Here is a 144,179-nt window from a genome sequence, read left to right as displayed (position 1 = left end):
AACATAGAGAACATTCTCAAATGTTCCATCATCCATGGCAACTGAACCCTTCCCTTCAATTTTCACTTATGTATCATCACCAATGAAAATGCAAGGTACCTTAGATGACTCTAATGAGGAAAATTTATCCCTTGTATAACCCACGTGATGAGAGATGTGTAAGTGCAAGAAATTGTGTCCACTTTTTGGCCAAAAAGTGGAAGTTTTTTCCCTTTTTTTTCAATTTCGTCTAGTTTGACCTAAATATTTGAGGCACTTAAAGGATGATTCTTGAAAAACTTCAGCACTATAAAATGTAGTGATCGAAGTCTACTTTCCAAATATGTAATTTTGTTTTCCAGCCAGATCCTAAAAAAGAAGTTTGAATAGGCATTAGTAAAACCTATAGTTTAAAAGTTACTTTTTTAGGACCATACCATTCCCATGTACAGCAAGCATAATTTGACCTAAATGAAATTATTTTTCTTTATCCTTTTGGGAAAAGATCTATAACTCACTCACCTTTGATGAGGATATTTTTTTGTAATTTGTTTCCATATATTTTTTTTTTGTTATTTTTTAATTGGGCATACTCACTATTTTGAAAAATCTGCATGTACGACAAGCATAATTTGACCTAAACTTAACATTTTTTTTATTTTTTTGTCTTAAACTATATAGATTTATGTTTAGTTTGATGCCATATAATTTGTTTTTCAAAAAGCTTACAGACAAAAAAGCTATTAAAATTTTTAAAACCCATGTTATTTCAAGTTTATGGATCTCTTTCATTAGAAATTATTTTAAAATTAAAAATATTGATCCATTCTCTTAAAAAATTATATATTTGGAATCTAAATAGTGTGTACTATAATGGGTTTTTGTTGTTTAAAAAAATTCTAAAAATTAGGTGTTCAGATATATTTTTGAAGTCTTTTTTTTGTATGAAGCTTGGTTTGGGCTTGAAGTTGTAGGTCAAACCAGTTCCGAGCCTCAGGATTGGCTTTCCAGACCATTTACCAAGCCTAATTCTGAACCTATAAGCAGGCCTCAAAAAATTCTTTTACAAACGGGATCCCTTGTTGACAACGGGATCCCATGTTGAAAACAGGATCCCATTCTATATTGCAAATTATTTATAAAAAAAAAACCAAACGGGGTCCCATTTTTAATTAAAACAGGATCCCGTTTGGTTTTTCCATTAATTTTTTTTTTGGAATTGTATAAATATATGATCATTTAACATAATAAAACATGTCTTCAAATGTGCTAGTTTTTACATGATATATTATGATTTAGTTGTCCTTTGGATGCTCTTTTGTTGCAATTTTAGATCCATTTTTTGAAGGTGGCATTTATTGCATAAGTTTTTAGTCATGGGGTCTAAACAACGTCAGAAGAAGAAACAAAGGAGGAAATTGACCGTCGAGGAAATTCAAGAAGAACGAGAGAAGAAGGCCAAACATCGAAGGGATATAAGAATGACGATTCGACAAATGAATAATCCTAATGCTTTTGGATCCACAACAATGGAAGAGACAAACATTCAAGATGATGGCTTGGGGGATCAGATGGACATAGATGATGCAATTATGGATGATGATGATGTGAATGAAACAATTATGAAGAATATTCCAAGTACAACATCCTCAAATCCAGGTAGATCTTCAAATTATCCAGGTGCATCTTCAAATCCTTCTCTGCAAGACATGCATAATGTGATTATAGGTGATATTCATATTGATGATTTAGTAGAAGTTGGATATACCAATGTTGAGATTGATAGAATTGTCCATGAAAATGAAAACCTTCATGTTGGTAAAGATGAAATTGTTTTGAATGTTGAAACTGAAAATCCTCCAATTGTTGAAGATCATGGAAAGTTTTTTATAAAAATTGAAAAAAATGTTCTGGATAATCTTCCTGGTAAGATTTCTTGGAGACAGATAAGAACATATGCCAATAGAATATACAAAGAATTTTTTTATCGAAAAAGACTTGCAATTCAATGTCAACTTATGATGCAATCGATGAGAATGTGGAAAATGAGAAAAGTGATGAAAAAAATAGGCATCTATGTGAAACCATAAAAAAAAGATGAATTTGTTAAGCATGCTATGTCTACTGTTGCAAGTGCCATTGAATCTATTGGTACAATGAGTCAATCTAAAGATAAGAATGTGGCACGACGAGCTATAACAACTGCCATAGTGAATAAAGAAACCTTGAATAAAAGGATGGTAAGCAACATTAGTGGAATTTTAAAGATGTATCCTAAAAAATTGGTTAGAGAAGCTAAAAGAAGAGAAAGTATTGAAAGTGATCCAATCAACCAAAGTTGGAGTTTTAGTGGTAGACTTTGCAGGTCAGATATGAAATTGAATATTGAAGTGAAATCTTTGGTTGAAACTTTTTTGCATGATAATACAAGGGTGTCATCAAATGCTAGAGATGTTCTAAAGTTGAGTGTGGAGTGTAAAATTCGTGACCCTCATCCAAAACACCCATTAGACACAACTCAAACTGATTTTTATAGAAAAATTTTAGATGAAGTTTTGTTACCTGGAAATATTACTATAAGTCAAAAATCATTTGAAAAATGCAAGCCCTGGTATGTGAAAATTAACAAGAAAAGAGTCTCTTGCTGTTGTAAAACGCACCTACAATTTCATTACTATTATGATGTTTTTTGATACATACGTTATGTTTTGCATAGTAACATGCTTGTCCAAGAATGTGGTATTGATATGCCACCTGAATCAATCAAAGAATTTGTAGCAAGTTTATTTTGTCAAAGAATTGATGGGCAATTATTTTATTTACATTCATGTATCTCTGGACAATGTTCTAGTCATGGCAATTTTTCATCACTAGTAGAATGTATGCATGAGAGTAGCAAAACTAATTTTGGACAAAGACTAGTGGATGTTAGAAGATTTAAGAATGTTGAGAATCCCTTAAAGGATGGGAAAATAGGAAAGCATGTCGATTTAATCACAGAGAAGGTTAGTGTACATGCATTCATGTCATAATTTAAAAGTAAGATTGTACCAAAATATGTGACACACTCTCACCATGCTAGATGGATTGTTTCTCAATGTCGCACATGTAGAAATACATTTCCAGTTGGAAGTATACTATCAGTGGTGGACTTTGCAGAAAAATATACTCTTAAGCCACAAGAGGAAATTTAATCTCAATATTACAATTCCACTCAAGTTGCTATTTTTGTTCATATTGTTTATAGACACGTAGATGATAGCATGGAGGATGATAGAAAAATTCTAAGGGAGTATCATTTCTATGTGAGTGATAATAGGATGCACTCGTCAGAGTTTGTTCAATATTGTTTCAGCATATTTTATAGAAATATAAGAGAAAGGAATCCAGATGACAAAACATCTTATATGGTTAGATAATTGTACTGGACAATTCAAGAATGCTCAAATGTTTTATTGGTTAAGCAGGGCTCACAAGGAATACAACACCCAACATATATGGAGATTTTTTGAAGCTGGACATGGTAAAGGAGAACATGATGGGGCTGGTGCATGTGTTAAAAGAATTCTTTCTAGAGAGCAATTAAAATTTGAAGATAATATAAAATTTAAAGATGCACGTGCAATTGTAGATTGGTGCAACACAACCTTATCTACTAGATCAAGTGTGAACTCTACAATTCAATGATTATTTTGGTTAGTTAAAGAGGAAAACACTATGCCGAAACTTGATTGTGACACAATTAGCGATCGACAAAATGGCATTCATTTAAGAGTTCAAATGCAAGCACATGGACTATATGGATAAGGAACTTGCACGTTTTTGTTAGTTTTGTATTTTAGGTGATTTTGATGTATGTGAGAATATTGAATGGGTTGAAGATTGGAATCAAAGATCATTGACTCCTACTCAAGCACAAGATCAGATTATAATGATGCATTGTTCGCATCAAATGATTATGATTGTGTTTCAGACCTTGTATAGAAAGGTAATCATTTTTTATTATTTTGTTGGCCGCTTAATAAAATTAGTTTCAAACTTTTTTATATTTAGTGTAAATTAAAAATGGTATTTTTGTAATTCTAAATTGTGATAATTTATTAATTTTTTGTTTGTCTAGGACATGTGTATTCCGTTGTTACACCTGAGGACAATGAATAGGAAATAGAATATTGGTTGGCTCTATGTGTTGAGACTAAACACAAACTAGTTAATCCTCGAGAAATTGACAATGGTTTTCATTATCTAACTGGTTCAGTGGTAGTTGTTGGAACTTGGCTAAGGAAATATTTGACAAGGAAGAATGGTTTGCCTGCTTTTGAAGATTATGAAACACATGAGAATATAAAGCACTACTCACATTTGATTGTTGCAACAAATATACAACTAGTGAGATATTGCGGTAGACCTAGTAATAAAAAGTTATGGACAATTTCTATGGAAGATCATCAGACAATTATAGATGCTTTGGAAAAAAGAGAGGATGCAGATGGTACAATGGAATAATTATTTAAATAAAGAGGTATGTATACATGTTAAATGTATGCATGTATATATTGTACATATATAATTTTTTTTATTACATACCATTTGATCATGTAGATGGTTTAAACATTATTGTTTGATATATATAGGTCCATCCCATTATTGTGAGCTCTTACACAATTGTGTTACATGTAATGGAATAGGAACTTAATATATAGAGGTACATATACTTGTTTTAAAATTACATGTCTTTTGAAATGATTTAAATTGATATAAATTGCTTTTTAAATATATATAGGTTTTCATAATTCATTTAAAATGGGAACTTGACTATTTTGCACTTCCATCTAGATTCTAATTTTTTTTGTCCTTATTATTTTGATCCCCTTAAGCCACATGTCCCAATTGTACACCCATCCCCTTAAGCTGAGTCATGTCTTAATCAATTAATTTCCCCTTAAGGCATATCCTATAATTTACTTCAAATGATCCTCTTTTAAGACACATGTCCTATTTCTAGTTTGATCGCCTTAACCCACATGTCCCAATTGTACGCCCATCCCCTTAAGCCGAGTCATTTCCTAATAAATTAATTTCCCCTTAAGACAAGTCCTATAATTTACTTCAAATGATCCTCCTTTAAGGCACATGTCCTATTTCTAGTTTGATCCCCTTAAGCCACATGTCCCAATTGTACACCCATCCCCTTAAGCCGAGTCATGTCCTAATCAATTAATTCCCCCTTAAGCCATGTCCTATAATTTACTTCAAATGATCCTCTTTTAAGCAACATGTCTTATTTCTAGTTTGATCCCCTTAAGCCACATGTCCCAATTGTACACCCATCCCCTTAAGCTGAGCCATGTCCTAATCAATTAATTTCCCCTTAAGTCGAGCCATGTCCTAATCAATTAATTTCCCATTAACCCATGTCCTATAATTTACTTCAAATGATCCTATTTTAAGCCATATGTCCTAATTAGTTATTTTTCCCTTAAGCCACATGTCTAGGTAGTTTTAACTTAAATTCACCCCCCTAGATTTAAATCCTATATATAATATCTATCTAACTATTTTTTGTTGCTGTAGGTTTGCTTTAAAGTAATTTTTTATTGGTGGCATGTGAAACAAGTTTATGATCAAATGTCAGTAAACTGCATGAAACATGAAAAAAACTAGCCCCTAAAATGAAGGCGATTGTAAGCCCTAAATATGATCTAGATTCCTCTTCAAACAACGCAAATGAAGAGGAGAAGATCCACTCTGCAAGACAAAAATGTTCAAGTTTGTGAGAGTTATACGTAGTTCATGTTCATATATATATATATATAAACAATTTAAAAATTTCAATTATAAGTTTAGTAGCACATACGTGTACATGAGTAGGCTCATCTCCTCTAGACTCTACTGAGGGCTCTGCATCTCTAGGTTCTATAGGGGCAGTCGATGGCACTGGTATCTCATGCTATATAGTACATGTATCGCAGAGGGTGGATCCACCATACCCTACTTGCAGAGGGTGGAACAAGGGCTTGAACCTTGAAATTCTCTCATAGAGAAGAATGCACAACAAGGGATGATACCTCAAACTTCTCTCACAAAGAAGAATCCATAACAAGGGCTAAAACCTCAAACTTCTCTCACAGACAAGAATGCACAACAAGGGATGATACCTCAAACTTCTCTCACAGAGAAGAATGCATAACAAGGGCTGAAACCTCAAACTTCTCTCACAGAGAAGAATGCACAACAAGGGCGGATACCTCAAACTTCTGTCACAGAAAAGAATGCATAACAAGGGTTGATACCTCAAAATTCTCTCATAGAGAAGAATGCATAACAAGGGCTGAAACCTCAAACTTCTCTCACAAAGAAGAATGCATCTCCACCATACCTACTCAAAGAGAATGGATCCACCATACCTACTTGTAGAGGGTGGATCGAGGGCTTTCACCTCAAACTTCTCCTAGAGAAGAATGCATTAACAAGAGATTGCACCTCAAACTTCTCCTCATAGAGAAAAAATCATTAACAAGGGATCTCACCTCAAACTTCTCTCTCTCAGAGAAGAAATCATTAACAAGGGATGAACTTCTCTCTCACAAAGAAGAACTCATTAACAAGGGATTGCACCTCAAAATTATCTCTCTTAGAGAATAACTCATTAACAAGGGCTTTCACCTCAAATTTCTCCATCACAGAGAAAAATGCATTAACCAAATCTTCATGATGAAGTGGCTCCCTCTGAAGCTGAAATGTTAGGATCCCTCTAAAGCTAAAATGTTAGGCTCCCTTTAAAGCTGAAAAACAAGCTCCCTCTGAAGTAAATATCAACCTTCTGACCTCTTCGTCCAAGGTTACTTCAGATGCTATGTCAGACTCCCTCTGAATGCCTATTCTTCCTTTGCAAAGAAATGCAAGAAATCTTCCTTTCTTGAATAGAGATTTGTCAGTGCCTGAACCTTGGGTAGAGTGACCACCAATGAAAAGCATAATTCTCGCAGCAATGCCAAGCACACAAGCCCCAACCAGCCCCATGACCATGCTGAGAGCAGTGCCAGTGCAACATGTAGCTCTTGCATTTATCTGCACCGCCCACAGATCCTTCTGCAACTCTTCCAAAACCAAATTCAAAGTGAATTCGCACTGGGAAGCTGGCAACAAGAATGGGGTGATGCTCTGAGCAGAGAGGCCATCCTTGACGTTGACTACATTGTTAGCAAATTTGCAGATAACATCAAGCATTCTATCAATTTGTTGCCACAAATTAGGATTGGGATGAATACTAGACATACTAAGCCAATAATGCCTGACCATATGACCCTTGTCTAGATTGGCAATCAAACCAGCCTCAAGCTCTTCCAAGGCCTTAAAAGCACTTTGAAACTTGGGTTCCATCGCCTCCACAAATTCATCTATAAACCCCATTTGGCTGACATCGATATACAATTTGAGCTCCTTGTGTTGATAAAGCCAATCGAAGTACTGATTCCACAGGGTTGCGGGCTTTGTCTCTATCCCCTTCTTCTTCTACAAAGAATTTGTATCGAGCATAGAAATCTCTCCAGCCACAACAACCCAGGTTTAAGTCACAAGCTGACATCTTTCAACACTGACAATGACGAGCTTTGAAACCTTGGGCGAAATCCCGTGACTAGGCAACATGCAACCTTTTGGACAGGTTATTGTCTACATTTTCCTACGAAATTTTAGGTGTAAAGGATTTTGGGCCATCATACTTGTTCTTGGGGCCTGGGGAGACTTGATCCCTTGATTGCCACCTAATTTATCTAGACGCCTAACTGACGCTGCTGTGAAGGGCGGAGGTGAGCGAGTGTAATCACTGCATTATCCTTTGTAGTCACCTTTCGATCTGGAATAGATCTTAAATCTACAATTGTTTGTGATTGAATTTCTCTTGAGAGCACAAGATCTACCTTCAAGCAGTTAGGCTCTATACAAGGAACCCACTCTGATACTATTTTTTTTTTAAGATAGTGCTCGTTAACCATAGGAAAACATCAGATCTATTGCCTTCCCAACCATAGATGGTAAGCTCTTATCGTCACCCCCGAGCACGCTACATAAATTTCTCACCATCAATTGATCTGCTTGTGCATGAATTCAATCTGCCTGATTATGATCGAACTTGTTGTCTTATCTTTGTTCCAAAGAGGGAAGACCATGTCCATATATATCCATCAAAAGGAGATATCCAAAAGTTAGCTCTCACCAAGGAGGAACGACCTTTATGAAGCATCGCATGCCTTCAAACAAGGGGTGGTGGACTTTAACCAAAAGTCAACCCCTTTGAAACAAATCCAATAAGTCAAACTCGATAATGTATGTTTAATCATTAAACCTGATAATGCATATGTTACTTAATAAAGCTATTAAAGGATTAATATAAGTTATAGATTCATCAAATGTGTAAGGCCAATAGGCCATTCACACATTTGATCTTGCTGAGTCGGCCTGTAGGATTTCTACTGTTGCTATATCATCAACAAGAATTACTTCAATTTAAATTTCCTACGCACAATTACTAGAACAACTATGTTGAAATAAGCTGTATACAAGTAGTTACAACATAGTTGAAGTTATTAGAAGTATCTACTAATAACAATCATATATTTAGTATTGTCAAACTACATAATAATGTTCTTACATTTTCTTTACCTGTTATGTATTTTTCCTAGATTGCTAGGTTTCTTAACTGTTTAGGAGTGCTTGACTGAAGCAATTTTTAGCATCTTACATAGGAATTACTCCCTATTTATGATATAATGAGTTACATTTCTCATTGGAAATATCTACTAACTCACATGTCATACATGTACTCACCTTGAATGTATTTCTCTATTTACTAAATTCTAATGTATTTTTCCTAAAAAAATTTATTTGTTTAAGTTGTTAGTTATGGTTCATGCACATTATTTTTTAGCATCTTAGTTAGGAATTTCTCCATATTTAAGATATAACACATATACTATTTTTTCTCATTCAATGTGCTTGAATTTTTATTCCATTGTGAGATTTAGGTTTTTATGTCTTGTTTATTGTTCTTATTTCTTTGTGATTTTCTCTTTCCTTTTATTTTTTATGGATGCACTTTATTAGGGTATTTAGGTTTTAAAATAATATTTTGAGTAGTGTTCTTGTGTGTATTCCTTTCCGCAAGTCTTAGTTATTCCTATTTTCATAAAATCTAATAATGCAATGTAATCTTAACACATATTACAATAAATTAAATTTCTAATAATTTTCCTAACTTGTGAAATGTTTCAATTTTTTTTATTACTAACAAGTCATAACATATGTATCTATATTTCAAATGTATGCATTGATGTTTTAACATCATAATAGGCTTACAACAATACACATATATGGATTGGCCTATACACAAAATAAAAATATACATTTCCATAAATATTAAAAAAAAGACTAAATTAATGTTTTAAACTTCAGCTATGTAGAACCAATCTAATTTCCACATCATATTGTGAGGAACACTTTAGTCTTATCAAAATTCTAATAATTATTAACCAAAGTGTATTACAAATAAAAATGTATAACTCTAATAAAATCTAATATAGATATTTCATATATGATAAATATATTATAATACTAAATATTTAATAGTCAAGAGTGTTATTTATTTTCATTATTTCTTTATTGATTCAAAACAAAAGCTTTTATTATTATGTAATATTAAAACACTCATAATTTAGGTGGAGATACATTTACTACAATTTAAGTTTAGATTACTTTATCTCAGACTCAATGTTGATAGTTATGCGATAATTTTTGGACGTCTTTACTATAAAATACAATCAAAATTTTAAGAAGGTTGTATCATTTCAAAAGATTTTAGAAAAGTGGTCAAATTCTATACATATTGTGATAATGTGTATTAATCTTATACAAATTTTATTTATAGTATGTTATGTGGTGCTACTTGAAAATGAACATAAACAAATTATTGATATTAAACCTTACTTGACATGTAAGGTCAATCATCATATTTAGACACATGCTCTCTATTTATGAAATCTTTCTAATGTTAGACGACAACATTCCATATCAACTTCTCATTGAGGACAATCTTTTGGAAATGTGTATTTATTAATTTTGAAAACATAAAAAATGTTGAAAATCCATTATTGTCACATCAAATAGGAAAGGCATCAAATAATTCAGAACCAAATGTGCTAGGAGAGAGGGAATGGAAGTGATAGGGGTACCAACGCATGTTATAGTAGGTGGACAAAATGGACCTTATAGTAGTGCACTTAAAATGTGATGTCAATACTTATCATCAAAAGGATTCCTCTAAATTTTAAAAAGCAACCAATCATGTAATGCCACATTAGAGCACCATTAAACATGACTTAGTGCATACCAATTTGTCTTACTTTTTTTGGGACCATTTTAGACACCCTTACAAAATAGCTTATTGATATGACATCATATTTGACCATGTGTACTTGAAAACAAATTTAGACATAAAATTTTGAGAAGTTCAAAATTAAGATGCACACATACTAATCCCCCTCCCTTAACAGATAGCAGTCACATGAAAATGTCTATAAACAATATAAAATGTACTTATTAGCATGGCGGTCACATGAATTCATAAAGACAATATAACAAGTATTTATTAGCTTGGTGGTCACCTGAATTCTAGCAATACTTGTGGGCCAAGGTCTCGAGGAGCCTACATACCTATGGTTTCTCAGATCTCTGTTCGATTCTTGCTTCTTTATAACAGATAAAATATTGTGTCTGGCAATTATACCAGTATACATTTACCAAACTTGCTTTAGGCAAAGGATGTAAGTTTTATATCGCGGGGAGCACTGACCGATGCCTCAAGAAACTCTTCTATTGGAGTGTATTTGTAATCGGGATAGAGCTTTGAAACCTCAAGCTCTTCTTCTCCTAATTCGTAGTTGGTCTGGTCACCTTTCACAAATACGTTGTGCAAAACACAAACAGGAAAATTATCGGGATGAGGAAGTGCTGCATATATGTATTTACTTTTTATTACGATTAATGATTCAGTCTGAGAGAAAAAAAATTAAAGAATTCGGAAGGTGAACGAGATTGAAAACTTACTCTCTGACAGTTTGATTAGCTCAGATTCTGATACGAAAACTCTCTTCATGTTCCTGTTTTCTTCTCCCACAGCTATACAAGCTCACTCTGGCTAATAAACCACTAACTTGTTTAATGTTCTTGAGTCGTTTGGTACCAAAATAGTAAAAGTTGCAACATCATCCTCTAAATTGAAAACTGCTACACAACATTCAAATTTAATGTCAGTACTGTTTTTCTTTTGCAAAATATACCTATATTATATAATGCTGATGGCTTATTGATTGTTTGAATTATCGATCTGTGGTTCCTTTTATATCTGCTACTGATTGGAATCCAGTTGACATTATATACCTTCCTCTAAGTATGGTTTGCGCCGAGGTTGAAGAAGATAATCACAAAATAGGCCCCAAAACAGTTGGCGGAAACTAAGGAATGAGGTGTCCCTGCTTCTTCAAGAGCCCTACTGATTGTTCTTTTTATCATCACATACCCTCTGAAATAGAGAGACCTTTCACCCTGCCTACAACGCAGCCAAATTTTTATGGGAGAAATTTGGTCAGCCTTAAATCTCACACATTAAGTAACATATTAAGTCTAGAAGATGTTAGTCAATTCTGAGTGTTCAACACTTTTAAGCTTAGAAGTGTAATCTTACTGTGATAAGATGCATTAAACAATATATTAAGCTTAGAAAATGTCAATCAATTTTGAATATTTAACGCTTTTAAATTTAGAAATATAAACTTAGTGTTTGTGATTTAAGCCATTCCCAAAAAGCTTTGATTTCAGAAACAATATATAAATCAATTAAAAAACAAAATCTTGAAATTCCCAACTTCTTGAATGGCTCTTATGATTTTGAGCTGATCCATATGCTGAGGGATTGCAAGCGTGGATATGAGTATATCTACTTGTTTATATGCACTCGCCAGACTTTCGTAGTCATCCAGAGATCCCTATATATAAAACCCCCAAAATAATTTATAAATTTAGAGCAATATTTCACTCACTTGAAGAATATGAATACCCATATCTGTGAAGTCTTGAAGTATGCGAGCTTTAGAGGAATGAGGAGCTAGAGATTCAGGCCTTACAAGAACAGAGGTGGGGTAACCAAGTGAAACACTGGCTTTTGCCATGTATTTACCGAGATATCCTGTGCCTCCTATGAGCATTATCCTGTTGTTTTCCCCATCCTGTCTCTCAGCTGTTACTGACATCTTGGAGATTTCAATTCAGTCCGTTTGTCCACAGATAGAGAAAAAGCTCAATTTGATCATCAATTCTTGTTCAAAAAGGAGCTTTTTCTCACCATTAAACTGTCAATCCCCAATGAGACTGCTTTGGTCTATATTGTCATTGTCTGAAGGCTTATCAGAAAATGAAGCATCAACGCACAGTTTTACATGTGACACACTATATTCAATTGTTCTCTCTTTAATTTGATGGCTTTCGTCGATGTTTAATCATTAGTTTTCTTGTTATCCAAAAGTTAAATGGTATGATAAAAATATGATAGAAATCATGTTCGTTAACATATTCATCTCTTTAAACCTTATAAACAAAGAGATTGTTTTCCCAAAAAGTGAGACCAAATCATTAATCAATAGTTGGGTGAACTGTAAATTAGTTTCTCTCTAAATTTTTTGAATGGTACAACTCCCTTCATCAGATCTATATAATCAAATTATAAGGAAAATTAAATTTGGGTACACGTTTTCCTAGAAAGTAGTAAAGGTAACAAATGCTTGCACATTACCACGCAACAAGCACAAGTAACCAAAACTAGAGGATAACATTCCAAATAACAGATTGAATTTATAGGTTCAAAGATAGTTCATCTTTCCAACAAATCACAATTAGAATTGGTACACCAATGAGCAACACTAATGTGAGAAAATGTTTTAACCCAAAATAGATCTTACTAAACTTTCAGAAAGAGAGTGAATGTTGCTTCAAATGAACATTTTTACCCACAAAGAAGTAATCACATTCATAAATCCATTTAAATTCACAAATTCAGTATGAACATCAAAGCAAACTTCACATTTAAAGCACACAGACAATAAATTCTATAATAGACAAACAACTCTTGAATCAATTTTCTACACATAGAATGATAGGAAAGTGGGTTATGGATAGGGATTTGTCATGGGTCAAACCCTAGTTTAGGAATTAAACTTAAAATTGAAATGATAATTGTAATCAAAATAGAATTGAATTGCAGCTACACTCTTTCCTTTTGAGGGAAAGGCTAGATCTGAAATTCAATGCATGTAATTGGAATATATACCTTAATGAAGCTTGCTTGAAGCCTCACACAAGGGTTTTAGGATGTCATGTAGGATGTCTTCGTCAAAGTTTCATCATGGATGCCATCTTCAATGCTTCAACTTAACTGAACTTCTCCTCAATGCTTGAGGAATGCTTGATTGCTTGCTCAATTGAAAGGAATTCGCTAGAGTGTAACTCAACTTAGATTAGATGGCTTAGGTCTTCAAATGAGAGGAGTGTGCCTCCTTTTATACCTGACTACCCAAAAACTCTTTGAATTTTTAGAGAAGGTTGACACGAGACCCAAATTCCCGCTCACTTGAAGTGACCATTATGAGGACTAAATTTGGGTCTTGATTGAGAGGACCAAGGCGTTACAGTGCCATGGTCCTAAGCTAGAATCAAGATGCACTAGCCCCCTAGTCATGATAATTAGGGCTCATCTTTGGGGAAGAGGTAGAAGAGAAAGTGAAAATGCAGGTTTGTGAGAGATGTAAGTAGAATCAAAGCAAGCATTGAGAATTGAAAGAGAAAATTCCAAGGTGAGTTCTAGGTGAGGACAAAATTTTAGGTGGATACAATTTATGATACTACACAAACTACAAAAAGTGACAAAATTGCATAGAGAAGACTAAGAAACATAGCTCTAGACTTAAAACAAGTGAAAACCCTAGATCAATATTGATTAGCTTAATATTCTCACACTTTTTGGTTGAATTTTAAATGGAGAGATCTACAAGGCATCATCTTCTTAAATCTAAAACCTTAGCTGACAAAAATACCTTCAAGACTAAGGTGCCTAGCTCCATAGCTTGACATGTTTAGCTATAAAATTTAGTTACAATTTCCTCTATGCCTCTCATTTTTAGATTTGTACTTATGTGTTTACCTGCAATTTATGTATCTTTATATTTATTTTGAATCTTGTCAATTTTACATCATTTTACCCAATCACTACACATTCACATCAAATCAAAAATAATAAATAATCATACACAACATACATCTCCCCTATAAGACTAAAGTTAGATCTTAGTTTCTCTTTTATCAAAAGAATGATTATTGTTTAGGAAATTAGATCTTAGTTTATGTCTTTAGGCTAGGACCCTATTTCCAACATTCCATATTGCTTGTTATTCTTCAACATAAGATTGATCATTTTTATTGGTTTATTATTTATCAAGGCCTTTTTCTTAGATCAATATTTTCCAATATGAGAGTTCTCATCTCAATTGTTTATTTTATGAGCTACCTAAGAATCTTAGGCACCATTTTATCTCTAAACTAGAGCCTACTAAACCTAAAATTGGACTAATAATTTTATTGTATATAGTTGTGGTTGGTAATTTTCTATCCAACTATTTTAAATTTATTCATTTTAGCATGAGTTAAGGGTAGATATTTCTTGTATAAGTTAGAAATATATATTAAAGTCTATTGTTTCAACTAGTTGTGTAACTGATATTCATTTTTTACCTTACACTGAAGCTATGATTTTTCCAATGTGATTGTGCAAGTTGAGGGGAGCATAAATAAAAATACATTTAATGTTGTTTGTCTGATAATAATAAAGTGTCCTGTCATTTGACCTCCTATCAAAATCTTTCCCTTGCACCTGGATGTAGATGTCAATATAATTGATGAATAAAAATAGATCATAGACATTGGTCACATGACTCAACTAACTTCGTCATGAGTTAGGGATCATGTTGCTCATGGGTGGTGACAACCTTCTTTCCTACCATGCCCATATTTACATGGGTGTGGTGATTCTAGCTAGTTAGATTCTACCATGTTTCCTCACTTGGATATGACAATTTTAACTATTTGTGTTCAATAACATGGAGATGAAGATAAAGAAGAAGAAAATGCTCTTACTAGTTAGAAACTCATTATTGATGGTTCCATATTTGGTAATGTACAACAAATATTATGTTATTACCCTTCCCTTATAGTGTGGAATTCACTTCCTAAGGAATTTTTTAGCCCCTTTCCTTTAGATTTGGAATTGATAAACATTACAAATGCAAAGTACAGAGATGGGGTTCAGTTTAAGAGACAATAGCTCAAGTGTGTTCATAGTATAAATCATAGCGAAGGGCAAACAGGTAGAGGAAGCTAAATATAGGAAAGAGGCGTGCATTCTTATAGTGCCCATAGCCATAGCAGGTGAATTCACCAATTTCTACTATCCCACCATGATGTCCATTGGCCCTTTGTTATACTTATTTTGCCAAGAATGAGGGCTCTCTAACTCGGATAGAAAAGGAGCATGAGAAGAAAATTTGGGGAATGGAATTATACAAGTTATCCACTAGAAGATTTTTGTAGTTTTTGGAAAATGGTTTATTCTTTATCTTTGTGTTATATGCTGATGATATGCTTATGACAAGTAAAAGCATGGCTGAAATCAATAAGTTGAAGGTTTAGCTGGCTAGGATATTTGATATGAAGAATCTAAGAGTAGCGAACAAATTTTGGCCATAGAGATACACATAGATAGGGAACATGGTAAGGTTTCATTATCATAGCAGAAATATGTGGAGAAGATCCTCATAAGATTCGGTCTGCAGGATGTGAAACCTGTAAAATCCCTTTGGCTTTCCATTTTAAGATTTCTTCAAGTTTATGTCCTAGTACTAAGGAAGAAAAGGATTATATGTCTCATGTATCGAATCCTAATGTAGTAGGAAGTTTGATGTATGCAATGGTATGTACAAGACCAAATGTTTCACATGCAATTGGTATTGTTAGTAGATATATGCCAAATCCAGGTAAAGAGCATTGGGCAGTAGTGAAAGGGGTGCTTTGATATTTCATAAACACTAGTTTAGTGTGTGGTTATGTCGATTCTAGTTTGGTAGGTGATTTTGACAAAATGATATCTACATTAGGTTATGTCTTTAATTTTGTAGGTGGAGTTGTTTGTTGGATGTCAAAGATTCAAGAAACAGTTGCTTTATGTGCAAATGAGGCAAAGTATATCATTTTCTCGCATGCATTTAAAGAAGCAATTCAGTTTAAGGACATTTTGGGTGAGGTTGAAAAAGTGCAGGACAAACTGATTGTATTTTAAGATAGTCAAAGTGCTACTCATTTGGCTAAAATACTTGCTTATCACAGTAGAGTCAAGCATATTGAAATTAAGTACCATTGTGTAAGGTAGGTTATTTATGGAGGTGGACTAATCCTTGATAAAGTTCATACACCTAGAAATTGTCCAGACATGTTTAGTAATTTAGTACTGGAAGAGAAGTTGAAATGGACTATGGCTTTTCATGGCTTGCAAAATGGGTGATGGTGGTTTCAGGTAGGTATTAGGCTAATTGTTGTCAAGGTGGAGATTGTTAGATAATGCCAACAATTAGAAACATGAAATCACAGAAATGAGAAATTCCTAATTTTGTCTCACCTTCATAATTGCATTTCTTTTTTGTGAGAAAGTTTCTACTTTCTTTTAAGGAGTCCCTCTTTGTGAGAAAGTTCATGTTTTCTTTTAAGGAGTTTTTTCTTTGTGAGAAAGTTCCTAATTTGTTTTAAGGAGTTGAGTAGGATATTTCTATATTTATTTATCTATGTTTTTTTCTTCCGCTTGCACAACAAAATATTCATTAGGGTTTCTCCCCTATGCATCTAAGGAGGTGGGCCTGTATGCCATGGTTGATTAGTGCCACATTAAAACTACAATAATCTATTTTTATATTAATATAGCCATGCACCCCATGTTTTACCTTTAAAGAATTTGTGGAGGCTTATATCCTTGTGTGGTTGAAACCTTTTTTGATGATTTTATCGTGGTGGAGTTATTTTTCCTTTTTTTTTTCCTTTTGGGTGGGTGACAAATACATTGTCTAGAATGGCATGTGTAATTGCATAATATCACTACCTCGTCGCCTTATTTAGGCCCTACCATAGGGATCGGGTTCTATTTATTTTTTATTAGCCTCAAAGGTTATTTTAATTTGTTTAGTTTATATTATGTGATGCATTTATCTTTGAGCACTTCTTGAAGAATCATCATAGTAAAAACATGGGTTTTTTTTCATCCAACTTTAATTATTTTGAAGAGGGGGAACAATGTTAAAAGGAAATATAGAATCATTACCCATCTTAGATGGCTAAAATTATTTCCATATTTGTATGACATTGTTCCTCTACCTAACATACATAGTAAGTTATTTGTTTGGAATTGCAAGAGAGATCATGTATTAGGAGTCATTGCTATGCATATTATTGATAACATCATGATTTTGGTTATTTATTTTGAGTGTCCTCATGCTCTTTGGAGTTATATGGGGATCCAAATTCTCATTGTTCTTCAAACATCCTCTTTCCAATTTCAATATGCCTATTCATTCTTTAGAGAATATATGGGATATGATTATGATTCTATTAGAGAATTTGATATTTTGGCATCTCTTAAGACTTCAAATGAGTTTGAGATTTCCTCCAAGTTTCTTGATTATTAGTTAAAGATAGTTGGTCAAAATTATTTCCATATTTGTATGACATTGTACACTATTTTCCCTTGCCGATTGGAAGAAACAGTAACCAATTACTCTAATGGCAAATTTGAGTTCAAGATCAGTAACATTGTTCAACTTCAAACCTCTGTAATCAGATTCAACTCCAGTCAAACTGATCAATTCCTTTTGTGATATCATTTTCTATGCTCGGGCATGATCATAGATAGGGTAATCGGTGATTAGATGAATGATTTCTTTAGTGATCTTAAACGGTTGCTCTTGTAGCCACATGAAATCATCATGCACTCGGCTTAGTACAAACTTGATCCACTGGGGTTTGAACACACGGGGATAGGTTAGGGCTTTAGTCAATCCCTTGATTTTGATATGTTCAAACTTTCTATCCATTTTACCATCTGTGCACAATTCATCATATGCATCTTTGATCTCAAAGTGACCAAGTTCTTCAACACGACATTTTGTGAAGAATCTCACATCCTCGACTAATAAGACTCGATCTGGGATGATAAAAGCAGTTTTGTCATCCGGTGCAGATGCAATTTTAGGAGTCATAGAGTATTTTAGTGAGGGCTTTTCTACATTTGTGACAACAATGGGGTCTTGGATCTTAGATGCCATTTTGATTTCATATAAAAATTGACACAGGAACCTTAGGGTTTTAGAACTTACCAAATGGCAGACGCTTCACACTCAACAGATAACAACTTAATGAGTTCGGTAAACCAGCTTAGCAATGTGATGAGATTCGATGTAAATACCTTAGATTTTTCTTTGAGGATGGTTTGATTGCCTTGATTCGCTCTGCTCTGCTTCTCGAAAACTTGGTGAATGAAAATGACCGTGAAAAACCTTGTAAGTACTCAAAAATACCTTATCGAGCTCTGTGCAAGTTAGGTCAAAGACATTAAATGCACTCGGTTCACTTAACTTTCTTTCCCTTTTTGTGCTTTAATCGAGTAACCAAATTTCCTTCATACACCGACTTGACAGGCTTCCTGAATTCACCGACTTAACTGTTTTCCTATAAAGTGCTCCAAAAGACTTTGATAGAATTTCAAACTTACTGCTACATCTTACTATGCAGATTTTGAATTTAGTACATACTTAAAATAGGAAGTGTTTAAGATTTAACCTTGTGAGAATGCAGTCCCTTCATACCTTTACCAATTAATTTGGAGTGGGAGCACCTAACTCGGTAGGTAAGGTGCTTTCTTCATCAGACATAATTTCTTTCTTTTTCCAAATCATCTTGAATTTTTCTTTTATCTCTTCATTGTATCTTCTCGGTTGATCTCTGCAATCTCCAGCTAAATGTCCAGCTTTGTGACAATGAAAACATGCCATACCAGGATTTCTCCATGATCTTCGGTTATTCATTCCAAACCTTATAAAACAGTTTGCACTTATATGTCCATATCTTCCACAACATTCACACCATACCCTTGTATTGTAATCCCATGGTACTGCAGAATATTGTCGGTAAGGATCTGTGTGAGTTCGGTAACCTCTAGTATTTTCTCAGTGTGTAGACCATATGTGGTTCTTTTTCTTAAACCAACACTTCTCGGTACTATGTCCATATCTATTGCAGTTTTTGCAAAACCCTTTGAATTTTGCCTTCTGATAATTGTTAACAGACTTTGTCCGACATTGATTAGATGTGTGACCATATTTATTGCAATTGTAACAATAACCATTGGTCTTAGTGGTATTCGGTTGCTTACCTTTTCTGATTTGACACATATTGGCAGTATGACCTTGATTTCCATAGAAGTAACAAATAGGCTTCTTCCTTTTGATGATATTCCTTTTTCCAGCTTGTTTTGATGATTCTCCTCTCTCAGTAGTGTAGATTCCCTTCTCGGTAGAGTCTTTTCCTTTGTAACCAAGTCCTCCTTCTTTGTAGGGTCATCTTGTGTTCAGTTGCTCATCCAACATCTTTGATGCTTCATAACTCTTCTTCAGTGTTTCCTTGGATTTCTTCTCCATTTCAAGTTCATTGCTCAACCTTGATACTTCAAGTTTCAATGCTTGATTCTCATCATTTTTCATGTTTTCTTCATGATGTGTATAACCTAGTTGATCTGTCAGATTTTGCTGAATACCAGTTAGCCTTATGATTTCATCATTTTTATCGGATACTAAGACTTCAAGTTGTTGTTTCTCTCTTTGTAAATCTCTTGCTTTATCCTCAGCTATCCTTAATGCATCTAGATTTTCAGTCATCTGTGTACTAAAATGTTCATGTTCTCTTTTCATTGCTTTTAGTGGATCAGCCAATGCTTTGTTCTTTTCTTTCAACATTCCAATCATTTCTTCAGTCTCTTCAGATATATTGTTGTCAGATGATGTCTCAATTTGTTCCACTAACTCTTGAGAATCCTGCAAGTCATCAGATAATCTTCTCCTTACTTTCAGAGATTTTTGCATTTGCCTTTGCATGTCTGCAATCACTTGATTTGCATTATCCAGCTCTTCTTGTAGATACACAATCCTCCGAGATTGTTTATACCCTTCCATTGATAAGATCTTTCTCTTTAGGTAGTTAAACCCTTTTCCAAGATTCAAGCTCTGATACCAATTGTTAGGCCCAATATGGAAAGCTAATGTACTGAGAGGGGAGGGGTGAATCAGTACTCCAAAACTTTTCTTTTGTAATAACCTTACTGCTATACATAAACAGAATAGTGCAGTAACATAAAACAAAACTATAATCAATAGATAACATTCATACATGATTCACTCCATCACTCATATATTTTGATCACGCAGAAACTCTTGGTTAGAGAGAAAAACTGTGGTGGGGATGGCACCCACAACTTCACTACTGCAATAATAAAGAGTGCTCAGTTAGAGATACATTTAGCTATTTCTGATAGCTTACCCTGTTAGGAGTATTAAGATCAGTTAGATCTACCTTGCTAAAGGATTTACAACACTATATAAGTGTAGCACCTGGTTAAAGGATTTATAATTTATAGACTTGGTTAGAGTCTTTTACCCTGTTAAAGGTTTCTCTTACAACTTCAAGATATTACAATAGAATCATTACAAATATCTACAACTTTACATCTTAAATGTTGTAGCAGATTCTATGTGCTCAAAATAAGATTACCTTGCCTATAGCATACCTTGGTAATTCATAAAGTAACTCGGTAAACCCTTCTGTATACTCTATTCCTTGACTATTCTCTGATAACCTTCTCGAGGACCTCTATGTCTTTGTAACAGTCATAATACTCTGTGATTTCTCATGTATCACATAAGTCTTGCTTCATACACATATGCACACACATTTCTCACATTCACATATATTTCTAATGCTAAATTCATGCTGTATAAATAGACTTCTTATGTTGGTGATCCGATTCATTGCTTCGATCTTACAAACATGATTTCTCGAATAAATAACCATGCAAAATATTTCATTGGTTAGATGACCTCAAAATTATACAAAATCTGTATGTGCAATTTCCAATGTGATAACGGTTCTGTGTGCCTCGATCTTGTAACACGTTTTCATATGTGTGTCCAGGTTCAATGAATCTGGTAACATGTTTAACTCGGTGTATATCAATTCGTAGTTTTATCTCTACCACTCGGTAGCCATGAAACTTTACTCGGTAAACAGCTCGATGAATACTGCATTCTATGACTGTTTTCCTTCTATAACCGACTATACCGTTTCTACCAACTTCTCTGTGTGTACCAACTGCATGATTCGATAATACTAACTGACTAGAATATATAGTATGACTTTGGATATAAAACTAATGGCAATTTGATAAGTAGTAACAATAGTCAAAGTTCTACTCATTTGGCTAAAAATCTTGCATATCACAGTAGAGTCAAGCATCTTGAAATTAAGTACAATTGTGTAAGGCAGGTTATTTATGGAGGTGGACTAATCCTTGATAAAGTTCATACACCTAGAAATTGTCCAGACATGTTTAGTAATCTAGTACTGGTAGAGAAGTTGAAATGGACTATGGCTTTTCGTGGCTTGCAAAATGGGTGATGGTGGTTTCAGGTAGGTATTAGGTTAATTGTTGTCAAGGTGGAGATTGTTAGATAATGCCAACAATTAGAAACATGAAATCACAGAAATGAGAAATTCCTAATTTTGTCTCACCTTCATAATTGCATTTCTTTTTTGTGAGAAAGTTTCTACTTTCTTTTAAGGAGTCCCTCTTTGTGAGAAAGTTCATGTTTTCTTTTAAGGAGTTTTTTCTTTGTGAGAAAGTTCCTAATTTCTTTTAAGGAGTTGAGTAGGATATTTCTATGTTGGTGTTGGTTGCATTTAGAAGAATTTCTTTATATATCTATGTTGCCTATTAAGGCAATGATGATCTAATTGTTCTTGTTATAGTTTGCAAATTCAAATTACAAAAGGAGACCAGTTGTGAAGTTTGGAATTATTTTCTCGAGTAATAAGAATAATGATACCTTGCTCCGTGGATGTTTCCTTGGCATTTTCTCAAGGTTTTACCACATAAATTTGAGTCTTGTGTGTTGTTTTGATGTTCATTTATTTTCTTCAATAGTTCTTTGCATCTAACTTGCTCTACAATATTTATTTATCTAGGTTTTTTTCTTCCGCTTGCACAACAAAATATTCATTAGGGTTTCTCCCCTATGCATCTAAGGGGGTGGGCCTGTATGCCATGGTTGATTAGTGCCACATTAAAACTACAATAATCTATTTTTCTATTAATATAGCCATGCACCCCATGTTTTACCTTTAAAGAATTTGTGGAGGCTTATATCCTTGTGTGGTTGAAACCTTTTTTGATGATTTTATCTTGGTGGAGTTATTTTTCCTTTTGGGTGGGTGACAAAGACATTGTCTAGAATGGCATGTGTAATTGCATAATATCACTACCTCGTCGCCTTATTTAGGCCCTACCATAGGGATCGGGTTCTATTTATTTTTTATTAGCCTCAAAGGTTATTTTAATTTGTTTAGTTTATATTATGTGATGCATTTATCTTTGAGCACTTCTTGAAGAATCATCATAGTAAAAACATGGGTTTTTTTTCATCCAACTTTAATTATTTTGAAGAGGGGGAACAATGTTAAAAGGAAATATAGAATCATTACCCATCTTAGATGGCTAAAATTATTTCCATATTTGTATGACATTGTTCCTCTACCTAACATACATAGTAAGTTATTTGTTTGGAATTGCAAGAGAGATCATGTATTAGGAGTCATTGCTATGCATATTATTGATAACATCATGATTTTGGTTATTTATTTTGAGTGTCCTCATGCTCTTTGGAGTTATATGGGGATCCAAATTCTCATTGTTCTTCAAACATCCTCTTTCCAATTTCAATATGCCTATTCATTCTTTAGAGAATATATGGGATATGATTATGATTCTATTAGAGAATTTGATATTTTGGCATCTCTTAAGACTTCAAATGATTTTGAGATTTCCTCCAAGTTTCTTGATTATTAGTTAAAGATAGTTGGTCAAAATTATTTCCATATTTGTATGACATTGTTCCTCTACCTAACATACGTAGTAAGTTATTTTTTTAAAATTTCAAGAGAGATCATGTATTAGGAGTCATTGCTATGCATATTCCTGATAACATCATGATTTTGGTTATTGGTTTTGAGTGTCCTCATGCTCTTTGGAGTTATATGGGGATCCTAATTCTCATTGTTCTTCAAACATCCTCTTTCCAATTTCAGTATGCGTATTCATTTTTTAGAGAATATATGGGCTATGATTGTGATTCTATCAGAGAATTTGATATTTTGGCATCTCTTAAAATTTCAAATGAGGTTGAGGTTGCCTCCAAGTTTCTTAATTCTTCATTAAAGATGGTTGGTAAAAAGCTACTTGCATTGAATCCTCATCTAGATTCATTCAAAACATCCACCAATCCTGATGAATAGGATTAGCATTATCTTTTAGAGTTGGCTAGAGGAAACTTTATTAATTTTTTCAGATTTGCAGTTTGAGGATGGCTTCATTGCAGGTATCTTAGAATTGTTTTCTCTGTCTTCTACTATAGATTTGGAGGATGAATTTGAGGGGTTCTCTCTACTCTTTGATAAAAATCATTGCATTTTTGTTGTCATATAATCTTCATGTTTGGGTCTAGCTCCATATTAGTTTCCACATAGTTTGAGATTGTCACTTTCTTCCTTGTTTGGGAATACGCCGTTGATTTGATTGTGGCATCATCATCTCTCATGGAAAGGAGACACTTGAGTAGTTTTAACAGACATTATCATACATTTGGATTCCACTTCCTAAAATTTCATATCCTAAACAAAAAGAATATCCGCATCTTTACATAGTGTTGTTTCTTTATAAAGGGAGACAATTTGTTTGCAACAATTGGATCTTATTTTGTCTTCAACACTTAGCATTCTTAAAGGTAATTATTCATTATGGTGGGGCTACCTTGTCTCTTTTACTCCCTCGTATGGTAGGCTATTGATTGTTTTCTTATTATGGATTTAATTCTTAGGGGGTATTGTGCAGACCCACATTCATCACTTCATTCGTCACTAAATGTTTTTCATATTTCCTTTTGGAGAGGACTTTTGTCCCATTAGATTTTCTTTGTTTCTCCTTTTGTAAGAGATTAGTTGCATTGGATATTATTTGTTTTTATCCTCATGGGATATTTTAATTTGTTGGAAGCTTATATATTATGTGATGAGAATTTTTTGAAGAATCATGATAGTAAATAATGGGATTTTCTTTTAATCCATTTTTTATTACTTAGAAGAGGGAGAAAAATGTTAAATGGTGAGATGGAATCATTACCCATCTTATATGGTTAAATTTGTCACCATATTTTTATGGGCTTGTTCCTCTGTAACTAGAATATCTAGTAGGTTATTTGCTTGGAATTGCAAGAGATACCATTTATTAGGATTCATTGCTAAGCATGTTCCTAATGACATCATGATATCAGTTATTGATTTTGAGTGTCCTCATGCTCTTTGGACTTACATTTGGGAGTTAAATGGAGTTCTCGATTCTTAGCCATTCCTCAAAGATCCTCTTTTCAATTGCAATGTGTTTTTTCATCCTTCAAATAATATACCCTACAATTGTGATACTATTAAATAATTTAATATTTTGGCATCTCTTAAGACTTTAGATGAGGTTTAGATTGCTTCCAGGGTTGTCAATTCTTTGTCAGAGATAGTTGATCTTTCTTAACTTGTATTGACTCATCCAAAGTCATTTGAGACTTCTACCTTTCTTGATTAGTAGGATTAGCATCATCTTTTAGAGTTTGTTGGAGGACACATTTTAGTTTTTTAGATTTGTAGTTTGAGAATGGTTTAATTGTAGGTATCTTAGACATTGTTTTCAGTGTTCTACTACAGATTTGGAGGATACATTTGAGGGTCTCTTTATTCTCTTTGATAACAATCATTACATTTTTTTAGTCACATCATCTTGATGTTTGGATCTTGCTCCATATTAATTTCTACATAGCTTCAGTTTGTCACATTATTCCTTGTTTGGGAATGTACCTTATTTTATAGTGGCATAATCATCTTTCATGGACATGAAGATACCTGAGCAATTTTCTGAAACATCATCATACATTTTGATTCCGCTTCCTAAAAAATTTCTATCATGAATGGGAAGCATATCTACATCTATATATAGTTTTGTTTCTTCCTAATGGCAGACAATTTATTTGTAAACATTCGATCTTATTTTGTCTTCAAACACTTATAAGTATTGTAGGTTATTATTCATTATAGGGGCAATCCGTAGTCTCTATTTTTCCCTCCCATGGGGGGGATATTGATTGTATTCTCAAGATTGATATCATTCTTGGGTGTACTGTGGAGAGCTCCATTCATCACTGCATAGCATTCATCTTTCTTTTTGGGGATGAGTTTTTTCCCATGAGGTTTTCTCCTTTTCTTCATTTGTAAGAGATTAGTTGTACAATATTTTTAAATGGGTAACTTAAATGGTCTAGTTTCTAGGACCCATCATCATATCATATTGGATATTGTATTTTTCTCCCTAGGTTGCACTTAAGGGGGATGTTAAAGTAAATAGGCTTTCACATATTTAGGGTGTTTAAGTTCAACTTTGAGATCTCTATTTGAATATTTGTATTGCATATTTCCTAGGTTCATATAGGTAGTTGTACTTTACCTACTGTGCCTAACCTTACATCTTGATAGGACGCATGGCATCTCTTCTACCCTTAATTATCTAACGTCTTTCCTATATATGTGAAGGCTTTGTACATTTGTAAACATCTCAAAATAATATATATTTCCTAGTAAACACTATTATTCTCTTTATTATGGAATTTGTAGTGGTTTTTTATCCTCTCTTATAAGCATTGCTCCAACAATTACAATACAAACTAATAAATATTCCAATGATCCAGCATATAGGAGAAATAAAAGAAGTGTGTAAGGAAAAACATAGATAGAAAGGGACAAATACCCCACAGTTGGAACACAAATAGAGTTGTATTAGGACCATATGTGAAGAGGATATAATTTCGAAAAGGAAAATATTGGGACAATCTTGCCACTTAAGATAAGTGTATAAGAAAACACCTTTTGGAGGTGATGTGAACCAATAAATCTAAAAAATAAACTTCCTAGAGAATTATAAATGATTTATTGAAGCATCATCCAAAGAACAACTCAATTATTTTTTCCATATAAAAGATAGTTTGCAATTAAAAATAATTGTGGTGTGTCTATGCATAGACACATCCCTATAATAATATTTTTTATTTTTTAAAAAGATGTTTTTATAATTATAACTTAAGTTGTTCTATTTTAACATGAATGTTAAATATCAACTTTAAATTGTGCATGAATATTTATATTACACTAATATAAGAAATTCTATTGGAGATTTATGATAGCTAATTTAATAATATGACCAATATGATCTTTAAGAAATTTGATTAATTTTTTCAAATTATTTTGTGATGTGCGAATTTATTTTCTTTCTAGTATTATGCATATTTTTTATATATTTGTTGGTGTAATTATTTATTCTTATAGGATATAGCTACATTTTACTTAATGTAACTTAGGATAATGCATCTCACCATAGTTTGGATATGAGACACTTAGGGTAGTGTGCATATAGGGATGATAATTGTAGGAGAAATTCCACCTTTTGTGGTCTTATCTTGCTATTACATTCCACATTCGCTGGGTGATCTACATCTTGTGGAATATTATATTATTTCTCCTAACTACCCCTAATTTAACTTACCTACCCTTTTTTTCTCATTGAGTCACATTTCATGATTGTGCACTCACATATCCATTTGGCCTTACCTATATAAGAAAGCCCATATAAATTCTATTGGTTAATCTAGTTGATCTCTTTTCCATATTGATGAGAATACAATTTGTTCTTGTTAAACTATTGTCTCTCTTTTGTATGGTTTTTATTATGCCCTTAATCTTGGCAAAATATCACATGGTATTAGAGCCATTAGGGATTCATTGATTGGTTTTGGGAGACATCTTGGAAGGCCTCTAATTTTAGATTTGAGGTACTGCACATTCTAGAGTTATCCTAGAGCATTTTCAACCTCACCATTGCATCCGGGAGGTCGTTTCCATAAAAATTGAGTATAAAATTGTCTATATTTGGCAAAAGTTGAATTTTGGGTGTTGGAGGATTTTTTTACCCAATTCGGGTAGTACTGTATGAATTTTGAAAAACAAAAAAAATTCTACGAAAAAATTTAATTTGATCTACATGAAAATTTGCAAACTTTTTTATAAAAGAAATATATTGTGCAGGAGGGGTCCCATAACCACTCCCCCTCTCGTACTTTGCAAAACTATGCTTTCCAAGTGTACCGCCACCATACCCCGTCATCATTGTGTCATTGTTGTCTATTGCTAGACTGCCATCCACTCCCTCTACATCTTCTGACGACCTCTGGTTGACCTTTGATAGCTCTCGCCGACAACTACAGTTTTCGCAGGTGACCACAACCTCCCGACGGTTATAGCCTACCCAAATTTAACTTAGTAAAGTGCTGACTTTATCCTACGTCAACACCTTTTTGAGAATTTTAGACCCCTCACCATTGAGCAGTTTGAATTTTTCGGTCAACTTTGAAGGCCCATAACTTGCTCAATTTTGCTCCATTTTGGGTGCATTTTTTTTTATTTGTGCTCTTCGTAGTGGTGTGCTTATTTTTTGATTTTAGTGAACAGGTTTTTCAAAATTTGCAGATTCTCTTAGTAGTACCTATCCCATCCTCAATTTTGTAACTTCAAAGGCTTCCTTTGGGCTCATAGGACCTCCTTTTCAAGTGCCACTTTTTTTTATAGTGTATATTTTTTCGTCTACTTTCATAATATGTCATCAATTTGTAGAGATTTTGAGTGGGTATTATACTTTCATATATTAGTCCCTTTTGGCTTACTCGGTACTTATAATTTGCTTGTATCTTAATTTAGATCTCTTGAATTATCAGTTGAGTCTCTTTTGGCCTATTTGAGGAAGTTTAAATTGAAATTAGAAGTCCACTTTGCCATTTTTTGCAAGTGGCCCATTGTACACGCACTAAATATAAAGTGCCAAATCATCATTTTTTGGGGGCGGGCTTCTTTGATTAAGTGAATTTGGGAGGGTGTCTTGTGTGATTGTGCCTCTCTTTCCTTGTGCTCTTTCTTTTTTGTTTCTATGAGTCCTCATAAATTTATACCTTTAACTCCACATAACTATGCATCTTGGAAAATAAAAGCATGGAGCAAACTAATGGAAAAAGGACTCACGCATTACATAGATGGAATAATAGCAGCACCAATAGATCCTAAGGCTTATCCTAATGATCAATTAGAATGGTTCACTAAAAATTGCATGGCTCTTGGAACTTTGCGTAAGTATGTATTAGATGACTCATTTTTCACATTGAGAAGTGTTCAACAATCAAAGAGGCTTGGGATATCTTTCAGAAATTGTATGGTCAAGTTGATAAAATTAGAGGCTACAAGATTGACAATGAGCTCACCAACTTGGATCCCAAGAGTTTTGATACAATCAAAGAATTGGTCACCAAAGAAAATGAGCTAAGAGAAAATCTTAAGGATTGTGGAACCAATAAAAAATATGATTAATTGATATTCAACTTGTTGGACAAGCTTTGACCTGAATATGCAGCATTTGTTTCTACCTTCCAAACCCATCTCTTGATAGTGGGGAGTTCCTACACCATGCCTTCATTTGATGCTTTCAGAAAAATGTTGATGTTGGAACAATCTAAGTTGTTGAACTTGGGGATTCTCAAGTCTTCAAAGTCCAAGTCTTTGGTGGCTAATCAAGGGAGTCAAGGAACATATTACAATAGGAAGAAGAAGCAATCTAAGTCAAATCCATATCAGGAAAAAGAACAATCATCCTCTCCATCACAAGGAAATTTTTCATCCTCTTCCAAGAAGTATGGTCATTATGAGCATAGATGCCACACCAAGAAAGTTGATGAATTGACAAATCTCCTTAAGAAGAACAACATCAATTTGCCATCTGCCTACAACAAGAAGGAATCATCTCCTTCCACTTCCTCACAGTCTTAAGGGAAAGGGCAATCATTTGTGGCTACAACAAGTTCTTACTTGATTCAAGTTCCTCTTATCACATGGGTTCTACAAAGGAGTAGATTTCTTCATTGGAGCTCTGAAAGGTACCTCACATTTACATTAGTGATGCTACATAAGTTGAGGTAGAAGGGAAAGGTTCATTTTCCATGGATGATGGAACGTTTAACAATGTTCTTTATGTTCCTAACTTGTCTACCAATCTTCTCTCTATCTACCAAATCACTCACTATGGGAATGGGAAAATGTTGAGTTTACACCTAATTCAATTATGGTAAAAGAACTTGATAATGATGCCTTGGTAGTAGTGGAAAAAGTCAATGACAATTCAAGGCTTTATTCATTCTCCCACTTTGTTCCAATTTCTCCTTCTAGGGCCTCACTTACTCATTCAAATTAAAAAATTAAGCTATGGAATGAGCAGTTTGGTCACCTCAACTACCACTAGCTTCAGCAGCTTAGCACTAAGGACATGGTCACAGGTCTACAATAGGTTTTTAGAGGGTGCATGCTTAGGATGTTCCATGGGAAACCATCTCAAGGATAAGTTTGTTAAGGGAAAATCTTGGAGAGCTTTGGAAGTTCTTCAACTTGTTCATAGTGATGTCACGAGTCTATTTCCATCACCTTCATTTAGTAGGGCTTGCTATGTCCTCACCTTCATTTATGACTACTCCCGCTTCACTTGGGTCTATTTTATTGTTCATAAGAGTGAAGTGTTTGACAGATTCATAGACTTCAAGGCTCATGTGGAGAAGAAATTCAGGAAAGTGGTCAAGATCCTTCTTACAAATAATGGAAGGGAATATGTGAACAAAAGACTTGAGGATTTTTGTACATTTGAGGGGATTTATCTTTAGCATTCAGTTGCCTATAGTCCACAACAGAATGGAGTTGTAGAATGTAAGAATAGAAATCTCAATGAAATGTCTAGCTATATGATACATGCACATTCTCTTGATCTCGCCTTTTGGGCATAGGCTATTAGTTGTGCTATACACATCCAAAATCAGGTTCCTCACAAAGCTTTAATGGGTAATACTCCTTTTGAGGCCTGGGCTTGTAGGAAACTGATTGTGAGACATTTCAAAGTCTTTGGGTGTCCAACATTGGCTCGCATTGCTCCACAGAAATACAAGGCATTGGAACCTCAGAGTAGGCTTTGTATTTATTTTGGATATCTAGAGGGTGTTAAGGCATATCTATAGATAGATCCAGAGACATATCAATGGTGTTTATTGAGAGGATTGTTCATTTTCTAGAAAGCTCTCCTAGCTTAGCCTCACTTCCTCCTCTACCTTCCTCCATTATGGATAGTGGTGAGAGTGATTCACATGATGAGACTCCTTCCACTTTGACTCATAGGGTTACACCTCCTTAGGGTCCACTAGTAGTTGAGGAGCCTTGTCCTCCACCTCCACCTAGACCTCATTGGGCTCGACAGACACTTGACTCGGTGGGTTCTCTTGTTGGTGATCCTTTAGATACATTGACGACTCAATCACAACATCGAGACCTTCCATAAACACATTACTGCCACTTCCAATCCATAGACATTTCAGGAAGAATTAGGGGTTCTCGAGTGGGACCAAGGTATGGAGGAAGAGTATAGTTCTTTGATGAGGAACAACACTTGGGAGTTAGTCCCTCTCTCTAAGGGGAGAAAGATAGTTCGATGTAAGTGGATCTATCAAACTAAGTTTGTAGTGGATGGTAGTGTGGATAAGTATAAGGCTCGACTTATTGCGAAAGGTTTCTCACAAGTTCCAAGTGTTGACTATACTGAGACCTTCACGCCCGTAGCCAAGATGAATTCCATTCACTTGATACTTTCTATTGCAGCAGCTCATCGTTGGGTTGTCCATTAGATGGATGTGAAGAGTTCTTTTCTTCATGGGGATCTTGATGAGGATATATATATGGAGCAGCCATAGGGTTTCATCCAGGATTCTTCATTTCTTTTCTGACTGAGGAAATCTCTCTATGGCCTTAAGCAAACCCATAGGGCTTGGTATGCCAAGATGGATTCCTTCCTTTTCTCATCAAGGTTCACCAGGTGTCATTCCAATCTGAATGTCTACATTTCATGAAAGGATGAATCACACTTGATACTTGTGCTCTATGTTGATGATTTGATCATTACAAGGAGCACCTCATCCATCATTAGTAGTGTCAAATATCCTTTGCATGATAGATTTTCTATGACTGACTTGGGTCTTTTGCATTACTTTCTCAGGATAGAGATTTCACAGTCACCTTCCAGGATCACACTTTCGCAACCCAATTATGCTCTTTATCTACATGCATGGTTTCATATGGATGATTGTAAGCCTGCATTGACTCCCTTTCTTTCAGGATTCAAGCTTGAGGCTAAGTTCTCTTCTCCACTAGTTGATATTGGATTTTATCGTCATCTTGTGGGTAGTCTCATCTACTTAACTAACACATGCCCTGACATTTCATTTGCGGTTGGCATAGTTTCTTCGTTTATGTAGGAACCACATGAGCTTTATTGGAAAGCCACCAAACGCATCGTACACTACATCCAGGGTACACATCATTACGGGATTCACTATGCAGCAGGTATAGTACTTCACTTGGATTAGAGGGGGGGGGACTTTTCCTCCTTGAGTTTTTGTCCTTCTTCTTTGAGAGTCTTTTGAACATTTATCTCTCTTTTGGTGGGGATTTTTTTCCCATTGGCTTTTCTCGCTTTCTCCGTTTGTGAGAGATTTTATTGCATAGGGTTGCTTACATTTCAATATTGTACATGGGTACCTATCATGGCCTAGTAGTCAGTACCCATCTTGCATTGTTGACTTGAGTCTTCATTCCCCTAAGTTGCACTTAAGGAGGGGTGTTGGTGTAATTATTTATTCTAGGATATAATTACACTTTACTTAAGTTGACTTAGGATAATGCATCTCATTGTAGATTGGATATGAGACACTTAGGGAAGTGTGCACATAGGGATGATGCTTGTAGGAGAAATTCCACCTTTTGTGTTCTTATCTTGCTATTACATTCCACATTCGGTGGGTGATCCACCTCTTGTGGAATATTATATTATTTCTCCTAGCTACCCCTACTTTTTCTTACATACCCTTGTTTCTCATTGAGCCACATGTCATGATTGTGTGCTCACATAACCATTTGGCCTTGCCTATATAAGTAGGCTCATATTCATTGTATTGGTTAATCCAGTTGATCTCTTTTGCATATTGATGAGAATACAATTTTTTCTTGTCAAACTATTGTCTCTCTTTTGTATGTTTTTCATTGTGCCCTTGATCTTGGCAAAATCTCACAATATCAATATGGTAATTAGAGGGCCAGATGTATCATGTTGCCTCAAAATAAGACCTCTAAAATATTAATAGATTTGCACATATGTTAACGATTGTATTGATTCTTTATAAAACTATTTGTTATGTAAGTTCCTTTGATGTATTGATCTCCATTATATGATATAGGTATTGAGAGTTTCAAAGTATTCTTCCTTTTAGGTAGGTTATAGTTAGAACATATAAGGAAATAAATTTCAATATGGTTTAACTTTTAAGAAATTTGTTGATATATAATCAAGAAATATTAGTTGTGGCTCTAAGCTTTCAAAAAAGGGGAATTTGAAGGAATATTTAATGTTTGATGGCTAATATTTCAAAATAATTAGAATATACACTTTGAATTTTATTATGAATAAAGAAAAATATTAGTTTTGGGAGACACTTTCGTAAATGTAAATTATGTTTTAATTTAAAACATGACCATTGTTGAATACAAATCTAGATTAAGAATGAATTCTCCATATGAATTGATATATGTGTTAGATATAGGTATCTATTAATTACCTTTTATATTTAATTAAGAATATCTAAACTTAAATATAAATATTCTCCTTTGGTCATAACTATTGTCCACCTAGACAGATGTTTTAAGCAAGCTATTCAAATTGTTCTAAAACAAATAGGTTGTGTCACAATGCTTAAGTATTATTTTTTTCTTTACGTATGGTTATGACTAACTCATCTATGTTTTAAAAAATGCAACACTTATCTCATGATTTCATGAGAAAAGTTGTAAAAGATGAGATAATCATTATTCTACAAAGATTAAGATCTAAATTTATCCAAACATAGCCTGAATAACTCATGAATGTTTTTTGTAGATCTTTTTTATTTAGGATTATTTCTCTCCACTAATTGGAAAAAACCTAGTGGATTGCGCAATAGAAAATGATTACTTTTATGTTCCTTAGAATCTTCCACAAATTGGATAGAGTCATTCATGAATTAGATAAAGGTCTCAAAAATATATAGGGTAAAGTCTTATTTTTTATGATGAAGTATGCATCATAGTGAGCTCAAGCTTACCATTATATTTATCTTCCAAATAACTTACAGGTATTTTCCCCATAAATTCATCACTCATTTCAATGATACTAATTATTGTGCTTCTCTTACAATGAGCTGGACAATGAGACACAATTCTTATCATATATGTACTATCATATTTATATATTTACTAAATTTTAAAATTAACTTCTTTAAATATTTCTAAAAATACATTAACTCAACTCTCGAAGATATGATTGTTGGTTATATAAACACTTCTATCTTAATAATAAATTTGTTTTACATGACATAAAAAGCAACAATTCTTTCGAACGAGATAATATTAACCCTCACAATTAAGTTTTCAAAAATAGTATATAAATCATATATCTTACAAGTTAGAAGACTTGTAATAATAAGAGCTATCTAAATAAGGTGAGCATCTTATGTTTACTCGAATATATTTTTCTAAAGTTTACTATTCTGCTTTAGATATGCGTTACTTATTAAGAAATAAAGAGGGGAGGTTCTGTCTATCTTTACATTGTGTGGCGAACACCTTAGATAATCAACGAGACAACGACCCCTTCAAATCCATCCAACATACCTTTGGTAAATGTTTGTGAGGAATTAGTTCATTCGCTTCATTTACAACGTTTTTCAAGCAATGTGGACTAAATTTATCTGGATTCACAGGCACGATTTCCATGACTAATATCTTTGAAGAAGGCAGAAACATCATTGGTTTCTACATTATTCTTCGAAACAGCTTATGCCTTCTTGCAAGGAAAAAAAAAGATAATAGACGTCATAGATCTTTTATCTTTTACTTTAGAAAAAAATATGCCTGATCTTTCACCGAATTGAGAAACCAAGAGAACAACACAAAGCTATTTACAGTCACCTTACCAAGATACATACGTCTTGTTTAACATCGTACTTTGCAGCCACTTCTGGTGTTGTACATGCATTAAACGTACAATCAAATATTCGTCATTAAAGAGCTGTATAATTGACACAAGCATAGGCCCATCTTGTTTTTAATTTGTGATAGTGACGTACTTAAAATATGCCGTTCTTGTGAAGCTAGAGGTACATTATATATTTGTTTAAATGCCAAACCATAGTTATCAAACGACTTGTTTTAGTTTATACCTGATTTTTTCTGCTTACTGGAAAAATGACGCTGTCTTTGGCATGCAGTCTCAATGATTTCGTAGTAGAGATAGTTACCAAGGCGAAAAAGGCAGAGGAAGCGAGAGATAGGAAAGAGGCATGCATTCTTACAGTGCCGATCGCCATTGTAGGCGAAAGCACCAAGTTCTACCATCCCACCATGGTGTCATTTGGCCCTTATCATAATTACTCTCCCCAATATCATGGCAAGAAGATCGAGGCGTCACTCACGGAGAAAGAAAAGGAGCGGCGGAAGTAGCTTGATGGAATGGAATCAGACAAGCTGTTAGCCACAAGAAGATTTTGGAAGCTTACCGATGATCAAGATCACAAAGGAAAGCTTCAAGCTATGGTGGAGGTATGTGATCGGAAGAAAGTAACTGATAAATATGATAGAGATTTATCTCATATCAAGACAAAGAAAATTGCTCAGATGTGCTTTGTAGACGTGGCCTTTCTACTGGAATTTCTCAACACTTTTGTTATGGGTTTCAATAGAGTGGATGGTAGCGGCCTCAGCAGCACCATTCCACCAGTTTACAGTGGATGGGATGATGCCTCTGCTCAAGTAAGTTCCAGTAATCCTGTTTTCTATGAACGCAGTAACAATCCAGTACTCTTCACCATTTTAATGGATGTCATGAAAGTGGAGAACCAACTGCCTATGGTGGTTCTTGAAAAAGCAATGGAGGTAACAGGGAAAAGGCCCCTGTTGGAGGATTTGCTCCGCCATTTGTGTTGCCATATTTCCCCTATAAAGTCCCAATCTCCATGGCCTTGTAAGAGCACTCTCAATTTGATAGCATGCAAACATCTCTTGGATTGCTTACGCCTTACGCTTGTCTCTAAAGATTCTTGGCTTTCCTATAAGAAACACTTGAAGCAGGCATCACCAATTTCTGAGTCCTCTGCTTCCGATTGTGATTTCAGATCCCCTGTGCTAAAGTTTTTATATTGTCTTCTTAGTCCATGTCTTCGAAAAAAGGAAACTCCTGAGATAAGCGATGAAAGGTATCTTCCATACGGAGCAGAGAAACTTAAAAAAGCTGGAGTGGTGTTCAAAGCAATGGATCATGGCGGGATCCATGATATCTCTTTCGACCAGCAGACTGGCACTCTGCTTCTTCCGGAAATTGATGTTGGAGTGTGGACAGAAACAATTTTCAGAAATTTATTGGCATATGAGGCTTGCTATAAAAGTGGAAGCAGTGAGCTTTTAGAGATGAGTAGCGACGAAGATCAAAAAGTAGTCACTCGGTTCGTCCTGTTTATGTCCCAGTTAGTTGAAACAGAAAAAGATGCAGATGTTTTGGGAGAGGAGAAAATCATTCAGAACAATCTGGGTGACAGCAAAGAGGTGGCCAGGATGTGGAACGATATGAACAGTTCAAGATGGATACCGAAATGCAACCAATTTGATGAGATCACAAGGGAGCTGACTGGGTACATCGGCCAACAATGGGTGGTCTGGTTCGCTGAAATATGGGAAGAATACTTCTCGAAACCTTGGCTAGTCTTAGCCGTCATTATAGCGGTTATTGTTTTTGCGGAAACCCTCGTAAGTCTCTGGAGCAGTCTGAAGGGCAACAATTAATGCTTGTTCTCAATAGATTGAATAAAGCATTCATTGTGCCTATTTTTATATTCCTACGTTTGTGTATGCCCTTTTAGGAGGCGGCTATTGTCCAGAATACTGTTTGCCTTACAGTAAAAGGAAAATGTATTCTGACTGTTCTGATTAGATTGAGGTTTCCCATTTTTATTGATTGTGTGTAATTCTTTTTTTTAAAGAATTTAAGTAATGTTTCACGTGACTTCTTTTGATCACGTTTGTGAGTGGTTTTTCTTTTATTAAAATATTATGATCATATTAAATATGTAATCTTAAATAATCGGTGTTATGGTCAATATTCATTTATCAATTATAATAAATTATAAACTAATTATGGGTTCTTCCCATAGTGTGTTGTTTAAGTGGTGTTGTTCTTGTTGTGGCCACAAGCTTCAAATCTCTACTAGATCATTGTGATCACAAGTTTGTGCTTTTATTGATCCAATATGCTTGTAGGTTTGAACCTTAGCTTTTATAATTTGCGATGTGGGACTAGAGAGCATGTCATGCTAATATCACCAATTACATTTAAAAAATTAACTAGACACTCAAAAGAACTAATAATAATAAAAATTAAAATAGTTAAGAAAAATAATAGATATATTGTTGGAACAATTTTTATCTTAATGATCAATGCCTTGATTTGTAAAGATGATAGAATATAATTATTTAGCTACCTTTAAGCTTACCTGTGAGAATTTTAAATTGTATTTAGTTACAAATATGAGAAAAAATGTATTATATTGCAGTAATATAGTGTGATAGAAAGTGTCATGCTTAATCCCTATGATTGAATGGTTTCTTTTTGGAATAAAGATTATTGTACCAACATCGATATCTTTGTTATGAGAGAAGTCACTTATAGATAATAAAATGAGAAATAGAATTAACTTGATGGAATTGAATCTAACAAGTTATTAGCTAGAAGAAGATTTTGGAACTTTAAAGATTTATAGATGTACAAAGAAAACCTTAAAGTAATTATGTGTGTGATAAGAAGAAACTAATTGAAAATAAGAGTAGAGATTTATCTCATATTCTTCTTAAGAAATATAGAAATATTCTTTGTAGGTATGGTCTTCATATTGGATTTTTTTGACACTTTTATTATGGTTGTTAGTTGAGAAAATGATATTTGTAGCACAAGGGGCACCATTATGGTAAACTATAATGTGCGGGATGATGCGTCCATTTAGTTAAGTTAATTTCATTCCTTGAGAGTATAATAACAATATGATGCCTTAAAAAAATTTAATGGAAACAAATAAAAATGAGAATAACTACCTGAGAAAGCAATGTATATTTCAATGTATATAACACAGAAAGGATAGTGTTGAATGATTTTCTTAATCAATTATGCTGCCATATTTCCTCTATTAAGAATTAATAACCACGGTCATGTAATATAACTTTTATAAATGATAAAATTCGACCACCTGTTTGATTATTTATTGTATTTCCCTTTTCATTTATAGCCTTGAGATCTTTGGATCTCAACATCATTCCAACTATATATCAAGGGATGCATAGTTTATGTTTTTCTGTGTTTCTTTGGGTTCTTAATGGGGGCTTGGCTTCACTAGTTTTATTATGAGTATTGTTTGTGTCCTCAATTCTTGAGTTGCCTAGTATGTTAAACTAGATCAAAGTTATAGGTGATTCTATTGTCTACGTCATGAGTTACTTAGTGGATGTTTGATTTCTTTAATCGTTTAATTTTCTTAATTATTGTAAATGAAAAATTAGGAATGACATAATTGTTTATGCTACCTTTCAAAATATTTTTATATTTTGAGAAAAAGTGGAATATTGAAAACAACTTTTTCTTTCTTTTTCCCAAAAATCCTTTGGGTTAGGAATGCATATATTTTCCTTAATTATTTGGTCAATTATATTACAATTTTGGATCCATAGTCTAAAAATTTAGGCTTGAGATTTTGTTTACATATGCCTCTTTAAATCTCATATCTTAATTTGTACTTCTATGTTTGCTTCTAGTTTTGTATTTTTTTATTTATTTCAAATATTATCAATTTCTTATCCTTTTACCTATTCATTACATATTCACATCAAGTTAAAATAAAAAAGATGAAAAAATCATACACAACATGCTCTTCTTTAGGACTAAAGTTGGCTCTTGTTAGCTATTTCCTCCAGCGAATGGTATTTATTTGTGATCTTAGTTTGTCTTTAGTCTAGGAACCCATTTCAACCCATTTCATTTTAGTGAAGTTGACATATCTTACACTTTTATTCTTTTATTTATTTATTTTAGTTCTAGATTAAATTCATTCCGATATTATTATGTACTTGCATTAATCACAACATATTACTATTATTATATTCTTTCTATCTCATTGATTATTATGAAATGTGTTATTCAGAAACTAATTTTATTTGATAAAATATATCATTATGTTTTCAACTAGTTAGTCATGTCATAAAGACATTTCATAGTTGTGATAGTGTCTAACCCTCCCTTATATCACTTTATCTCTCTCCTAGAGACAATCCTATCCATAAGGACACTTTGGATCAAGATAATTATATTACTATTACCTTTCTCAATGCTATCTCTTTTAAAGATGAAGCACTGATGAATCATTCATGTCTGTTTTCGAAAGCTGGTCATACATATGATGATATTTTAGAACAAAAGGAAAACATTATAAACACTTTCATTAATGTCACTTTACCATCCATTCACTTACATTACATCTATTATGTAGATGAAGCATTGATGGATCTTGCTAATACCTCTCCCAAAGTTTTTCCTACCGATGAAGATCTTATTGCAAGAGGATGATATCATTAGCGCTTATCTTGATGCACCCCCTTCTAGATATGAATCCTTGGAGAAAAATGAGTCCAATTAGAGAAAAACCAATTCACATTTCCAATCATGCAAATGAACATGTGAAGCCTAAAATTGTTGTTCATCTTTATCAAGACTTAAGATGTCCCTCAACCTCAAACCAAACCTATGATTTTTGTTAAAGGTACTAAGAATCCAACCAAGGTACCTCCCAACTATTTCTTAAACTTGACCACACAAATCACTCAAATAAATAAGATGACTCAACATAATGTGATGCTGAGAGTAAGCACAAGAGGGCGAAGTGGTAGTAGGATATTTTATGCATTCAAAAATTGTATTAAGATCTAGAGTGATGTAGATATTATGTGAATGCATGTTGAATCAAGATAGGTGTAGAATTATTTTGTAGTTGTTGCATTGTTGTTCCAGGTACAAACAAACTTTTCTCACAATCAAAATACTTCAAGATTAAAGCCACTAGTTGAGAAGATTGATCCTAGTAGGATTACAACATGTTCAGACTGTCAATCAAAAAGGTTGAAGTCATAGACACAAAAGGTAACAACCCCAATATAGAGACAATACTAGGTTACACTGTTTAGCTGACTTTGAGACTGCAATGTTCATTTTGAGAAAAAGTTTCACATTTAGACACCTACTACTGCTAAACCGTAAGGATTTGTAGATGATATGAACTAGTGATTTGTGACCTTTTGTGTGTAGATTCTAAATATATTTTTGTGAAATTTTTTGGAATCAATTTGTTTCTAGTTTTCTATCTCCCACGAAAATTGGTTTTTAACAAAAAGCAACATTTATGAAAAAAATCTAGTAAATCTTAAAAAAATTATAATAAATTTAATTTATACTAAAATAATAATCATTTGAAAGCTTGTTTCGAGTACTACTATCATGCATTTGGGTTTGTCAAGATTGTTCCATTTGAGTCCCCAATTTGAGCTTCAAAGGCCAAAAATTTGTAGAAACTAGGAGAGTTTGTAGGGGAGATCTCTAGCAAGTGGGTTCAATAGAACATATTTTCTATCAAAATGGGTTCAATAGAGCCCCTTGTGGTTTGATAAAACCCAAGTTCTATCGAACTCATATTTTTTAACAACCATGTTCTATTTTAAAAAAACCATTAAAAAAGGGGTTCAATCAAAACCTTTTTTTTTAATAATATTATATTCGATTGAATGTATTTAAAATAATAGGTTTCATTGAACATGGCATTCAATCGAAAGTGGTAAAATCATGTTTTGAACAAATAAATGTAATTTTTTCGTCCAAAAAAGTGCAACCCACTATTGTGGGTTCACCTCATGTGAATAGGATCTGTATAATGCAAGAAGACATGTGATGGTGTTTGCAGAGAACTTGAGGAAGCATATAATAAGAGCATAGTTTGATAAGATTTAAGGAACATGTAAGTGTGACTGCCTATTACTGCCAATCTTTGTGGGATCAAAATTTGCATGAGAAGAATATAGTGCAGTTTGCATGGAATGAGGAGAAATAACATGTAGTTATTGTGTACTCCCACAACACAAGGTTCTTTTCGTACACTAAGTTTTATGAGATTTTCTTTTTTCACCATTCCCTTCTCTGACTAGATCATGCAGTAGGTGGTCGTTCTTTGTTGATTTCTCCAAGTTTAGTGTGTAGACTTAGTGTTGTGGTATGGTTATCTTTATTAAAGATTAGAAGTATTTGAACTTACTTGATACTATTTTGTTTGGAGAAGTATCATTTGAAATATTGAGGAGAATCAAAGGAAAATAAAAGGAAACATAGAAAGAGGCTAGTTGTCATTGTTGTTGATTGGAGTGGATCAAGAAAATATTTTTTTAATATTGGGAGTCATGTTAAATTAATGCATTATTGGTCAAAATTGAAATCTGTATTCATGAATATGAAAACATTGGTGTAGTTATTGTGGCCATTATAGAAAATCTAGTCAAGAGAGTTTATGATCCTCAGTACAATCTCAAGGATAGTACATTATATTCTTCTAAATTTTGGTGGTATTGAGGCTATTTGCAAAAGAAAAGATGAATTAGAAAAGAAAATCCAAATAGTTAAAGTTATGTTTGAATGAGATGACCATGTTATTTGTGAATTAGTAGGTGGTGTTGACTCTACAACTAGTGCAATCTTATGCATCCAAAAGTTGGATATATGCTTCATTAAATTTTTCATTGGTTCTCTTGGAAGTTGTATTACTTCCTCTAGTGCTACTTTTGAAGGGTAAAGTTTAATAGGATCAACTTGGAGGCTGGCAACATCAAAGGATGGAAGAATTTCCATCATCTCAAGTTATCTTCTCACTTCAAAATGATGCTTTGCTTGAGAAGCATTTTTGGCTTTAATATCTTGCTTTCCTTTCAGTTTTCTTTGTAGATGCTGATGGACGAAAAGAATACATGTATTGTGAAGTTTTGATTTTTGGAAATAGGTTTGAGGTTTGGTGAAGAATTCAAGTATGGATGATTGCCAAGAGATTTCACGAGACTATGATTATGAATTATTATCCTTATGAGAATCTAGATACATTCCTAGGTATTACGTAAGGTTTATTATATTTTATTGCCTACCTACATTTAGTTAATTGTGCCATTAGTTAGCAGGTGGTTATAGCCAACCTCGTCTCCTATTGCTGCTCATGTCTCTCGCCATTGCTTTATAAATAGACGTATTGTACATTGTTTGATATCTCAATACAATCATCTTTTGTGAATTATATTTCCCTCGACTACGAAGGTTTATAGCTGTTTGGAGGTTTCAGAGGTTGATCATTCCAACATGGTATCAGAGAATCAGAGCAGACATCCAACTAGTCTTTTCATAGCATCTGAGAATCGTCATCAATGATTCGTTGAGGCCTCGTGAAATTTGTCTAGCGATATCAGCACCATTTCATTTGGCGCAGCTCCAGTTTTATTGTCGGCAATATTTCTCAATGATCACATTGTCTGTGGCAATGATTATTTTTTTGGATTGCATTGTTTGTCTTGGGTGCTTTATTGATGTGACTGCACAATTCTATGGGTGGTTGATATTATGGGATCATCACAGTAGTTAGGCGTTGTGTTTGGACACGGTATTCTGATAAGGCTAGCGGAAGATTGTGGACGTAACCTTATTGGCCCGAAAGTAACTAGAACACTCCAGTTTTTGCAGATCTTGTTTGGCCCGTGTTTTGTCCGTAGTACGCTATGTTTTTCTACGGATCGTATATTGTTAGGGTATGTGCATTCTACCGGATCCGATCTCCTCGTTAATTCAATTTCCTCGAGTTCACATCTCTATCGCCATTTTGCAAGAGACTCTCGATTGCTAGCGGTTACAGTTTATATTGGATCGCCAGTGGCGAGATTTTATTTTTAGATGTGATATGTAGAGATCGCATGGCTATTGGCAGTTTGATATGCATGATCGGTGCTTTATCCGAATTCGATAGCCTGCGCATTGATTTGAGGTGTTTCATTCATTGATTGCTTGCATCCTTGTTTAGCGGTGCTCGTACTCCAATCTGCATCGACTTTCTTTCTATAGGCCCATGACTAATTGTCGAACCGTATTGTCCAGCCTGTGTTGACATTCTCTGGGATTTACCAGTTTGATTTGGGCGGATTCCACAGTTGTCTTTTTTGGCCTGGCCTGAGGGTTATTCATTTGGCTTGGATTGGCGTGATTGATCGGGCTAGTGATATGTTGTTAGTCTGGAGTTTTCCTCAATACATAAAGTACTGTGAGTTGTGATTGGTCAACTCTCTCTTGATTTCTTATTGGCGTATTTTAGGTTATTCGTGTTCCAACGTGAGCTGTTCCATCTTTTGACCAGTGGTTTTTTCGCTTGATCTTGCTTTGGGGTACGTGTGTCTATAGGAGACATTTCTTAGCCTTGCGGGTTTTGAGCATATTTGAAGCCGTGTCCTTATCATTGGGTCTCCAAAGCTTCTACAAAATCACTGTCAAGCCCGCATTCTTTTGTGGAGTTTCGCGTTGCATTTGGTAGCTCCAACATCACTGTCAAGCCAATTGATTCTTCTTCAGAGGCAGCTCTGCGCACTTATTCCAGTAAATTGGTTTTGTTGTGAACTGTGATGCACCTTTGCCTCGGTGCATTTTAACCTTTGGAGGTCCACTTATTGCGTATGATTGATTGTTGAATGACTTTACATTGTGGTGAGTTGTTGACTTCGTATCCTTATATTTGGAGTGTTGGCGCGGCAACACGCCAACTCATCACTCATTCGCCCTGAAAGGGCCCATTCTTTTACTGCGAATTAGGTTTTTTAGTTTTTCATGTGAAGGCACTATTTCTATTTTTGGAAGACTCGTTATCGAAAATGAGTTTTTCTTTATTTTGGAGAAAGGGAATTATCAGCAATGACATGATTTTATCATTACTAATTTTAATGAGTGTAATTCATTGTCATATTTGTATAATGATGTTATTTGTTTTGATAGGCTTTTTGAGATTAGTATTTGGAGAGGTTATAAGGCTTGAGTTTTTAGAATTATTTTTTATAATGTTTCTTATGATAATTTGAAGACTCTTATTCACTTTGAGTGTGATCTTATTCTTTGGACTCACATTCAGGAGGTATATGGTGATTATGATACTTTGCCATCTCTCAATGCTCCTTTTTTTTTATTCTCTGTTCATTTTCATTCTTTACAACCGATAACCTAAAATTATGATCTTTTGGAGGATTTGGAAACTTCATATGAGGTTGCAGATGCTTTAGATGTTCTTGATTCTTCATTATAGTTAGTTGATCTACATTTACTCTTAATTTCCATCATTCCTAATCGACAAGAGGTATCTATTTGTCTTCCTAATTGGGATTCCTATTTGTCTTCCTAATTGATTCATTGTTTGTGGAATCCCATATTTTAGATTTGCTGAACACATTTGAGGGAATTTATCTCATGTTTGATGATAGTTGTGGTACACTTGGTGTTACTTCATCTTTGTCTATGGAGCTTATAGAAGATTAGTTTCTATCATTTCCTTGGTTGTCAGCTTCTCTTATGATTAGGCATGTACATGATTGGTTCATGACATCTTCTTCCAAGGTCATGGTTACACGTGAACTGATTTTAGAGACAACATCATTCTTCATTCCAATTCCAATTGTTAAATCCTTTCTATAATGGGAAGCATTCCATATGTACTTGGTGTACTTTGTTCCCAAGGGGACAAATGATGTTTGCAAGCATTGGACTATGTTTTGTCTTCAACCACTCACCATTTATGTAGCATATTATTCATTATAGGGGGATGGCCGGGGGGCTATGTAGTCTTCTTTTATCCTTCCTTTTGGGGGATCATTGATTGTGTAAGAATTTTCCAATAATAACCAATATCTAGAGGCCAATGAATACAAAAAATACAAGAGAGACAAAGATAGACAAGATCAAATTGTACGTTCATCAAGATGCCAAAATTTATCAACTATACAATGAACATGAGATTGCTTGTAAAGGCAAAGCCATACGGAAATGAGAGCACATAATCATGACATGTGACCTAATGAGATACAAGGGTAGGTAGGGGTAGGTAGGAGAAATAATAGATAATTTCTCTAAAGGTGGACCACCCTCTAGATATCCAACAAATATGCAAGGCCTACTCTGAGGTTCCAATGCCTTGCAATTCAATGGAGGAATGTGAGCCCACACTAGATACCCAAAGACCTTGAAATGTCTCACAATTGATTTTCTACCATACTAAGCCTCAAAAGTAGTAATACCCTTCAACGCCTTATGGGGAACCTGATTTTGGATGTGTGTGGCACAACTGATAGCTCTGGTAGAAAATTTCGATAGAGAGAATGAGCATGAATTACGTAGCTAGCCATCTCCTTAAGGGTTCTATTCTTCCTTTCAGAAACACCATTCTATTGTGAAGTGTAAGCAACTAAGTGCTGAAGATCAATCACTCCAAGAGTAAAACATTTCTCAAGTCTATTATTCACATATTCTTTTCCATTGTCTACATGAATAATCTTGACTAGCTTCCCTGATTGCTTCTCAACATGAGCCTTGAAGGCTATAAATCTATCAAACACTTCACTCTTTTGAACAAGAAAGTAGACCCAAGTGAATCAAGAATAGTCATCAATGAAGGTGAGGACATTGTGAGCCTTGCTAAATGATGGCACTCGAAATGGGCCTGCTACACCATTGTGAACCAATTGAATAACTTCTAAAGCTCTACAAGACTTCCCCTTATCCAAATTTTCCTTGGGATGCTTGCCCATGGAACACCTTGAATAGAGACCATTGTAAAAGCTAATTTGAGGTAGACATGTGACAATTTCCTTAGAGCTTAGTTGTTGAAGATAGTGGTAGTTGAGGTGTCTAAACCACTCATACCATAGCTTACTTTTTGAATTTGAATGAGTGAGCAAGGCGATAGAAGGAGATAGAGGCACAAAATGGGAAAATGACAAAAGTCATGAGTTGTGATTAGCTTGTCCCACTGCTACCAAGGCATCATTCTCAATTTTTTTTACCACAAATGAATTAGGTGCAAACTCAACTTTCTTTCTATTTCCATAGTGGGTGATTTGGTAGATTGAAAGAAGGTTAGTTCCCAAGTTAGGAACATAGACAACATTCTCAAATGTTCCATCATCTATGGCAACTGAACCCTTCCCTTCAATTTTCACTTATGTATCATCACAAATGAAAATGCGAGGTACCTTAGATGACTCTAATGAGGAAAATTTATCCCTTGTATAACCCATGTGATGAGAGATGGGTAAGTGCAAGAAGTTGTGTCCACTTTTTGGCCAAAAAGTGGAAGTTTTTTCCCTTTTTTTTTGATTTTGTCCAGTTTGACCTAAATATTTGAGGCACTTAAATGAAGATTCTTGGAAAACTTCAGCACTATAAAATATAGTGATCGAAGTCTACTTTCCAAATATGTAATTTTGTTTTATACCCAGATCCTAAAAAAGAAGTTTGAATAGGCATTAGTAAAACCTATAGTTTAAAAGTCACTTTTTAGGACCATACCATTCTCGTGTACGGCAAGTATAATTTGACCTAAGTGAAAGTATTTTTCTTTATCCTTTTGTGAAAAGATCTATAACTCGCTCACCTTTGATGAGGATATTTTTTTGTAATTTGTTTCCATATATTTTTTTTTTGTTATTTTTTAATTGGGCATAATTACTATTTTGAAAAATCCGCATGTACGACAAGCATAATTTGACCTAAACTTAACATTTTTTTAATTTTTTTTGTCTTAAACTGTATAGATTTATGTTTAGTTTGATGCCATTCTATATTGCAAATTATTTTTAAATAAAAACCAAACAGGGACCCGTTTTTAATTAAAATAGGATCCCATTTTGTTTTTCCATTAATTTTTTTTTTGGAACTTTATAAATATATGATCATTTAACATAATAAAACATGTCTTCCAATGTGCAAGTTTTTACATGATATATTATGTTTTAGTTGTCCTTTGAATGCTCTTTTGTTACAATTTTAGATCCATTTTTTGAAGGTGGCATTTATTGCATAAGTTTTTAGTCATGGGGTCTAAACAACATCAGAAGAAGAAACAAAGGAGGAAATTGACCGTCAAGGAAATTCAAGAAGAACGAGAGAAGAAGGCCAGATGTCAAAGGGATATAAGAATGACAACTCGACAAATGAATAATCCTGATGCTTCTGGATCCACAACAATGGAAGAGACAAACATTCAAGATGATGCCCTGGGGGATCAAATGGACATAGATGATGCAATTATGGATGATGATGATGTGAATGAAACAATTATGAAGAATATTCCAAGTACACATCCTCAAATCCAGGTACATCTTCAAATTATCCAGGTGCATCTTCAAATCCTTCTCTGTAAGACATGGATAATGTGATTATAGGTGATATTCATATTGATGATTTAGTAGAAGTTGGATATACCAATGTTGAGATTGATAAATTGTCCATGAAAATGAAAACCTTCATGTTGGTAAAGATGAAATTGTTTTGAATGTTGAAACTGAAAATCCTCCAATTGTTGAAGATCATGGAAACTTTTTTATAAAAATTGAAAAAAATGTTCTGGATAATCTTCCTGGTAAGATTTCTTGGAGATAGATAAGAACATATGCCAATAGAATATACAAAGAATTTTTTTTATCAAAAAAAGCTTGCAATTCAATGTCAACTTATGACACAATTGATGAGAATGTGGAAAATGAGAAAAGTGATGAAAAAAATAGGCATCTATGTGAAACCATAAAAAAAAGATGAATTTGTTAAGCATGCTATGTCTACTATTGCAAGTGCCATTGAATCTATTGGTACAATGAGTCAATCTAAAGATAAGAATGAAGCGCGACGAGCTATAACAACTACCATAGTGAATAAAGAAACCTTGAATAAAAGGATGGTATGCAACATTAGTGGAATTTTAAAGATGTATCCTAAAACATTGGCTAGAGAAGCTAAAAGAAGAGAAAGTATTGAAAGTGATCCAATCAACCAAAGTTGGAGTTTTAGTGGTAGACTTTACAGGTCAGATATGAAATTGAATATTGAAGTGAAATCTTTGGTTGAAATTTTTTTGCATGATAATACAAGGGTATCATCAAATGCTAGAGATGTTCTAAAGTTGAGTGTGGAGTGTAAAATTCGTGACCCTCATCCAAAACACCTATTAGACACAACTCAAACTGAATTTTATAGAAACATTTTTGATGAAGTTTTGTTACTTGGAAATACTAATATAAGTCAAAGATCATTTGAAAAATGCAAGCCTTGGTATGTGAAAATTAACAAGAAAAGAGTCTCTTGTTGTTGTAAAATGCACCTGCAATTTCATTACTATTATGATGTTTTTTGATACATGCGTTGTGTTTTGCATAGTAACATGCTTATCCAGGAATGTGGTATTGATATGCCACCTAAATCAATCAAAGAATTTGTAGCAAGTTTATTTTGTCAAAGAATTGATGGGCAATTATTTTATTTACATTCATGTATCTCTGGACAATGTTCTAGTCATGGCAATTTTTCGTCACTAGTAGAATGTATGCATGAGAGTAGCGAAACTGATTTTGGACAAAGACTAGTGGATGTTAGAAGATTTAAGAATGTTGAGTATCCCTTAAAGGATGGGAAAAAAGGAAAGTGTGTTGATTTAATCACAAAGAAGGTTAGTGTATATGTATTCATGTCATAATTTAAAAGTAAGATTGTACCAAAATATGTGACACACTCTCAACATGCTAGATGGCTTGATTCTCAATGGCGCACATGTAGAAATACATTTCCAGTTGGAAGTATACTATCAGTGGTGGACTTTGCATAAAACTATACTCTTAAGCCACAAGAGGAAATTTAATCTCAATATTACAATTCCACTCAAGTTGCTATTTTTGTTCATATTGTTTATAGACACCCAGATCATAGCACAGAGGATGATAGAAAAACTCTAAGGGAGTATCATTTCTATGTGAGTGATAATAGGATGCACTTGTAAGAGTTTGTTCAATATTGTTTTAGCATATTTTATAGAAATATAAGAGAAAGAGGAATCTAGATGACAAAACATCTTATATGGTCAGATAATTGTACTGGACAATTCAAGAATGCTCAAATGTTTTATTGGTTAAGCAGGGCTCACAAGGAATACAATATCCAACATATATGGAGTTTTTTTGAAGCTAGACATGGTAAAGGAGAACATGATGGAGATGGTGCATGTGTTAAAAGAATTCTTGCTAGAGAGCAATTAAAATTTGAAGATAATATAAAATTTAAAGATGGATGTGCAATTGTATATTGGTGCAACACAACATTATCTACTAGATAAAGTGTGAACTCTACAATTCAATGATTATTTTTGTTAGTTAAAGAGGAAAACATTATGCTGAAACTTGATTGTGAGACAATTAGCGATCAACAAAATGGCATTCATTTAAGAGTTCAAATGTAAGCACATGGACTATATGGATAAGGAACTTGCATGTTTTTGTCAGTTTTGTATTTCAGGTGTTTTTGATGTATGTGAGAATACTGAATGGGTTGAAGATTGGAATCAAAGATCGTTGACTCCTACTCAGGCACAAGATCAGATTAACACAATTGAAGATAATGATGCACTATTTGCCTTAGATGATTATGATCGTGTTTCAGACCTTGTACAGAAAGGTAATCATTTTTTATTATTTTGTTGGCCATTTAATAAAATTAGTTTCAAACTTTTTTATATTTAGTGTAAATTAAAAATAGTATTTTTTTAATTCTAAATTGTGATAATTTATTAAATTTTTGTTTGTCTAGGACATGTGTATACCATTGTTGCACCTGAGGACAATGAATAGGAAATAGAATATTGGTTGGCTCTATGTGTTGAGACTAAACACAAACTAGTTAATCCTCAAGAAATTGACAATGGTTTTCATTATTTGACTGGTTCAGTGGTAGTTGTTGGAACTTGGCTAATGAAATATTTGACAAGGAAGAATGGTTTGCCTGCTTTTGAAGATTATGAAACACATGAGAATATAATGCACTACTCCCATTTGATTGTTGCAACAAATATACAACTAGTGAGATATTGCGGCAGACCTAGTAATAAAAAGTTATGGACAATTTCTATGGAAGATCATGAGACAATTATAGATGCTTTGGAAAAAAGAGAGGATGCATATGGTACAATGGAATAAGTATTTAAATAAAGAGGTATGCATACATGTTAAATGTATGCATGTATATATTGTACATATATAATTTTTTTTATTACATACCATTTGATCATGTAGATGGGTTAAATATTATTGTTTGATATATATAGGTCCATCCCCTTATTGAGAGCTCTTACACAATTGTGTTACATGTAATGGAATAGGTACTTAATATATAGAGGTACATATACTTGTTTTAAAATTACATGTCTTTTGAAATGATTTAAATTGATATAAATTGCTTTTTAAATATATATAGGTTTTCATAATTCATTTAAAATGGGAACTTGACTATTTTGCACTTCCATCTAGATTCTAATTTTTTTTGTCCTTATTATTTTGATCCCCTTAAGCCACATGTCCCAATTGTACACCCATCTCCTTAAGCTGAGCCATATCCTAATCAATTAATTTCCCCTTAAGTCAAGCCATGTCCTAATCAATTAATTTCCCCTTAAGCCATGTCCTATAATTTACTTCAAATGATCCTCTTTTAAGCCACATGTGTTAATTTCCCCTTAAGCCACATGTCTAGGTAGTTTTAACTTAAATTCGCCCCACTAGATTTAAATCCAATATATAATATCTATCTGACTATTTTTTGTTGTTGTAGGTTTGCTTTAAAGTAGTTTTTTCTTGGTGGCATGTGAAACGAGTTCATGATCAAATGTCAGTAAACTGCATGAAACATGAAAAAAACTAGCCCCTAAAATGAAGATGATTGTAAGCCCTAAATATGATCTAGATTCCTCTTCAAGCCATGCAGATGAAGAGGAGAAGATCCACTCTACAAGACAAAAATGTTCAAGTTTGTGAGAGTTATACATAGTTCATGTTCATATATATATATATATATATATATATATATATATATATATATATATTTAAAAACAATTTAAAAATTTCAATTATAAGTTCAGTAGCACATATGTGTACATGAGTAGGCTCATCTCCTCTAGACTCTACTGAGGGCTCTACATCTCTAGGTGCTATAGGGGTAGTCGATGGCACTGGTATCTCATGCTATATAGTACATGTATCGCAAAGGGTGGATCCACCATACCCTACTTGCAGAGGGAGGAACAAGGGCTTGAACCTCAAACTTCTCTCAGAAATAAGAATGCACAACAAGGGATGATACCTCAAACTTCTCTAATTTAATGTTTGTTTTGAGCTAGACATCTAATTTAATGTTCATACGCATGTACTTGACTTAGATCATCTCCTCTACGCATGACAATATCTGGGGCGACATCAACAAAAACTCCACTATCAACAAGATCCTACAAGGTATTTAAAAAAGAGTTGCAGGTGTCAATTATATACACGTATGTACATATATTATATAATATACAAATTAATTTAATTTTTAAATAAAATATTTGAAACTTGTATCAATTTTTTTTAATTTAAATCAACATTAAATACCTGAAATGCAGACGATGTCTGCAGAAAACTAACAAGAGGATCAGGATGATCATATGGCCCATCTATATGTAAACTCATCTTGATGGTTGTGTCCACCTATACAACAAAATTAATTAAATCTAGAGATTAAATCAAATGTACATGATGAAAATTTATTTATTTAATTTAAATATCATGTAAGTTTGATGAACAAAATTAATTAAATCTCTCTCTCTATATATAAATTAAGATAGAGTGTCAATGTATTGAATCTCTCTGTTCATCCCCAACAACTGATGTTGGAGGAGCTGCAATCACCACAATGGCATGTGGGTAATCCGACGTGGAAGTTGGTATTGTAGTGGCCCCAAACATGGGCTGGAGACATGTACATGTGTAAATAGTGAAGACATATAGATAGAGAGATCTATATAAATTATTTAAAATTATATATATATAGTGCAAACTATATGTATGTACTGGATCTCCCCATACCTGTTTACCACATAAATCATGATCTATGGGATGATCATCGACACAAAGAAAATTGATATACGAACCAATATTATCATGATCAGTGGATTCTCCCCATGCAGCTAAAGAGGATGGACCATGATGTGAACTCGAAGCAAGGTCTGGACCATCACAAGGCCCATAGCATAGTCGATGACAAGTCATACAAAAATGAGGTGTCGATATATGTGGAATGGTTGTACTCATGTCAACATCATCCTCACTAGTGTCAATGTCGCCATGGTCCAACAAATTAGTTGTCTACTGACTAAGGCTACCAGTGAGTGTGGTCAATGAGTCCAATATGGAGATAACAAAACATTGATGAATAGTCATAGGTATAACAGGCATAGGAGCCACAATGGCCTGGCGATGGGCAGGGCTATTGGGGTCAATATGAGCCCCCAACCTATCCTATAGCATGCCACCACCAACACCCTGGAATGCTCTAATATAAAAATAATTGGGCTTTAAACCCAAAACAAACTCTGCATATAATTTTATCAAGAAGTATAAAGGGCACTCTAAGTTGGCATGTGGTGGGGTGTCAAATACCATCTGCCATCAATCCCAAAAATTATTGGCCATGCCCCGATGTGTACACCACCCCATGTATATGCGGGATTTGTTTGGTGGAATGGGTTCACCTGTGATGGGGTTTGAAAAATATGGAACAAGGTGAGATTTGTCTATTATTAGGTTCAAAATATCCTTATAGGAGAGGCCATCAGAATAAAATCGATGTCTCTTCTCTCTCCATGCTCGATGTGAATCGAGCTCTGCATCTATAAACCTTACTGCATCAATAACTTTTTGCATCTTCGATGCAAAATGGTGCATGTATGGGGATATATGTGGTACTCTAAGGATCTCATTAACATTTCCCTGTATGAAAACAACATTCTCATCAATAATGGCTCAAAATCGAGCCTCAACAGAATCAAGAGGTGGAGGTGGAGGAGGGGGTGGGGGTGGTGGTGGGGGTGGAGGTGGTGCACCATGGGCAGGGTCATCTTGGGGGGGGGTTGAGGCCCTGTTGCATTAAGAAAATATTCTATATCAAACACATCCATGTGATGATGTGTATGTAATATGAGCTCTGCATATATATATACTTGTATACATACATTTAATTAAAAATCAAATAAAAATTTAAAATCTAACTTTTGAAACTAAAACATGAATTCAAATTACAAATAATTTTAAAACATGTACAATCTACATATATATATACATTGTAAACATATATACATATACAAACTCTATAGATAGATAAATGATAAAAAATTTAATGCGTACATATGAAATCAAGAACATGTACGTTTTTACATATAATATGATCATGTATAAGAATTTTAAATTTAACATCTATGAAAATGTTTGTAATTAATCATCAAGTGACACACATGACTTAAGGGGATTGGCCTAAAGTTAGGACACATGGCTTAAGGGGATCAAACTAGAAATAGAATAATTTTGGCTTAAGGGTCCATAGGCCTAAATAGGTCATAATTAAACTTAGCATCTACAAATTTTGTAATTAATCATTTAAGACACACGACTTAAAGGGATTGGCCTAACTAGGACAATTGGCTTAAGGGGATAGGCATAATTAGGATGTGTGTTAATAAATTGAATATATAGTTAATAGGACCTATTACATGCTATTTAATATATATGGCATTTAATAGTATATATAGTTAATAGGTCCTAGTATGTTAAAAGGGGAATTATCGTAATAGTATGTTAAGAGGCCCGTATGGTTGTAAATATTTAATTTAATGTACTTAGAATAGGAATTTCAAATTTAGAATCTACAAATTATAGGATGTATGTGGCTTAATGGGAGAGGCCTAAATTATAGGATGTATGTGGCTTAAGGGGACAAACCTAAATTATAGGATGTACATGCATCTCCTAATTACATGTGTCTTAAGGGGACATGGTCAAAATTAAATTAAATTTGATCATAATTAAGTTTAATAAATTGAATATATAGTTAATAGGACCTATTACATGCTATTTAAGAGGCCCATATGGTTGTAATTAGTTAATTTCATGTAGTTAGAATAATAATTTCAAATTTAGCATCTACAAATTTTGTAATTAATCATTTAAGACACGTGACTTAAAGGAATTGGCCTAATTAGGATGTATGTGGCTTAAGATGATAGGCCTAATTAGGATGTATGTGGCTTAAAATGATTCCCTTAAGCCACATGTGTGTCCTATAACTACTTTAAATATAGGACACACATGTGGCTTAAGGGGATCATTTTAAATAAATAATTACGACTGGGATCCCCTTAAGACACATGCATGCCCTAATTTTACATGTGTCTTAATGGGATCCCCTTAAGACTTGGTCAAGTAATTCAATTTAATTTGATCGTAATTACTTAATTTCATATATAGTTAGTAGGACCTATTATGCTATTTAATATATGACATTTAATAATATATATAGTTAATATGTCCTAGGATACATTAAAACGAGTATGATTGTAATAGTATGTTTTAAGAGGGGTATAGTCCTAATTAGGTAATTAGTTAATTTCATGTACTTGGATTAGTAATTTTAAATTTAACATCTACAAATTTTGTAATTAATCATTTAAGACACTTGACTTAAGGGGATGGATGTATGTACACAATATATGAGATCTTATGTGGTCAAATTGGGTCATAAGGGGTACATGTTGTGTACATAAATGTTAAAAAGGTGGCAAGTGTGTGATGGGCCTTTAGGAACACATTGTGTTGTAAGGGGTCACACATGTGTTCTACCACATGTGTGACCCCTTAGGACCACATATGAGCCCTTTTAACATCCTATACTTAGTGTATACAATATACCCCTACTACTAGGATGGTAAAAGGGGTCATACGTGGTCCTAAGGGGTCGCACATGTGTTCTGACAGATGCGTGACCCCTTAGGACCAAATTATGACCCATTAGAACAGAATGTGGTCCTTGTAAAGGGTCGTCACACACATGCACACATTCTAAGTCATGGTATAATATAGACATGGCTTAAACTAAATTATAGGACAAATGTGGCTTAAAAGGGGAATGAATTTGAAAATAGGAGATGGCTTAAGGAGATACATGCATTTGTAATACAATGTACATGTGTGACCCTTAGGACCACATATGACCCCTTAGGGTAAACAGTGTGATCCTATGAGGTCATATTACACATATACATGGTCATAGAAGGGGTTGAAAGCATGAGTTAGTTCACGCATGCATGCGTGACAAGCCTTTCTAGGACCACATTGTGTTCTAAGGGACCATCATATATGTGATCCTAAGGGATCGAGCATGCATGTGTTAGAACAAATGTGTGACCCATTAGGACCACATATGAGTGGGCTAAATTAACATCCTAGTAGTTGGGGTATAATTGTATACCCCTACTAAGTTAGGATATTAATATGGCTCATATGTGGTCCTAAGGGGTCACGCATGTGTTCTAACACATGTGTTCTAACACATGTGTGATCCCTTAGGATCACATATATGACTCCTTAGAACACAATGTGGTTGTAAAGGCCCATCACACATGCATTCAACCCCTTAGGACCAGGTACATGTATGACCTCATGGGATCGTGCATAGTGTCCTAAGGGGTCATGTATGTGGTCCTAAGGGGTCACACATGTACATTAGAATATGCATGCATGACCCCTTAAGACCACATACATGACCCCTTTGGACACTATGGTTGATCCTATGGGGTCATATGCGGTTGTAAGGGGTTGGACGTGATGTGATCTTATGTGGTCATAGGGGGTATGTTGTATACAATTTAGATGTTTTAAATCGTTTCATTTTTGTTGTAATTTTTTCGTTTTAGTTTTCATTTTCATTTTTGTTTTGATCTTGTAAATTAAATTTTTTGGTTTTGATTTTTTTTTGGTTTTGGTTTCGTTTCAACGTTTTCAACTTTTTTATTAAATTTATTCATTTAAAAAAAATCCTAATCTAATCAATTCATAAAAAAAATTCAAACTAAATTTAACTAATTTTTAAAATAAAAACATACTTTTCTAATGAAAAAAAAAATTTATTAAGCTGAAAAACATATTTTTCTAACAAAAAAAAAAATTAAAAACTGAAAATCATTAACAAAAAAAATAAAATTTAAACTAAAAATCTAATTTTTAAATAAAAAATTAATCTAAACATGAATTATTGAATAAAAATGGGTATTGGGCATACCTGGAAGACTTGAAGGTGGGTTGGTGGCAATTCCTGGGAGGGCTCCACTCCTTCAATCGGGATCCCGTATGGCGAAAGTGGACCCCATTTCGTTAAAAAAATAAATTATATATTCGAAATGGGATCCTGTGTTGAAATGAAATGGGATCCCGTGTTGAAATGAAATCGGAATGAAACGGGATCTCGTTTCATTTCAACACGGGATCTCATTTCATTTTCAACACAGGATCCCGTTTGGAGTTCTAGGCTCGGGATCCCGTTTGATTTTAGGCTCGGGATGCTGAGAGTAAATGGGATCCTAATTCATCTCCTATTCTTTCTACCCGATTTCCACTTTTTAACTAAGTCCAAAACTTCCACATTAAGTGGACACAACTTCTTGCACTTACCCAGACACCCAAGTCAAGTAATCCACTACTGTGAAGAACCTATTTTTGCCATAAATGGTTGTAGTTTTCCTTTTGACTGTTAGGAAGTTGAAGGAGATGAATCCTTCTTCTTGTAGGTAGAGGGTAAATTTATTTTGTTCTTCTTAATGATGTTTGTCAACTCATCAATTTGTTTTTAGTGGCAATGATGATCATCATAACCAAATTTCTTATAATATGAATAAGTTGGCTTCTTCTTCTTAGATGTATTTCCCTTCTTGGAAGAGGATGAATTATTTCCTTGTTGTGGAGAGGATGATTATAATTTATCTTGTTGTGTCTTTGTCTTGGACTACTTTTACTTCTTGTTGGAACCCTTTCCTTGATTCCCTAGATTAGCCGGCAAAGCTTTGGACTCTTAAGACTTAAGAATCGCCATGCTTATCAACTTTGATTGTTTTAATGTAAAAATTTATGTGAATACATCAAATAATGGTATAGTGAATGAACTACCCAATATCAAGTGGTGGTTGTTGAAGCTAGGAATAAATATTACATATTCTAATTGAAGCTTTTTGAACAAATTTTTAGACCAACTATGCATCCTTCTTGTCAGTACCACAATCCTTGAGTTGTTCTCTTATCTTATTTTCTTTAGTGACATAGTCTTAGATTGTATCAAAATTATCAGGATCCAACATTGTGAGATCATTGTCAAGTTGATAGCCCCTAATCTCATCAACTTGGCCACACAATTTACCCAAGATATCCCAAGCATCTTTAACTATTTTACATTTTTTAATGAGAGATATGAAATCATTTGATTCATATTTCCTCAAAGTCATAAGAGTCATAGTATTTATAGTGAGACATTATATTTGAGCATTAAGATCATCTTTAGGATCAGATTGTGCCACAAAAATTCTATTAATATAATGAGTTAATCATTTTTCCATTAACATACTCCAAGGATCAATTTTCCAAGAAGTATAATTATGTGGAGTTGGAAGTGGAAATTTAGGAAAACCCCTAGCAACAAAATAAAAGAGCACAAGATAGAGAGAGGCATAGTCACACAAGACACCTCCCCAAATTCTATCAATCAAAGAAACCCCCCTCCAATAAATAAAATAAAATGATGATTTGGCACTTTATACTTTGTGCATGTACAATGGGCCACTTGCAAACAAGAGAAAAGTGGACTTCCAATTTCAAAATTACAACTACCTCAAATAGGATATAGTAGACTCAAACCAATAGGACACAATATCTAAATTGAGATCTAAGAAAGTACATGTGCCAAATAGGCCAAAAGAGACAAAAATAGGAAAGTGATATTTCTACTCAAAATGGTGAAAATTTGATAGAACCACACAAAATTAGAGAAAAATTATGCACTTTTTAAAAAAAAAAGGCATTTGAAAAGGAGGTCATCTAAGCCTGAACGGACACTGAAAAGTTGTAGAATCAAGGATTGGATAGGTATAGTTGTGAAAAATTAAAAATTCTTAAAAATATATCCACCAATATCAAAACCTAATCACTATAGTTTGAGCACAAAAAGTTAGCCAAAATAGAAAAAATTACAATGAAAAAGGCCACAAAATGGCCGTTACAAGCCTTCAAAGTTGGACTACAAAATCAAAAATCTCAATGGTGAGGGGTTAATTGTTTTTTAAAAGTATCTTTATGCAGTCTTGAAATTAGTAATTCACTCGATGAAATGTGATGGTCATATGGTAGTCACATCAAAAACATTGCTTGCCTACATGGCAATTTGTACTATACTGACTATTGACAGGGCAGTATGGTCAGGTGATGAATGGTAGCTGATTGGGTGTATGAAATGTTGACTATCTAGGTACAGAAGGTAATATGTCATGCTGACTGTGTCATACAAGTGTGATGTGGCAGGCTGACTAGACCTAGTGACTGGGTTGACTGTATGACGATGTGACACTAACTAGGCTGATGACAAGCAAATGTTGCACAAATTGTGGCACATGACTATATCATATGATGGTGGTGTATCAGATTAGAATGGTTCTGTGTGGCATATGAGCTAGCACTATGTGGCATCTTGCGTGTGCGTTGTTGGCAGTTTACACACAATTGGTTGGTTTCACTATGTTGTCATTGATGGAAACATGGTAGCTTATTATGGCTTCATGTTTTGGTTTAGTTGTGTACTGACAAGCACTTCACATACTCTACATTAGCACTGGCACCGACGGGATGGATGAATTTCCTTGGTTACTGACAATGCAGACCGACATGGTTTAGAATAAGGTTATCGGTATTGTAGGCCGACATCTTTTGGATTCGACATCGGCAATTGATTTTGATATTCATGTATTTATTTTATCTAGCCGACATGTATATTGATATTGTAATTATCTTTGTAAGCCAACATAAGGCATGATAAATTGTATAGGGTATATAGGTCCAATGGATTAGATCATTTTGATATATGTGATATGATGAAAATATGTATTAGGAAGGAAATAATAAAGGAGATGTGAAATATATCTTAGAGATCATGTATGTGAGGATATTTGTGTAAAGGGGTGTTTCAGTAAAGGGCTTAGGGTTTCAGATCAGAATAGACAAAGCTCAACTGGAACTGTATTTAGGCATAGAAGATGCTATCTTAGCAGTTCAATAATTTCTTCAGATTGTAGTCTGTATTTATATGTAGTCAATGAGGCTCCTTTTGTGATTGAGCAGGGTAAGCCTTCCTACAAGTGCAAGCCCCTATTTTTTGCAATATCTTTTCATATGGAAAGTGGATTGATATTGTGGCTCACAAATCCCACTATGGTTTTTCCTCTTTGAGGTTTTCTACGTATAATTTTGTGTGTTATGGTACTCAATAATGTGATTGGCTTATTGGTCACTTTACTTCTTTCAATTCTTCATGTACTGGTATATCGTTTGGTGGATGCATGTTTTAATAAGGTTAAAATTGATCATACCAGCAGAACACTGATTCACCCTTCCCCCCTCTCAGTGTTCTTGGATTCCAACAATTGGTATTAGAGCCCTGTGCCTCGTAGAAAGTTTAACACCTTGAGGAAGATCCTGAATCTGGAATCCATGGATATGGGTTTGGAAAATCAACTTGAGATGACACTTGAAGATTATGATACTGAAAGGATGAAGAAGTTAAAGCTACAACATGAATTGAATTCTACTAAGGAATTCATTCTTGTTGTATAGGAGAGGTTGTCATCTGTTCAAGCTAGGAGGAAACAACTTTTCTAAAATTAGGATGGTGAAGACAAAGATACACTTAATGAACAGTGTCAGAAGCCGAGTCAGGAGAACATGGTCATGAAAAATGAAATGCAATCTATAACCATGAGAATGTCTAAAGAGATTGAGGATCAAAAGAAAAGGGAATAAAATCTTGTTGTATCTTTGAAGAAAAAAGTTGAAGAATGTGATAGGTTGGTCCATGAGAATGATATGTTGAGAACTAATTTAGTACAATCTCAGAGTAATGAACAAGAGCTTGAGAGACAAATGATAGTTCTGAGAGATGATCTAACTACTACAAGTTAGTATAAGGAAAAAAAATTCAAGATTAGTTCAACATAGCTAGATGAGTTATTGAAGAGACAAAGGTAGAATGGAGATTCTAGTGGACTTGGATTTGAGCAAGGACAGAGTTCCAATACTACTAATGAAGATAAAAACCATAAGGCACTGGTAAGGCAGTTCAATTCTTATAACTTTAATGGAAGATGTTTTGTTTGAAATAAATTTGGTCACATAGCTAGGCAATGTAGAAACAGAGAAAATCAGAAGCCTAATTCTGCTCCCTATCAATGTTCTAAATGTAATAAGTATGGTCATAAGACAAAATATTGCAAAATGAATGTTAAATGCTATGCATGTGGAAAATTTGGACATATGGCTAATCAAGATAGGTCAAGCAATTATACCAATTTTAGCAAAACAATTCAAAGGAACAATGTTACATGTTATGCATGTAATGCGGTTGGACATATTGCTAAATTATGTGCAAGTAGAAATTCACTGGTTGGTAATGGAGGATCAAATGAGAAAGGAAAAGAGAAGGTTAATGAAATCCGGCAAGATCATACCCAGAGATGGGTCAGGAAGAATGAAGATCAAACTGCAGATGAGAATGCACTAGTTACTTATCCTACATATGAGATTGCTCTTGCACCAACAAGAATCTCATCTGGTAACTAAGCCTGATGCCTTAGGGGCAGACAAGATCATGAAGATGTTTGCATATGCCCCAAGAAGAGGTTCTAGAATATTTTCCAGACATTTCAGATTCTTATCCGGCATAGAGATGTTTAACAAAGATCTGGTATGTTTCATCGAAAGTCATTTATATCAATGATGGATTAGGGTTTTTCTTGAAGGTTAAAAGGTTGACTCAACTTCATTTTTTATCACCTTGCATTCATAGTGATTAAGAGCGATTCAAAGCGATCGAAGGTGATTCAGTGCGATCAGATATCTTCTTGAGCAATTTCATCGCTGATTGGAATAAGTCTTTAGGGCTTTTCACCAGAAGTGATTCACAGGTATTTTTATTTAATCATGGAAGTGGGATCAACATATGGTCCTATCTTTGTTGCGAACCTGAATTTTGTTGAGGTCAAGGACCGTCCAAGGCCAACTTTCAAGCGATATCTGCATGCGGCCACCATGGATGACTCGGTTGGAGCATTTTCCCATGTTCCAGAATGAGTTGTGTATGTTGAAGATGTTAGGGAATATATACATTGTCACATTGAGGATTTGGGGACATCTGATATAAAGGCCATATACATGAGCGAGCTAGTGGGAGATTCTAGAAAGATCAAACCTAAATACAAGCACATTGAAGACTTAGGGTTTACTATCATTCTGGACATTCTGGAATTTGAAGTTGAAATTGTTAGGTATGTTCTAAGCAAACTACATGGAGAGTTTATCTGGTTGGATAGACCATACAAGATCACCAAGGAATCTATTAGGGCACTCTACGGTTTACCACAGGTTGGGCAACATCCAGATAAGAATGTTTGTAATGATTATGTAAATAAAATTACCAATGCAACATCAGATAGGCGATCCATGAGAATAAGCACTATTACTGACACAGACATCAAATTTGGTAGCATGATCATTGGTTATAAGGTAACTTAGTCAAACCGACTGAATTATTTTTCTAGCTCCTGTATTTTTGCAGCCTATAAGATTATGAGAGAAAATGAGAAATTGGATCTATGTGGTTGGATGTTAGATCAATTATTAACAAACCTAGGAATTATTAAAAGAGAAAAGAAAGGAACTTTCCAGTATGGAAACTTGATTGCCTGTTTAATGCTATTTTTTATGAATGAGACTCCCGGTTTTGGGAAAAGACAATGGGGATTTGACGTCCCGGTAGGGAGGTAATCAAAATAGTCTATTGCTACATTAGGTAGTCAGAGAGATGAAAAAGTATGGGGATATTTTAAAACATTCTAGAAAGCTATGAAATCTAGAGAAAGGTTTCTTAAGAACATTGTTGAGAAATACTCAACTGACATATGCTTCATGGCGAAGAAAGATGAAACACTAATGCAAGCGGTCAATCCCTTGAAGATCTAGATTGAGGAAATAGGCTATGAAGTTGATGGATACATTTTAGATGCTTATACAAAAATGGTGATTGATGCACCTATTGATGAAGTTGAGAAGCCCTTTGGTACTGCAAAGCAGAAGACACATGAGGTTGAAACAGATTTCAACCGAAAGTAAAGAGAGAATCAGGAAAGAAAGGCAAGTAAGTTTGTTGATAAGATCTCACGACACATTAGAGCATTGATTGATGCTATCCCGTATAAAGGTAGGAAGAGAAAAGAACCATAAGTATTCATTGAGTCTATTACAGTTGAGTCTACATTTGAGGATGACACACCCCTAGATTTGAAAAGTGTTAGAAGGAAGAAAACAAAATATACCAAGGTAGAAGCTAAAAAGCAACTGGTTAAGAAAGTTACATCTAAGTTAATGAAATTACTAAGGATGGTATGTTAAAGAATGTACAGTTTTCTTATGAGAATTTAGAGGAGGATGAACAAAGAGAGGTAGAGGAAGCAGTATTGTTGTATTTGGATATTTATCAGAAAGCCTTAATAGAGATTGAAAACTAAATACTGATAGAATTGTATGATATGCTAGATGCTAGGAGACTATCAACAATGCAAGAAGATAAGCACATAAAAATTCAATTTTTTTTTATCTATTTGTGTGTAGACGTATAAATCTGACCACTTTCCTAAATGAATATTTAATATTTATTTTAATCCCATTCCCCTTAATCAATTAAATTCTATTTAATTAATTTCTTCATTTTCATCTATTTTGATTAAATGAATTACTCAATTTATTTGATTAAATTCACCTAAACCTTTTCTAACCTTTAATTAAATAAATCACTTTATTTAATTAAATCCCCTTTCTCCCTTTTTAATTAAATTTACATTTAATTAAATTAATCCTTGAAAATAAATAAATCTAATTATTTATGTAAGTTGTCCCTATTTTAGTTGAAATAAAGTAATTTTATTTTAATTAAAATCTTTTTCCCTCCACTTGCATTCTCTAACATCTCTCACTTACCTCTTAAACCCCTTCTCGATTCTTCTATTCACTTCAAATTTAGCCTAATTCATCTCCTAATTATTGTCACATTCCTAAGAAAAGAGAAGTCACTTCTCAAAGCCTCTAAAGTCTTTGAAATGCATTTAAGGCTTGATGTCCTCAACAAGCTAACCCTCAAAGTCTTCCTAACCATTAATGGTTAACTCAACCTTCTTGCATGATTAGAGACATTCTCTCTAACTTAACGTTCATCTAACCCAAGGGTCTCATCAAGCATTCATGGCTTTAATATTGGTTATCCTATTAAAGCTTGCACAAGAGTTTATCCTTCAGGTAAAAGCTTTATCCATTGGATAACCTTAACCTAACCTTAACCCTTACCTCCTAAGGTAACCTTCATGTCTTCTCAAGCATTTAATGCTTCTTGCATCTCTTCTCAAGCAAGTCTTTGTTGTCAATTGTCACCATTTCATTGGTGAGAATTGTAAACATGGATTGATTAACTTTAAATATTGGCCGTTGTTAAGGTTATTCAATCTTGACCATCCATTTCCCTATTTTCCCTGTAAATAGAGCTCTTATTCTTCATTTAAAAAAAAAACAATCTTTCTTGCATCTTCATTATAGTCTAATTACTAAACATTTTAGCCTCTCTTTGTTAAATCATCATAATAGCATTTAGAATCATTTTAAATATATCATAGAATACTCATGCTAGACTAGTATATTATTGCTAGGATAATCTATTAATATATATCATATCATCATCTTTATGCTAGCTTAATAATCATTGTTTCAATATCCTACATCTTAGAATGCATTCATGCATATAAATTGAGCATCACTCATTCTTGGAGTTTTCATTCCTAAATCACTTCGCTCAATGATCTAAGAGAAAAACATTGACTTTAGGGATCTTGTGAGATAGAGAACAATGGGACACCCCTTGGGAAGTTGAACTAACTGAATCAATTCATATACTTGCACCAAGAGTCTCATTGGTGTGTGGGTCTTTTGGATTTGAGTTAGTAATTTCTGTCACCACATTTTTCCGCATACATTTCTAGCTCCCACCATGAGGCACATCCCCATAAATAACATAATTTTTGTACACGACAAGGATTACAAGCATGCTGTAATACCCTTTTAGCACATCTAGAGTATACTTTAGCGCATCTGTGGAAAATAGTAGCGCCTTCATCGCATTGTTCAGCACATAGGAATGAACTTGTAGCGCTTTGGAGCTTAATTTTAGCACATAACACTTTCTTCTTCTTTCTTGCAAATAGAGGTATCAACATAGCCCATTTGAAAATCAGAGTAGCGCTTAGGGGTTATCCTTTAGTGCTTTTGTACCTTTCTATAGCACATCTATGCAGAAGTTCAGCGCATAACTCTTACAGAAAGAAGAGATAGTTTGTAACAGAGTTAGAAAATTAGGCTTGTGTAAGTCTGCCTAAGGTTTTAGATGTTTTCTTTACAACTTTCGGGTAAGTGCAAGGTAATGGGTCACAAATTGGCAGAAGTTTGTGTGTTGGAAAACATGCTCTTAGAAATCGGGGCCCATTTTTGCTTCGAGCCCCCGAGGCAAAAAGTAATGGGGGCCCGAGGCAAAACTAAATAGGCCCCCATTTTGTTCTCAAATGGGGACCTGCTTGAAAACAAAACGGCGTCTCAGGTTTTTAAAACGAGCCCCCATTTTTAAAAAGTGGACCCCCATTTTAAAATCTGATTTTACCCATTTTTTTGGGCGTATTTTGTCATTTTTGGATAGTAACTGTAATTTTAGGAACAGACCCCCATTTTCAAAATGCAGGCCCATTATTTATATAATGGGCCTCCATTTCATAAACAAGCCCCTGTTTCGTAAACAGGTCCCCATTTTTAAAACAGGGGCCCATTTTATGGAAGTTGATTCCACAACCCGCCACTTGCCTTGGGATTAGGTCTGGGATAGGCCTGGGATGGCCACAACTTAGACATGGACCTACAAATTCAAATCTCTGTGAACGAAAGCACAAATATGAACTTCTAATTAGAGATTTTTTATATGAAATTAAAACCATTTCAGATTATACTGTCTACATTCTAAATATGTAAAGTTTTTTAAAAATTGATTATTTTAACTATTTTTCATTTAATTTATACTAAATCGGGTCCATAAACTTGAAATATTAACTAATTTTGTTAATTTAATAACTTTTTTATTTTAATGAATTTAGAAAAAAAAAAAAGTCATCAATCTACACAAAATTATTTTCTATTTAAAAAAAAAATCAAAATATGTTAAGTTCACGTTAAATTTTTAAAAAGATAATTACGGTCATTAAAATTTTTTTTTAAAATAATATTTAAAAAATAAATACAAAATAATATACTTATCAATCTTCATTGTGTTACAAACCATTTCCCAAAACGGTTTGAGAAAATAATTTTAATTGTGTCAAAAAGTGTGGGTCGTACACATGCATGGTATGATCCTGAAACAAACATTTTTAAAACATAGTTTTTAGAAATCCATTCGAAAAGTTTTTTTTATTATGTGGATATTAAAATAAATTACATATTTAGAAAGTAGACTCAGAGGGCTATCTTTTATATTACCGACTATTTCCAAGATTCAATCTCTAAGTGTTTCAAAATTTAAGCTCAAATGAGACAAAACCTAAAAATCAGGGAAAACACTCTTCTTGCACTGACCCTTTCTTTTATTCCAGGTTACTAATCATTTCTTGTAGATTGGAGGAGTTAAATTTAGGAACTTGATTGTTCTTTTTCCTAGCTTTTCAAGTTGTTTTAAAAAGAATTCATTTCTTATTGGTTAAAAAGAACCTCATCATTTATTTGGTGCTTAAAACAAGACCTTACTTTCTATTTTGCAAAAGGTTAAAAATCACTACAAACAAACCTTTCTTTTTGCAAAGTTAAAAAGGATCTCACTTTTATTTTGGTGCAAGTTAAAAGGAACCTCGTCATTTATTTGGTGCTTAAAACAAGGGCATACTTTCTATTTTGCAAATGGTTAAAAATAACTACAAACAAACCTTTCTTTTGCAAAGTTAAAAAGGATCTCACTTTCATCTGGGTACAAAATAAAAAGAACCTCATTGATGATTGGTTGTACAATTTTTTTTTCTGTTGACCAATACACGATTTTATTTTATTGACCAAGTTTATTTTCCAAAATTTTGAAACACACTTTTTTCTATGAAGGGATAAAAAAAACACCATGCTTGTTGGAGAAACATCTCCAAATAGATCTTAGCAAATCATTGCCTTGAGAGTTAAAAAGAAAAATTGTTTTCCTTCTCTCAAAAGTGAAAGGTGTATTCTCTCCCCTTAATTGGGTGACCAAAAAGCCAAACAACTCTTATGCTTTCTTTTACTTCAAACAATTAAGTCCTTTAGAAGGTCTGCCCTCCCGAGTTGCCCTTAGGGCGCCATTAATGACTGGTGAGAGGGGAATGACCTAAGTGGGAAATGACTTTATCGCCAAGTGTTCCAACCCACTATAATCAAATGTGGAGGCTACCAAAATTCCTCTTCAATGGTTTTTCTCAGTGATTAGACTTCACCCAGTATCTTTATGATACACAAAGCCTTTATTCTAAAGGTTGGGGAGCCTCTTGAGGGAGTTTATCATTGAAGACCAAATGAAAGCCTGATTAAGAACCATATAAATAGAAACTTTGAACCGAGTCAATCACCAATCATTTAAAATATCATAGTGCAAGGGTGGGGAAGAATCTGCCCCCAAGATCACTCACCATATACCTCCCAAGATAGCTACTCAATTGTGAAGCAATTCACTTTGGGTTAATTTTTGGCAAAAGGCAAAAAACCGGATGCCCCTTAGAGGGTGACAAGGTTGTATGAGCTGATAGAGTATCAAGAATAGTGGGCTATGATATTGTCAATGACCCTTGAATAAAGGGTTTTCTTGATCTGTGCTTTTGTAATCCAAAGCAATGAAAACATTAGGGATTTGAAAACATCCTCAAGAGAACATACACTACTTATTTAGCAGAGACAAATTGTTATCTCTTCTATATGTCATATTTTCAAGTCATTTCAAAAAATCATTCATCAAATCACAAGTGTTATTTTTCAACATCAAAACAAAAGCATCAAACAAAGAAATTAGGATAGTTAGTGCATAGGAGAAATAGTCTAGCATATCTCAAACATTTAGTAGCACATTTGCACAAAAAAATAGTGCTTCTATCAATCAACTGAGTGTATAACTAGTATCATACTGGTAACATTTCAGGTAGCTCTTATCAAAATCATTATAGCGCATTCAAGCATCAGCCTAGTGCATCCAAGACATATTATAGCACTTTCATATCAAATATTAGTGTGTAACAGGGAGATATTAGTGCATAACCTATCCATCCAATTCATTATCAAACGGTTTAAAATAGCACGTGGAAAAGGTAGCATAGCGCATAGTGAACATTTTGTAGTGCTTCAAGAACTTTATTTAGCGCATAGGGTCTCTGTCTTTGCACATGATCAATATTAGTGAAAAGCAGAGAGCAGATAAGTCACTTTGGGAAATTTTTATCAAAAGTTTCAAACACCCTTTTGGGTCCTCTGACAAATCCAGGAACAAAACTTTGAAAAATATCATTAGTGAGAAAATTTCCAAATCCAACAAAGCACTCTTAGAATGAGTTTTTCAAATCATTAGCTAGCTTGAGATCAGACTTTATCCGACAAAATTAAGGAGTATCAGAGCACTAATCAAAAGTCCACCATCCAGCAGATCCTATCAAAACGAATGCCTAGTGGGTCCTCAAGTTGCCAAATCAAGTTTCCATATTGGGAGACTTTATCCACATCATTTGACATACTTTGTCATGGAGGCAAATCGAGCTAAACCTCTACTTGATAAAGTAAACTTTAGTTTCCAAATAAAGTATCCAACATCAATATCAACCTTTGATCATTTGTGTATGACCACTCCTCATATTTGGAGATGAACAAGTCTTCATCAAAAGACTAAGTTGAAGAAGAGACAAACTAGTTCTAAGACACTTGTTAAAAAGGAATAAATTTCTCTATATCCATTGCCAACTCTTTGCATCACATCATGTATTTTTGTATCATATGCAACTGTATATCCAAGGAAAAACAAATGAGTTTGACAAAGAGCCTTTGAGAAGTAGGGCTTACATTAAGGAGCGACATTCAACCAATGCCTAAATCATGGAGGAAGGATTAACTCCTCTTTGTTCCCAAAGTTCCTTATCACTAATAATGAAGCTCGACTTGAGCCACCAACTCCACCAAGAACCCCAATAGAAGAAGAATAATTCATCACAATAGAGCTATATTAATGCCCATTGTCACTCGATCTCAGAGAAACAAACAGAAGGAATCACAAACAGAGTCGAGTATGGGGCGTAGATTGTCCAATCCTTCTGATGAGTATGCAAATATGGGAGAAAAAAATATGACTGAGGAACTTCTCCAAGAATGTCAAGAAAACACAACTTTCCAAAAACTTGTAGAAAGACTTATAGAAGCAGACAAGGAAAAGTATCTACTCATGCTGACTAGAAAATCAGTCAACATTCTTTAAGATTTTAATACAAAAAACTTGAGGAATATAGATGAGAGAATTTTGAGAACAAGGTCAAGAAACTATGCCTATCAAGAACAACGAAGACAAGAAGAGACACATGATCCAAAAAACATATGCAACCAAGATCTCACCCATGAACAAAACAACACCCACAAAAAAGACCATGCCCTCAATTGGGACAATCTTAATGAATGAGGGGAAGCTCCCCATCAAAGGACAAATGCACCCATGGCTCCTCTTGCACAACAACTCCAAACACTACAAAGACAAATGCAGGACATACAACAAGGAACTACAGTACGATACTCCTTGGATGAAATCTGTCCTTATCCTTTGGATAGGAGATTGAACATGGTACCTTTTCCCCCAAATTTGAATATACAAAAGTATAACAAATATGATGGTAAAAGTTATCCCCATTATCATGTTTGGTAATTCTGTACCATGAGCTTAAATTTTGCTCACGATGACATGTACTTAATGAGATTGTTCCCAAGAAGTTTGGGAGGGAAAACAATGGAGTGGTTGTCTAAACTTACACCTCCTATCTGATTATTTGATGAGATGGTAAACAAATTCATAATACAATACTCCTATAACATTCAACATGCAATCACCATGCTAGATGTGTGTAACACAAAACAAAAGAGCAATGAAACATTCATGGTGTTTCTACAATGGTGGAGGTGCATGGTTTCAAGATATCCCCATGATGTGCCTCAAAAGGAAAAGATGGAAATCTTCATTGACAATTTGAATAGTGAGATGAGTTATCAACTCAAACTCCAATGCATACCATCTTTTGCAGAAAAATTGATAGAAAATAGTATCCAAGTAGAGGAAGTTTGTATCAAGAAAGTAACATTCAAGTTCGTTAAGGAAGGTATTAATTTGTCAAATACCAACACCTTTAACAATCAAAACAATAACAACCCTTTGAACAAATCCAAATTTTGGACAAGTAATAAAAACATTGTTAATGATGGAGTAGTTGATGCCAACAATGTGAAGTCTAAACAAACAGTGTTGAATTTATTAGGCAACCCACCATCCAATAATTATAAAAAAAGTGCTAATCAAGGAACCAACACTTATCCACAAAATCCCAATCAAGGAGATTCAACATCAAAAACCAAAAAAATGATCAAGGAAACAACAACACTAACAAGGGCAACAACACTAACCAAGGAAGCAACACAAACTAGAGAGGTAACACCAATAGTTTTCTATATAGATGCATCTACATGCAATTAGGGAAAATCTTACAATCAGCATTTTGGGAACTCTTAGCGAATAAGATCATCACATCGCCAACCATAAGCAACTTTGAACCCCAGGCCAAACCACCTTGGTGGAATGACTCACATTATTATTATTTTCATAGAAACAAAGTACATAACACAAATGATTGAATAAGGGTGAAGAACATAGTTCAAGACATGATAGATAGGGCCAATTTAACATTTGATGGTCACAAAATGAATGGTGACCATGAAGCCTTAAAAAATCCTCTTTCAAATTATGACAAGGGAGGAGATTCAACATCAAATAATACAAAAGGAGCTCATATTAATCACCTATACGAGAACACCATCAATCCAATATCAAAATATGACAATCAAGTAAATGTCATAAAAATCAAGGATAAACAAGAGCATGTGTCGATAAATGTGACAACCAAAGTGCCAAAATATGTCTTGAAAGGGAACACATCAACATCCACAACTCTCACCAAGACTCAATATAACATGGTTGATAAACTATGAAGAATTCCTGCTTAGATATCCATACTGGAATTACTCAAAATTTCGCCAAAACATAAGGATATCTTGGAACAAGCACTTATCAAAACAAATGTTCCAAATGATTTGGACATTGATCAATTCCAAGCCATGGTGGCCCATATGACGGAGCCACATAACATATCTTTTTTCAAACATGATGATGTATCCTTGAATCATCTGCATAACACCCTGCTCCATATTGAAGTCTTAGTCTATAAATATCGATTAAAAAGAGTGTTAATAGATGGGGAAACTAGTATCAATATCTATACTTTAAAGCTTATCAGTGCATTGGGCTTCTTTGAGTAGTCGGTTTATCCAAAAAAGAAGATCACCATCAAAGCCTATGATGATGAAGAGAGTTCATCTGAAGGAACTGTAATACTACCTATTCAGGTAGGTCCTGCACAAAAAGACACCATGTGCCAAGTCTTGGACATAGACTTGACATACAATATACTAGTGGGCCATACATGGATCCATGAAATGCAAGCGGTGCCTTTCACATATCATCAATGTATCAAGTTCCCTTGTAATGGATAGGAAATTTCCATATCTGCAGATAATAACCCTTTTCAGTATTGCAATGCTATGGGGGTAGCTCAAGATAGCCTGGTTCTACACAATAGGGAAGCCTAAACTTTCACAGCATCCAATCATCATCAAGAAGAACTCAAATCTCTATCCATAGAATTTAAGAAAAAGATTAAAATCAAGGACAAAGGGATGGGAGGGTACTCTTTTGAACCCTTACATCTATCTAAATTTCCAACATCACCAAAATATTATGGAAAACCTTCCACATCAAGACATCAAACAACATGACCCATCACCAAGTTTGATGGTAATTTTATCCAACTAGCCACACTGGCCGATGAATCAGAAGAGAAAGACATCCTTAGTTGGCTATATAAGGATGAAGAGGAAATCAGAGCTACTACCATAGAAGTGGTCGTACCAACAAAATAGTATGGAAGCAGGTTCCAGATCATGCAACGAAAGGGATACAATGGTAAAGAACCTATTGACAAATGTAAAGAACGCATTATAGAACCCTTAAAACCTCCTTCACAATTTGCAAGAGACAAAAAATTACTTGGGTATGAACAACATGTGTCGTCTATGCAAAAACAAAATAACCATCAAAAACCTTAGTGGAGAGAAAAGAAAAAATATAATGAAGGCTCATGGCAAGAAGCACTACACCAAGCAGTAGAAACAACAAGGAAAGAGCATAAATAACAAGAAAACAAGAAAGAACAAGAAGAGTTGGCCATTCAAAGAGAGGAAGTTTCCTGTAAGAAAGTGCAACATGTGCAAGAACCTGATCAAACCAAGGTAGAGCCACCACCTGAAGAAATTACCACTCATAAAAGGGAAATAGTGTATGAACAAATGCAGAGAGTACAAGCAAGAACTGATTCTGAATCAAAAAAAGATACAAAATTCGTATCAATCATGAGTGATATTTTCTCACCATACAACATACCTGTCAGATGTAGCGAGATAACCTAGGAGAGTAATTCTAAAACCAATTCCAATGAATATGAGTAGGGTAGTTGTTCTGATGTTACTGAAGACATTGAGGTAGATACCATCCACTCATACACACCCCTTACTCAGGAGGGACAAGGCTCAGAATCTTGACCGCTTGAATTTGGACCATGACATATCTACGAGGATAGTGAGAACGAGAAGTGATAATACAAACAAGGCAACATCAAAGATCATACCATCGAAGACCTCAAAAATATCATATACCTCACTAATATCCCACATGCCTATAATGACGACTCCATCATAACACTTATAGTGGTTGATCTTAACCTACCAAATGACGCCTTACCACTCATATAACCTGATCTCATGGACTGGGAAGAACCTGAACATCATGATTTACCAATATTCCCAAATGATGAATCCATTGTCCAATAACTGTGTTTAGTCAATCTAGAAACATGCTCTACTAGTGAATAAAATAACGATATCTGCAATCAGGGGAGTGCCAAGTCTCTCAGTTGCAAAAATGAAATAAACAAATAATCTAATGGTGAAAACCAGTCAATGGCGGTATTAGATCACCAAAAAGTAAAAATAAAGAATGCATCTGAGGGTGAAATTTTTTTTAAGGCACCTAAAGATGGGAGACTGGACACTCTTCCTAAACATTATCAAGAAAGGTCACCAATATTGATTGAGCCAACTCAATCAATAAATATTGGCACTAACGTAGTAGTCAAAACCATACATCTGGTAGAATCACTCATAGAAGAAGAACAACCATATTTTATCAAATTCTTCAAGGAAAAAAAAATCAATTTTGCTTGGTCTTATGCTGACATGCTTGAAATAGATCTAAATCTAATCATGCATCACTTATCCATCGCTCTAGGAGCTAAGATAGTCAAGAAAAAATTAAGAAAGATGAATCCACATGTGGTATTACTAGTCAAAGTAAAACTAAATAAGTTATTAGATGTCAGATTCATCTGACCTATAGACTATGCTAAATGGATCTCAAACATTGTACTAGTTTCAAAAGCTGACAAAAGCATTAGAATATGCACATATTTTAGAGATGTCAATAAAGTATGTCCAATGGATGACTTTGCTTTGCCAAATGTTGACATAATTGTCGATTTAACAACAGGCCACACAATGTTATCATTAATGGATGGCTTCTCTGGCTATAATCAAATCAGTGGTGCAGGAGCACCTATGAAGACCTATGAAGACAAGGTACACTAGGGTCACTGATAGGCCCTATTGAGGATTCAATGAAAAAAGGAGTCAAACAAGACCTTTAAGGTCTTCAATCAATGTAATGTGGCCATTAGAGCCAATAAATGATATAAAATGTAATGAAAAGATCAAAAGTTGTAAAATTGTCAAAATTGGCAATTAGGCCTAAAATAGGCTAATTTTGGGTTTAAAGGGTAGAATAGGTAATATAATGAATAAAATCATGTAATAATGTTTAAAAGGTCATTTAATGACCATTTGAGTTGGTTGGGATGGTTAGTTTTTAAATTGTCAAGTTGACAAATAAAATTGTCAATCTTGACAACTTTTTGAGCAACTTTTTGAGCAACTTTTGTTGCTATTTTGCAAAATAAGGTAGTTATAGGTAGTTGAAGGTTGGTTTCTGACTTAGAAGGCTTGGATCACTATAAAATAATGTATTTGAATCCACTTTTGGAGAGAGAGTTGATGTATGGTCGAAGACAAAGTGTTTTGAGCAATAAAATTGTATTTTAATGTGCATTTTCTAAGTTTGCACGTTCTTACAGTCTATTCTTTGACATTTTTTATGCATTTGAAGATATATATATTTAAAATAAATTTGTTTTGAGATGATAGGCATATGAGTTAGTTTCATTTTGGTGGTAGTGGCATCCAATTCAGTTTTAATTTGTTAAAGTTATCAATGTTTTTGTCAAAACTGCCAAAACCCTTGTTTAGGGCATACAATGATAATAAAAATGTGGTTTATTTGTTTGGTTTGCATTTAAAGACTCCATACTTGGAAAAGGTGTTGGAGGAGATGTATTATAACTGTCCTAAAAAGTGCAGGAAGCCATGATAAGTTTGACATGAGTTATGGGTGGAGGAAGTGAGTAGTTTGCAGAGGGTGACTGAATGACAGTCACAGAAAAAGGTAGCCTGATGCGGGGGACATATCTCGGAGTAAAAACCTTGGATTTGTCTAAATTTTGGATATGTTGTTCCAAATCAATTTCTTTAGAATCTCACTAGAGAGATTGAGGATCTTTGAACCAATTCAAAAGTTATACACCTCTGTGTATAGGTATATCTAAGAGGACAACAAGAAGGTAACTTTGGTTTTATTTAATCATAAAGTTATTTTTGATTAGCCTAATGGTATGATGGTGTTAAGTTAGTATGTGGAGTTTGGTGGATTAAGGATGCATTCTTTGACCATTGAAATGTCTTGATAGGTTATTTGAGTAGGTGTGTTTGAACCAAGCAAGGTTGAGTGGTAAGGTTGTCCAAGAGTTTTTGTTGAGATCCACTACTCTTTGCATCAATCAGGATATCCTCAGAGGATTAGGATAAAATTGCGTTCACCTGCCCATGGGAAACATATTGTTAGAACGTCATGCCTTTCAACTTGAAAAATGTTGGGGCAACTTATCAAAGAGCCATGACAATGATCTTCCATGATATGATCCATACCTTCATGGAGGATTATGTGGATGATTTGTTGCCTAAATAATTCACTCAAGCAGAACATCTGGACATACTAGATAAAATATTTCAAATATTAGAAGAATTCAAGGTCAAACTAAACCCTAAGAAGTGTGTCTTTGGGGTCACATTAGGCCAACTGTTAGGCTACATTGTATTAGAAAAGGGCATCAAAGTAGATCCAGCAAAGGTACAGGCTATCATGGAAATGTCACCTCCCAAGAACATTATCCAACTTAGATCTCTGCAAGGATGACTGTAATCCATTAGATGATTCATTGCTCAACTGGCAGATAAATGTTTCCCATTCAATCATCTTCTTCAAAAGAATATACCTTTCAGATGGGAAGACAAGTGTGTGGAATCAATTCACCAGCTCAAACAATATCTGATGAGTTTGCCATTTTTAGTACCACCGATAGAAAACAACCCACCCATTATTAATATATCAACAGCAAAAGTATCATTGGTGGCACTGCTAGCACAAAAAGATCTAGCAAGAAAAGAATGAACTATTTATTACATCTGCAAAACTTTGAACGATTATGAGCTAAATTATACATTCATTGAGAAGGCTTGCTTAGCAGTGGTGTTCACCTCTCAAAAATTTTGCCACTATATGCTAGCTCACATAATCAAGCTAGTAGAAAAAATTGATCCTCTTAAATATCTGCTCTGCAAGGCAACTCTCATAGGACAATTAGCTAAATGGGTCATGATTCTAAGTGAGTTTGATATCCAGTACATAGAGTGTTGGGCTATCAAAGGACAGGTAATTGTGGATCAACTAGCAAAAGAACCATTACTAGACCAACAACCACTACAGATGGAATTTCCAGACATGGATGTGCTCACTGTCACACCCAAGCAATGGACCCTATACTTTGATGGATCCTATATACAACATGGTTTGGGTGTCGACATCTTTTTCGACTCTAGAAAGGCACACAATTCCTAGATCTTATCGACTGATGTTTCCATGCACAAACAACATTATTGAATATGAAGATCTAGTAACAAGAATCAAAATGGCTCTGGAATGGAGAATCACGCAATTAAGAGTCCATGGTGATTCTCAATTAGTTATGAATCATATCAACGATCACTATTAGACAAAGGATGATAAGATAATACCTTACAAGAGAATGGTGGATGATTTTAAGCAATACTTGTGCACATCACCTTTGAGAAAATCCCAGGATTGGACAATAGAGCTGCCGATGCAATGGTCACTATCACTTCACTACTATAAATTCTAGATAAACAGAGTCATTATGAAAATTCCACATCCCAAGTCATTTATGCCCTAACCAATTCGGATTCACCTCTCTATGGGAAGATCTATGATTATCTCAAAAACATTACTCTCTCACTTGACCTATCTCGCAACCAAAAACGTAGCTTCATTCAAAAAGTCGCCTGCTATACCTTAATTGCTGACACACTTTACCATCGAGGTCTAGATGGTACTCTTCTTCGATGCCTCGATTGTAATGAATCTAACTTTGCCTTACACGATCTTCATGAGGGTATCTATGGTACACATTCAAGTGGTCCTACTCTCACCAATAAACTTTAGATAATGGGATATTACTAGCTGATAATGAAAAGACAGTCCTATCAATTTGCTAAGAAATGCCCTAAATGTTAAATTCACGACAACCTTATCCATGTTCCAGTGCAGAAGCTGCAACCATTCACCACATCTTGGCCTTTCTACCAATGGGGACATGATTTGGTAGGGAAAATTCATCCTTCTTGAAATGGGCATAATTTCATTATCACCACAATGAAGTATTTCACCAAATGGATTGAAGCGGTCCCAATGACCACTGTAACTAGAAAACGGATCTTATTAGTCATTCTCAACTATCTCATTTGTAGATATGACATTCCCATTTCCATTATCATAGACAACAACCATCTTTTCAAAAATCAAGATGTGTGAGAGCTATGTGAACAATTAAAAATCCAACATCGCTTCTCCACAACATACTACCCATAGGGGAATGGTCAAGAAGAAGCATCAAATAAAAAAATACTAAAGATCCTCAAGAAAATAGTAAATGATGTTGGGAAGGATTGGCATGTGCAACTAAATCTGGCACTTTGGGCCTATAGAACAAGCATCCACACACCTACAGGGGCTACACCATATTCATTGGTGTATGGTTTAGAAGAAATTTTACCTCTTGAGGTAGAAATCCCATCTCTCAAGGTATCTTTGAAGGGCCTCATACCAGATGAGGAATATCGAGTAAACAGGTCGTATTAACTATAGATTCTTGATGAAAAATGACACCATGCCTATGACCATCTCAAGGCATATTAGAAATGAATGTGCAGAAGCTATAATCAAAAAGTGATCCCAAGAGCTTTCAAATTCAATGATCTCATCCTAAAGAAAAATCCCATAAACTAGCAATATCAAGAAAAGAAGGGGAAGTTTGAACCTAATTGGTTGGGTCCCTTTGTTACAATATCAACTTATAGATTAGGAGTATATCAGTCATCAAATTCAAAAGGGAACATGATTGATGAACCAACCAACATCGTACATCTAAAGAAGTTCTACACTTGAGTCGTCCAATGCATGAATCAGGTGAAAAGCAAAAAAAATAAAAAAAATACAAAAATTGAAAAACAAATCAAAGAGTAAAATAAAACCAAGTGGTGAAAACCTGGCAATGGGAGCTATTTGTGAGAGAAAAACTCCTCTATCTATCAATACTCATATCTTTGATCCATCTAGTCTCAGCCAATAGCTATTGATGAGCACTTATACATGCAGCATTATCCCGGACATTCTTAGCATAGTCATTGTCCTTGATTATCTAAACATTTACCCACATCATATCCCACCATGGCTTGGTGATCAATTTATATATACAAATTAATTATTATCCATAACCAGGGGCAACATTCCTCTTGCTTTAGCATTCAGACAACAAACAAGGATCACAGCACACTAGGGAACCATTGTCAAAAATGCTCATCAGGCTAGAAAATAGGATCATTGTCCAACAACAACTTTAACACACACACAATGGATGATTTTCTACATTATGATTTGTTTACATATTATCATGAAGTTTTGACTATTTATATTTTGATTTCTGAATCATTAGATCTCCTGAGCTACTCAAGGATGCACTGAGCTAGAGAAGCGACGAAGCAATCTGACATTTCCTTTGGTTTTCTGTCTATGAGGTGATCATTTCTATGGTGTAAAATTTGTCTCGAGACATGATTGGAAATATATCATTAAAGAAATTTTCCAGTTTGTACATACACATGGTTAACTCTTGTCTATTTCATGCAAGCAATACTCAAGTCATCTTGGTTCAATTATACCTTGACACTTGTGTCATCTTGGAATATCAAACATCCATGTAATTTTTACTTAGGTCGTTATGGTTCAATTATACCACATGATTCTTGTATTAAACTTACAACCTATTAAAATCTCAATGGTGACAAAAAGAGCACAAGTGACTAAATGAGAATGACAATGACAAAATTAAAGTGATCATTTATTTGCATATCATCTTAACCTTGCATTTATATGCATATCATCTTAAATCTTGCATTTAGTTGCATATCATCTTAATCTTGCATTTAGTTACATATCATTTTAATTTTGCATTAGTATCACATCATTATCATTATCATTATCATACATCTCATTTTCAAAATACATCTCATATCATTATCATAGATCTCGTTTTCAAAATACATATCATATCATTTTCATACATCTCATTTTCAGGATACATCTCATATCATTATCATACATCTCATTTTAAAGATACATCTCACATCATCATTATTATCATACTTCTGATTTTCAAGATACATCTCACAAATCATAACATTCAGATAACATTACATCTTATATCAAAGTAATCAATGTAATACATCATCACATTATCACTCATTCCATCATGAATCATGCATTCACATCGTTGTATAATAATTAAAATAAAAAAAATCAAGAGCATCATTATCTAGCCTCAAATCATCTTCATTATATCACCATATCAAAATATCATGCATCATAAATCAATCATCATTAATAACACATCACATGTGGATCAACAGAAATGAATGCCATATACATATATTTCAAAAATGGTCAAAATATACAAGGGATATAATGTCTATCAAAATACAACAACGTAATCAAAAACAATAGAGACAGGTCTCTCAGGTATAACTAACTCCTAAGGAAAATGGTCTGACAATAGATGTCCCAACACCTCAATCTCCACCAGGTGGATCATGTTGGGCAAGCCCCGTAACACCTCTGCTCTCTATTCTCATATGACTATGGCCAGATTGACTAGACGTTACTGCAGCATAGCTAGGAGATTTGTGATCTCAAGAGACTACCTCTGCATATAGATGCCTATAATAATCGGCTTCCTTGCTCGAGTATTGTATCTCTCTCAATGTGTCCCAAACCGGGGCACCAACCATGGCTCTCTCTAACCTGTTAGCAAGGGCCTCTGCTCGACCCCGACACTATATCTATGTATCCCACTCTCCAATAACTTGCGTAATCTGGCACTGCTGCACTAGCACCTTTGCCTGTAGCTACTGCACCGAAACCTATAGCTCTCTAATCTGCAAATTCTATCGATGAGTGGGTACCCTAATCTGAATGGGTACCTATGTCATGATCCCACCCACACTTGTCCCATTCTAAGGCACTGGTGGAGGTAGCACATCAGATATCCTCCTCTGGTCAAGTCACCTATCATCATCTATCCTTCCCACTATAGCGAGCACTGCGCCTACCCTACCAACTCCACTAACACCCAGAATGAGACCTATCACTCTATTTACTTCCCCTATCCTTCTATCTCCACTCCCTCTCCCTCTATCTCCTCCTCTCCCTCCATCTCCTCTACCCCCACCATCTCCACTTCCCTTTCCTACCTCCTCTCCCCTGTCTCTCCATCTAGCTCCCCCTCACCTCTATGGTTGCTCATCCTCATCATCATCAAACGTGGCCAGTATCTCTACCGGATCATATAAATGTGCCATTGCATGTGCCATTAAGTAGGATGAGAACTCCTCCGTCATCGCAACATCAACAACCCTAGCCTTATAATCCTAGATCTATCCTGCTAGCAACATATACTCCTCAATAGTTATTGCGCTATCTAGAGTAGGTACCAACTCTGGTACATCGTTTCGCTAACAAGCATATAAACAGACTTCTTGTGGCATCCCCTAATGTCTACCATATTTCCATTGAATAGGGCTATACAAGAATCACTCAATAATGAAGGGAGTCTATACAATTAGGTACCTTGACATATATACATAAGGCATCTCTAGCTCGTCCTCTGCTCACACCTCACAATCCATATATGGTCTCTAGATGACTATATCGATATTATCCAATGCTTTCTGCCAATGCTCTAGTTTTCCTAGCTTGCGCTGGACAACTACACATGTATACCCATAAACATAGGCTTGACCAACTAGCCTATCCATGTCTACTAGCGGTCTTGACACTGGTATATGCTCCTAGCCCACACCTATAACAATGTCACCTTGACTGATAAAATAGTATATCCCAGATATACCACCTGGTGAATCTCTCTATAATAGATGGGCCAACATAGAGGACCCCCATGTAAACATGCATCCCTGAGTCACGATATCCTCTAGCATGAATCCCCATCCAATAGCTAATCCCTTTGACCTACGATCGTGACACAGAATCCCAACAAGAAAACCTACTAATACTAATGGCAGCAGAGTGTAACCTAAATCCCAAAACACTTGCCATGGGATCTCATAACCACTGATCTCATCATCCTAGAAGATGTGGCCTAGAGCCTCTGTGCCACCCTCCTTAGTTTTATCATAAGGAAACAGAGCCCCAACCATAGGAATTCGTAGAATCCAATAACAGTTCTCTGGTGTGATTGTCACCTCGGCCATCGCCAAGTAAAAGGTGTTTGTGTCATTGTGCCACCTCTTAGCCAATGTTGTCAATAAACCTCGAGTAATCATATACAAAGGTATCTCTAATAAGGAGGATAACCCACATCTCTTAATAATATCTCTGTCATCCCGTGAAAAATGTGGAATTAGTGTCCATGGCCTCAGAAATCACTCTCAAGACTAAAGCACGTGAAGCTCTTCTTGAAAATCAACAAGTATCCACCATTAGTTCTCATATCCATCCAATATATTAGCAATCAAAGAAAATCAACTTGAAAAATAAAAATCAAGGACCCATATCAAAAATCAAACCCATATTGAAATCAATCCAAACCGACATCGAAAATTACTTGGGAACCATATCAAAAGCAACATCAAGCTCATATAAAAAATCAAAGTCTCATATCAAAATCAATCTAGACCCGTAAGAAAATCAAGGACTCATATCAAAAATCACTCAAGACCCATATCAAAAATCAATCAGGACCCATATCAAAAATCAAACCCATATCGAAAATCACTCAGGAACCATATCAAAAGAAACAACAAACTCATATCAAAAATCAAAGTCTCATATTGAAATCAATTCGGACCCATAACAAAATCAAGTACTTATATAAAAAATCACTCAGGACCCATATCAAAAATCAATCAGGACCCACATTGAAAATCAAGAACCCATATCAAAAGTCAAGATCCATATCACAATCAATCCAGACCCATATTAAAAGTCAAGATCCATATTGCCATTAATTCAGACCCATATCAAAAATCACTCAGAAACCATATCAAAAGAAAAATCAAGGACCCATATTGAAAATCCATCAGGACTCATATCAAAAATCAAGGACCCATATCGAAAGTCAAGATCCATATCGAAAGCAAAATTAGACTAATTTTGAAAACCACTCTGGACCTATATCATAAGAAAAATTAGGGCTCATATCAAAAAGCAAAATCAGGACCTATATCGAAAACAACATCAAGATCCATATCGAAATCAAAATCAGGATCCATATCAAAATCAAGACTCAAATCAACTCAGAAACTCATACCGAAAGCAACTCATATCAACAATAATAGAATCCATATCAAACCCAGACTTAGATCATAATACAACAACATATCAAAATCGGACATCATCATAGAGTAGGAAACACATTGGATCATGAACCATATCCAATCAATCAATGAACCTATCTCAATATCTACACAAACTATCTAATCTATTCGACTCATGGTGCAGTCTTCACAAACACTTTTTACCAACTTTGGATTCTACGTGCTACCCAGCCTAACCATTGCGCTTCTATTTAGACCCCATGAATTAAATCATCCTATGTGCTAACCTACCCCTCAACCACGTTACAATGTGACCCTCACATGGTAAAACTCCTAGGGTTTTTCTATGCGCTAACACTCCTATCGTATGCACTAGAAAACTTACCTGACGTACTAAACTGGGAAAAACCCACCCCAAATTTGAAAAACGTGACCAAAATAAATAAAATCAATAAAAAATGAAGATGGATTTTGGCCACTTACTGGTGAGCCATAGGCGGCAGGTCTTTGGCGTCGCTTGATGCGGGCAAATCAGTGCGAGAGTATAGAATTGACATCATCATCAAAACTCCAAATGTCACAATCACAAAGAGACAAGTGTGCAAATGACTTTTCAAAGTCACTTTTAACCTTTTAATAAGGTAAAATAAAAAAGGTAAAGAGGTGGGGCATGTATTTTCCTCCCACTTTTTCTTTTTTAAACCTTGTCAACATCATTTTCGAGAGATGAATCAAAAATGTGCATTTAATGTAGTCAATATTCTCATATCATAATTAATTAAAAAATGCTCATCAACTAGACAATTTTACACTTAACCCTTGATTCATTTCACGAGGGAGCATCATCAATATTGTTCATCAAATCTACATCTAGGGCATCATACTGACATTTCGACAAACAACATCATATCGATCAAACTTTGGCAGCATATCTGACAAATTTTCTTTGAATCAACATGTGCACACATGCCACTTCAAAGAAGGGAAAAATGTAGACGTATAAATCTGACCACTTTCCTAAATGAATATTTAATATTTATTTTAACCCTATTCCCTCGATTTAATAAAATTCTATTTAATTAATTTCTTCATTTTCATCTATTTTGATTAAATGAATTACTCAATTTATTTAATTAAATTCACCTAAATGTTTTCTAACCTTTAATTAAATAAATCACTTTATTTGATTAAATCCCCTTTCTCTCTTTTTAATTAAATTTACATTTAATTAAATTAATCCTTGCAAATAAAAAATTCTAATTATATATGCAAGTTGTCCCTATTTCAGTTGAAATAAAGTAACTTTATTTTAATTAAAATCTTTTTCCCTCCACTTGCATTCTCCTACATCTCCCAGTTCCCTCCTATACCCCTTCTAGATTCTTGTAATCACTTCCAATTTAGCCTAATTAATCTCCTAATTATTGTCACCTTCCTAAGCAAAGATAAGTCACTTCTCAAAGCCTCCAAAGTCTTTGAAATGCATTAAAGGATCTATGTCTTCAACAAGTTAACCCTCAAAGTCTTCCTAACCATTAATGGTTAACTCAACCTTCTTGCATGGTTAGATACTTTCTCTCTAACTTAACTTTCATCTAATCCAAGGGTCTCATCAAGAATTTATGGCTTTAATCTTGGTTATCCTATTAACCCTTGTACAAGAGTTTACCCTTTGGGTAAAAGTTGTATCCATTGGATAACCCTACCCTAATCTTAAACCTTACCTCCTAGGGTTACCTTCATGTCTTCTCAAGCATTTAATCCTTCTTGTATCTTCTCTCAAGCAACCCTTTGTTGACTATTTTCACCATTCCATTGCTGAGAATTGTAAACATGGGGTATATGCATGAAGTTGTGGTACCAAAAAGGTGCCACACTTCAAAAAAAAATTAAAAAGCACATAAGGCACACACCTTATAAGGCGCACACACTATAGGGCGCATGCCCTATAGGCTTGGTGTGCCAAGCCTTAGGCTTGGCACACCAAGCCTATAGGGGGTGCGCCCTATAGTGTGCACGCCTTATAAGGTGTGTGCCTTATAAGGCGTATGTGCATTGTAAACAACAAAAAAACCTTGCTCCACATTTCTGCATTCCAAACCCAAGTTTTGGCATTTTTGGGTGTTATTTTCTTGCGCTCACCCTTTGTAAAAGCTTTAAATTGGGCACTAAGTTGTCCATCTCTCATCAAAATTCCACCATGCCATCAAAGAGCTCGAAGAGGTATGTATTTTTATTTTCTTATTGTCATTTTTTTTATTAATTTGAAGATTAAACTAGGTTTATTGATTTAAATTTATTTTCATTATTAGGAAATGTGATTAGACAAGAAAATGTTGAAAACACTCAATCACCTCCTCATGAAGACCATATTGAAGAAGAAGCACATCAAGAACCTCCTACAATCCCTAGACACCCCATAGGTACACAAGAAAACCTATTAGGTCAAATAGAAATAGTCAAAAAGAGCTTGAAGGTTTAATCACAAGGCTTAAAGATCCCACTGGAACAAACTCCCATAGGACAAACCTTGCCAGTTCTTTGCAATCTATTGTATCTTAATACAATCTGTGAGTGGGCAAATAAATTTTTGGTCCTGTAAGAAGGAAGAAAAAAAGCAATTTTATGCTGACAAATTATCATATGTGGCAGTGACAAAAAAGAAAATTAATAAATTTGACTTGTGTGCTCTTTTTATGGACCCCCAAACGAATCAACCTTTACACCCTGGATGTAGGAGATTCCCTATTCATTGGTGTCATCATGAAGGGATTAAGAATAATTTTTGGGATAGGTGGTGGATGGTATTTGATCAGCCCCCATGCAATAATCATGAGGTACCCCAATACTTTTTGAGAAAACTGTACTGTGAGTTTGTCCTTAATGAGATCCCAAACTATTTCGATTTTCTAGATTTCCAAGGTAGAGGTGGGGGTTCCTCGCATGATAGAGAGGGTGCACAATGTGATCCAAATCTCCCACCAAGACCCTTGGCTAGACCTATGGTGGAGCATGTTATTATTCCTTCCATTGTGGAGGAGAGTATTGAGGTCGAAACTCTAGACTCGATTAGCTCACTCACTCAGACCCTTATACAGTATCCTAGTCCTCTAGTAGAAGGTGATGCGAGTGATGATGTTGATTCTTCTAGGCATTGAGTTCTAGCTCATTTTTGTCGATCTTGTGGTTCTCTTTGCACTTATGATCCTAATAGTTCTGAGAATGCACGTGCACGAGTGAAGTTTGCTATAGAGAACATTGTCATGATAGAATCCTTGCTGAATGGAGCATTTGACATTGATACCTTGGTGAATTTCATTACAAGTTCATTTCATTCTTTTTATTAAATCTTATATGTAAATTTGAGAATATATCTAAATTAGCAAATTATTATGATAAAAAATCAGGGTCAAAGTGTTCACAATACTAGCAACATTCTTGCAGCACCCTTTTCACTACTTCATCGACTCCACAGGTATACAAAAAGTGAAAAAATATAATTATTATATGTAGATAGTTGAACCTTATGTGAATGATTTTCTAATTACTCATTTTGGATGTCAAATAGTTTGATGCTAGAGCTTCAACATCAACACCTTGTAGTGTATTTCATCAACAATCTTTCACCCAGGTAAACAATTTATCTTTAATGTTGTTATTAAATAATATAGATAGTTTTGGTGATTAATCAATATACTTTGTTTAATTTTCAGATGTTGAATTCAGAGACTACTCTTGTTGTCCGCGTGTCAATGGAGCGTGGTGTTGCTACAATAGTAGCAAGTTCAATTGCTTTAACAGAAGTATGAGACATATTTGTAAATTTAGTAAATTTAGCATTACATTTGTTATCTTAATAATATGCTATTGAAAATTTTAATGACACTTGTATTTAGTTTAATTTATATTGTGATGCTTACAGGAGGGGCTTGTCACTCCAGATCATGAATGTACACCTATTGTGGATGAACATCATGATTATTTGTATCCGGTAAGTGACTATTCTATTATATGTCATTCTAAAATTCAATTTTTGTATATGCTAACATCATTCTTTTCATTGTATCAGGTGGAGTTACAAAAAATTCTGGAGAGGAGGTCAAGTGGACGTACTCGAAAGACACCTGCATCATATACATCTCCATCCCCTCAACAAGAAATGATATCTCCTGATCTGTTTCCTTCCCCTAGATGGAAATGAATAGAATAGGGTCCTATGTTGTCTGCCTATATGGCAATTTTGAACATATGTTTTGTATTACGAATATGTGACATTCTATCACCATATGGCTTTTAGCAAGCTCCTATTTGACTTTATTGGATACCATGTTGTATGCCTATATGGCAAATTTGAACATATGTTTTGTATTACGAATATGTGACATTCTATGTCCATATGGCTTTTGGTAAGCCCCTATTTGACTTTATTGGATATCATGTTGTATGCCTTTATAGCAATTTTGAACATATGTTTTGTTTTATGAATATGTGAAATTCTAAGTCCATATGGCTTTTGGCAAGCCTATTTGTTTGTATTGGATATATTTGATAGTTTTAATGGTATACAATGTTGCATGGATTTGTAGCTTTTTGGTTAATGCAAATCATTTATCATGGTTATCCATAATTGCAGTACAAATTATTAGATGAATAATTGCACAAAGTTTATTATTACTTAAGCTTTGAACCTAAATATGTGTTTGTAATCCAAGATAAAAGCCACCCGACGCGTATGAACTGACAGTTTGGTGTCGTAACATGACCCCGTAGGATCCAACGGATCGTTCTTATGATTAACAGGCATGGAGAAACGCGATGCCGAATATTGACAACTTTGAGCAATTTGAGCACTTGGGCGATTTTGCTGCTAGGGTGTGGCCCGCAATGATCGGACAAGTTGGAGAGAAAAAAGAAGGCATTCCTAGCATAAACCTAGTCACCCTGATGCGTATGAGCTGATGGTTTGGTGCCGCGATGAGCGGATTGAAAGATGGGGCATTGTGCCACTTTTCATTGAACTCATTTGTCGCTTTTTGTCATGACCGAGAAAGAGTCACCACGAGCAACTGGATCCGAGTCTACCCAAACTGAGAGAGGATTTTTTAGAGTGCCATAACATGACTCTGTAGGATCATATGGATCATTCTTAGGATTAACGGGCATGGAGAAATGTGAAGTTGAATATTGACAACTTTGAGCAATTTGAGCACTTGGGCGATTTGGCTGCTAGGGTGTGGCCCGCAACGATCGGGCAAGTTGGAGAGAAAAGATAAGGCATTCCTAGCATAAACCTGGCCACCCTGATGCATACAAGCTGATGGTTTGGTGCCGCGATGAGCGGATTGAAAGATGGGGCATTGTGCAACTTTTCATTGAACTCATCTAACGCTTTTTGTCGCGACCGAGAAAGAGTCGCCACGAGCAACTGGATCCAAGTCTACCCAAACTAAGAGAGGCTTTTTTACAGTACCATAGTATGACCCCGTAGGATTAGATGGATTGTTCTTATGATTAACGGGCATGGAGAAATGCGATGCCGAATATTGACAACTTTGAGCAATTTGAGCACTTGGGCGATTTGGCTGCTAGGGTGTGGCCCGCAATGATCAGGTGAGTTAGAGAGAAAAAAGAAGGCATTCCTAGTGTAAACCTAGCCACCCCAATGCGTATGAGGTGATGGTTTGGTGCCGCGACGAGTGGATTGAAAGATGGGGCATTGTGCAACTTTTCATTGAACTCATCTGTCGCTTTTTGTTGCGACCGAGAAAGAGTCACCACGAGTAACTGGATTCGAGTCTACCCAAACTAAGAGAGGATTTTTTATAGTGCCATAACATGACCCCATAGGATCAGATGGATTGTTCTTATTATTAATGGGCACGGAGAAACACGATGCCGAATATTGACAACTTTGAGCAATTTGAGCACTTGGGCAATTTGGCTGCTAGGGTGTGGCCTGCAATGATTGGGCGAGTTAGAGAGAAAAAAGAAGGCATTCCTAGTATAAACCCAGCCACCCCGATGCATACGAGCTGACGATTTGGTGCCACAATGAGCGGATTGAAAGATGGGGCATTGTGCAACTTTTCATTGAACTCATCTAACGCTTTTTGTCGCGACCGAGAAAGAGTCACCACGAGAAACTGGATCCGAGTCTACCCAAACCGAGAGAGGCTTTTTTAGAGTTCCATAACATGACCCCATAGGATCAAATGGATCATTCTTACATGTCACTAACATCGAGAAAAACCATGCCAAATTTTGACAATTTTTCACAGTTTGAGTGATTGACAACAAATGAGCGTTTTTTACATCTTTTACCATATTAATAGGGTATACTTCACGAAATGATCCCATGTGATCTCTAATGGTCCAAAATGATATTATTTACATAAAATCACACAAAACAAGATGAAAACATAATTTTTTATATTACAATGCCTCGAGTAGTCAAAAATACAAATCATGTACATATATACAAATAAGATTGATATTACAATTTTTACATTTACATTTAATCCAATGAACCATCTGGATCTGCTCTACTCTTTATCCTGTCTAGTATGGCCTCATGGTCAGGCTCACGAACCTTCCATAGGTTCTTGTTTAGTGGTCTACCCCCATATCTGATCAAATGAACATTTGAAGCTACATCAAGGTTTGAATAATGAAGAATCTTCCTATGTGTCTCGAAGTCCTCGAACAACCACAAGTTAGACTTCTTCACTAGGTACCTTCTAAGCCATGTACCAATAACAACTACTGATCCTGTGGGGTACTCAATATTTTCTCCATCTACCACAGGGCGATCCAATTTCTTTTTTGCATCCACACAATGACACAGGTAATAATTTTTTCCTTCTTCATTGTCTTCAGCTGCAATTATTGCATAAACATGCCTTGCAATGATAAAGTGAGAATAATTTAGCAAACAACTAAGGTAAAATATTAAAGTACAAAAAATTGCATGTGGATAATTTACCTGGTTGGACTAAATCTGACACATGGTCAAATTCAATTGATGCTTCCATCTGTGTGAGTTGTAGTGCACTCAGAGGTCGGTATGTCTCAAGTGGGATTAGAGGTCTCATACACCATTCTTCCACCCACTCCTTTGACTCACAGTCATTATAGGCACCATCTCTACATGAAGAACAATAACATATCATCCAACACATATGGATAGTCCATGAATTTGCATTAGAGCTTTTGAAAGAGTGTAGCTCACTCGATCCTGTCAATGTACAACAATCTTCTAATTTTGCAATGTTAGTATCATCTACCAACCAAAAAAATATGCGAACTAAAGACTTACCTTGATTACCTGGACCAATTGTACCATTGCACCATTGAACAATTTATTTTGCATCTTTCGAGTTTGCATTCCCTTTGTACTTTAACTCTTCTTGTGCTAAAGCTCTTTTAATACATGCTCCTACACCATCATGCTCCCCTTTTCCATGCCAAGCCTCAGAGAAATTCCACATATGTTGAATAGCAGTCAACTTATGCATCCTACTCAACCAATAAAACATCCAAGAGTTCTTAAATTGCAATGCACAATTATCTGACCATATGATATGTTGATGGAATGATATGCCTCGGCTAGCCAAATCATCGTAGAATATCTGAAACCAACCTTGCACAAACTCTATAGAGTGTGAGAGATCATCATTGATGTAAAAATGATACTCCCTCAATATCTTCCTATCCTCTTCCATACTATCATGTGCATGAATGAATGCTATATGCACAAATATGGCAACTTGTGTGGAGTTGTAATATTGTGATTGCACCTCATTCTGCGGTTGTAGTGTGTAGTTCTCTACAAAGTCAACAATTGAAACGATTGTATGAAGTGGAAATGTGTCCTTGCATATCTTAAATTGTGAGTGCAAACAACGAGCTTGATGGTTATGCCTTGCATACTCATACACTATATTCTCATGAAAGATGCCCATAAACTAATACACTGGAATATTCTCACTAACCAATTCACACCTTTTTGCTTCTTTTCCATCTTTTAGCATGTAGGCCATTGTTTTATATTTTCCAAATTCTACTAATTCATTACCAATTTATTGTCCAATATCCATATGTTGACAAATTTGTAAATGTTGCAATCCACCACAATCAACACATGTGCCATCCAAGCAACACTTATTGCAATATACTTGACCATCTACTCTTTCACATAAGATGCTAGATATGAATTCCCTTGAAGATGTCGGTGGACCATTTATGTTGCATTTCTGCAAAACATTGTTAGCATGCAAATCTATACATATGCATTGATAAACATCATAATGGTTAGAAAATTCAATATGTACTCTACAACAACAAGTTGTACATGTGTGATTTATTTTGACATAAAAAGGCTTTACCATTTCAAAGAACCTTTGACTAATTTTTATTTGAGGATACATACGTTGAAACTTGGCAAAAAATTGTGTTTGAGTCATATCCAAAAAATGTTTCGGATGTGGATCACGGATTTTACTACCAATCCTCCTTCTTACAACATCTCTTTGATTTGGAGAGACCCTTGTGTTATTCTTCCAAAAATCTTCAATTAGGGATCTCAAGGCTTCAACAATTGCTTTATCTTTCCGTGGTAATCTACTAGAAAATGCCCATAACTCATTGTTATATGGATCCTCCGCTCTTTGTTGCCTTCCCAAAGCTCTAATTAGAGTTTTTCTACTTATCTTCAATTGTTTACTTGTCTTTCTAAGGAGGCGAGCTTTCTTAGTTTGAGTGCTTACAATTGTTGATGTAATGACACGTCGTGTGGCATTACTATCTTTTGTGTGTGAGTGAGAACCAACAGTATCATATGCATTCATCAGATTCTTCACAATAGATTTGTCGCTTGATTCAATCGATGTTCTTAGCCCAAGAATATTCATTATATGCCTAAATTTCAGATTTCTCATCATTTCAACAAATAGTTGACATCTTCCTATCTCATTTAAAGGCTCAAAAAATATTTTTCATATCCGGTTAGCATGTCTTTGACAACTACGCTTTGTAAACTTGTCAACCATTGGTTTCAAAACATTAGCCTCAATATCAATCAAATACTTAGGCTTTCTATGTAAAACTCTAGGAGGTGTTCTCAAACTTTGAGTTATCTCAAGATTAGGAATGTCAACAACATTAGGGATAGGTGGCATACCTTCAATCAGAGATGAAAATGATGACATACCTTGAAATTGAGGTGTACAAGATGGTGTAGCTCCAATGCTTGATGTCATTCATGAAATACTTGCAACGTCAAATGTCATAGAGGGAGTGCATTCAATATGAGATGCTGTAGACACCAAGGTGTGCCAATAAGAGATGGTGTGCCTTCAACTTGAGATGTAAGAGATGGGGTGCCTTCAACTTGAATTGTGGTAGACATTCTCTCAACCTCGGGATTCAATTGTCTCATTGCATGAAGGTTTTGCATCTGTTGCCTTTGTATGGCCACTTTTGTCTCTCTCTTAGATTGGATGGATATTTCATGTTCCTCTTCTTCTATGGTATTCAATTTCCTTTGTTCACGAACTTGCTTCATTCCTTCTCTTTTTTTTGCATTCTTAGCTTCACACTCTTCCGGTGTTACATTTTTTGGTCGTTTCCTCGGCATGATGATGATTATGCATATGTTAAAATGGATATATGAAATTGAATTTATTTCATGTATTCCTTTTCTAAATTATTTCATAAGATCTTTAAAAGGATGTATGAAATTGCAAATTTTGTTTTAAACCACTAAACAAATAATTTTCTTATGCAACTTCCTTCAAATGCATTGTTAAATCTAATGTAAATCTAATAGGATTATAATCAATTTTGAGTCACACATTTATTCTAACATTTAAACAAAATAACATTTAATAAGTATTTGAATTCTAAAAACAAGAAAATATTACCTCAATTATTCAAATTTGATAAAAAAACTATGTTCTTCCTCTTTGACGTTGCCAAATGAAAAAAAAGGTGGTGGAGAGCTAATGGAATGTATAAAATAACCTTGCATAAAATGTCAACACCATGCAAAAAGTATTTTTTTGTCTAATCATGTGCAGAAAGAAGACAAAATGAGAGAATGTGGGCTTGGATCATGAGTCAAGGGTCCCATATTACCATTTTTAGTGCAGCTCATTTGGCTAGTGCCAAATGACTTCCATTGAAATTTTTTACTTTAAACTAAACACTAACTATATACCCTATAACCTTTTTTTTGTGCAGCTCATTTGGCTAGCGCCAAATGACTTGCATTGAAATTTTTTACCTTTGATAAATTTCTACTCTATAACTTATAACTTTTTTTTTGTACAGCTCATTTGGCTAGTTCCAAATATGGCACTAGCCATATTTAGCGCTAGCCAAATGACTTCCATTGAAATTTTTTAACCCTTGATAAATTTCTACTCTATACCCTATAGTTTGATAGCCAAAACCATAAAAATTAAACCATATGACTCTTTAGGACATAATATGGTGTCTTAGGAGACCATATGACCCCTTAGGTGTTGTTATGGGTCGTATAGTGTCCTAAGGGGTCATATGGTGTCTTATGACCCCTTAGGACACCATATTACCCCTTAGGACATAATATGCTGTCATTATGGGTTGTATGGACACCTAAGGGATCATATGGTGTCCTATAGGGCCAGAGGACACCATATGACCCCTTAGGTGTCGTTATGGGCCGTATGGTGTCGTAAGGGGTCATATGTTGTCCTATGACCCCTTAGGACACCATATGACCCCCTAGGACACAATATGGTGTCGTTATGGGTCGTATGGTGTCCTATGGGGTCATATGGTGTCTTATGACCCCTTAGGACACCATATGACCCATTAGGACACAATATGGTGTCGTTATGGGTCATATGGAAACCTATGGGGTCATATGGTGTCCTATGGGGCCATAGGACACCATATGACCGCTTAGGTGTCATTATGGGTCGTAAGGGGTCATATGGTGTCCTATGGCCCCTTAGGACACCATATGACCCCTTAGGACATAATATGGTGTTCTTATGGGTCATATGGACACCTAAGGGGTCATATGATGTCCTATGGGGCCATAGGACACCATATGACCCCGTAAGTGTCGTTATGGGTCGTATGGTGTCCTAAGGGGTCATATGGTGTCCTATGACCCCTTAGGAAACCATATGAACCCCTAAGACACAATAGGGTGTTGTTATGGGTCGTATGGTGTCCTAAGGGGTCATATGGTGTCTTGTGACCCCTTAGGACACCATATGACCCCTTAGGACATAATATGGTGTTGTTATGGGTCGTATGGTGTCCTAAGGGGTCATATGGTGTCCAATGACCCCTTAGGACATAATATGGTGTTGTTATGGCTCGTATGGACACCTAAGGGGTCATATGATGTCCTATGGGGCCATACGACACCATATGACCCTTTAGGTGTTGTTATGGGTTGTATGGTGTCCTAAGGGGTCATATGCTATCCTATGACCCCTTAGGACACCATATGACCCCCTAGGACACAATAGGGTGTCATTATGGGTCGTATGGTGTCCTAAGGGGTCATATGGTGTCTTATGACCACTTAGGACACAATATGACCCCTTAGGACACAATATGGTGTCGTTATGGGTCGTATGGTGTCCTAAGGGGTCGTATGGTGTCCTATGACCCCTTAGGACACCATATGACCCCTTAGGATGTAATATAGTGTTGTTATGGGTCGTATGGACACCTAAGGGGTCATATGATGTCCTATGACCCCTTAGGACACCATATGACCCCTTAGGTGTCGTTATTGGTCATATGGTATCATAAGGGGTCATATGGTGTCCTATGACCCCTTAGGACATGATATGACCCCTAGGACACAATAGGGTGTCGTTATGGGTCGTATGGTGTCCTAAGGGGTCATATGGTGTCTTATGACCCCTTAGGACACCATATGACCCCTTAGGATAGAATACGGTGTCGTTATGGGTCGTGTGGTGTCCTAAGGGGTCATATGGTGTCCTATGACCCCTTAGGACACCATATGACCCATGAGGACACAATATGGTGTCGTTATGGGTCGTATGGACACCTAAGGGCTCATATGGTGTCCCATGGGGCCATAGGACACCATATGACCCCTTCGGTGTCGTTATGGGTTGTATGGTGTCATAAGGGGTCATATGGTGTCCTATGATACCTTAGGACACCATATGACCCCCTAGGACACAATAGGGTGTCGTTATGGGTCCTATGGTGTCCTAAGGGGTCATATGGTGTCTTATGACCCCTTAGGACACCATATGACCCGTTAGGACACAATATGGTGTCGTTACGGGTCGTATGGATATCTAAGGGGTCATATGGTGTCCTATGGGGCCATAGGACACCGTATGACCCCTTAGGTGTCGTGATGGGTTGTATGGTGTCGTAAGGGGTCATATGGTGTCCTATGACCCCTTAGGATACCATATAACCCCCTAGGACACAATAGGGTGTTGTTATGGGTCGTATGGTGTCCTAAGGGGTCATATGGTATCTTATGACCCCTTAGGACACCATATGACCCCTTAGGACACAATATGGTGTTGTTATAGGTCGTATGGTGTCCTAAGAGGTCATATGTTGTCTTATGACCCCTTAGGACACAATACGATGTCATTATGGGTCGTATGGTGTCCTATGACCCCTTATGATGCCATATGACCCGTTAGGACACAATATGGTGTTGTTATGGGTCGTATGGACATCTAAGGGGTCATATGGTGTCCTATGACCCCTTAGGACACCATATGACCCCTTAGGTGTTGGTATGGGTCGTTATAGTGTTGTAAGGGGTCATATGGTGTCCTATGACCCCTTAGGACACCTTATGACCCCTTAGGACACAATAGGGTATCGTTATGGGTCTTATGATGTCGTAAGGGGTCATATGGTGTCCTATGACTCCTTAGGACACAATAGGGTATCGTTATGGGTCGTATGGTGTCGTAAGGGGTCATATGGTTTCCTATGACCCTTTAGGACACCATATAACCCCTTAAGACACAATATAGTATCGTTATGGGTTGTATGGTGTCCTAAGGGGTCATATGGTTTCCTAAGGGGTCATAGGTTACCATATAACCCCTTAGGACATAATATGACCCCTAACCACACCTAAGGGGTCATATGGTATCCTATGACCCATTAAGACACCATATGGTGCCGTTATGTGTCTTATGGTGTCCTAAGGGGTCATATGGTGTCCTATGACCACTTAGGACAAAATATGGTGTCATTATGCATCCTATGGTGACATAAGAGGTCATATAGTGTCCTATGATCCATTAGGACACCATATGACCCCTTAGGTGTCGTTAGGGGTCATTTTGTGTCCTAAGGGGTCATATGGTGTCCTATGACCCTTGAGGACCTAGAGAGAGAAGGGAGTGAGGAAAATCCTAAGGGAAAGAGGTGATAGAGGGAATTAGATGGGTGTAAGGATGAAGAGGGAGATAGCTCGAGGGATAGGAGAATAAGGGAATTGTTAGAGCTAGAGAGGGGAGGGACAAAGAAGAGTTTGTATCTATTCCACATTTGGTGTGCACCAAATAGGGAGAGTGCCAAATGTGTACATAGAAGCCCCCATCTCACCTCTCCCTTCTTTATCTCCCTTCCCTCGTAGTTCCATCTCTCTCTATGAACAAGATCTCATATTCTCTCTCTCCCCTTACCTCTTCTCCGGCTCTTCATTCTTATAGATACATACTCTTCTTTGTCCCTCCCCTTTCTAGCTCTCATAATTCCCTTATTCTGCTATCCCTCGAGCTATATCCCTCTTCATCCTTATCTGGCATGCACCAAATGTGGAATATGGACCACATTTGGTGCACACCAAATGGAATATCCATTCATCACATTTGGCACACACCAAATAGGGTGAACACCATATTTGGTGCATGCCAAATAGGGTGCTCACCATATTTGGCGAGCACCAAATGTCCTTCTTTGCGAAACACCAAACCTATGGATTGGATTTGCCTTGGGCATCCAACCCAAAGGTTTGGACGACCATTTCAGGATAGAGATGTGTTTTTGTCAGAACATTGAAAATTTTGACATATTTTTGGTCGTGCTCTACGTCAGGTTTGCACGTGTTTCAATGAAGTTAAAAAAAATTACCATGGTAAACTTGAGCTCCCTCTTAGCTATCCAAAAATATAATTTATTTCAAATTTTGATTTCGTTAAGTCTTTCAAGTATAATCTCTTTTGTTAGTGTGTCCGTTTTTTGTCAAAAACCAACATGCACTATTTTGGGTCTAGATTTTTACACGTTCATCAGATTTTGAAAAAAATTACATTTTTAGAAACTAGACTCCATTCTACACAATTTAAAAAAAATAAATTATTTTTTATTTGTTTTCAATGATTTTATGGGGGAGCACGCTCAAATTTCTTTTTTTTCAGGATTTGTGCACTTCAAAAATTATTAAAAAATCATATACTCATTAAAAAATTAGCTAAACATTTAGGCATAAACTTCAAGGTGTTAGCTAATTTCTCACTGAAGCGATTTTAAAAATTCAAAAAAAAAGTTAACATTTTAGGGGGGCCACAATAGACACTATGTTATGTTTTTTGCATAAAAACAAGACCACTTTTTGTGGCCCCCCTTTTTGAAGCCCTTAATCTCCACCATTTTCAAAAAAAATTAGTAGTTTAGAAAGTAGACTCGAAGCACTCTGACTCTTGTTCTTGTTGCATTTCCAAATTTGGAGTGTAACTATCTTCAATTTGTCGTTGAAGTTCAAACTTTGCTGATTTAAGAAAAAAAGTGGCATCTTAAGACCCCCTTTTGGTACCACAACTTGGTGCACATACCCCATGGATTGATTAACTTTCAATCCTGGCCCTTGTTATGATTATTCAATCTTGACCATCCATTGTCCTCTTTTCTCTATAAATAGAGCTCGCATTCCTCATTAAAAAAAACAAACTTTGATGCATCTACATTATAGTCTAATTACTAAACATTTTTAGCCTCTCTTTGTTAAATCATCATAATAACATTTAGAAGCATTTTAAATATATCATAGAATACTCATGTTGGACTAGTATATCATTGCTAGGATAATTTGCTAATTTTTATCATATCATCATCTTTATGCTAGCTTAATCATCATAGTTTCAATATCCAGCATCTTATAATATATTCATTCATATAAATCAAGCATCAGTCATTCTTAGGGTTGTCATTCTGAAGTCACTTTGCTCAATGATTTGGGAGAAAAACATTGACTTTAGGGATCGTGTGAGATGGAGAACAATGGGATACCCCTTGGGAAGTTGAATTGATTGAATCAATTCATATACTTGCACCAAGACTCTCATTGGTGTGTGGGTCTTCTATATTTGAGTTAGTTGTTTTTGTCACCATATTTTCCTACATACATTGTGTTTCTATTACTCCAGAGGAGATGGATAGGAAAATTGAGGTTTTAGATAGAAAAGTATTTAACAGGAAACATAGAATAACTAGTCTGATTCTAGGAAGGGTAAATGAGATAGCAAAGGAGACCCACAAGGCATGGGTTAAGTTATTTGAAGAGAACCAAGGTTTCTTTACTTCACCGGAATTAAAGATAGATACTACAGAAATCCTGGTTGAAGAGAAAGGAAAGGGTATTTTGGTTACTTCAACCTCAATTTTAAAAACCATTAAGATAGTGGAAATTAAGTCCCCGGTAGATACAAATGTAAAGGAAAATGTTGTTATACCAGCAAATACAGAGAGTGTAAAAGTTGATAATGTATAGTATACTAATGTTGAGGATAACAGTCCTCTAGATACAAAGGTATAGGATGAGATTACAGTTCCTAGGGAGGAACCGATAGTTACTGAGACTGCACCAAGTGGTGAAGCCACCGGTGCCAGTGAGGAAGTTATAAGGGATAAATCATTAGAGGAGAAGGAGGAATCTGATAGGGAACCTGTAGTGAGTCCACCATTGTTGTCAATCAACAACTCGTGGGTTGTAAATAAAAACATAACCCAAATGAGTTCTACTGAACTCATGATGATGGCTACATAGAAATTAATGGAGGGATCTATGGATAAAGGGATTATTGATTAGTTTATCAGTGACTTGCACAGACTAGTCCTAGGTTGCAAGTTTGACATAGCATAGAGGCAATCTGGCAAGCTTAAGATAAATATAGAGCACATTTCAAAGGATTTTTAATCCTTGCAATAGATTTCAAACTAGCAAGCACTAGAGAGGTTCACACGGGATCGGGCCTATCATTCGGTCTCCTCTTTTGGCAACAACCACCATGGCTTCCACTGCAAGCAAAAACACCACCTCCTGATGACCACCACTAGAAACAGTGCCCACCACCATCCCCGTGCTCCTTTGTCCATCACCAACTTAGCACCACATCATGATCTATCATTAGTACATGCATCACCCAGTCAATGTGTTGGAATCCAAGAACACTGAGAGGGGGGTGAATCAATGTTCTACAAGAATGATCAATTTTAACCTTATTAAAATGTGCATACACCAACCGGTATACCGATACATGATGAATTGAAAGAAGTAAAGCAAACAATAAGCCAATCACATAAATGTGTACCATAACACACATAATTATACGTGAAAAACCTCAAAGGGGAAAAACCATAGTGGGATTTGTGACAGACAATATCAATCCACTGGCCATATGAAAAGATATTACAAAATATAGGGGCCTGCACTTGTTGGAAGGCTTATAGCCTAGAGCACACTACTCAATCACAAAAGGAGCATCATTGACTACATATAAATCCAAACTATAATCTAGAGAAATGATTGAACTGCTAAGATAACATCTTCTATGCCTGAATAGAGTTCTGGTTAAGCTCTGTTTGTTCTAGTCTGAAACCCTAAACCCTTTACTAGAAATACCTCTTTACACAAATATCCTCACACGCATGATCTCTCAAATATGTTTCACATCTCCTTTATTATTTCCTACCTAATACATATTTTCATCATATCATATTTATCAAAATGATCTAATCCAGCTAACCTATATACCCTATATAATTTATCATGCCTTATGTCGTCTTACAAAGATAATTACAATATCAATATACATGTTGTCTAAATAACATAAATACGTGAATATCAAAATCAATTGCCGATGCTAGATCCAAAAGATGTCGACCTTCAATACTGATAACCTTATTCTAGACCATGTCGACCTACATTGTTGGTAAGCAAAGAAATTCATCCATCCTACTGGTCTTGGTGTCGATGTAGAGTATGTGAAGTGCCTGTTGGTACACAACTAAACCAAAACATAAAGCTGGAATAAGCTGCCATGTTGCCATCAATGACAACATAGTGAAACCAACCAATTGAGTGTCAACTGCCAACAATCCCCCCCCCCTTTGGCATTGATGGCAACACTCATGTGAAAAATGATCATGGTTTCATCCTACCTACTCCCCCTAAGCTGAATATTCATCAATATAAAATTCTTTATACTCCCCCTAATGTATACAAATCCCTCTTTTCTTTTTCACATCTATACCACTCCCCCTTTGACATCAATGCCATCAAAGATTCCAAAAATAATGCCAAAGATCGAAAACCCGGACAGAGAATGAAAAGACTATAATGAATATCCCAAAAATATCTTACTGGTGCTTAATATATTTGAAAATATCTAGGTATACCTTCTCCAAAAGTTCAAGATAAGTATCCCGACCAGATTTGAAAGTGCCTGAAATAGATACAAGTCCATTTAGCATATGGGCAAAGGACTCTTTCTCATTTAGCTTTGCTGGTGTGGGCTTGCCAACCATATCTATACACTCCTTCGTATGTACACTGAGTTAATCCACCCAAGGACTCACCAAACCTCTAAGAATTCTAGCTCTTCTTATGATTTTGTCTTTCTCTTTCTCAAGAGCAGAAACTTGAGCTTCCAAAACCAAAATTTGACTATTAATGAATGTAGTCAATGAATTTAATCCATCAAAAGAATTAGCTATACTTGCAATTTTCTCTTGGAATTCTTTAATCTTCTTATCTAAATTAAATGTAAGAGCATCTATGTTACAACAAACTCTATAAATATTTGTACACTACTTCAAATAATTATCCCCAAATATAGATTTGGTATTAACAATACCCAAAATCCTAGTTTCACCAACCACTGCCTTCTTATCTTTCTACTTATAATCTATTTAAATTTTTTTTTGGGAACTCCAATTTTAAAAATAAAAACTTAACTAATAAATAAAATTATTCACTTCTTATTTTATTTATTTTGTTAAAAGTATTACGGTTTTTGTTTCTTTGAGTACCTTAGCTTCCCCTCTTTCATATTGTTCCGTTGGTGTAGGAAATATCTCATTCCCTCACATTATTGCAATCATTTTCATTCTTTTCTTTACAAATAGCCTCAAACAGCTTTAACCAAGCAGTTCTTTTTTGTTGTTCACAATTTGAAAACTCGCTAACATGGCTCTCCTAAGAAAATGACCTTAGAAATTTGTGAGAAATATTTTCCATGAGGTATGCCTTCTAAACCTATAGAAAATATGGTTTTTTAATCCGTGAATTTGACAGTGCATTTAACTTGTTAGGGACTTTACTCTTCTAGGTTACTTTGTAGGAAGAACTTACACTAAAATTATTTTTCATGAATTGATTAATTAAAAATTGGTTGTACACATGGTGTCTAGATTGATGTGCTTCAAAACCTCACTAAGGAATTTTTTTTTCAATTTTTTCAAGTCAAACATTGTTAGGATATCCTTAAGAATTTTTTCTAGTATGTTCATTCATATTTTCTAGTCTTTCAACCATAGAAATGCCAGAGTTCATAGTCTTAGATGTAAAGGAACTTTTTGTGCTTGTGTTCCTAGAATTTCTAATTCTTTGCTTGGCCTATTGGCATTTACTACATCATATTCATTACACTTTGGTAAAATTAATTTGTTTTAACCTCATCATTTATATATGGCACATCTTTAAAATGAGTCTCTATTGAGGTTTTTTATCTAAACACTTGAAATAGTGAATATATATTCAAATAGGTATTCTCTATAATACCCAATGGGTATTTTATCTTAAACTTCCTAAGACTTTCTTTCAGTTCCAACCATTTGAGGAAAAAATTAGGCATAGCTCTCTAGGGAATCCCCTGGCCAAGTATCCTACAAAGGAGTCCAATGTTCCTTCACCTTCTGATAGTATCACATCAAGAAGGAAAAGTAGTGTCACGTCAAGAAGGAAAAATACTAACTTCAATAAGACCCAAGCTAAAACTTATTCTTCGATTGATTCTTTTTCTACTGAGGTGTAGCTAGTGGTTTTTTAAAGCCATTCTAAGAAGGGAAAAGAGGTTATTGGGCATTCAAGTGAATAGTATCCAAGTTGAACTTTTTCAGATGCCACAACAAGTGTTAGGAAAATCATACACATAATAATCAATCAATTTCCTGCATAAGCCCATGAGAGCATAACATTTTTTCAATCTTATAGAATAACCACATGAAAATTTCAAAGACATAATACAATGTAATATAATATATAGCCTGGGAAATCCATTACAATGGAAAAAACTAGCCTTGAATTGTATTCAAAATCAATTTATTATTCAATATTAAAACATTGCAATATAATTATAGAGTCTCCATGAACACTCCTAAAACATCAAGCATCTCAAACGCTTTCTCAATATCTCCAAGAGTCGACACATCCAATGCTATTATTCACATATGCACTCCTCAGAAGAAGACACAATACAATGGCAAGTAATCTAAAACCCCAAATGTGATGATATATGCATAATATTTTTTCTCCTTTTCTAATTACCTTTTCTTCTAGTTCAGATCCTATAGAATGTCCCTTTTTCTAATTATATTTTTTATTAGGTTCGAGATTGAGTGGTAAGTAGGACCACCTCAACCTTATAAGTTCTATGATTTTTTAATACTTCACTACTAAGTAATCAACCCAAATTGGTTCACATGAAGAATATGTCAAAGCTTTAAAGTTGCCTTGGATTCTATCAATTAGCTGGATTGCATGGTGGAAAAAAATAATCTAGTATGTTTTTCATTTTCTCCACATCTATGGATGCTTATTAACCATTATTAGGATGCATGTGTAGGAGGCTACCACTTGATATCTCTAGAAGACCATTAATACAATTCAAGAAGATATTAGAAGAGATAAGCTAGAAAAAGCATATTAGAGATAATCACTCACTATAGGTTCTCAAATTAAATTTAAATCTCACAGGCTTAAGCTTGGTCATAGGGATTCCAAGGAGAATTTTTAGACTTTCATATCTCATCATAGCCCTTTTGGAATAAAAAAATGTCAAGGATGTTGAACATATGTTGAAGAAGTTGCTAGACATTATCCAATATTTTATCGAACATTATTGGCAAGTATTCAATATTAAAAAGAAATTTCTTAAATCAGAGTGTTCCCTTTAGGAATACCTTCAATTTGTTCCATGTAGGATTTGTTTCTCACAAAAATCCTATTATGATTAATTTCTATCTATTGAATATCCCAAAGAAGTTAAGCACATAATGGTTAAAGATAAGGTCCTTGGGTGTGATGGGTTCCTTTGTGAATTCTACAAAGCACTCCGAGATTGAGTTTTGGAGGACCTTTGTAATGTCTATCCAAAATATTTCCATTCCAAATCCTTAGGGAAAGTCACTAATAAAAAGCATATCAAGTTCATAGCTAAATATAGTGATCTTGTGAATGTTTGTAATTGGACGCCTATCACCATTCTTAATTGTTCATATAAGATCATACTTAATTCTCTAGCCTTGGAGGTTCACCATCTTCTCCCCAAAACTAATTTTCTAGAACAAATGAGATTAATCAAGTCTAAATACATCCTAAATATTATTTCTATTTGGGAAGGCATGGAATGAGCTCAAAACTCCCAATGGAAGGCCTTTTTCTTGCAAAATAATATTTCCAAGGCCCTTTTGATCATAATGATTGGCATTTATTGTTTCCATGCTTCATAACTTGATATTCAAACTCTACTTTCTTCAATATTTCGACATGATTTTCATTGACACTTCTACATGTATTACCAGTATTGGTTACGAGTATAAATCTTTTGGGTTGTTTTACTCTATTTGCTAGGGTTTACCTTTGGTCCTCTCACTTTCTGTCCTTTCTACTAAAGTATTTGGATATTTACTAGCCCATTCAACTTCTAAAGGGTTAATTTAAAGAATTTTGTAACTTGATTCATCAGCCAAGATTATTAAAGATCAACCTTCTAACTCATCCATTCAATGGAAAAAGACTCAATGTTTTTAAAAATAATTTTTTTTCCTACTTGGCTTCACACTTTTTTGCTAGAAATGAATTTTCATTCTAAAATTCATGTTTCTAGGAATTCCATTTTATAGATAAGATTCTTAGGCGGCCTTATGAAAAATTCTTGTTTTCACAATTAATATGTATCTCACTTATTAGATCATGAATCCACCTTCCCTATATGGAAATTTTCAAGTTTGCTAAAAAATCCTTGCAACTATTCATGTGTCTTACTCCTGATGATGGGATCCTTTGAAAGCCTCTTATATGAAACTTGAGAAACTTCTTTGAGAAGTTTTCTATGGGTTTCTTCTAATAATCATAAGGGCCATCATCAGTTTGCTTATAATTTTTGTTATATCTTTCACAAGTCTAGAGATTTGGGGCTATTATTCAACAAGTGACAATGAATAGCTCTTTGTGTTAAGTGGATAATTTGTGCCCTCACTAGAAATTAATCTTGAAAATTTATAGATATATAATTTCCTTGGGCTATCCAATTGATCAAATTTCATAGAAGGGGATTCGTTTTCAAACCCTTCTCACCATGAAAAATGTAGTTTACATTGAGGGTACTTTTGTGGAAAAAACTATATGGAAATATTGTGAGGCCATCAAACCTTAGCTTTTTTGGAATGGTTTAGTCTTTAAGGATGTAATTTACCTTTACAACAAGAACATTTGGTAGTACTCTCTTGCAAGATCAAGGTCATCTCTTGGTGCTCTTGTCATGGGTGAAGGCCTTGTTGTTTCAAAATAAAGTTATCCAATGTCCATGAGATTTATTCTCTATAACTTTTATGAGTCTCAGGTCATAGAATGAGACTAGGGCTAATATTTATCTTTCTAACCATGACCATGTGAGACAATTGAAACTATTATACACGCTATTCCAACTGATATAGTTCATCAAATTAGAATTCAATCCCTTAGCTTTTAGTTGAAAGATTAGAAGTGGGGTCAACAAATCACTTTCCATAATTACAAGGCCCATCTTACTAACCATTGACTATATCTATATTTACCCATGGTGCCCAATTTAAACCAAAGATGGCATGTAATGTCACTATTCTTGATTTGATTATGCATATTTATTAATATCTATTATACTATTTTGGATCCTAAATTGACTTACTTCACTTAGTGTATTATTTTCCAAGGCTTACTAGTGATTGCTAGAATTCATAAAATGAGAATCCCACATGGCCAGTTATCTTCTGCAAGAATACCTGTCACACGTAAAGAGATAATTGAACAAAAAAAAAATTGAAAACAATAACAACTAAATTGATTGAATTGCTTTGAAATTGATTTAGTTACAAAGAAGGATATGTCATTCTTATAAAGAACTATAAGTCTAAACATAGAAACCCTAAATGGTGGAGTTTACAAGAATGCATGAATTAGTCATGTATGCACAAATAGCATAATAGACCAATTAAATGTATGAAACTCTCAGAATCTAAAGATAGTTTGCTTTTCCTAGTTTGAATTATGCGTGGAGATAAATATTAATTAATTGACTAAATAATTAATTACTAATTAAGGCATAGATTATTTAGTGAATTAATGAAATTAAGTGAATAATTAATGTATGAATTATTTACTCCAACACCCTCCCTAAATGCACAACCGGGGAGAAACAAAAAAATATGTAGGGAAAAAAACATGCAAAGATGAATGGAAGATGCATACCAATATAAAGGCTAATGAGGTACCCATGAACATACATGCAAGTTTCTTGGAAACAGAAAAAATGAGCAAACTCAGTGGGAACAAAACTCCTCTACAAAAGAGAAATAAAAAAGAAATTACAAAACCAGTGTCTCAAGACACTCTCTCAAGAACATATGTGGCTCCAAAGCCCCTCCAGAATGATAGAACCCTTGTTCCAATGATCAAAGTGATGTGGCTCCAATGTGGAGAAAACAAAGTCAATGGACAAAGAAGAGGAAAAACCTATATGTAAGGCAAAACTAGAAGGCTTAAATGTTGATCCAAGGAAAATGCATGATGATCCTATAAAGAAAGCTCCAATGATGGTGGAATAACAAATGTGTTGAATCTATCATCTCAGAGGGAATGAACATCCTCTAATATGTCCTCAACAATAGCAGTAGTGGGCTCAATGTATGGAGCTACAATGTCAGGCAGTGCTGAAGAGGAATCTTGCTAAATAAATGTAAACTCAACAGTAGATTGAGGTGCAGAAGTCACAACACTAGTCTCAAGAACAACACATAAGTTCAAGTGACCTAACTTCACCTCCAAATTCTCTCTTGGAAAAAGAGAGTGATTCATAGACAATAGAGATGGTGGACTAAAATGAGAAAAGTAGCACAAGCGTGAATAATGATCAATTTTCCCTGTGGCAACAATGTCTCTAGTCTCGTTGTCTTTGATATGCACTGAATCTCATGTAAACTCAACTGTCTTCCTTGTCCCAATGTGAGAAATTTGATAAATAGATAGAAGGTTAGTAGACAGAGATGGTACACAAATTACATCACTGAAAGTACTGTCATCAATGCCTATAGAACCCTTCCCACATACTGTCATAACATTATTGTTGCCCATAAAGATGTGTTGTGTAAGAGAATCCTTAAAAGATGAGAAAATATCCTAAGAAGATTCCATATGATGTGAAGCACCTGAATCCACTAGCCATCGAGAATAGGGTGGACTAGTGGTTAAATATAATCCATGACCCTTTCCATTGGACTACCCATCTATCTAGAATGAAGGAGAAGAATAAGACCTATCAAAGAAGAAGTAGGAATATTGCTCTTTGCAAGAAGAGAAGTCAAATCTGAAATCTGTTTCTCATATCCATCAAAATTATTCTGGTGGCAATATGACTCATCATGCCATGGCATTTACAATAAGCACAAATAGGTATTTCTTTGTTCAATGATTCTCCCTTAGGAGAAGGTGAACCAAATGTATTCTAAGTACTGAAATCCTTTCCTTTCCATATAGTCTTTCGATGAACTGTTTGTTTCCTTTGCTAGATGAAGCCTTCATGTTCATTTGAGGTGGAGTAGTAATAAGAGCTGAAGCTTTTGAAGGCTTCAATGTACCCTTATGAATCAACTTTGACTGTTGTCGAATGAGTTAAATAGAAAACTCATCAAGAGAAGGCATTTTGTACTCAGAGCCCATAGCATCCTTTGTAGCATAGGAGGCAGAAATAAAGATAGAATAATCTGGACCAAGATTTCCAAGAATAGAAAGGATCAACTGGTCATCTTTCTTCTCATTAGAAGACTACTTTAGATAAAGCCTCAAGGACTTAAGCTTTGTGAAGAGGTCCTGAATTGTGTCAAAATCTGAAGGATTAAGACTTGTCAAATCATTCTCTAGCTAATAACTCTAGAGTGTGTCCTACTTACCAAATAGAAGGTCAAGTTGTGCCCAAATTTCCTATAGGGTATTGCAATATCAGGAGAGATACTCATGCAAAGAGTGTGAAAAGCCTCATCACATTTGTTATCCCACCATCATTGGAGCTTCCTTTGCAAGATAATCATGCATTCTCCTTTGATCAACATCCAGGCCTTCCATTTTTTCCTTGTGTGCAAGTTTTTCCTCTCCTTTGTCCTTTGACTTGTTTCATCCACATTGGATCCACACCGGTTTGATCATCGACATATGAGTTCTATCATTCAAGGGGGCTTTGGAGCCTCGATCCTCTCTCATGTAGAGTTGTTTGTACATATGTTCTTGGGAGAGTCTCTTGAGACATTGGTTTTGTACTTTCTTGTTTGTTACTCTTTGTTTTGTTTTTTTGTTTTTTTTATGGAAATATTAAAATATTTTCGTACTATACCTGTGTACGACTGAAATAGAGAAAATTTGTGATCTTGATGCTCCTGTCACCAAAACTAGGCCAATTTTATATTACAATTCATCTAAAAGGCCTTCTAAGGCTAATGGCGAGATCCATTTGGGCAAAAAATGCTCCAAATTTTCAAGTACCCTTTGGAACAAAGAAAACCCTCGAACTTGGAATGCTTGCAAAATGGACTTCATGTATCCAATTTCAGCGAAACAAAAGGTGGTCCTAACTTAAATGAGCCTTCTAGAACTAACTGTGTGCTCTAAATTAACCCAAGATGAACAATTTGATGTATATGAAACTAATGTCCAAAAAAATGAACATGAATCTTCAGATCTGGAGCTCTGATTCCATGTTAGAATTCATGAAATGTGAATCTCACAAGCCCAATTATATTCTACAAGAATACCTGTCATACATAAAGAGATAATTATACAAAAAAATAATTCAAGACAAAAACTGTTAGGTCTCAGAGACAACTGAGAGGGGGGGGGGGGGGGGGTGAATCAATTGTCTAATTAGTTCAAACCAAAAACTAATTAACCAACTTAATCCTTAATATCGGTGAGCCAGTTAAGTATGTCGGTAGACTGTGTTAACAGTAAATTGCTATACCGGTAAAGATTAATGCATGAAACATAAACATAAAGTCATCCACAATACATAACACCAATATTTGTACGTGGAAACCCTATAAGTGGAAAAACCATGGTGGGAAACCTTACCCACAATCAGATGATACTACAGCAGATAGTAAGTGTACATAAATGGGGTCTCCACATGTAGAAAGGCCAATAGCCTAGAGCTCACTGCTCAATCACAAAATGGGAGTCACGCTGACTACAATTGGATGGTTAAATCCAATAAGAATGTACTGCACAAAATAGCATCTTCATATGCTGGATTCAGTACTGGTGTAATGCTGATATGCTTCTACAAAAACCTAGCTTCACCTTGAAATGATGTCTTCGTGTATACCTCTGCTTAATCTTGCATATACCTTCACACAATTCTTTTTCGCATTCCACATTCAATCTTACAAATAAGATCTTACATTTATACCATAACCTAAGACCAATTTTAGTAGGTCGGCTCTACAAGATATTACAAAATAAACATTTTAGAAATAATATAATATCTGATGCAATAACTGATTAAATATGTCGGCTTAATGCATTTACAACAATAATAAATCATCTCCATAGCGTGCCATCCTGATCTAGAAAAGATAAACCTGCCGGTGTAACCCTCGACCTATTTGCTGGTAAAAGCAAATATGCAAATATGAATATACCAATAATTAATTCTATAAAACAAAGTGTCCACACGATGTCTTCGACATTACCAAGTGTCTTCCATATCATTCCAAGTGTCAGTGAACATTATATCCTTTCGGTGAACCATATACTAGTAACTGTGCAATAGTTACTTGCTTGCTGGTGAATGTTGCTGGATCTCCAAAGTGCTAGTGTTCTAGTAGGTGTTGACATCAATGATAAAACCATACCAAAATACTAACAATCTCCCCCTTTGGCATTGATGGCAACACAAGATGGAAAAACCATCAAAGTGCCAAAACAGAAATGCCAAATACCAAAACTAAATGATCTCTCCTAAACAACAATCTCTCCCCCTAGGAGCAACATGTGTTTATCCAAAGTTTTATTTTCAATACCAATCTTTCTACCAATCTCTCCCCAAAAGATAATGTGTTTTTCCATAGATATCTCTCCCCCTTTGACATCAAATGCCAAAGTTACAAAAATCAAGTTCATATACAAAATACCAATCAATTCAATATACCAACTACTCCCCCTGAGAAGTAGCTTCCTCATCAAAGACCAGAGTAAAAAAATTGTCTTTCAATTCTATCAGTTGATGACAATCATTAACTGTCTAAGTCTCTACTGGTGGTGGTATGACTCCAAGCTGATCCCTAAGATATTCAAAAGTCTCCTTAGGCAAAGGTTTTGTGAAAATATTTGCAAGTTGTTCTTTACTATTCACATAAACCAGTTTTATCTCCTTTTCTTCAACTTTTTCCTTAGAAAATTCAGTTTGATAAAAACATGTTTTGTTTTAGAGTGTAATACTGGATTCTTAGATATATCAATTGCTGCAGTGTTATCACAATATATAGTAATAGGCTCCTTTCATTTTACCTTTATGTCTTTCAACATTTGCTTAAGCCATAGTACATGTGTACAGTTAGTTGCTGTGGCAACATATTCTAATTCTGTTGTTGATAAAAATTTACAACTTTGTTTCTTACTTAACCAAGAAACTAATCTCTTTCCAAGAAAGAATGCTCCTCCAGTGGTGCTTTTTCTATCATCCACATCTCCTGCCCAATTTGCACTTGTGTATGCACATAGATCAAAATTTTCATCTCTAGGATACCATAATCCAAGATTTGCTATGCCTTGTAAGTACTGGAAAATCCTTTTTACTGCTGATTCATGATTTTCCCTAGGATTACTTTGAAATCTAGAAACAGTACATACTACATTCATAATATCAGGCCTGGTTTGTGTCAAATACAGTAGACCTCCTATCATAGATTTGTATCTAGTTGGATTAACAGGTGTAGATCCATCCCTTTGAGATAATTTGTCATTTTTAGTCATAGGTGTGCTTACCGGTTTAGAGTTCTCCATCCCAAATTTATTTAGTAATTCTTTCAAGTACTTGGATTGACTCAAAAATATACCTTTATCAGTCTATGAAATCTACAATCCTAAAAAGAGTTTTATTTCTCTAATCATAGACAATTCAAATTCTTGCTGCATTTTAATAGAAAATCCCTTACATAATCCATCTTCTCCTCCAAAGATTATATCATCAACAAATACTTCTATAATCAAGATGTCATCATTAGTTATTTTGTAATATAAATTGTTGTCTGCATTTCCTTTAGTAAAACTAATCTTTAAAAGATACTTATCCAACCTTGCATACCAAGCTCTTGGGGTTTGTTTCAATCCATACAGAGCTTTTCTTAACCTGCAAACCATATCATTGTCATCTATCAAAGAAAATCCATCAGGTTGTTCAATATAGACTTCCTCTTCAAGATCTCCATTCAAGAAAGCACATTTAATATCCATTTGATAAACTTTGTAGTCCTTGTGAGCTGCAAAAGCTAAGAATAATCTGTCTGCCTCAATTCTGGCTACCGGTGCAAAGGTTTCATTGTAATCAACTCCTTCTTTCTGAGAATATCCCTTACACACTAGTCTTGCTTTATTCCTGACAACCTTACCATCTTCATTTAGTTTGTTTCTAAATACCCATTTGGTTCCAATTACATTTTTATCTTTAGGTCAGAGAACTAATGTCCAAGTATTATTTTTATCAATTTGTCCTAATTCTTCTTCCATAGCTTTAATCTAAAATTTATCTTCACATGCCTCATTGATAGATGATGGTTCAATTTGAGAAATAAGACATACCTCTTCATTTGCCAATCTTCCTCTTGTCATAACTCCCTTAAATTTGTTTCCTATTATCTTATCTTCAGAATGATTCAATCTTACATACCTGGGTGTCTTAGTTTGCTGTTGTTCTTCATTTACTGTGGAATCCTCTGATGGTACCAGGGTAACTGGATCTTCATTCTGTACTGGTGGATTTAGTGTAGGTTCATTTGTCACAATTTCTATTACCGGTTCAGAGTCTATATACCTTGAAGTTCCTCTGAATTGTTCATCAATCTTTACATTTGTACTCTTAACAATTTTCTGCAATCTTTATTAAAACATCTATATGCCTTGCTCTTAGATGAATAACCAAGAAATATTCCTTCATCACTTCTAGGATCAAATTTTCCAATATACTCATCTCTTCTAATATAACATTTACTTCCAAAAATTCTGAAATACTTAGGAGTAGGAGTATTACCAAACCATAGTTCATGAGGGGTCTTACCGGCTTCACCTTTGATGTGAACTTTGTTGAATGTATAGACAATAGTGCTAACTGCTTCTCTCCAATACACATGTGGTAGATTTTCTTCAGATAACATACTTCTTGCTGCATCCAAGATAGTTCTATTTTTCCTTTCAACAACTCCATTCTACTGTGGTGTCTGAGGTGCTAATAACTGTCTTTTGATTCCATTCACTTCATAGAATGTATTAAAGTCTTTAGATGTGAATTCTCCTCCTTGATCTGATCTTAAACATTTGATTTTCTTACCGGTTTCATTTTCAACCATTGCTTTGAACAGTTTGAACTTTCCAAGTGCTTTTGATTTTTCTCTGAGAAAAGTAACCCAACACATTCTAGAATAATCATCAATAATTAGCATAAAATATCTATCACCTTGTAAGCTTTTAGTTCTAGCTGGACCACATAAATCAGTGTGAATTAAATCAAGAGCATTATTGGATTTTTCTGGAATACTTTTGAAACTAGCTCTAACTTGTTTTCCAAATTGACATTCTTTACAAATTGTATTCTGAGGTTTCACAATTTTAGGTAGATCTCTAACTGCCTTAGAAGTACTGATTTTCACCATGCAATCAAAGTTTACATGACATAGTCTCTTATACCATAACCAACTTTCACCTATATGTGCAATCAAGCATGTTTTTTCACTGTTATTCAAATGAAAGATATTACCTCTAGTCTGATTACCGGTTGCAATTTCCAAACAAGTTCTATTCATGATTTTGCATTTTGCATTTTTAAATTTTAACTGAAATCCCTTCTCAACTAATTGACCAACACTTAAAAGATTATGCTTCAATCCTTCAACATAGTAGATATTGTCAGTGTTATGCTTACCATCAAGAGATATTGAACCCTTACCTTTGATTGAATAGGCTTTGTCATCTCCAAATCTTACTAAACCTTAATTGTATTCTTGAAAGTTTAAGAATTTACCTTTGTCTCTTGTCATGTGATGTGAGCATCCCAAGTCAATGATCCATTCATCCTTTACTTCAACTCTAGTTGATAGTGCTTGTTCTACCGGTTGAGCGGTAGGTGTCGGTTGATCTTCTATTATAGAAACAAAAACCCATCCATTGTCTGCTGGATCCTCATCAGAATCATCAATCACACCTTCATCAGCAATGTAACAAGATTTGTCTTTGTTCTTCTTAAATCTGTATCTCTAATATTCAAGATTAGGCTTGTATGATCTTCTAGCTTCTTCTCTTAGTCTAGCATGTCTATCAGGGCATCTCGAAGCCATATGACCAATCTTATTGTAGTTAAAACATTTAAAGGGTACTTTACCTTCATACTTACTTCCAATTGGACCTTTTGGCATTTTTCTTGCAAATAGTGCTTCAAGTTCTTCAAGCTCTTCATTCTCCTTCCTAGTTTCTTCAAGTTCTCTTGCATAAAAGGCTTTCCAATCTGATTTGTCAAATGATGGAGCAGATGATGTTGATGCTTTAAAGGCCAAATCTATCTTTATAGTAGCAACAAGACCAAATTCCTCAATTTCAAAAGATGAAAGTTTTCCAATTAGTGTATCCCTAGTTACTGATGTATTAGGCATTGTTCTCAACTCATTTATAGTAGTAACCTTCATTTTATATGCCGGTGGCAATCCTCTTAAAATTTTTGAAATAATTTCATCCTCACTCAAGGTTCCTCCACAACATTTAATACCTAAAACAATTTCATTTACCCTTTCCATAAAAGCAGAAATTCTTTCATCTTCTTCCATTTTCAGATGTTCATACCTAACTCGGAAGCTTTCAAGTTTTGCAATCTTGACTGTGGAATCTCCTTCATTCAATGTTTCCAAATGACCCCAAATAGCTTTAGCAGTAGACCTATCTGATAATCCCATGATTTGTTGATTTGATAATGCACTCAAAAGTGCTTCTCTTGCTTTGCAATCATTTTCCTCATCTTTAACTAAGGTAGTTGGAGCAGTTTGACTAGCTACAATAGTAGTATAACCATTATTTGTAAATTCCCAAATGTCTTTACCAATGCAATGCAGATATGTCTCCATCCTGATCTTCCATATCCCATAGTTAGTTCCATCAAGTTTAGGATTGTCTTTTCTGAAGTAATTAGTAGTCATTGGATCTCCTCAAGTTGTTAAACTTCTGCAAAATAGGACTAGGCTCTGATAGCAATTGTTAGGTCTCGGAGACAACTGAGAGGGGGGGGTGAATCAATTGTCTAATAAGTTCAAACCAAAAACCAATTAACCAACTTAATGCTTAATACCAGTAAACTAGTTAAGTATGCTGGTAGATTATGTTAATAGTAAATTGCTATACCGGTAAAGATTAATGTATGAAACATAAACATAAAATCATCTACAACACATAACACCAATATTTGTACGTGGAAACCCTGTAAGGGGAAAAACCACAGTGGGAAACCTTAGCCACAATCAGATGATACTACTGCAGATAGTAAGTGTACATAAATGGGGTCTACACATGCAAAAAGGCAAACAGCCTAGAGCTCACTGCTCAATCACAAAATGGGAGTCACACTGACTACAGTTGGATGGTTAAATCCAATAAGAATATACTGCACAAAATAGCATCTTCATATGTTGGATTCAGTACCGGTGTAATGCTAATATGCTTCTACAAAAACCTAGCTTCACCTTCAAATGATGTCTTCATGTATACCTCTGCTTAATCTCACATATACCTTCACACAATTCTTTTTCGCATTCCACATTCAATCTTACAAATAAGATCTTACATTTATACCATAACCTAAGACCAATTTTAGTAGGTCAGCTCTACAAGATATTACAATAAAAAAATTTTACAAACAATATAATATCCGATGCAATAACCAATTAAACATGTCAGCTTAATACATTTACAACAATAATAAATCATCTCCAAGTGTGCCATGCTGATTTGGAAAAGATAAACCTGCCAGTGTAACCCTAGATCTATTTGCCGGTAAAAGCAAATATGCAAATATGAATATACCAATAATTAATTCTACCAAACAAAGTGTCCACACGATGTCTTTGACATTACCAAGTGTTGGTGAACCATATACCAGTAACTGTGCAATAGTTACTTGCTTGCCAATGAATGTTGTTGGATCTCCAAAGTGCTAGTGTTCTAGTAGGTGTTGACATCAATGACAAAACCATACCAAAATACCAACAAAAACAATGAAATTAATTGAATTGCTTTAAAATTTCTTGAGTTACAAAGAAGGATATGACATCCTTATAAAGAAAAATAACTCTACAGATAGAAACCTCAAGGACTTAAGCTTTGTGAAGAGGTCCTAAATTGTGTCAAAATCTGAAGGATTAAGACATATCAACTCATTCTCTAACTAATAACTCTGGAATATGTCTTGCTTACTAAATAGAAGGTTAAGTTGTGCCCAAACTTCCTATAGTGTATTGCAAGATCGGAAGAGATACTCATGAAAATTCTGCCAAAATCCTCATCACATCTGTTATCCCACCATCATTGGAGCTTCCTTTGAAATATCATCATGCATTCTCCTTTGATCAACATCGAGGCCTTCCATTTTTTCCTTGCGTGTAGGTTTCTCCTCTTCTTTGTCCATTGACTTTGTTTCCTCCACATTAAAGCCACATCGTTTTGATCATCGGGATAGGGGTTCTATCATTAAGGGGGCTTTGGAGCCTCGATCCTCTCTCATGGGGGGTTCTTTGTACATTTGTTCTTGAGAGAGTCTCGCTAGACATTGGTTTTGTACCTCCTCTTTTTTTTATGGGTAATAGGCCGAAGCCGATAAGATGTACATACCCCACCCCCTATGGGATTTTAACTTGTGACCTCTCTTTCAAGGGCACAAGTTCTGCACCACTAGGCCAACATAGGTTGTACGTACTTTATTTTTTGTTACTCTTTTTTTTTTTTCTTTTTTTTTACACAAATATTAAAATATTTTCGTACTGTACCTATGTACGACCGAAATAGACCAAATGTGTGCCCATGATGCTCCTGTCACTGAAACTAGGAAAATTATATATTAAAATTCATCTAAAAGGTCTTCTAAGGGCAATGGCAAGATCCATTTGGGCCAAAAACTCTCCAAATTTTGAAGTACCCTTTGGAACAGAGAAAACCCTCGAACTTGGAATGCTTGCAAAATGGACTCCATGTATCCGATTTCAATGAAACTAAAGGTGATCCTAACTTTCTCGAGCCTTCTAGAACTAATAGTGTGCTCTAAATTAACCCAAGATGAATAATTTGATGTATAGACAAATAATTTCTAAAAAAATGAACAATGAATCTTACAATCTAGAGCTTTGATATTATGTTAGAATTCATGAAATGTGAATCCCACAAGCCCAGTTATATTCTGCAACAATACTTGTCACACATAAAGAGATAGTTATACATCAAAATAATTGAAGACAATAACAATGAAATTAGTTGAATTGCTTTGAAATTTCTTGAGTTACAAAGAAGGATATGACATCCTTATAAATAAATATAACTCTAAATATAGAAACCCTAAATGGTGGAGTTTACAAGAATGCATGAATCGGTTATGTATGCACAAATAGCATAATAGACTAATTAAATACATGAAACTCTCGAAATCTAAACGCATTTTTCTTTTCCTAGTTTGCATTATGCATGGAGATAAATATTAATTAAAATTATCTTTAATTAATTAATTAACTAAATAATAGATTCAAATAATCAATTACTAATTAAGGCATAGATTATTTAGCGAATTAATGCAATTAAGCGAATACTTAATGTATGAATTATTTACTCCAACAGTGAGCACATAAGTAGCTCGTATGAAAACCCAAACCATCTTTTCCAATGTTATATGGGTAGTTGGAGTCATTTAAACACCTTTCTTAGTTTTGTCCCTGAGATGAGAAGCATTGGAATTGGAATTTCACTTTCTTTTGATCTTTATAGCCTAAATTGTTTCTCTTGGAACATGGTTCTTTAAGAAGATTGGCCTCTTATCCCCCTCTTATCCCCCAAAAACATAGTGCACTGTGAAAATTTTTCAAGGTGGAGATTCTCTTTAGCATTTGGAAATATATTAAATTTATAATTTTTCTCATTACTTTAATGAGTAGAATGTCTCACTTTTCTTTAAGCAATTATTTTTTTTAATGTGTTAGTACAAATCTAAGTGTAACCTAATAAATTTTTCCTAGAAGCAACTCATCTTCAAGAATGGCTTGACCATTAGGTGTTTATCCCTTGTACCATAGATAGTGTTCCTCTATCTCCTTCCTCCTCTTAGGGACACTCACCACCTTATAGGCATTGAAAAAGAAAATTTTCTCAACTCGTGGAAATTAATGTTCTCAACAATAGGCCTTCTCTCCCAAATGGCTAAAGGAACTATGGTCATAAGAGTGTGCCACAACCTATTTGATAGTTCTTAGCCTCTCTACCTCCTCCTCTAAAGGAAAATTTTGTGTGGCCTTTGAGAGATGCCCTTGCCTAGCATTTTGGTAATATTCCTAGGTGGCTTTTTGGTGATGGTTCAAATAGGTTTATTTTTAGCAAAATTTCTCAATCGACATTGGATTTCTCTAAGGCCCATGATGATTAAGATAAATAAAAAGATGATGAGAGGTAGGACCCTTTTGTCGAAACTTTGAACTATACTATGGTATGGATAAGTTAGATGACTAAGACCATCCACCTCCCCTTTTTCTATTGCACTCACCATTTATTGACTATTTTTCTTATGCTTTTTCTTTGGACTATAGCCCCCTGTCAAACATTGAAGTGTGATTTTATATTCACACACTCTTTTTCTGAATGTGTACTACTATTATTTTATAAATGATAATAAAAATACCTATTCTTCAAAAGATGAAAACATAACAATATGGAAAATCTTACTTAAGAAAAATCATCTACAACTCACAATGGATGGTTATCCATTCACTTTGTAGACACTAAAAATTGGTCAACACTCGTGTCTCCTATTTTTAACATATCATGCACATATTGCCTCTTAGGTTTAATTAATTAATTAAACTCCCTTTTACTAACAATTCTTCTGAGACCTAAACAAATAAATTTAATAATTTATTTATTTGTCCCCTTTGTCCATTAATTAAATAAATTAATTTTATTTAATTAACTAATTCATACATATGAGCAATAAACTAATAAATCATTTTTATTAATTTTTCATATTTATCTTCCTCCAAAATAAAGATAATTAATAAATTTTATTTATTAATTCATCTTTATTTCCTTCTTTTCTTAATTTTTTATTCTTCCATTTTATCCTCTTATATGGAGATATTTAATAATTTTTAATTATTAAATCTTCTCTTAAAATCCTCCTAATTTTCAAATTTGGAAACTAATATCTTTCCTGAATTTTCAAAAGTCAATCTTTGCAATATCTCATTAATCATAATTTTAAAATTCAAAAATGACGAATGCATCTCCAAAAATCTTCTTTTTGTGAGGAGATATTTTCAACCTACTAATTTGGTATTTATGAGAAGATAATTATATATTTTATTATTTATTCTCACAATATCTTTTCATTTGCTTTCTTCTATCTTCATCCTTTCTTGAATGACAACTTTGTTGTGCACTCAATCTTGTGCATTGATTATTTTCAGTCTCAAATCAATCTTGGCCATCCAATGAATCCTAATTTCTCTATAAATTGAGCCCTTTTCTCATCAAAATAAAAACCACATCTCAAGTATCCTCACGTTGTCATTTTTGTTTGACAATCATGCTTTTTGTTCACATTTTGCACTTGTAGGTGATAGCCACATAATTTGGAGGAAAACGAAAAATAATGGAGGTCAATGGAGGTGACATTAGCACTTTGATTTGCATTATCTTTTGATGTTATGCTTTCAATCTTCTAAAATGTTATATGATTTATTTCATTGCAATTATAAGTTTTTGTGGTTACCTATTAGTCATTGCTTTGATGTTTTCCGTTTTCCATTTTCTTATCTACATTTTTTGGTGAACGCGATAGGAAAATGTAGGAAATAGGAAGTATAAAATTTTTGCCATACAATAAGGGAGATGTACCTATGGCAATGCTTATCTAACTTCTTTGCTCCCAAAATCCAATGTGGATATTTCAAATCATATTCAATTTCGTACAACAATTTACTTGTCAAATCTGCTACTTAAAATATTTGTTTTCGAGTTCACATTGTCAAATAAGATGCCACATCACTATGTTTTTTTGTTAAGGTGCTCAAAATGGTCGCAAAATAAATTAAGACTAATAGTTGTCTGCTAAGTTATATTTATTGGTGTGCAAATGTGGCATCACATAATTGATTGTTTTAAAAAAAATTTAAGAAAAGCTTTTTAGAGATAAGTATTAACATGATACTTTTAATGCTCCACTATAAAACTCATTTGTCCAAGTAATATCCATTTAAGAAAACCTTTTAGAAGATAGATATTGACATAATAGTTTTAATACTCCACTATAGAGCTAATTTTGTCCAAATAATATCCCATATATTGGACCTGCTCCACTGTAAGTTCTCATCCCTTAAAATATAGAATAAAATAATTAAAAAGGGAGAAATATAGTCCATCATCTATAGAATACCCAACGACTTTATGGTGACTTTTTGTGGATAGCCATAGAATGTTTCACACGCCACTTACCACTTGATGTAGGCAGTTGACTTTTGGACTAGATATTTATCTAGCGTCTAAAGCGTCATTCCTTACGGTTCATAAGTTTCCCCACTTACGTGTGGCATGGTCAACATTACCAATGTTTATCATTAATTTTAAAAACATACTAGTTAATAGAATGAAGTGGCTCATTGGTGTCCGCTGACTGAAAATCAGACCAAATTCCACTCTTCTATACTGTTCTTCTTTTCTTCATAGAGTCAAAATTCAATCTATGAAAGTATTCTCATGGGGATTAATGCGCAGAAAACATTTAGAAAGTGAACATCTGAAACTGTAGTCCGGACTGACGATTTGTTTCAAGAAAATAATGGAAGAGGAATGGAATCCATGGAGGCTGTCAACATTTTCAGTGTTGGGCTTTGAAATTGGGTTTGATTGATGTGAATCGTTATTTCTCAGAGGGAGAAACATGGAGTGCAGAGGCAAAGAATTAGGGTTGGACTTGAAAGTTGGCATCTCGTATAAGCAGGTATGATGTTTTCTGCATCACCATTCAAATTATATAGTTTGTCTAGATTTTGTTTTCAACGGAGAACTGCTTGAAACATCCCTTACATGATCAATTTTGTGGTTAAGTCTCTGGGAAGTATTTTTTTGGTTAAAAATTACATGAAACATCTCTTGAATGAAATAGATTACGAGATATATAATGTTAGTTTAGCAAAACAGTGGAAATATGATGTGCATGAAACTTAAAATGCACAGGGTTGAAAAGCCAAAGCCTAAGCCTAAGCCTAATCCTGCAAAATCCTTGGGGAAATCCAGATTCTTGGAAGATGACCCTACTCTCAGAAAAAGCACAGGATCGAGATCCTTAGCAGCAACATTTCCTCCCCAGGTAGTGGAGCCTCCTCTGCAAGTCCTAGACAATCAGTCCTCCCTGAAAACCCCATTCTTTATATGTTCAAGGAGATCACAGAGGCCACAATACAATTCACTAATGGAAGGCTTGGAAAAACCTCTGTTTATAAGTCCAACCCGAGGGGCAAAATAGTGGCTATCACAACGAGGAAGCTGCAAGCCATCGGGGATTTTAGGTCAGGACTTGGACATATCTGTAATATATATCATTTCAACCTAATAAAGCTATTGGGGGGCTGCTGTAATGGGGGTCGTGTAATTCTAGTCTACAACTATGTTCAGGGATCTAGTTTAGCAGAATGCCTGGGTACACAGTATTGAACACTTGGATCTCTAGAATGCAGATTGCAATTGATGTAGGAAAGGCCCTGGAATACATGCAACATGACACAAGACTGCACTATGTGCATAATTATTTAAAGTCAAGGAGCATTATAATCACACAGCCTGGTTATAGGGCAATGATGTGCCATGTAGGTGCTTGTTATTTGACAGGTGAATATGAATTTGAGGACAACAATAACATCTGTGATGTATCAAAAGACATATCAATATCTGCAGAAATCACAGAAGAAGAAGGTCCAAACCCTTGTCATCAGGGCAGAAAAATGAGTAAAAGAGCCAAGAGCATGAGAATAACAGGAATAATGGGGTACATGTCTCCAGAATATGTTAGCAGTGGGATTGTTTCTCAGAAAGATGACGTTTTTGCTTTTGGGGTTATTCTGTTGGAGTTTCTGGCAGGGCGTGAGCCTATAAAACATATGAGTAAGGCCAAGAATGAACTTGAGAGGGTTTCTTTAGTAGAGACTGTGAATAGGATACTTCTTTCAGATGAACAGGCAGAATGTATACGGAGGTTAAGGTCTTGGGTGGATCCGAGGCTCAAGGATTCTTTTCCAGTGGAATGTGCAGAGAGAGTGGTAAGGCTTGCTGCTGCTTGTGTGGATTCTGAACCAGAGAGGAGACCTGATATGAGGTATGTTGCTGGGAAGATCTCCGAAGAATTTATAATGTCCAAACAATGGTCTGACAAATTACAGTATAACAAGGAATTTATAACTACCACATTTAAAGCAAGGTAAATTCATCCTATTGATTACCACAGTTTAGTTTCATAATGTTTTATTTACAAGTAAGAAGAACTTTTTTTAGGAAAACAGATGCTTGACAGGCAGATGTTACAGGATTAAAGTGGAACGAAATTCTCAACTAATTGTAAGATGTTTGTAAATCAAAAGTTTTTGTTACATCACATGCTAACAAGTACAGGGAAGAGATAGTTTAGAAGTCATGACACCCTGTACTTTAACCCTTAGAACACGCTACTCGATTGGGAAAACAGGGGCTGTGCGAGTCTAAAACTTTTTCAAGCTAGATGGGTATCTACAATTTGTAATCTAAGTGAAAATCCTGTTTTGAACAACCCATATTGAACTTTACTACAATCCTTTTCATTTAATATAATTGTTCATCAGTGTGGAATCAACTGTGTAAACAGGTTAGAAGAAGGGCCAGCAACCCATTTTAGAGTTTTCTGTTTTCTCCATACGATAGATTTCTGTGAAGCAAATGGCTGGCCAACAATGGAAAGGGAATCTGAATAATTAGATTCTCTTTAGGAAATTATTGTAAATTACTTTTTAGTTTCTCTTTCCAATTATTGTGTGTTTATGTGTTCTGTTGGGGTCTATTGATTTTGAACTGGCAATTCTCACTTTCATTCCTACATGTTTGAGATTTTAAATAATTTTCAATTATCTGTAAAAGTGAGAATTGAAATATATTTTTATGTATTTTTAATTTTAATTTGGAAAAATATCTTAATATATTTATATCACTACAAATATTTTTTTTTATTTTGTTATAATTAGATTCAGTTATATAGTTCTACATTGAACCTACATCTGTCCTTATCATTTATCCTTATTATGATTACTTACACTATCTACCATTGATTTTATTTTTAATTTATTTTCTGAAAATCTTTTGAAATTATTATTTTTCACTTATTTTCATTAATTCTCATTACTTAGCATATCATTCTTTTATGTTTGGTGTTGCATTTTGTAGTGATTAATTAATCCCCTATAACCATCATTTAACATTAAGGGTTTGGTTCTCAAAGATATTCTAGAGTTTAATGCGGGACTCATACTTTAGAGCATTATATAATCATACATTCTTTGATGAGGGTTTATGTTTTCTCTCAAATATTCTTTATAGAACCATATATCACATATAAAAGATTTTTGGTTCATAGTATGGACAATTTTGGCACCCTATCGTTTGTCTCTCTTCATACTATTCATAATGATTTTGATGTTTTAACATATTTTGTTACATGCACCTTTCTCATTGAGAAATTTATGCCAGTTTATCATATTATTAGCTGCACAAAATAAAGAAGCATTACATAGTTAGTTTTATTCTGATAAGGTTTTTATAAATTTTCTACTATTTATCTTATTTAGTAGATAATTATGCTCCATTTCTCCATGATTACCATATCTTACATTTTTCTTGTACAAAGAGAGACAATCTTTTATATGTTCTTCATCATATTATATCTCTTTTAAATGATATACTTATAGATGAAGTAGTACTGTGAAATTGTGATGATCTCTTTATGTTGTATAGTTTGTTCTTCCTATTGTCCATCTTATAATATTATAAATTTCCATGCTTCAATGAATCCTAAAGTTACCTTTTTATGTATACATATTCATATGATTTATATATAAATTATACTAGACGAGTCATGTCTATTGAATACATGATTCACATCTATATAACATTATGCATTCTAATAAAGTAAGAACATTTTCAAGTAGAAAAGTCCTTAATAGATAGTAGATCTAGGTTGACTTCATGAATAAATAGTTTTTAGATGTGATTGACACCGATTAATCTTGTATCGTAAAATCTAAGATGATTATTATTTGATTTGATAATGTTAAACATGGGTTCATTTGGTGTATATTTTTTAAGTACTACGAGATCCATAATATTGCTATTAGCTTCTATTTGATGCTTGGAAGCATAGTAATATTTTCAATATTGCATTTGAGAATTATTTCTTAATCAAAATAATTAATGTGCAATTAAAGTAGTGTTAATTAATTTACGATTTTGTAAGGTATTGTAAGAAGATAAAACAATGTCTTTAACAACACAAATAATATTATATAATAATCCTACTCAAACTATTACTCATTCCAAGATTGTTGAAGTTCCTTATATTTTGATGACCATTAAGCCTAATCACTCCTTCCTAGATTGATCCTAATTTGAATGCTATATCATCTTCAAAGTTTTGAGATTCTATATCTATAATTGGATGATGCTATTAATAGATTACGGGCTAACCAATACTATAAGGAAAGGTTATTAAATATAAATGAGATCGTCGTTATATATAAGGGTTTAGTATGTTGCAAAAGCTTTGATATAATGGAAAAGCATTATAATCAAATAACCAAGGTATTTGAAGACTGCTTAAGGAGTTTTTCAAGAATGAGACTAAGGGTATTGTATTTTTTATGTATGGCTGATAATAATATTTGGTTACCATTAGGTAATATAGAGTTGGTATATGATGATATGGATACCATTCCTTCCTTTAGACGTATTTTTAAATGATGAATAATTGGTCGAATACCCATGTATTTATTAGGAACTACCTAGATATCATCATGCTAGATTCTTCTTTCATGCACATTTGATATCCATTCATATATAAGGCAAGATGTTGTCCATTTATAAGACGTGCACTATGACATTTTTTATTTACTATCATCATATAATATTGTAGCACATTAGCCATCAAGTAAAGCTTTGATGTTGAGATCAATGTTAGCGATAATAAAAATTCCTTAATCTAAGAGATTGGTCTTATGTGCATGCAATTTTATGCCTAACATAGTGAGCTACAGAAATATTAACCTATTATACTCACAAAATAAGAAAAACTTACATTAAGTATAAAAGTTAATAAAACAAGATAAAAACATAAAATAATTTAACCAAATTAATTATGGATGTGCCTAAGAAAGGCTTTTGTGCTTATGGATGGTTAGGTGTGAGTACAATTTCTAATGATGAGTATGTGCACCAAGATGGTGAACAAAATAGTGGTCACTCACCAAGAGAAATACAAAAACACAGCTAACGCATTTGGAAAATTTGAACCTTAATGTATTCAAGGTTTTAAAATTAAAAGCTCGTACGTATTAAAGTTAAAATAAAATTACAATCAGTTTTTTAAAAATAAAAGTAACTTGATTTCATTTTTTAAATTATACATTAAAAAAAAAAACCTCACTAGGTCATTTTAACCTAAAGTCTAAATGCCTCTAAAAAAAACAACTTAGTGGGTCATTTTATAAATTATACATTTTGATCCTACTTCATGAAGATCATCCTCTTAATAAGCACCTTCAACTTCTACCTTCTTTCTAGTGTTGAATGCAACTTCCTTCTTAGGATCATATAAAGCAAATTCTCTCATCTCAATAGTTGTGAAAACAAAATGTAATTGATCTGTTAAATACTTATCCATCAGGTTACTTTCCTCAATAGAAAAAAATTAGAACTATAACATTTGGGAAGAGATTTGAGCACCTTTCTTACAACTTCATCTTATTGGAATCTTCTGTCAATACCTATGATTGTATTTACAACTTCTATTTCTTGAAGTATATAACTAGTGATGTCTTCATCTTCTAACATCCTCAAATTTTTAAATTTATACTTGAAGTTGTACATCTTGATATAATTTAATTTATTATCACCTTCATAGATGCTACTAAGCTTATCCCAAGTATCTCTAACATTGTAGAGTTGCATCACTTTCACTAATTTTCAATCAGCTAATCCATTCAAGATTGTATTTCTTTCTTTATCATTATTCTCATATATTTTATATTAACTACATGTATTGGAGTAGTTAGGGGAATTCATAACCTTCTTTGATATAATTCCAGACTCCAAACTCCAAAGAGTTCAAATGTGCTTTCATTCTATTCTTCTAAAAAATTTAGTTTGTGCCATCAAACTTGGGAAACTTAGAAGATCCATCTTGTGTCGTCCAAGACCTTCCTCAAGCTTCTAATCTTACTTTAGAGAAACTTGGATTTGATACCAATTATTAAACACACCTCAAGACTAGGAGGAAGGAGGGAAGAGGGGTGAATCAACCTTGAACAAATCTTAATAATTTATTGAATAATTGAAATTAAACTTTAAACCTTAATCTAATGAACAACAATGAAAGATAAATAATGAAAGTATGTGCACAAAAGAAAAATGGATTTATGTGGAAAACCTAAGGATGGAAAATCCATATCGTGAGTTAAAACTCACAGTATATGAACAACACTATAGCTTGTTTTAGGGCTCACTACACAAGGAAGCTCGCTACTTCCAAAGGACTTGTGGGATCATGTTTTTTACCTTAGAGAAAGTTATAGTGTACTTGCTAAGAAGACTAGCTATCTTTGAGCAATATACATGAAAAATGAGTTACAATGAACAAGCCTTCAACATATTGACATCTAACAAACACCCTAAAATGTATTTGCTCTTGACAAACTACCTCGAGCAACTGTTATGCAATTCAAATCCAATACTATCACACCACACACTTACTTATTTACATTCACATCTTTCACATTTAACTTTGACCCACACACTTTGCAAATAATTTTATCTTCTTTATATACCATCCACATCATCTCAAAACATCAATTAAGCTAGTCAGAAAAGGGAAGAAGGAGTGGTCCCACAAGGGTGACCACAAAACATAATTACAGTAAAATTTATCCTATTGAGGAGATAGAGGGGGCCTAAAACATCTTATTGCATCATACAATGTAGTCCAAAACATCACACACAAGGGAACACATCCTCCAATGTCATAAATAGGGTAATGTGTAGCACATAACCACCTAACCCAAAAAGACTTCCTCCAAATGAATTCACACAATCCAAATCCTAACAATACAAAGTGTAACCCAAATATCACTCAATACAAACTCGTATGCTAGCACAAACCCCCAAATATTATTGCAATCAAAAGAACAAAGTTTTGTTAGCTAAATAGATACAAATTACCATGAAAACTAACATTAGACATAATGCACCATCAAATAGGTCATCCAGTATCATATGGGGCACGTAGAAGCATTTAATGAACCCTCAACAACATCTCCATACACTTCTTCAACATTGATCTATCCCAAACAAGCTTGAAAAACTAAACATATAGAATTATTAATTACTAAAATGCGAGGAAACACAATCATGAGATAAAAGATTAACAAGCATACTTTCAGAGCACTTCATCACGTAAAATTTGTCCTAACTAGTCATGCCAAACTATCTACATACTTCCTTAATAAAAACCATTACCTAAAATACTAGGGACCTAAAAAAATAGGAGTAAAATGTCCGCAAAGAAACTATCTACAACAAAGGAGATAGTACAACAACTTGGAATATACAGAAGACAATTAAAAAACCATCACTTCATCATCATTCTTCTAGTCCTCATTTTAATATGATATGATAGCATCTCTATAATAAATTGTGAGAATCGTTAACATCTTTATAATATATTGAGTGTAGACATCAACACCAAGAAGATTGACATCTACAACAAAGAACATATTCAACCATTAACCAACTACACTATACATCAATGACCATAAACTATAATAATATTCAATAGACACAACACAACATGTACTTTCATCAAGAAAGAGTTAACAACAATGGACAACACCATTACTTCACTAACAACAATCTCTAATATCCTCATGAACACTGAGTTAAAAACCTCTCCATAATATAATACAACACTAATCATATCACCAACACACAAGCTAAGGGTTGACATCAATGACAACACCAACTCATCAATGACAACAAATTCCAATACTCTCAATTTAATATGGTTGCCTTCATGTTCGTAGCACCTATGATCTCACATGAAACTATGATTTCTCCTCCTTCATATTAAATTTCCTTTAGTGATGCTATTATTACTTATAGGTTTTTAAGCCTCATTTGTAAGGGTTTGATCCCTTTAGAAAACAATCAATCATTCTCCTTGTTTTGACCTTATCTCTCCTTCTCTTTGATATGCATTTCTTCTATACAGTTATAATTCTCTTGAGTTTGTTGTAGTAGTAAGTTTTAACTTGAACTTTCAAATGAAATAGTCAACATTCTTACCTTTCTGCAACATGGGTATGTTGTGTATAAATTTCTACCTTCATACTACTTATATATATTTCATCACCTTTCTTACTTGTATGTTGTGTTAAATTCATTTATGAATGTTGACTATGGAAGATCATCTTCCCTCTCAATGTTCATAACTAGAAGCTCCATATTTATGCTTAAGGGCCACTGCAACTAAAGATTGTTCATTTTTGTGGTGTTTTTATTAATTCATTATGTTATTTCAGGAAAGGGGAAGAGAGATATCTTCTCACCTTGGTGTATCACTTCCATTCATTTCTATATTTTATCTTCTCCCTTTTACTCCTACAAGTTGTTAGAATAGGTGTGCAATAGGATTTAAAAATGGTATGTCAGTTCAACACTTTATCATGGATTAGAATAGAAGATGAACTTCTCTACAGATTAGACCCCCATGCACAAGGTCACACACTTTGGGGTCTTTTCCATTGCATCATCAGAATACTATATCCAATCTTGTAGGTTGTAATTTTATTTGACAATAGAAACTTAAAATGTGCTGAGTTTTGATAAACTTATACTTTTATTTAAAGCACAAGAGTGAAAGGTCAAATAAGGATGTATATGGATAAAGTAGAAATGAACATTATTAACACAAATCAAGATAGGGGTTGATAGGTTTGATGAACTCAAGGGTTTGTATCTTGAAGATCTAAACTTTGCAGACGCTTGGAGAGCTTTCTTGGAACGCATTACTTTGGATAGGAAATAATTGTTGGATTACTTAATTTCCAATATCAATTACCGAAAGATAATTTTTCATAATAATGAGTCCTATGAGAGAAAACCAAATCAAGAAGAAGCATAGTGAAGGATTCATTGGACACTTTGCTCATATGTGACTGTTTCTCTTGTTGGTGAGAATTTTTATTGCTGAAAGTTGCAACATGATGTGAAGAAGTTTGTGCAAACTTCTAGATAATTTTAAATTGGTAAAAGAGTATGTCAAAATGGTGGCTTATATCAACCACTACTTATAATAGAGAGATGATAAGAAGATATTAGTATAAATTTGATTATTTGTTTACCAATGAAAAAGAGGGGACATGAGTAAGTATTTGTGATGCTTGAAAATTTTCTAAGATGGAACATTTTATTCCATGTTAGAAGACTAATGGTTTTGTTCATATTGGTGAATTATTTTTTTGGGAGGTGGTTATAGGACATGATATTTGAAAAATTATCATTTCAAACAAGAATATCAATTTTTTTAAGTACTTCTAGAGGAACATATTGAAAAAATTGAAGATTAATTTTAACTTCAATTCTATGAATCATCTATAAATTGATGGGAAAATAAAGGTGACAAATATGAATTTGGGAAATGCGATGAGATAGTTGGTTCATGATCATCCCAAGGGATGGGATTTGATTTTTTCACACGAAGAATTTTCTTTAAAAAAATTTCAATAGGAGTATTGGTAAATGCCCTTTCTAGATTGTATATGGGAGTAGATTAAGGAATTACTTTGAGTTGGGGAAGATAGAGAAGGGAGAAAAGAGTTGTGCAGATAATAAGGAATTTCTAGAACACATGAAGAACTCGCATAAAGAAATAACAAAGAACATTAGTAAGATAAAGTTTCAATGCAAGAAAAAGGTAGACTCTGAATGGAGTTTTCTAGATTCAATGTTGTTGATCAAGTTATGGTTCATTTGAGGAAAGGATGGTTCCCTATGGTAACATATAATAAGTTAAAATGGAGGTATTTGGACGATGCAAGATTGTAAATAACAGGCTTCAAAAAAAGCATATGAGGTGGAGCTATCCATTACAATTATCATGTCACTTGTGTTATATATTGTTGATTTGAGAGAGTATTATAAAAGAGGGGTTGAAGAGGGATGGACAAAATCAAAGTAGAATGTCCTGTCATCTACTGCTAAGAAGGAATAGATAGAAGAAATCTTTAATAATTGTGTGAATATAAGTACAATAAATAGGTAGTATGAATAAATTTTGGTTAAGTAAGTGGAAAGGAAGGATTTTTATGGTTGTCTAAAGCAGATATTGATCATCTTGTCTTTTCTCCAAGATCAAAGATATGACAAGGTTACTTCTCAAATTATCTTGAGTGTCAAATGTAGGAGTATCTAGCGGTATAGGATCAATCTTGGATCACCAAAAAAAAATTATTTTCCTTTGTTATTGTCTGTTTATTTATCTTTATTGGAGCCCATGATGGCACTTACGAGGTGTAAGATACATAGAAGTTTAAAAAAGCCAAAAATAATCACAATTTATTTTTAGTATGTTAGCCTATATGAGCTCATATGCACATGAAAAATGACCCCTAGCGGGAAAATAAAATATAAATTTAATTGTGAAATAATCATCTCAATATCTTGTACCATTTCAGAGATATTAAATTTTTAATTGTAACAAATTTCCTCTATAAAGTTTCAAACTCCAATTTGAAGAGATTAGAAGCCTAAAAATTGCTCAAAGACAAATACAATGATCTACTTATCATTTCAATGTTGTGCATTTCTTTTTGATCTTTCTTTTTAATGGCCAATTAGACACCTAAGTCAAAATTTATGGCTCGTAAAAGTTATGCTTCCAAAATTTAGCTTTCAAATGAAAAAATTACTTGGGTAGAAAACTAAACAATTCCTCTTTCCAACACATTCTAGGGAAACTATTGGTTCCAAATAAAGAGGGCAATAGAGGTTATAGAGGACAAGTCAATTAGTGTTGATGATGTCTCTAATTTGTATATTTTTCTTAGATATTTAATTTTCTTTCAAATGAGTTAAGACAATGCGATTGTAGCATTATTTTGATTAAATAATTCTATTTTACTAAATAAATTGAAAGTGGGTTGTTTTCTTTCTTGTATTTTTTTCTTTTATTTGTTATTGTGTTATGTTTGTGTGATGGGTTGAGGAGCCCTTCATAATAATCCGCTAATCTAGTTTTACGGGAGCTACCTACAATAAACTTCAACAAGAACACAATACTCAACATGATGACAATAACTAACCTATACCTCTTATATATACCATACTTATGCCTATGATATCACCTAGGCCAACTTAGATAACAATGTGTAATCCCTCAAATGATGTAATTAACTAAATAAAAATATAATAGTGATCTAATATGACATAATAAAGACTTATGGTCAACACAAGATGACTAATCATAGCCCCGTACACACTATATACTTAGGGCATATAAGAATTCATTATTATCTTCACATTATTTTGAAATGGTAATTTCCATTTTTAATTGAGTTTATTTCATAGACAATCTAGTTAACTTTGGTATTTGATCTCATCCTTATGTCCAAGTTATTTTTCCCTTGAAAATATTATAAATAGAGTCTTTCCTTCATCATTTCATACAATCAAATCTTAACATAACCTCATTCTTGAAAATTATTTCCTTAATTGACTCAAGTTGAATAAGATTAGGATTTGATTTCTATTTATTTTGAGTCTTTACATACTACATACATACATATACATATGCATAACACATGCATGCACACACATACACAAACACACAAATACACATACATGTATACGTATACATATACACTATCAAGTTTGTTAATTGTGGAACATAACTTTTGTACTTTATATGATCTCTTGCCTTTGTAAATAAATGTTGTTGAGTTTCAACGCATACTTGTAGATGCCTTTTTCGTCTACAATCTATGAATGATTTTACTATTCTTAATTATTACTATATATAACCTTTTTTTGTTTTTGTCTTTTGAAAGTAGATTATAATATATATATGTATATGGTTGTTACTTTCTATGACAAGACACATTTCTATTAAATGTTTGCATTGTTCTCATTTTATGTTGAGCTGGAACTAGCTATTATTCTAATACTTGTGTTTGTAGAAGATATTTGGAACATGATGGTTGACTTTCCTAATTGATAAACTCTTCCTCTGAAGACTTCAAACATGCTTCATTTAATATCTTCCTACGAGAGAATTAAATTTCATTGTCTAATCTAAGATTTTCTTTATTTTTTAATTATATTATTATAAGATAATAGCCTTCCACATGTACAGATAACATGGAAACATTAATCATTCATTGAAAGTCAATTATGAATCAGCAAAACATCAATCACTAGATTAACTTATATGCTATGAGTTTGTGAACAAAAAGCTTTTGACAAATCTCCTGATCTCACAACATATCTTAACATTGGAAAACACGTACTTCATTACATCACGCAAAACATATACGTAACTAAAACAACACTAAAAAACACCACATCAGATTCTATTTCTCCACCAAATATACTCTTAAACTAATAACCCTAAATCATTCTCGTGTAATGTTCCTCATAGAACATTCAATATTATCATAATTACATTCAATATTTTATGTTGTCCTCACTAATTAATTACCGTAAGTAAACCGTTTCGTAATACATTATTTCCCTCGACTCAAGTTTAGGTTTGAAAACTGATTGCTGTGTTTTGTCGAAATGCTGGCCACTTACAGGATGCATGTACAGTGAGTACATATTTATCGACCATTCTTGCCACGCTTTGAATGCGACAGACAGTTTGTGGTTTCTGCTCATTCAGAAAGCACTATGACACAATGTCAGCATCCACTCGTATAATAATCTCAGCATAGTGTGTGCTGACATGGTGTCGTAGTGCTTTCTGAATGAGCAGAGGCCACAACTTGTATGTGGAATTCAAAGTGTTGTCGATAAATATCTGTCGATTGTACATCTCTCGTTGAAGTGGTCAGCATTTCAACAAAACTTGGCAATCAGTTTTCAAACCTAAATTTATTCATCAGGTGAGAAAGGTGGGTATTTATACACGTGGATTCTATTAAGGATGGGTTTTATGGATTAGCTCTAGTTTATTGGGTGTTGTTGAGATTTTTCAGGAATATTTTATTACTAAACTTCGGTTCGATGGATTGTTTTCTAAAATATTTCATTGGTGTTGTTGAGATTTTTAAGAAAATTCTAAAGGAAGTGGTTCAATGAATTTTGTACTAGGCTTTAAGCTTCAAAATTTGTGAGAGCTGGTGGGAATTTAAAATTTTCATATGATTAACAAGTGGAAGGAAAAAGTCTAAGTTGGTAGAACAATTTCCAGCACCACACTAAATGTACCTACTTAAGTTTTCAAACTTCAAATCAAGCACTGTTATTATTGAAAAAAAGATTCTAATTAATCTTCTAGCTTATTTACTTTTGGTTTCAAACTGGACCCGCAAGCCCTTCCCATGAGAGCCTTAAGGACCTCAAATAGCACAAATAAAGTTGTTATGAACATATGACCATTTTATTCATATGTTCTATCAATATTTTATAAAAATGTATAACATTTAATGATTAAAATCAAGCGATATTATTATTGACGAAAATATTCTATTTAATTTTGTATCATTTTTACTTTTTGCTTCAAGGAACCCCTTGCTCCTTCAAAATAGACCTTGAAGCCCTCTCCATCGAACCCCAACCTACAGGACCTAAAAAAATCATAAGTAAAGGTATCATGCATGTATGACCATTTTATTCATTTTTATTATCAATACTTATAAATATCGTATAACATTTAATGATTAAAAACTATTGCCAAATTCCCTTTTGTCTCAAGTGACTTTTGTTATAATCTTCTTTATTTAAAAGTAAGTTTGCATGCAACGTTGTTTGATAGATAATGATTTGGTGATTTTGAGAAAATAAGAAAGAGAATAAAATATTATATTTAAAATAGAGAAGAGTAATAAAAGGTAAAATTTAAAATTTTAAGCAAGTTATATTCAAAGAATAACATAAAATGATGAAATGAAATAAAGTTTAGCAATGTCAAGTCTAAAAGAAAAGAGCTAATAAAGACCCTAGAAAGTGAAAACCATGCTATAAGGGAGGGTTAAAATAATATTCCTTGTACATTATCGAATATGGAATCATCAATAATGAGTTTCTAACTAGTAAGAGCATTGTCTTCTTCTTGATCTTCATCTCCATGTCATTGAACAAAAAGAATATATATTGTTATATCCAAGTAACAAAACTTGATAGAATCTGGATAGCTATAACAACCACACCCATGCAAATACGGGCATGGTAGGAAAGAAGGTTGAGACTACATGTGAGCAACATGATCCTTAACTCATGTGGAAGTTAGTTGAGAGCCATGTGACTAGGAGGTATGATCTCTTCTAATAGGTTAGCTATATTGACATCTACATCTATATTGATGGGAAAGATCTTTATGGGATTTCAAAGGAGATGACACTTCACAAATCATACAAGAGAGATTAATTAAGTGATCTAAAAACATTAGCAAACAAACAACATTGATTGTAGTGATTAATCATTGTTTTAGTTTAAATAATAGACTCTATGTTTTTTAAAATTTGACAAGAAATATATACCCAAAATGCATGCCAAAATGGATAAATTTAAAAGGGATGGAGGGAAAATTACCAACCACGACCATATTCAATGAAAATATGTTAGGTCTAAATGCCTTACATAAATAAATTCAAGTTTAGGTTTAGTAAGATCTAGAGACAAAAAATGGTTCGTAAGAGTCTTATGTTGTCTATAAAATAAACAATTGAGTTTGAGAACTCACATATTTAAAAATATTGATCAAACAAAAAGACCTCAATAAATAATAAATCAATAAAATTGATCGATCTCATGTTCAACAATATGCAATTTTGGAAATGGAGTGCTAGCATAGAGACATGAACTAAGATTTTGATTCCCAAATCACCATCATTCCTTGGAGGAAAGAGCCATCAATATCTAACTTCAATCCTAAAGGAGAAATGTATAATATGTATGATTATTTCCTATTTGTAATTTGATGTGAATGTGTAATGAATAGGTAAAATGATCTAAATTGATAAGATTTGGTATAATAGAAAGAGTCAAAATTGAAAGCAAACACAGAAGCACAAATCTAAAAATGAGAGGCTTAGAGAAGATAGAACTGAAAATTGGGGCTAAAAGTGCCAAATTATGGAGCTAGGTACATTAGTCTTGAAGGTGTTTACATCAACTAAGGTTTTAGATTTTAGATTGCGATGCCCTATAAATCTCTCCCTTTCAAATTTATTAAAAAACTATTAGAATATGGAGCTAATCAACATAGACCTAGGTTTTTCACTTGTTTGAAGTCTAAAACTATGTCTTAGTCTACTCTTTTTTATATATATCACTTTTAGTAGTTAGATTTGTACCTTGCACATAGAGAAGATGGAAAATCTTGTGTTGTATAGGGATTTGCCTGAGTCAATCTTTGTGTTGGTATTTCTACCTCCACTATAATTATTTTGTCAAAAAAGAGACCTTACCTTTGGTATGGAAAAGTCTAAATCATAATTGATGTGATATTATCTTAGGAATTGATAATTGTGGTGATGCAATTCTCTTTAGATAAGTTCCCCAAGTTTTGATGAAATAACATGAAAAATAATAATGCAATCTGATGCAGAGCACTTAAGGATAGGTCCAAATGGTTTATTTTTTACCCTTCAAATGATAGTAAGGATCCTACAAAGAAGGGCTCAACACCTTAAGGTTTGAACTACACACACTCCTTCTAGACTAGCACCTACTCAAAATGAGTAAATGGTTTCAACTTCTCCAATACACCTCTCCATGACTATTTATTCTTGGGGACCTTGGATTTTGTCAATTCATGACAACTAAGAACTGTTCCAAACACTGGTTTCAAACTTTGGCTTCAATACCCTATACTTCCTTTGGAAATCTACCCCTTGGGCTAGTAGCCCTATTTAGTGGGTATTTTTCCCATAACTCCAAAATATTGCACATAACCTAACAAGATATTTACCATTCTAGATACCCTTTATGGAGTTACACTTATCCCCAAAAGGGATTGGCAAGATTTGCAATCTAAGGGTCTTAACCCTTTAGAAGACTAGAGACCTAATTAGGGTGATTAGGCCTAATTTACAAAGCAAAACTGATTTCAAGACTCTCAAATACAAAAAAAACTTCACGATAATATGGAGAATCACAAATAAAATCTAATTCCATGGTTGCATGACTGGAATCCACCGCTATGAGATTTTAGGGTGATTGTCCCAATTTTGTCGAAGGTAGTCACATGGAGATGCATACTTAGATTTGTCTCATTCTCCTCACAGCCAAGCCTTCCCTTAAAAAACCTATGAAAAAATTAGAATACACTAACCAACCTTGTACTCCACCAAAGGAAATAACTTATAGAGGGAGGAGATGCAAGATATGGCCATTTTTTGGTAAAACCCTAGCCAAACCCTTGCTTTGTGGGTTGCAAATAGTAAAACAAGGGGTTCTCACTACTCACAGAGGATCAAGACCTTAGAACACCATGAAAAAAAAGGTGACTCAATCCCGTATCTACTCCATGAATTATTTTATCATAACCAATCCGTACAATGCCTACAACCGCTTCAAATTCAATATTTTCAGGGAAAAACTCAGTTTTCTTTCTTATTATGCTTCCAAATTTCAACCACCAACAAATCCAACCTTGGGAATCATTTCCAAAATGTATATTTCCTTCTCCAAATGGTTTATAACTTAATTTTGAATAGGTTGGAGCCTTTGAGAGGCCTACATCAACCAAAATTGGAAAAGTTGCACTTTTGCTTGCAAAAGTTGCATTTTTTTGATAAAGTTGTCAACCAACACAAGTTTGGGATCCACACCACTTGGATCATCATAAAACCACCTAAACACCCTAAAATCCTACAAAACATCAAAATAAACATCATTGTACCCCTAATTACCAAATTGTCCAAATTGGCTTATCAGGATGCCTAATTTGGGACATTGGTTTACATGGTGGGGTTCTTATTCAAGACATGAAAGTTTACAAACAAAAGACACTCAAAATGATCCTAAGATCGTACTCCTCATCCTCTAATCCACGAATTTCTTGTTGAAGAGGTTCCCCTACACCATACTCCCCGGGAGAAGAGATCTCAAGCCCACTTGAGATCAGAGTTTGGAGGTTTGCACCATGATTGAAGATTTGGTTTTCTGCCATCCAAACTGATTCAAAGTCTAGTTTTCCCTGCCAAGCCACCAAATTCTCTTTGTACTCCTTGTTGCTTGTTCTTTTTGTGACTCTAGTGTCTAGAATCTTGCTCAATTTTTGTGGATCATGCTTCGGAATATCATCATCTGCTACAACCTGCATTCGTTCCTCCTCTTCATTACCATTTCCTTTATAAGGTGTTAGATCACATACATTGAAAATGGGTGATAATCCAAGATAGGAGGACGTTGGATTTCATAAGCATTCTGCCCACATTTCTTCACAATCTGAAATGGTCCAATCTTCCTCTGCATGAGCTTTGTGTGTTTGCCTTTTGGGAGTCTCTCCTACTTTAAATGTACCCATACTAAGTCCGCAACACCAAACTAAACATCCCTCCTTTTCTTGTCTACATAAGCCTTGTACTTCTCTACAGATTGTTGGAGATGAGACTTCACTTGATCATGTACCTCCTTGATGGCTGATGCAAAAGCTTCACCACCTGCACTAATGGGTTCTTCTTTAGGTAGATCCTTCAACTCTAACTCACCCCTTGGATGGATGCCATACACAATTTGGAAAGGAGATTTCCCAATGCTTCTATTTATGGTGTCATTGTATGAGAACTTTGCCTATGACAATATGTTGTCCCATTTTTCTCCATGTTGTCTTGTCAAGCATCTTAATAGGTTACCCAAGGACCTATTGACAACTTTAGTTTGTCCATCTATTTGGGGATGGTAGGCTGATGAGAAAGCTAGGTTGGTTCCCAACTTCTTCCAAAGGGTCCTCCAAAAATGTCGTATGAACTTCACATCCCTATCTAAAACTATCTTTAGAGGCAACCCATGTATCCTGACTATCTCTTTGAAAAAAAAGTCTGGAACATATGAGGCATCATAGGAGGTTTTACATGGCAATAAATGAGCCGTTTTGCTAAATTTTTCCACCACTACAAAAACACTGTCATACCCCCTCCTTGTCCTAGGCAAACCCAACACAAAAATCCATGTTTATACTTTCCCGTGGCCTAGAAGGAATGGGTAAAGGTTGGTACAAACATGCATTGGTGGATTTTCCTTTGGCTTTTTGATAGATCACACATGTTTCTAGAAACCTCCTAACCTCTGTCTGCAACTTAGGCTAGTAGTAGTGTCTTTTCACAAGGTCAAGGGTCTTGTCAAGGCCAAAATGACCTTCCATTGCTCCACAATGCTTCTCCCTAAGGATATTCAGTCTCATTAAACACTTAGGAATCCATTATTGTCCACCCTTGAATAGCAATCCATCTTGTATCGAAAACTTGGAAATTCGACATGATACTTCTCACCAAAAGACTCACATAGCTTGTAGATCTCTCTAAAATCTTCATCCACATCATACATGCTCTTCAAGGAGTCAATTCCAACACTTTCCATCTTAATTTGATTGATGGTTAAGACCCTCCTACTCAAGGCATCTGCAAATTTGTTCTTGACCCCCATTTTGTTCTTGAGGGTGAAGGTGAAGGCTTGTAGGGTCTCTACCCATTTCAAGTGCTTGTCGTTTAACTTCTCTTGTCTGTTTATGAAACTGAATGCCGGATTATCAGTGAAAACAATGAACTCCTTTGGTAATAGGTAGTGCCTCCACTTCTTCAATGACTAAACCAAAGCATACATCTCCAAATCATAGGATGAGTATCTCCTCTTGGCATCATTTAGTTTTTCACTAAAACAGGCAATTGGCCTTCCCTCCTGACTGAGTACTGCTCCAATAGCCATGTGGCTTGCATCACATTCCACCTAAAATATCTTGTTGAAGTCTGGTAGGGCAAGGACTGGTTGTTCTGCAACTTTCTTCTTCAAAGCTTCAAATGAGTCATCTACCTCCTTGGTCCAACTGAACCTGCACTTTTGTCCTCCTTTTATGGTGTCAAGTATTTGTGCACAAACATGACTAAATCCCCTTATAAAATTCCTATAAAAGGTTGCTAAGCTATGGATACTTCAAACATCATTCATGGTTTTAGGTGTTGGCCAATACAAAATAGAACTTACCTTCTCCTAGTCCATTTTCAACTCACCTTGTGAGATTACAAAGCCCAAGTAAATGATGTCCTCTTGCATGAACAAACACTTATCCAAATTTATCATTAGCTTCTCTTCATGTAACCTTTTGAGGACCATATCTACATGTTTGAGGTGCTCTTCCCTTGTGTGGCTAAAGATTAAGATATCATCTAGGTATACTATTACAAACTTTCCTATGAACTCCACAAAAACCTCATTCATCAACCTCATAAAGGTACTAGGGGCATTGGACAACCTGAATGGCATGACTTTCCACTCATATAACCCCTCATTGGTCTTAAAAGCTATTTTCCACTCATCCCCTGGCCTTATTCTAATCTAATGGTATCCACTTTTTAGATCCATTTTGGTGAAATATTTTGCATTCCCCAAGAAATCAAGTAAATCATCTATCCTATGGATTGGAAACCTATACCTTATGGTTATCTTGTTGATGGCCCTTGAGTTTGTGCAAAGCCTCCAAGTGCCTTCTTTCTTGGGTGGAAGGACAAAAAGTACTGCACGTGGGCTTAGAATTTGGCCAATTAGCCCTAATTCTAGCAACTCCTCAATTTGTCTTGCCATCTCTGCATTCTAGTCTGGAGTAAGCTTGTATGTTGCTTTATTTGGTAGGGTAGATCTAGGGATCAGATTTATACAATGGCTTATGTCTCTTACCGGTGGTAGGGATCTTTGCATTCCATCTGAGATGATGCCTTTGTACTTGTCAAGTAGTTGTTTGAATGCAAGGTCTATGTGCCTATGTCCTTTTTCTTTCCTCTTTGCAAAATGCTTCTTCTTTGTCATCTTTGAACTAGGAATGAGGGCATAGCAAACTGCATCTTTCTCTGCAATCTCCTTCATGAACTACTTTCCTTCTACCATCAAAAATTTGGCATCCTTCCTCTTTGGTTCCATCTCATCCTCCATCAGAGGTAAAATTTATATCACCTTACCATCCTTGGTGATTGAATAGGTGTTTCTAACCCCATCATGATGAACCTTCAAATAAAACTGTCATGGTCTTCCAAATAAGAGATGTCATGCATCCATCTTGGCTACATCAAATAGCAATCTATCCTTGTATGGTCCAATCTAAAACTCTACCCAAGCCAGCTCTTCTACCACTTCTTGCTAACCTTGGGTGAGCCATAAGACCTTGTAGGGGTAAGGATGTGGAAACCTTCTCAACTTAAGCTTCTCTACCATTTCAAGTGACACAAAATTTTCAATAGACCTGTAGTCTATCGAGACCTTGCATGCCTTTTCTCCTGCCTTGCAGGTAGTTTTGAAAAGAGACTTTCTCTATGAGGGCTCCTTATCAGGTACCTTCATGATGGTCACTACTCTCCTCTTTTAGGGTAACCATAGCTATCAAGAGCATTGACACTTTGATAGGTGTTTGCACTTGCCACGCTCTGGCAATAAGACTCATGCACCAAGTTGCTCCTCCTTTCTCCCATGAAGCTTGCAGCCTTCTCTGGACACCTATTGGCCATGTGCCCCTCTTGGTTGCAGTTGTAACATCTAGGAGGTCCTCTGCCTTGGGATCTTCCTCTAGAGGATGGTCTTCTGCCCCTAAAGTTCCCTCTTTGATTGTAACTACTCTCCTCTGGTGCCTTCTTGACTAGACTCACCTTGGTATCCAAAACCATTTCCTCTACCTTTGAAAGGGCCTCTTCCACTTCTTTATTGTCACCCTTTGCCTCTGCTATTTTGTTCCTTCCTTCTCTTTAGCTTCCCCTCCACCTTGAGTTCCAATTAAAAATGTTTTTGGACTGTCTCTAGGGTGTGGAGATTCAAATCTTCTTGGATGGAAAATCTCAGTCCATTGAGATATCTTGCCACTTTTTCATCCTCACTCTCCTTTATATTGGTCTTTACACACAACTTCATGAACTCCTCTGTACAGAAACTCATGTCCATCTCCTTCTGCTTCAAGTTATGTCTCCTCTTATGCAATTGGACATTATAGTCCACTAGAACATAAGCTTCCTTCACCAAAGCCATCATCTTCTTCCAAGTAGCAACTTTTGTCTTTCCCTCTTTCACCCTCTCATCTTAGATGAAATTCCACCAAGTTAGTGCAGCCCCTTTCATTTTGGATTGGGCCATCTTCACCCTTTGGTGCTTTGGCATGTTGTCACTCTCAAAGAAATTGTCCAAGGAGTCTATCCACTCCATCACTATATCAGCTTCCATCTTACCTACAAACACTGGCACATCCAACTTCACATTCATTCTTCTTCTTTCCATGTACTTGAGGACATTCATCAGGGGTCTCTGGTCTACAGTAACCTCTGGTTCTTCTTACCTAGGGATCTCCTCTTCATCCTCTTCTTCAACTCCTCTAGAGTCTCTCTCTCCCCTCTCCACTCGGTCCTTCAACTGGTCCATTTCATCTCTTAAGGCCAAATTCTCAGCACTGACTACTCTTCTCTCTACCATCCACTTCTTCACCAGGACATTAAACTCAACATTGGTCATCCTTGATGGGAGATGTTGGGATCCCTCTTCCTCTAACATTTTGTCTTCTTCTTTGGTGCAAAGGAAACTCCTAAGCTCTGATACCACTTGATGCAGAGCCCTTCATAGACCTAAGGACAATTCCAAATGGTTTATTTTTAACCCTTCAAATGATATTAAGGATCCTACAAAGAAGGGCTCCACACCTTAAGGTTTGAACTATACACACTCCTTCTAGAGAAAATGAGTAAATGGCTTCAACTTCTCGAATACACCTCTCCATGACTCTTTCTCTTCAGGGCCTTGGATTTGGTCAATTCATGACACCTAAGAACTATTCCAAGCATTAGTTTTAGACTTTGTCTTCAATACCCTATACTTCCTTTGAAAATCTACCCCCTTGGCTAATAGCCCTATTTAGCGGGTATTTTTCCCTTAACTCCAAAATATTGCAAATAACCTGACAATATATTTACCATTCCAGATACCCTTTATTGAGTTACACTTATCCCCAAAAGGGATTGGCAATATCTGCAATCTAAGGGTCTGAACCCTTTAGAAGACTAGAGACCTAATTAGGGCGATTCGACCTAATTTACAAAGAAACACCAATTTCAAGACTCTTAAATACAAAAATAACTTCATGAGAATGTGGGGAATCACAAATAACCTCTAATTATAGGGTTTCATGCCTAGAATCCACTGCTATGATATTTTAGGGTGATTGTCCTAATTTTGTCCAAGGTAGTCACATGGAGATGCCTACCTAGATTTGTCTCATTCTCCTCATAACCAAGCCTTCCCTGCAAAAACCCATGAAAAAATTAGAATACATTGATAAATATTGTACTCCACCAAAGGAAAGAACTTATATAGGGAGGAGGTGCAAGATATGGCCTTTTTTTTGGTAAAACCCTAGCCAAACCCTTGCTTTTCGGGTTGCAGATAGTAAAACAAGGGGTTCTCACTGCTCGCAGAGGATCAAGACCTCATACCACTGCCAAAACAAATTTTAACCAAACCCCTATCTATTCCATGAATTATTTTGTCAGAACCAATCCGTACAATGATGTACGACTGCTGCAAATTTAGTATTTTGAGGGGAAAACTCAATTTTATGTCTTATTATGCTTCCAAATTTCAACAACCAACAAATCCAACCTTTGGAATAACTTACCCAAGGTATATATCCTTCTCCAAATGGTTTTCAACCAAATTTTGAAGAGGTTGGACCCTTTGAGAGGCTTACATCAACCAAAATTGGAAAAGTTGCACTTTTGCTTGCAAAAGTTGCATTTTTTTGACAAAGTTGTCAGCCAACACAATTTTGGGATCCATACAACTTGGATCATCCAAAAACCACCTACACACCCTAAAATCCTACAAAACATCATTGTACCACTAATTACAAAATTGTTCAAATTGGTTTATCAGGATGCCTAATTTGGGACATTGGTTTATATGGTGGGGTTCTTATTCAAGACATGAAAGTTTACAAACAAAAGACACTCAAAATGTTCCTGAGATCCTACTCCTCATCCTCTAATCCATGAATGGCTTGTTGAAGAGGTTCCCCTGCACAACAATCCTTCATGATAATATACTTGAAGATAAGAAGGTTTAGCTTGATGCTCCTTGTACTCATATCTACTCTTAATGAAGCAATCAAGAATGCTTTCATTATGAACTAAAAGTTTTAAATTAGGATTTATGAATAATAAATGATTTCATTGTATAGGGTTCTAAAAATATTTTCACAATTAGGATAACATCCAATAATTATATTAAATATTGAGATCAAAACTCAAATACTAATAAATGACACTAAAAAATGTTCAAAATTGGGCAAATGTTGGAGGTATTGTGGTGCTAGGCCCCATAGACCACTAGGTTCCATAGTCAAGCCAAAAAAAGACAAAGGAAAGGTGGTTATTGAATATAAGGTCCCTATACATGGGCGTGTGTGTGAAAAAGTGAACTTGTATCTATATTTGAATACACAACACTTCAATAAGTCATTAGATGCATGGTTAGTAAATCAATAATCAATGACTAATAAAACCATTGCAAGACGACCTATTACCTCCTAGTAGATGTGAGTTTTAGTCTTACTCTCAGATTTCTCTATGCAATACCAGTGACTAGAAAACACCTAAATGAAGTATTTAATCTGTATGAGCACAACATTGAACTAAATATGCAAGATTAAACTAGATATGTAGGATTAAGATAACATGATTCATGCAATTTATCCATCTATATGATTCTAATCAAACTAACATGATTCAAGAAATATGATTAAGCTAATGCAATATTCAAGCAATATGATTAAGCTAATGCAATATTCCAAATGTGTAATATTCTAAATGAACCTAGAGAAAAAATAGCATAATAACGATAAAATCTCCAGGGTTCTCTAATTAGGAGATGAGAGATTGAATTTATAGAAAATCCAGAAAGAAATCAATGGTTGAAATTGAATGAGAATGAGAGGTCAATATTCTTCAAGAAGACATACAATCCAGGTGAATTGATGTGATTGGTTTCTTTTCTTAGTTTTAAAGGAAATTGAATTAAAATTAAGATAAAATCAGAAAAACTAATTTATTCCATATTTTTATTCAATTTTGATATTTAATTGTTTTAATTTCTTTTCTTGAGAATTTTCAATTTATTATATTTTCAATTTGATTTCTTTTCTCAATTTTAATTCTTTTTTCTAAATTAATTCCTTTTTTCATGGTTTAAAGGCAAGATGATTTATTAATTAAATATCCTAGGATATTTAGTTAAATAAATAGGACAAATGATTAAAATGATTTACTTGGAATGATTAATTAATCAAATAAATATTTAATTAATTCATGATGATTTAAGAATTACTTGATTAGGTGCTCAAGATTAATTTGATTGCCTTTGGTTACGACCTTGGTCATGAAATCGAGATTAGGGGCCCATGGTTTAGATGACCATTTTTAGGGTATTACAATAGGATCTTGTCACCTCATTAGCATATGATGATAGTTTGGAGAGATCGGACCAAAATAGGCTTAAAATAACCTATAAGGAGGCACACTAAAGCAAGGGCCTAAAAGGTGTATGGAATTTTAAAGGGATTACAATTTACAACAATACACAATACAATTGATAATCTAAGATGAAAAATACCTATGGAGGACTAGTGATGCCAATAATAATTTAACTATAGAAATATGGGGAGATAAGTTGTATGACACAAATAAACCCTACAATGTTGATAATTACAAACACTAAGATATAATTTATAATCCTTTTATTAGGGCTTGAAATTCCTATCATTTAATTTGTGAATCATGTAGGAAATAATGTCATTAGCAATTATTTAGCGTATATCATGATCTTGGTTCAATACTCAAACTTTCAAATTGGCCATGGGGAATGAAAGAATTTCTAATTACTTTGTTAACAAGATATATAAATTTTTAAAACCTTAATTAGGAAACTTCAAAGATCAATGAAAAGGGGTTCAATATGTTAGGATTGAGTTGTCTCAACCTTTTAAAGTCTTATCACAATTTAATTAATCTATTAATTCCTTGTTCCATATTTTATCGATTATATACCATGAGTTAAGTTTACAAGTTGCTATATCACTTTGCGGGAACCGATTGTGAGAATGCAAATTGAGGAGTGTGATATTGTGCCACTTGTTACCTGGACACTCATCATAGGCAAGGGGAATTTCTAAATTCCTAGGAGGTGCACTTTGATGAAATGTTTCCCATGCTGATTGTGTTAACTCTTGGTAGGATTGGAAATTTTCTTTGTCTTAAATTGAGAGTCAAAGGGATTTAATATTTAGTAGTTTATACTTATTGTTGATTTGTTTTCACTATGTAGTTATATTTTCATAGTGAATGCCTAATTCTGGATTTGGAAAGTT

General features: G+C 34.5%; 2 protein-coding genes across 2 annotated transcripts; one reads left to right on the top strand and one right to left on the bottom strand.

Moving 5' to 3' along the window:
• Positions 1 to 11,867: 11,867 nt before the first annotated feature.
• On the bottom strand, positions 11,868 to 12,284 carry LOC131856614 (isoeugenol synthase 1-like). The gene is made up of 2 exons (XM_059208462.1): positions 12,075 to 12,284; positions 11,868 to 12,020 (listed from the first exon to the last, which is right to left on the bottom strand). Exons 1-2 carry the CDS (start codon positions 12,282 to 12,284, stop codon positions 11,868 to 11,870), a joined length of 363 nt encoding a protein of 120 aa, XP_059064445.1.
• A 23,869-nt stretch (positions 12,285 to 36,153) lies between these two features.
• LOC131856613 (lysM domain receptor-like kinase 3) lies at positions 36,154 to 120,634 on the top strand. The gene is made up of 5 exons (XM_059208461.1): positions 36,154 to 36,489; positions 36,603 to 36,679; positions 119,003 to 119,072; positions 119,396 to 119,719; positions 119,755 to 120,634. Exons 1-5 carry the CDS (start codon positions 36,154 to 36,156, stop codon positions 120,547 to 120,549), a joined length of 1,602 nt encoding a protein of 533 aa, XP_059064444.1. The 3' UTR covers positions 120,550 to 120,634.
• The last annotated feature ends 23,545 nt before the right edge of the window (positions 120,635 to 144,179 follow it).

Source organism: Cryptomeria japonica, chromosome 7 (genome assembly GCF_030272615.1).
Source record: "Cryptomeria japonica chromosome 7, Sugi_1.0, whole genome shotgun sequence".
Taxonomy (NCBI): domain Eukaryota; kingdom Viridiplantae; phylum Streptophyta; class Pinopsida; order Cupressales; family Cupressaceae; genus Cryptomeria; species Cryptomeria japonica.
The sequence above is the reverse complement of the archived record's forward strand: the minus strand, read 5'-3'. Positions and strand labels throughout refer to the sequence as shown.

Excerpts from the sequence above, each read along its gene's own strand:
- LOC131856614 (XM_059208462.1), bottom strand. The coding sequence starts at position 12,284 with ATGTCAGTAACAGCTGAGAGACAGGATGGGGAAAACAACAGGATAATG. Across the intron at positions 12,021-12,074 it reads TGGGTATTCATATTCTTCAA|GGATCTCTGGATGACTACGA; the intron begins GTGAGTGAAATA and ends TTTTATATATAG.
- LOC131856613 (XM_059208461.1), top strand. The coding sequence starts at position 36,154 with ATGAGTAGCGACGAAGATCAAAAAGTAGTCACTCGGTTCGTCCTGTTT. Across the intron at positions 36,680-119,002 it reads ACTGTTCTGATTAGATTGAG|AGGGAGAAACATGGAGTGCA; the intron begins GTTTCCCATTTT and ends GTTATTTCTCAG. Across the intron at positions 119,720-119,754 it reads GCTGCTGTAATGGGGGTCGT|TTTAGCAGAATGCCTGGGTA; the intron begins GTAATTCTAGTC and ends TCAGGGATCTAG.